The sequence below is a fragment of the Apostichopus japonicus genome, chromosome 9 (genome assembly GCF_037975245.1).
Source record: "Apostichopus japonicus isolate 1M-3 chromosome 9, ASM3797524v1, whole genome shotgun sequence".
In the NCBI taxonomy this organism is placed as follows: Eukaryota; Metazoa; Echinodermata; class Holothuroidea; order Aspidochirotida; family Stichopodidae; genus Apostichopus; species Apostichopus japonicus.
This window is the reverse complement of record NC_092569.1, coordinates 20,890,175-21,034,353: the sequence shown is the minus strand read 5'-3', so window position 1 is coordinate 21,034,353 and position 144,179 is coordinate 20,890,175. Positions and strand designations below refer to the sequence as shown.

General features: G+C 37.3%; 2 protein-coding genes and 1 long non-coding RNA gene across 4 annotated transcripts; all 3 read left to right on the top strand.

Annotated features, from left to right (window-relative positions):
* The first annotated feature begins 3,819 nt into the window (after positions 1 to 3,819).
* LOC139973095 (uncharacterized) lies at positions 3,820 to 11,722 on the top strand. 2 transcript variants are annotated; one of them, XM_071979498.1, is made up of 10 exons: positions 3,820 to 4,303; positions 4,897 to 4,956; positions 5,182 to 5,298; positions 5,661 to 5,744; positions 6,275 to 6,421; positions 6,772 to 6,999; positions 7,490 to 7,695; positions 8,216 to 8,506; positions 9,282 to 9,549; positions 9,920 to 11,722. In XM_071979498.1, exons 1-10 carry the CDS (start codon positions 4,219 to 4,221, stop codon positions 10,168 to 10,170), a joined length of 1,737 nt encoding a protein of 578 aa, XP_071835599.1. In that variant the 5' UTR covers positions 3,820 to 4,218; the 3' UTR covers positions 10,171 to 11,722. The 2 variants fall into 2 exon arrangements, with proteins under 2 accessions (XP_071835599.1, XP_071835598.1); XM_071979497.1 differs by having other exon boundaries at positions 5,616 to 5,744.
* Positions 11,723 to 25,695: 13,973 nt separating this feature from the next.
* LOC139974046 (microfibril-associated glycoprotein 4-like) lies at positions 25,696 to 133,007 on the top strand. The gene is made up of 5 exons (XM_071980962.1): positions 25,696 to 26,128; positions 26,690 to 26,904; positions 128,319 to 128,609; positions 129,673 to 129,940; positions 130,169 to 133,007. Exons 1-5 carry the CDS (start codon positions 26,041 to 26,043, stop codon positions 130,420 to 130,422), a joined length of 1,116 nt encoding a protein of 371 aa, XP_071837063.1. The 5' UTR covers positions 25,696 to 26,040; the 3' UTR covers positions 130,423 to 133,007.
* LOC139973395 (uncharacterized) lies at positions 111,862 to 113,043 on the top strand. Its single transcript, XR_011795203.1, has 2 exons — positions 111,862 to 112,085; positions 112,167 to 113,043. It is a non-coding gene; the product is annotated as an uncharacterized lncRNA (long non-coding RNA).
* Positions 133,008 to 144,179: the final 11,172 nt, after the last annotated feature.

The window sequence follows — 144,179 nt, the reverse complement described above, 5'->3', positions numbered from 1 at the left end:
GCATTACATATGTTGCATTCTAATGAACTAGAAAAGTTTAGTAACTGGTTTCGGTCAAACAAGCTTTCTATTAATGTCAACAAGACACACTACATTGTTTTTAATTCCTCCAACAACCCTCCTCAAGTTCACAACATTAATATGAATGGTACACCAATTAACAATGTTGACTACATAAAATTTTTAGGTGTATATATTTATTCAAAACTAAGTTGGCAACAACATATTTCAGCAATCTGTTCTAAGGTCGCAAGGAACATTGGTATACTCGCTATAATAAAACATTTCCTACCGACACACATTCTAAGAATGATTTATAATACGCTCATTCTACCTCATCTGTCCTACTGTTCTATTATTTGGTCTGGTGCTAACATAACTTGTCTTGTCCGTCTCAATAAACTACAAAAAGGCGCAATACGTAACATAACACATGCTGCATTTCGTCAGCATACTAGTCCATTGTTTAAAGGTCAAAACCTGCTGAAATTAAATGATATTATAAGGCTACAACTTGCTGTATTTACGTATAAAGCATGGCATGGGCTACTTCCGGGTTCCTTTCATAATTTCTATACAATTAATGTAGAATTATACAATTATTATACCCGAAATAGACAAAATGCTCATTGCAACTTATATCTTACGAAATTAGGTACACGCAGCTTTCGCAACCGTGCAACTAAGTTATGGAACTCATTAAGCAATATCGTTAAATCTAAGGCTACAAAGAATTCATTTAAGAAATGTTTAAAAAAAGAATTGATATCATCATATTAAATTATGTAAATGAGTTATTTACTTCAGCAGTTTCTGTACATTATGTAACAAACATTCAATTTGTATTTATTAAATAATTTTTTTCTTTAGGGAGTCATCCACTTTGTTAAGCTTTTTAAGCTTTATGGAAGACTTCCCTCCGCTTTGTACTTCTGTGGAAAAATAAATAAATAAATAAAATAAATAAATAAATTACCCTCGGTTTAATTAAACTTACACATTTTACAAAAACACCTGAGAAGTCATAGTGAATTGGTGATGCTACAAGTAACGATATCCTGATTGTGCTAATCATATAATCTCTCATAATGATACTTAAAATAGCATAATAGAGATTTATTCTAGGAAATTATATCTCTATTCGGAATTTGTAGTTTTTTAAACATTTTGCCAGGTGAGCATTTGAAAGAAACTTCACGTTGTTGAATCCATGCTTAAGAACAATTGTTGCGACTGTCAACTAAATTTCATTACACCTCAGAGTCCTGTCCAACCAATATGATAGGATGAACTGTTCATGCCAAACTACGTGCGATAATCTCGACAGACTCAATGGGTGTTTTAAGAGCTGTGATGATGAAACAGATTGTATGTGTGTTTATCCAGATGGATTCTTAATCAGAGATGGAGCATGCATACATCCATAAGAAATTTTGTTTGGAGCACCTTAGGTATTGTACACGTGTGTAGAGATTTACGATCTGTAACATCATAATATCTTGAAATATCCTTCTTTTAATGTTACATGTTTTTAGATTTGTCAAAAATGATTAAGACACGGCTGAAAGCAATGATATGGACGTTTCAAGGCAAGCGAAAAGAAATAATAAACTGCTCATCATATCCTTTATGAGCTCTATCAAACAGGATTTGCATCATTCATAGACGATTAGTCTGTATGAAATCGTTTAAGGTACACCCCATGCTAGTTTTTCGTCAGCCCCCCCAACCTCAGATTTTAATTCACTTCCTCCAAAATTTCTTACCGAGTTTTCACCTCCACGGTAATTTCCGTAGCGGAAAACCTGGGTGTCAGATATACCCCGTGTTACCCCGGGTAATGTGTTTAAAAATTCCCAATGTTGACAATGGTCTAAGACCCTCTTCCTTCTCTTGTGATACTAGCAATGCCATTTACATAATATATTGTGACGTTCTTTGTAAAAAGGGCAATTATGTAGGTGAAACAGTCTCTCGGTTTCGCTTACGTTTTAGTAATAAAATTTAAAAAAAAAAACGATTCGTGATAATTGTGCAGAATACCCCGTCTCCGAACATTGCAGGAATATATGTGTATATATATATATATATATATATATATATATATATATATATATATATATATATATATATATATATATATATGTATATATATATATATATATATATATATATATATATATACATATACATATATATATATATATATATATATATATATATATATATATATATATATATATATATATATATATATATATATATATATATATATAAATAACACAGATTCAGGTGTTGAATTCCTGCTGCAAAGGTGCTCGATGTACAAGAACATAATATAGTATACCTATACGGTAATTAAAAGCATGTTGTTACCCGAGTTTCACGCCTGTGCGGCGATCATCAGACAACTGGACGCAAACGGTCGTGTGAACCTATTTCCTTTTATATCACGGTTGGGAGACCTGCTACCAGGGCGACACTTTGAGATGAACTTTGCTTTTTTATTCTGTCCTTATAACGTACGATGATACCTCAATGAAAATATGATCAGAGTCATTATTGAGATGCGTACTGAGTTCATCCCTGTTTACAAAATTAATATTACTTTTAATGTAAATGACCACGCCCCTTTCCTTTCTATCAATCATAACGTTATGAACAAAGTTTTATCCATCAATAATATACAAGTCATACAATGTTGTGCTATTGATCAAAGTTTCTCATATTGCAAACAAATTAGGTGAACTCCCGAAGTGCTTGAGCATATTGTAAATTGAGTCAATTTTTGTTGTGAAGACTGCGTGCATTTATATGAAGAATAGAAGGCTCACAATTCTCATTTTCAGGAAAGACATTGATTGACAAATTCATTTTCAGTTAAGTCATTACTAGTGTGGCGGGCGAGTCCATCAATATTACTAGTTACGTTCGTAAAACTGGTATAGACAAAATGATAAACAGTTTGTTGCCAAAAGAATGTGTAGCTGATTGCATGAACTAACACAGCAATAAAGTAATACATTTTCCAATATAAAAAGAACGATTATAACAATTAAAAAAAATGGAATTTGATAATTCTGACTTAGTCATGGCGTTAAAAAGTATTAATAATAACACCTCACAGCTAAGTCACGAGTACCAGAAACAACCACTTTAGACTGGTGATCATCTGCAGACTTTATCATGGCAATGTTCCTGCCGACCCAAGGTCAACATCGATATACTTCCCGTAACTTTTGGGTTTTGTTCAGCAGAGATTAGTTTTGCTGGGCCAGGTTTTCAGAAATTACAATCACGTAGACTTTAGCTTACGTCTGTCATTCATAATAAGGGCTGCTTTGGTATGCTATAAGTTTAACGAGAAGAGCCGATGAACGAGCAACCTTGTCGTGGGATTTTCCGACAGTAGCGGTCGATAGCTGAATCACTGAGAGGTACGCTCAGTTTTTCTTGGGCAATTATATTGATCAACTGCAACTCCAATGATATAAAGCAATTAATGCTGCCACGACATGCCCTGGATCTAATAATTATGTTCCCAATATTTTATTCACCGTTTTTTTTTTTTGGGGGGGGGGCTAGTGTGACGTCAATGGTCATGCACTATATGTGATATTTAACATTGAAAGAAATGTTTCTTGGGCAAAGTTTTTCATTAAAAAGCAATTTTCCCAACTTCATTGGAAGAAGATTTCAGAGGAAGCAGTAACATGTATATTTACTAGACATACTCAAAAATTGTTCCAAATTATGAATCGTTAAAGCTTCAAATAACATTACCAAGTAATGTTACCTGTTAAATTCATATGCGCTTTGTATTTTCAAAAGTGTATCGAATTTCTTTAATGACATAAACTACCCTCTTTTCTTGAACAAAGATGTGAAATTTAACCTAAATGAATATTTATTCTCTACCTAATTGACAAATTTCCTGTGGCACAATTTTTTTTCTTACAATATAGTGTTTCTAATAAACCTGTTTGTGCTTAAAATGGCAAAACAGCAGGCTGTAATATCGAATTCTGCGGAGTAAACATTTATTGCTTTAATTACATATTCATTACATATTTATTACCAAATGAGGTTGGCATATACTTTGCAATAGACAGTTCTATCTGGTAACTGTTTGCGACTTTAAATACGATCTAGCTCATTTGGTTAGAATACTATTGGTTTGAGCTTGTAAGAGTACTGAACATTTATCACAACTCGAAGATGGCTAATTGCTTTGTTACTTGGACCTACATCTTTCTTGCTGGATTACTGATTAGGCAGAATATCGATTTCGTGATAGCGATGGGTAAGTAACAAAACGAAATTATCATTTTAGTACAATCTAATTACTTAAGATAAAGTAGTATTAATTACAGTGTAATTAATAAATAGTTCATGTGTTATGCCATTGCTATATGACGAAACTTCCTCATAATAAATGGCACTTGCGTAATCACAGTTACCATAAGTTCATCATGCGATTCTTTATTCCCAAATATCATCATGCGATTCTTATTCCCAAATTAAGATAATTTTGATAAGGTCGTGAGATTTTTTGAACCCACATATTATTCAACCATATTGTATTCTCTTTCAGTAAATGTTCATATGAGAGTGGCGAAAAAGACATGGTTAATATAATCTAATAGGCCCTGATAGTGTAATATCGGAATATACGAACTTTTTTTTTTTGAATTCCCACCAACGCATGACAGTCTACTACCAAAATGATATCTTATTCTAAAATACTGTAAAAAAAAGATGATTATTAACACCATTAGGCTATATGCTTGTATTAGTTATCGGTATACACTGCTTTTCAATTTTATCTGTATCTGATCTTTGCAAACTTTCAGTTTCATCGCTACTTGATAACTCTGTTTCATTTTCTTTTCTCAGGTCTTTGCGAATTTGAGGATTTAATGATGAAGAACGCAGGTGGTGAACAAGACCAACGAGGTAAATTCTGTTATAAAATTCGGTTAATAGATTCCAACGCAATACCGATTAAATGCTTTAAAACAATAATGTCATTTGAGGTTTTTTTCTAATTTTTCTATCAGATTATGTAGGGTACATTCAGATAGATGAAGTAATGTATTTGGAATCTACATACACCTGAGATAAAGAACAAAGAACTTCAGTGCATATTATTACCGCTCATCTTCGATGTTTCGTTTATAGATACAATAAGTACATTGGGAACGGATATGAGTGACCAATCAGCAACTACAGTGTACTCAACAGATGGGTTGAAAATATCACCAACTGATGAAATGACAACAGGGATGCCTACAACAGGTAACGTGATAACATATGATGTCGTTTCTCATTATTTAAATCCCACATAAAACAGATGATACTCATCTTTATTATGTTGACAAGAAGTAGTTGTTCTACCGTTACTTGGACTTATACAAAATAAGTAACGTCGTGTGTTAATATTCTTATTTACATATTTGACAAACGCATGATAACGCCCATTCGTGTATAGTTTTGACTTATTTCGAGATGAAAAATATATTACGTGATCAATTAAAACTTTATGTAATTCTTTACAATATTTAAAAAAAATGTGATATTTTGTCATTAATTCAATATATGGTTTGCCAAACTAGCAACAACACCGAGTGAATTACTTTTCACAACCATGTACTCAATAGATGAAACAACATTGCTTCGGTCAACCAATAAAATGACAACCATCAGCAAAAATGAAGTTCAAAAATCATCGGTGGTCCCAACAGGTAACGTGATGGTTACTTGTAACTCCCTTTTCTTCATATATTTTGTCTAGTACTGTAATATTTAGGTGTAAGAATTTTAACCAATTTAATATACATTAAATGTTTCGTTTGAAACTTCAGTTCACATGCATCTTTCAAATGCTGATGCATTTTAAATGTTCGTCTTAGCAACTAACAAACGACAATATTAGTTCTTTAGTCTGTATACATTTTCCAACATGTTAAAGTTGATGTAGATTTATCTTAGTTTACATATGTTAAAGAGTTAACATATATTGAAAACGATTGAACAACAGCTTACACTAAACATTTCGTTTACAGATGAGAGAAGTCACAATTAGTTTACTGGATAAAAAAGTAATACAGCTGATTATATGGATCAGCACAATAATGTTAGTTAGTTCCGATTCTTCTATCATATTATGTAAAGTTCATTGAAACAAATCAAGTAATGTGTTTTGCATATATTATAAAAAAAAACGGAACTTCAATGCATACTGTAAAGCTCATCTTCGCTGTTTCGTTTATAGATACAATAAGTACATTGGAAACGGATATGAGTGACCAATCAGCAACTACAGTGTACTCAACAGATGGGATGAGAATATCACCGTCAACTGATGAATTGACAACGCGATTCGAGACTTTGGTGTCAACAACAGTGATGCCTACAGCAGGTAAAGAGATATGGTGTATATGTAACATATGGTGTATTTTTTTATCAGGATTGAGTCAATCTGAAACCATTTATATTAATAAAACAGAATAATATTCTTGTTGACGTGAACATCATATGTAGTTGGTGTAACGTTGCTTGGATCAATAAAAAAAAATCTTGTAACATTGCTATTTAAGTATTTGACGCTCGCATTCATGTGTCTAGCTTTGAATTATCTCGGGACCAACAATATATTTAGGTCCACTTATAACTTTTATATTTGTGATTATTAGAAATATCAGAAAATTTGATATTTATCATTTGATCAACAACATATTCAATGAAAAAGTACAAACATGTACTCCACAGATGAAACAATGTTGCTTCAGTCAACCGATAAAATGACAACTATCAACAAAAAGGAATTTTCAACAACATCGATGTCCTCAACAGGTCACTTGCTATCTGAGAGAATTTTACATGAAACAACACGATCTATGAATAAAAAGCAATTATTTATGTCAACCGTTGACCCGTCATCGACCACAGCAACTACACGTAGAAATGAAGTATCAACAACACGGACACCTACAACAGGTAATTTAAAACTCTATGCCATTAAGCCTACATTTCTACAGTTCAAAATTGTAGACAAAATTGTAAGAAATATTATGATATATGTAAATAGTCTACTGCCCGAGTGTTTAACGTTTCTAACGTATCTCTATTACATGAAGTGTAAACGATAAGACGGTATTTACAATAATCTAGATATTTGATAGCTTAGTTTCATATTTCAATCAGAATATTTCAAATAGCCACACCAATCGAAACTACCGCTCACAATACGTACTCTACGCAATATGCTGGTGTACCTTTGGTTAGATAAAAAATACACTTGCTAGAAACACTTTGACAATTCATAGTCAAGTGGTGAAACTATAGCATATAGAAACTTCAACTAGGGATTTCTCATTTTTGTAAACCTTTGGCCAAATGAGTATTTGAAAGAACCGTCACGATGTTGTATTCATAGTTAAGAGCACTTGTTGCAACGGCCGAATTGAACAATTTCATGATACTTCAGAATCCTGCCCAAACAACATGATATGGATGAACTGTTCATGCCAAACTACGTGCGATGATCCCGAAGGACTCCATGGGTGTTTTAAGAGCTGTAATGATGAACCGGGTTATACGTGCGTATGTCCAGATGGATTCCAAATCAGAGATGGAGCATGCATACCGTTGGAAGAATGCGGGTGTTACCTCTCGCCCACAGGAGTCATTTCGGTATTTTCACACAACTCGACAGTTGTGATTTTTCCTGATATGTCAAGACTTCCTTAACTACGAAGATGTGTTTGAGAGCTTAAATATCATCACTACCAACAAATAAAATAGCAAGCACATGTTTTGTTCATGTAGCTGTACAGATTGCGTTGAAGAAGTCCCCCTTAACCTGTTGCTATATAGATATAAGAAAAGGAGATTCATTTTAAACGTAATTCGTGTAATTGGTTGATTTTATTTGCATTTGGAGTTCACTATAAAGATAGCTTTAAGTTGGTCAGAAACATTACCTTATATAGGACATGCAATTATATTACAATTCTGTTTTCTCATGGTTTTGTGTGACAGTCCCAACGTTTGGTAAACCAGATTTTTACAATTACATTTAGATTGAAAAAGACAATTAATATGAAATTACATTTTCCGCTGACGTATTATTCAATATCAGCCGTTGAATAAAATTTCGTTTCAGCACAGCTTCATCTTCCCATTGCTTGTAATTATTAACATTTCTGCACAGAACGGATCATCGCATGTTAACTTAAACTGCACAAGACGTTGCACATGTCAAAATGATGTTCTCCACTGTGAAGAATACTCCTGCAGTCATAACGCAACATGCCAGAAACAAGGTCAAAGTTCATCTTGCGAATGTAAAGAGGGCTACTGGGGAAATGGTACGACTTGTCAAGTAATCACAAACTGTCAGGATGTTTATAATGGTTTATCCACCAAAGAAGGCATTTATTTCATACATCCGCCTTCTTGGGCACATGGACCTTTCCAAGTTTATTGCAAAGGTGGTTGGATGGTAAGTTTTCTTCACCAAACCAAGACACTTGTAAATTCACATTTCGCATTACTCGTAAATGTTCTTTTGCAGATGCTTAAAATGAAAAATATCTAAAGTTTCTTTTACATTATTAACATTATCCCATCCGTCAGGTGAAATAGAGGTTATTAATCTTAGAAAGTTCAATAATCTGTAACACTATTGCTGGAACACATTTTCAGTATACGTGGCTGCACGCTGTAATGTTCCTGTCCTCTTACTAATCAAACCGCGGAGTTGCTGTTACCCTGTGATCATGCAAACAAGACGTTGATGTTGATTATATTCCACTTAATCTAACATTCACTTATATTTCGATCTTTAACTACCATCCTAGATTGTTCCCAAAGCTACTACTAGCCGCTCATTTTAAAAACAAAATTCTTGACCAAAATGACGGCATAAGTCCCTTAATATTACGCTTTGGGTCAAATTTCGACCAGCGATACAAACGTTCGTCACTTGAGTAACTTCTGCAAACCTTGTAGGTTACATGAAATATGCTATCATATAGGTAACGTTCATATAGGAAGCAGACAAGAAAGCACAGTTTATCGAAGTAACTTATTGCATAATAGTAGCAACTTCAGTATTTTCTTAATTGTCATGAAGTCTTTCCAATTCTTTCGTCATCGCATAAATTCATTTAAGCAATTATGAGATCTCTTCCAGAGGCAACCCTTGTCACCTTCAGTTAAACTGTACATATTCAACTTGCGTATCGTTCTAAAACAAGCGGTTATTTTTTATACAGCTGTTTCAGAGGCGAGTTGATGCTTCTGTGTCATTTTTCAATGATTGGATAACCTACAGAGATGGATTTGGCGATCTCAATTCTAGTTTCTGGCTTGGAAATGAGAAAATACATGTCATATCAGCTGAGAGAGATCATCAACTCAGAATTGATATTTGGTTCAACACCACCAATGATGCCAGTGAATATCTTCATTACAATCTTTTTAGAATTAGCTCCGAGGCAACAAAATACGGGATAACGCTTGGAAGTTACACAGGGAGCTTTGGTACGTATTTTTCCGCGAATATCACCTGCCTGTGACAAGTTCAATTTAGTATGGTTTTGTTGACTGAATGTAAAATGTATAGTTGTTTGTTCTTAATGCCATAGTATATTTGTCAATACCTCTTAAAACGCTTGAAAGAGTGCGAAGGGGAATTACTAATATGCAAATGCTAACGAAGTTCTTGGGATTCTTCAACTAAAATCGAAAGGTACACAATGCTAAATTGAGGTTTCATGCTTGTTTAGGCTACAGGAAGCCTTTAGACTGCATCCGAAAGTATATGACATATCTGTGTGTTTTTTCAGTTAGCCTGTAACAATAACTGTAAAAAGTAATGGATAAATTTGTAAAATTTTTTTATATTAAACAGATTATGACTACATGGATTACCATCGAGATATGAAATTTTCTACCTACGATCAGGACAATGACTTAGTTCTTCAAAATTGTGCTATTAGTGAATTCCATCCCGGCGGCTGGTGGTTCAATGGTTGTTATGCTATTATGTTAAATGGAATCTACGGTGACCCTTGGGATACCGGAATATGTTTGTTTCAAAGAAATACTCACGAATACAACTGTTCTGTTGTAGCAGTGCATATGAAAATTAAGCCCTTATGAGGCTGTACTAACAGAGGTTAACGACCATATCTGCCTTGAAGTAGTTACGCCATGGACCTTACAAATATTGCTCACTGTATGTCTAATAGTAATCGCTAGAAGCCAGAAAGAGGATTGGAGAGGATCGTGACGATTTTCATTAAAGAACATGCATAATCAGGTTATATAATGAAAGCACGACAAGCTAAGCTTATAAAGAATTGTAAATAAAAGCTTATCACTCAAGGTTCGTTTATACAACACCTCATCGTGACAATGTAGGTTGCGTCTTTAATTTTGCCAAACCAACAGATTATAATTATTCAAATTCAAAATTGTAGTTGAAAAGGCTTCTACACCCTCCTATCACAAGATAAGGATAAAGAGAAGGTAAATATTGAATTTTAATTATCGATTGCGTTGCAAAAGAGTCAGTAGTCAGATGTAAGAAATTATATTACATTTAGTTTATTTTGACTTCAACATCTACCGTAGATACATGTTATATTTTTTAGTTTGTATATATGTTTTATAATCATTAAGGCAATGAGCCAGCTCTATCATCAATGCACACTAACATAAAGATAGATTTATGGGAGATACTCTCAAGCAATCCGCCATAAATACGTTAGAAGAGACTCATATGACTAGGAAGGCTGTCAGCCTTCTTGATTTTCCAAGCTTATAGAACAATATGCTTTATCGATTGTTCTTTTCTAGCTCTAGGAAAAAAACATGAATGTGCTCTCATTTATATTGATCTTTTTGCATACATTCATTGTAATTCAACATCAATCAACAATCTCATGACAGTTTTAGAAATTTTAAATGATATATACCAGCAGGCAACAGTATAATCGATCGCGAAAAGTGTCCTGTGTGATAATAAAGACTTTACTTTTACTTGTTATCATTTCCTATCATATAAGACCCCATTTCATAATGCTAATTAGAATGAGTTAATATCTGAGGCACCTTTCATATCATGTTTTTATTGAGAAAAACAGCTATTCGCATGAAATTGCAAATAAAAGGCATTGATGTAACAACTGTCTCTTATCTAGCAAAGTTACAAAGATGTTACCATAGGGAAGGAAGGTTTGACCTTTCTCAACTGAGACAGTAAATGCTTTGTTCAAGTTTACTGATTTAAAATTATTAAATAAGAAATCGCCCACGTTGCTTTCGTAACGCAATAAATCGCCAGCGATGGAAACTGTTCCGTCAACTTTTATATTTCTTGCTTTCGTCTTGAAAATTCCTTAAATCCTACGCAAGGGGAACGCTTTTGTAAGTTTACAAAGATATAATGTATTATACAATATCATTTGACCACTTATCATGTTCTAAAGTGAAAAGATAAATACATTTTGACTAAAGCATGATTCGAACATATGACCAGGGATCAAAGGCTACTAATATTTGATACGAAAGAGAAGTAATCTTAGTCACTGGTTAGAACCCTGTTAGAGACATATATATCATTGGTCTTTTACAGTTTGTTTAATGTAATTTCCAGCATTTAGTTTTCTTACCTTCATTCTGACATAACTGGGTAACATATATTGAACTAATAGCTACAATAGTCAGAATATATGTATAGCAGTTTCACACCATAACATTTCTCACCAAATGTTAAGTCTTCACATAAACTAAACGTTTTAAAAGTTTGTTTTGCTTTTAAATGACTAAAAATATGTAATTTTCTAACAAATAACAACCGTTCTTAGTCTGTAACTACATCGATTCCTTTGGCAGTTAATGAACTTCACACTATTTGATTTGTTATAGTAACATAAAGTTTTCAAATACACAATCTATCTCTAGATTTGCATATCACAAGGAAATTTAATTTAAAACTAAATAATCTTTACATTTAAAACAGCTGTGATTTATGTCGACCCTGCAAATGTCAATAAAAGTAGTTTCAATGTCTTTGCCGTTTACCAGAAAACCGCAACTTACGAGTTGGAACCTAATAATAATAACTAAGATTTATGATGCGCTAATTTTAAACAAAATAGTTGTCAAAAGCGCCATACATATAAATATGAATAGAAAGAAAAGCAAAAATAATAAAGCAACAATGAAATATAGTTACAAATCAAATTGAAAAATGTTTAGCATAGAGGTAGGTTTTTAGTTTAGATTCGAAAAGTGATTTATTAAATATACATTTGAAATGGTTTGAGAGGGAATTCCACAATTTGGGACCAGAAACTGAAAAAGCACGATTGGCATAAGTAACCCCATTGGTCATAGGTTCAAAGAGGGTAATAAATTTTGACTGACGGGTGGCACGCTTGTATTGCTTTACTATTAGAAGTTCTGAAAGGAAGACATGTAAAATAACTTACAGTCTGGTGCCATATTATCGATTGTAATCCAAGTAAAGGTCAGTAAAGGTCATCAATCGTTGAGATACCTAACTTAGGGACGGACTTAACGACACATTATAAGACTCGCAAATTTTCGCTAATTTTCATCAGCTCACAATCAAGAGGAAGGTAAATCATGTGAATCCTCCCTTATATAGAGCCTTTGGAAGACCTAACTGAAAATCCGATCATTTTCTGGCTGTTTTGAGCTGCAGAACTGCATCAGAATATTTGCTCAACGAATGGTGAAGTGAAAAAGTTATCCTAACATAGCCTAAGCTTACGGTGTTTTGCTACTACTGTACCTCGGCCCAAAGCTCCAAACTATAGAATCCTACAGGCCGTCAATCGAAGCCGTCGGACTTATTATCATCGCTCAGAGTCCTGTGGGACAGTTATCGACATAAATCGGTCCGGTGATTCCTAACAATGTCTACACGCTCCAACACAAAAGAAAAGGAAATCTCAGAGATTGTCACTCAAGTGGTTACAAAAGTAATCGCAAGCCAAGATTTCGAGCTAAAGCTGCACGCTTGTATTGATCGAGCTCTGGATAAAAAACTGGATAAGTTTTTGAAGCAGATCGAGATAAATTCTGGCAAAATACATGACATCGAAGTGGAGCCGAGAAAACTTCTTCAGAACTGAAAGCCATGCAGGACGAGATCTCGGAATTGACAGACAAACTCAACAACTCAACCAACCAATTGAACCAGCTGGAACAGTACTCCCGAAGAAACTGCATTCGTGTGTTTGGTGTGGAGGAGAAGCCGAACGAAAATACTGACGTCATCATGATGGACCTCGCATCACAGCATCTGGGACTCAACCTGAATCTAACAGACATTGATAGGTCGCATCGGATCGGTAAGAAAGAGCCGGGTAAACCCAGGGCAATAATCGTCAAATTCCAGAACTACAAAACCAGAGAACTATGCATAAAGAACAGGCGGAAATTGAAGGGCACCCGCCTTGTAATACAGGAGGACCTAACGAAGGCGAACCAAGCGCTACTACAGGCGACGAGAAACACCACCCTGGTCAAAGCAGCCTGGTCACACGATGGGAAAGTCATCGCACTGGTAAGCAAGAACAACACCGAGTTTACGAAACGAATCTGGAGGCTGAATGACTTGAAGCGTCTCTAGCTCTTTGGCACTGAAAAATGACACTTTAAATCAATAATTAATCCAAAGGATGTATACATTTACATATTTTTGTACTTTTTGTCTTCCTTTTTTATCACTCTGATCGAAAACAGGTGATGTTAGTTTGTGAAAATTGTAATCTTATCATAAGTGAAACGTATAATAAGGTTAAATGTGAAAATTGTGGTACTTTTCGGCATACGTGGTGTATCAGTAATAGGTGTAATTCTTGGATTTGTGATTTTTGTGACTCTGGTTTGCCCTTTCAAAATCTTTCAAATCACAATGATTTTTTGGAGGCACTACATGGACGAAGTCCGCAGTTCATGAATAATGATTTTTATGACTCACAAAACCTAAACTCACAAGTTCCTGTTAGTCTTTGTCGCTACTTTGACATTGGTTCCTTCAATCAACTCACTGGTAAACCTCATGTATTCTCTCTGTTTCATGTAAACAGTCGTAGCCTAAACAAAAACTTCAACTCAATAATTGACTTTCTTTCCCTTCTTAATCATGAGTTCTCAATAATTGGCTTCAGTGAGACGTGGTTAAGTGACCAAATATCACCTTTGGTACAAATAGATCAATATACTTTTATAGAAAGTCACAGGGATAGCAAGAGAGGTGGTGGTGTTGGTCTTTTTATATCGAATAATTATACGTTTGTAAAAAGGACTGACATATCTTTTTTCAATGAGGCGATAGAAAGCATTTTCATAGAAATAGCAATGAATAAGAATAATATAATCGTTGGAGTAGTCTTTAGACCTCCACAGGGTTTGACATCTACATTCAATGAATATATAAATATTATACTCAATTTAATATCTAGTGAGAACAAACATGGGGGATTTTAATATTGATTTACTAAAAAATGGAACTTCTGACTTCATAAACACTGTGTTTTCAAACAATTTTTTCCCTACAATTTCCAAGCCTACTCGAGTAAGTGGAACCGTGGCCTCACTTATTGACAATATATTCACCAACAATATTACTGATATCACGCCTGGCATTCTACTAACGAATATAAGTGACCACTTCCCCGTTTTCATTCAAACTTCAGTAGAACAGAGTAAATCTGATTCTGGCTACTACGCTAGGAACTATTCCGACAAGAATACTACGTATTTTAATAATTTAATACATAATACCGACTGGAATTTCATATGTTCTATTGAGGACGTGAACGTAGCTTATTACAATTTCATTACAGTTTTTCAAAATATTTATGATGAATGCTTTCCATATATTTATATCAGTAACTCAAAGCGTCGTAAAAAGCGTCATCCTTGGATAACGACTGGTATTTTACAATCAATCAAACGTAAAAATAAACTCTATCGCAAGATGTTGAAAAACCCCAATATGGACAATTCCGACAAGTTTCGTACTTACCGTAATAAATTGACCCACATTATTCGTATTTCGAAAACTCGGTATTATTCTGATAAGTTCAATAGTTGCAGTGGCAATTCTAAACGTACTTGGGCAATAATCAATGATGTATTACATAATAGAAAAAGTAAGTCGTCTATTCCCGACACGATGAAAGTCAGCAACGGTAAAACCAATGATCCTAAGCAGATTACAAACGCATTAAATGATTTCTTTATAAATGTTGGGCCCAACTTAGCGTCAGATATTCATAGTGACACTAATCCAAATCATTACCTAAGAAATTCAAATCCTTCAACCTTTTATATGTCTCCTGCAAATGAGAGTGAAGTATTTAAAGTTGCACTTGCTTGTTTGAAACCAGATAAATCTGCCGGCTTCGATGGCATAAAGCCTTCAATACTAAGAAAGGTGTTACATTACGTTGTTCACCCTCTTACTCACATTATAAATTTATCCTTAGCAACTGGTACTGTCCCAGATCATATAAAAATTGCGAAAGTTATCCCTGTTTACAAAGAAGGGGATCATGATGTTATAGGTAATTATCGCCCAGTTTCTGTACTAACAGCCTTCTCTAAAATCTTTGAAAGAATAGTTCATAATCGTATTTATAATTTTATCAGTAAACATGATATTATGTTCAAAAGTCAATATGGGTATCGGCCAGGACACTCAACCGAACTTGCTTTGACTGAGGCCTTGGAGGTATTGTATGATGCCATAGATAAGAAAAGGATTTCCGTCGGTGTATTCTTGGACTTGTCCAAAGCGTTTGATACAATTGATCACCGTATTTTGTTTATGAAATTGTCACATTATGGCATAAGAGGCACAGGACTAGACTGGATTAGAAGCTATTTATCAAACAGAAAACAATTTACAAATTGTCTTCATACGGATTCTGATTGCATGAATGTTATTTGTGGGGTTCCACAAGGATCTATATTGGGGCCCTTGCTTTTTATAATATATGTAAATGATATTTGTAATGTGTCAGATAATTGTACTATCATATCATTCGCTGATGATACTAATATTTTTTTCTCTGGCTTGGATCCTGTGGAAATGAGGGCTAGAGTTTGTCATGTGCTTGATGAATTTCATGCTTGGTTTTCAGCTAACAAACTTTCTTTAAATGTAGGTAAGACAAAATATGTTGTTTTCAATGAAGGTAGGAATAGGAATATTCTGTCTGACATACAGATGCATGGTAGTAGTCTAAAAAAAGTGTGTTTTACCACTTTTCTAGGGGTAACTATTGATTCTGGTCTGACATGGCGTCATCACATAAATACAATATCAACAAATATTTCTCGTGGCGTTGGGATTCTTTCCAAATTGAAGCACTACTTACCAAAACATATTCTTCGTTCTATATATTTTACTTTAATTTATCCTCATCTTACTTATTGCATTACAGTTTGGTCTGGCACGGCTGCTTATAACATTAAGAAACTTTTTGTACTTCAAAAAAGGGCTATTCGACATATATCTTCTGCCGACTATAACGATCATACTAGTAAATTATTTGCCTCACTTAAGCTACTGAAATTACCGGACCTTGTGAAAGTTCATCTTGCTACATTCGCTTATCGCAATATTAATGGGTATAATCCGCCCACATGTAAAAATTTATTCACTGTTAATAGGGAAATCCATGATTATAATACAAGACAGGCTGGTCACATACATAGACTTTTTCCCCATAGTAACCTGGGTAAACAGAGTATACGTTATCGGGCAAACACTTGCTGGAATTATCTACTTAATCATCATGATCATATACAAAATGATTCTCAGTCACCACGTTCCTTTAAAAGTCAATTAAGCGAGGTTTACATAAGTGATTATTGATCCATAATACTTTTTAGAAATCTTTGTTTGTTTATATCGTTAACTCTGATAACGTAATTATTTTCCTTCTTTAGGGAGTGGCTCTACTCGATAAGCCTTTCAGGTTTTTAGATCACTTCCTTTCTCTTTATACTCAATTTCATATCTGTAAACGTTTGTATGACATACAATGTACCGTATATTGAGAAAAAACAAATAAATGAAATGAAATGAAATAAATGAAATGAAATGTTTCTGTTCTACACTATTCGTGGACGAAACGGCAAACAGCTAGGTGGCAAACTGCGTTTAGGAGTATAAGTAAGGTAATGGAGGGGAGTAGTGGCCCCTGCTCTTTGAGAAAGTTTGGTAAGCCGGAGGATGCTTTTATACAAAAAAGGGTTAGAGGGTGAGGGTGGGAAAACATTGGAAGCTTGTACCTTACGCTTTGATCAGAAATGGCTTTTGCCATTTTTTAATCAAACTGACTATCAGTTCAATGCATTGCAATCTCAACAATAAATGTTTTTCGAGTATCCCTTTATATGAGTAGTACTTGTATTTTCTCTAGTAAAAGTATATAAATGGTCTCAAGTATGGTAAATGGTATCATGGTATAACCCTGAATCATAACAATTTACTTCACAGTGGGGGAAATTATGTTTTATCAAATGAAATACGCGTATTTTAAGTCAAGAACGTTGAATAACGAGTGCTGCAGCTTAAAACCGATTGTTGAAGTTGAAAAGCAATGACGAAGTGTAGTTTCTCACCACCCCTTCCTCCTAAACAATTTGAAGAGAGATAACAGGCAGGTTTACCACGACAGGTAGAGGTTATATTAGAAGGCATAAATAACACTCAAATCCGGCGATGTAGCATCTGTGGAATAATCTTACATGAAAAAATATCATAAGTTGCATTTAAGTGGGGAATAATATGTTCGTAGTCAAAGTTGGAAAGAATAACAGACGGAGAAACAACCGAGACATTTTTTTGTCGAAAGATACCCTGCGAAGGTATTCTTCGACGGTGTCGAACCGGCAGTTTTCCTTCGACCTTCGACTTTCGACGAAGGTACCTTCGACTGCCGACCGGTTTGTCGGTATAACTGTCGCAATCATCCCCTCCGACTCGACGATTGACAGGTAGCAATCAGCTTTGTAGTAGAACATATAGACGTATTTATCAGAAGGTCAATACATGCTTTCTGTGTAGGTGTGTGGCAACAAATGCGGTCGTTCCACATACATAAATTAAGGAAAGTTGGGGAAGACAGAGTTATTAAGTATTGAATTTGCAGTCGCCTAGCAACAACTAGTACATAAACGAAACTGTTAATAAAGAAAAAAAAATACTAAAGAAATTCTTGAATAAGATATTTGAGAAATATAGCATGAAACCGACAGTTGACAGTGAAAACCCACACAAATGACGTCCCTACAATTCTCTCTTCAACAGTTTGATTTGACATTTCGATGAACGCCAATGAAACGTGTTGACCATTGTTTCCTCACTACAAGATAACGCTTATTGAAACTTAGATTATGCATTATTGTGTGGCTAAAGTACATACTATCATACGAGATGCTGTAGTTATCCATGCAAGAAGCTATATTTAAAGAAGAAGGAAGAACTAAATTGAAGCAGTCGTCCTTTCTGCAGATTAAGTTACCAGGGACCAACTAAACAAAACATCATTGAACAAATCTCAATGAGTAATTCATGACTCGTAATAATAATAAAATGATAATAATCTCGTAATAAACTCGTAATGATATGTGGAAGTGATTTAGGTGTGAGAGGGGCATTCAGTTTGTGTTGATTCAGAAATATAGAATGACTAAACACTACGGTTGCCCCGATTGGACATTATTAGCATTTTCCTCTTTTGGTTCTTGGAATTCATACCACTTTTTTCGAATTTCAAGCAGTTTGTAGACAATGGGTTAATGTAGAACTAACAATTAATCAGCAGATGCCGTGCAGTGTATCCTAAATTAGAAAATTGACAGGCGGGCAGAAGACACGTTCTTGTCCCACTGCACCTGTTCTTACGCCTAGTTATATGCTTATTGATGATGTGTCAAAGCCAAAAGCTCATTTCGTATCCTCATTGAGGTATACTTTTTAACTTAATTCTTTGCGGGCCAATATCTGATAATTAATTACCCAGTAAATCTCGATCATGATCATTTAAATATTGAAGTAAAAACAAGATTATATCACAATAAACTTGCAATAGTTTTGTGATATTGATTCGACACCGTTGTGAACAATATAAGTTTCTTCTCTCGTAAGTGAAAATTGTCGATTTTCCACTGAGACTAAACAGAAAATATGTTGTTGTTCAGTTTAATAGGCGATCGGTATATGTTGTGATCTTACTGCTTCTGCTGACTGAGTAACCATTTAGGCTGCAGAAAAGTCTTCTCCAAGCAGTAATGTCTAGGATATATTTCTCTTTTAAGTATGTTAATGTAGCTCACTTAAAACAGTCTTTGTATTTCAAAAAGACGTCAATAACGTTATCATATTGTTAATGTATCAATGTCTCCCGAAGAAATAATTTTGCCAAGATGTTTGAAACGTAGCTACTTTAAAACTGATGATGACATGCGTAAACATTTTTTGCCCTGTTATATTTACACGCAAAGTAACGATTTTATTCTTCTCCAACTTTCCATTGAGGATTTTTAATGAAACGAAAAACAAGAATATCGAATAAAATGATGCTGAATTGATTGACGTATGCCATGGCATCTTTACTTCTACTGAACCTTTGCATCAATACTTCGATAGTAAGAAGTTTGGTAAAGTAAATAATCGGCATATTGTATCAATTTCATTTAAGCTAAACATACAGCCTACAGATTTCTAAGGTTTATAAATATTTATTTAGCAGTTCGAAATAAAATGTATAATACACAAGTATTAACATTACATAAAAATGGACTATCTTTCGATTTCAGGTGTTTTTAAATGTACAAATCAAATACACTATGACAATGGCACGCCTTGTCCTGGTGTCTGTGGCGAGCAAATTTAGGTAAGTATTTCATATTGAACGATTATCGTAGTATCAATACTAAGTTAACGTCGAAGATCAAATTAAAACGATATTGTGGATAGGGTATGCAAAGGGGAAAGGAAAATTGAAAGCTGACCAATATCTGTACTTATCTTTCATCGGTAATGACGTTGATTGAATTATTGTATACGGTAATGTTGACTGAATATCTACTTATTTTCATATTTACCATAGAAAGCATCATATTTGTCATTATATAACTCCTTCGCTCTTTGCCATTGGATCGTAACCAAGACATTTCGGTTAACGTGCTGAAACATTTTAATTTAAGTGTGTTATGGAAACATGCAGTACAACTACTAATTTACTTCCAGGTTAATGCATGTGCTTGCAGTGACATTACCTTTCTTTTCGAACCTGGGCATGATGCAATTCTGCAACAGTTTAAAACTGCTTTCATTTATGTTTTAACTTGCCAACCTACAGGTCGATTGTTTAGCAATTATTTAAGGTAATAAGCCATAAATACACGCTCTAATATCAATGATTGATTTATTGAAACAGGCTGTAAGTTTTATGGTTACCTTAGACGTGTATTCTATCACAAAGGGATACACATTCTCGTAAGTAATTGCCAGAACAGCCTGATATATATACTGGTCAAATAATTCTGTCTACAGATGAACCACAAAGGTTGAGCTCTACAGTAGATGGACTGCCAACAACATGGACGACCTCAACCGATAAGGTTCAATCTGTCTCGTCAGAATATCAAACAACGACTAACACTAAAAGTGAGCTACCATCAACACGTGGACATCAGCTCCATAGATGCGATCATTTCATGCTACAGATAAAACAACGTAGATGACTCCGGCACTATCATCAATGACTACCACTACCACCACCATCATCAGCACCACCACCACTATCATCATCAGCATCATCATAACCTCCACCACCACTACCATCGTCATCATCATCGTCATCATCGTCATCATCATCATCATCATCATCATCATCATCATCATCATCATCATCATCATCATCATCATCATCATCATCATCATCATCATCATCATCATCATCATCATCATCATCATCATCATCATCATCATTGAGACGGAACATGCGTTCATTCGAATGAGTGTGGATGCTACCATCCCAATGTAGAAGTCATCCCGGTACCCTCAACTAGTTTAACGTCTATTAAATATTTTCATTTGAAAAGTGTTATAGTAGATGTGAAAATAAGTGTGCGAAAAAGAACGATGAAAACAAGCATTGAAGTATTCTATGACTATGAGAGGAATCAAATTTGCACTTCTATCTTTGTTTAATTCGGTACTTCTAATGATAAATTTCTCTAAGCATACCAGACGATGGTAACATATGACATCAACGTTATTAGGAGTTAAATAAATTTAACTCTTTTTAACCATGAAGTACGGACAGTGTATATATGTTATTTTATAAAATATTGTATGGTTATGTTATATACTTAAAGAAAATCTTATATCAGCATAAAATTAAATTGTTTTGTCTCATTTGTTTTATTCACTAACAACTTTCTTAAACAGAACAGATCATCGCATGTGAACAACAACTGCACATTGTATTGTACATGTGAAAATGACGTACTCAGCTGTGAAGAATACTCCTGTAGTCAGAAGGCAACCTGTCAGAACCATGGTCAAAACTAATCTTGCGTGTGCAACAAAAACTACTGGGGAAATGGCACCACATGTCAGAGCATCCTGGACTGTGGAGACATTTATCACAGTGGCTCAACCGAGGAAGGCATTTATTCCATAGATCATCCACTATGGCCACATGGGCCTTTCTTTGTTTATTGCAAAGATGGTTGGATGGCAAGTATTGACATTCAGCAAACTGCGTTCATATACTATTCATATGTATAACAATAAAGATAGCAATTTTCTATTTATTTGGTTACTATTGTTAGAAATTCAGTGTTTTCGGTACATTTGATTTCATGTGTCATTGTGTGAAGTTTTAGTTTAATCTTAATATCTTTCATCATGAAGTTCCTCTCCATTAACAGAAGATTTGCACAGATATCACATGATGCCTTTGTCAACCTCTAGCAGTTTCCTTTTGGGAACATATTGATACTTCCAACAATAAATTATTACCATGTATCAACAGTGTAACTTTGTAAATTGACGAAAACGTTCTCTTTGAAAACGGACAAGTTTGATCCATCACCGTTAAAGTTACTGCTGTAGCAGGCGTTGTGCACTCGTGTGTCTCACCGCACAGTTAGAAGATAACGCATTATTGTCCCTATCGTAGGTGGTAAGGCTTTTGTCACGATGATAGTCCATAACATTGAAATCAGCTATGGAAGGAGATAGTTTTTAGTATCATTCGAGGGTTTAGAAGTCAACAGTATCCACAACATATAAAAATGAATGGTATATACAAAGATATGCCTTGAAATACAATGAATATTTGAAAGACAACACTAGTGGTCAAAAAATTGCTTGTACACTATGGTTTACATCAGAACATTGAATAACTGGTCAACGTTTTTTTCTTCAACTTAAAAAGTAAAGAAAACAGCTTTAAAATTGCGACCAGTGACCGTACGGGAAATTTAAATTTAAGTATTAAGGTAAACTCACTTTCAAATATTGAGAAACTTAATACAATTGATTCATTCTATTTGGCGTAGACGGAGATGGGTGGTGGGGGACAGGTATAAAAACATCGTATTACTTAACGTAAAAATTTGCAACAGAGTTATTTAACAAACAAAACATGTATTCTTCAAGGAGAATAAGCGGTACTTAACAAAGCTTTCAGTTTGGTCACCAAGGTCTATGAGTTTATAGTTGTCAGCCTCTGTGCTGATCCGAAATTAATCAAACTGCAAAAATACTGCCGCATTCAAAACAGTAATTGTAAAATCTATTTTAATTTTGTAATTCTGTTTTGTAGTAATGGTGTGTATCTTTCGTTTCCAAGCCAGAATTCTCCGTTCAGATTACCACAACCGTTTTTGTAGCTATCCTAGTCACTATTAAAGTCAATGGAGCCTTCCATACTCTTTGGTATAAGCTTTCAAGTACAAATATGAAAACAAAAGCATAACAAGACATATCTGTGTGTCATTCAACTGGTTTGTGTTAGACACTCATGAAACGTCGGTGTAGATTTGATGTAATTAAAATTAAAACAGGTATGTGCTCAGAGTTCTCACTCGAAATCAACCTTATTGATTTGAATCCCTGGTATTCAAACTTATTGGCTTTTACCTTGAAGATGTTGTCGATCCTCCGGAAGATGTTGTTCTTGAGGTCCAATGGTGAGGAGGACTCCACTCACCCTTTATACAAAACATGTTCTATGATTAACGGTACTTAGTTGCAAAATTGTATATTTTACAACTTTAAAAATGTTTTTATATAAATGAAAAAAATCACGGAATCAGCATATTTTTTTTCTGTTCCGAATGTTAATGAGGCATTTATTGGTGTTCAGTAATATTTATTTAGCACAAAAAGTAAGGAGAGCAACTGATTTATACATGATTGAACTTTTTAATAATTGAGTCTGAGAGTTTTATATGGAATCATGAATTTTGTATTAAAGCAAAAATGTGTGCTCAATATTGCTAGATACCTTCCAGACAGCTTTTGGTTCAATATGTATATCATCGTTATATACTTCACAAAATTTACCGTCCAGCCGTCTTTACAATATACTTCAAAAGAAGACAGTGGCCATGCAGAGGGATAGATATGTTGAAGGCTCTCGTCAGTTGAAACATTGTTGTAAACATCCCAAAAATCCTTCACCCGTTCACACGTTGCACCATCTCCCATAAAGCCATCATTACACATTCGTTTGCTTTCATTGCCTTCAGTTCGACAAGTTGCAGTAGCACTACAAAAGTAGCCATTGCAACTTAACACGTTATCTTCACATGAACAAATATTCGAATATTCGATTATTCTCAAGGTACGACTCTCCATCAACAACCAAAAAAAAAAGAATTCTCTCCATCAACAACCAAGAAAAAAAGAATTGATATAGTGTAAAAATAAGCCTACTAGGAGTTTTAGCTCAGTGGTTAACGCCGGTGCCTTCCAATCATAAGGTCACGAGTTCGAGTCACGCCAAGATTAATTTATGTCGTCCAGTTACAGAGTTGTTGACAATTGACAATTCATAATCATGGACCTTAAATATGAATCAAAGAGACTGATTTTGGTCAGCTTGCGGCTTTGATAAGCCAATGAGGCTTTTTTTTTGCGAGTTCTTGCTTGCAGGAGGATCTAAAATACATATATTACATATAAATTAAATTTTAATTTCAAAATGTTAATACGATATGGGAAAAGTCTCCTTTCTTTACAATCATAATTAAAATTGCCTACTAATGTTACATATAAATCGATAATTTATTTATTTCTGATCAGCCTATATATTACATGTAGGGAGATGAGATAATAAAAAATAAAAAAACGATAGTGTGTATACCATGACAAGGATAACAAATGATTCAAACGTTTTTGCCACAAAAAAATGAAAAATATACTTTCCAGTAAAACATAATATCATTTCAAAGACTGCAGCAACCTGTTTCGATCTTCATTGAGGAAAGCAATGTAATGTCGCAAAATGTTTTTCTATAGTTATTGCCAAGGTCAGTGTAGCCTCGACAGAAATAATAAAATTCCCGAAAACATTTATTAACAACAAACGTAGCATATGAAGTCACGCAGACGTCTTGCAATAAACAAAACAATACAAGTAACTCATGCTAAGCGAGTGACAAAAAACCAGCAATACGTATAACAATGTTAACACTTATTACATACAGAGGACATAATCATACATACCTGTGACATGTGTGGCCATGAAGTTGTCACACATCAATAAACAAAATAAAATTCACCTATCATCTATCTCATTGTGTTCATCTTGCTCATTAACCTGTCTGTATTCTGTGCGTGTTTTTGTCCCTCCTGTTACTGTTACTTGTCATTAAGCCTCTGAAGAAGATCCTACTAGGATCGAAACGTCAGGCCAACTTACTTTTACACATCAATAAACAAGCGAAGGTTACAGTTAAACGTATTGTTTGTTTGGCTCTGTACCTATTTTCTTCTTTTTTTCTAAAACTTAAAAGTCTTTGTTAGCTATCCTTTTACGGTTGGTAAACTAGACATAATTTCCCACTCTGTACTTGATTATCTCTGTGTATAGCGTAATCTTTGCTTATACTCCTGTTTCTTCGTTCAGGAATTTGCTTTCATTGTTAACAATAGCAATGTTTTCATTTTGTCGAAGTCAGTATGTTCTTGTTTCTCATTGACACTATTTTCTATTCCAATTTCATTTAGAGTTCATCACTATTAAAATCCATAACGAATAATCGACCTCCATTACTTACCGGAACACAACATTTTGCTTTTGCTTTTGTTTCGTTACTTTCTGTTGTTAGGCTTTATTTTTGCAATAGTATTTCGCACAAAAAAAGTCATCAATACATCCATATCTTCCAAACCCAGCAACGTTGTGAGCAACTAATTGCTAACGATTTTATATGTGCATTTCAAGATAATCATTATCCCAAAATGGAGAAACTTTAAGCAAAATAGTAAAGAGACATGAATATTTATCAGCAAATCAATATCATTCAGAAGACAAGAACAAACAGTTTCTAACGGTGAATTCATCACAGATACAGTTTTTCATCTGATGAACAAGAATAGGGATACTACGTTGTGTTGTAAGTTGTCAAATAATACAACTTCCGTGTTCTGTTGATATATTTACGTTTATTCCGTCTCTTGCATACCACAAAGAAGAGATCGTTCACTGAATCAAATGTATCATCAGTATATTGGTAACAGGAAGTCTAAACTTTGTTTTGTTTTTGTTGTAGGGGAATCAACAATAGATGTCTTACTTTGCGTCGGTAATTGTTAAATGTTGAAATACAAGTTATTGGTTTTTCTCATTCAGTTAGACAATGTTCGCGTTCGTTGATCTATGGCGTTTTAAGCGAAAGTAAAAGAGGCCAGGTCATTTTTATTGTAACAAAGAAGTTATACAGAAGAGTATGTCGGCTGTTACAACGATTTATTGGTTTGTTTTGCTGCACTTCTTAGTAGCCAATGGACCTTTCAACACATTTGCAACCGCAATGAGTAAGTATATATATAAATATCTATACACATTTGGTTGTTTATTTCCATTTCATTTAATATAGTCTCTTCAAGTTAGCTCTTTCGAGACCCAGCCTTAAGATCTACAAATAGTTCCGAGTTGGTTAGTAACATATTGGATCTCTAGAGTGAGGCAACATTTGTTACGAAAACAGAACAATCATTGCTCGATACAGGTGATAACACCCTGCAATGGAATGAACACCTTACTGGTTTCAAACCTCTATACATACAATCAGTTTGCATGGCCTACTTGGTGTACTGGATTAATTAACACCCATGTTTTCTAATTGATACTTAAACGAGTAGGAAGCGATTGTACTTCAGACTGTAAGCTGTAAGCTTATTATTTTTCAGTCGATCTAAAGTAGCAATAATCTGACTAGATCGACAGAGAAATATTTCATATGCGAGTGGTATCGGTCACGACATTTTATTCTTTTTCATATGTAAATCAACTAGAAGCCCTTCATTCCCATGCATTACTAATTAATGTATAAGAATTGCGTTTAATATTGTTTTCTACCCGATCATTCCTTGCAGTGATGAGTACTCCGGAATCCTGTCCCACTAATATGCAGTGGATGACTTGTACCTGTGAGTTCACTTGTGAAGATCCCGATGGTTTGTTTGGCTGCTACAATAATTGTTCCGGGCAAGACGCCTGCATTTGTCCTAGTGGATATTTGATGAAAGGTGGTGATTGTGTGAATCCAAACCAGTGTGGATGCTACCATAACACTTACAATGTCATCCCGGTAAGATGGTCTGTCAAACACACACATACACACCCACATACACACGCATACAGGCGTAAGGTGGTTTACGGGGACTCAACCTTTTGGCTATCATTATGGGGACCGTTAGTTACAATGATCACAGAGGCTTCAAACTTTGAATTTGTAATGACCTTTCCATCCAAAATTAAGTTAGGTATTATTTATGTTTTTATTTACTTTTGTTATAGTGTTACTATACAAGACATTCCACATTACTTGTGGGGACTCACTACTGACTTAACACACACTGAATTGGTTTATGGGGACCTCACTGGAAGTTTGTTATTTCAATCATAATCAATGTAGCATGCTTCTGTACCATTGTCAGTATATCATGGGGAAGGGGAAGGGGGGGTGATGAGGGAAAAAATTACTTCACACATGACAAGTGAGTTGGCCACAGACTTGTTTGAAACTGGTATCAGCTGGATATCATTTGAGAAGCACTACTTCTAACTGTTCATGATCGAAATGTGCTTATTATCCATTCCTGGGATGCCGAAGGGGGTATGATGGGGAAAATAGTGTGTTACTTCAAATAATGATCATTAGGGACACATTATAGATTTTGCAGAAAGGTTGATATCGAAAAATGAAAAAAAAAACACTTCAAGCCACATAATTTTAATCATTACCAATGTAATTATATTCCATAGTGTTATTGGAAGTAATTTCTGGGGTGGAGGAAGGGGGGGGGGGGAGTGGAGGAGGAGGAGGCATAATGATTGAAAAAGACATCTGGCATTTCACAATTGTCATGGAAGGATGCCATATATTGGTTTGTTGCATATGGAACTTATTTCCTGATACATCCCTCAAATTTTAATTCCATGCAATTTTGAAAGAATGCAATGGTAAATATAGGATAACAATACTGGCCAACTTTTCCAAGCCTTAAGTGGGCACCTTTGTCCTCTCCCACACAGGAAACATTTAATTGAACTGTTTACCTAAATAACAGTTCAAAACCAAGCTGCTGTTCAAACACTCCATGTTGGTTGGCATCACCACTTGACTAAATTTGATTCAAAATAGGGGGATAATTTCAGCATAAGGTGAAGGTGGGGAACCGGGGGGAGGGGGGTAATCCACCTTCCTCCTTGGAAAAAACACAGCCAAAACAACACCCTTCGTGCCCTGTAAAATAGTAGCACAAAAAAAACCAAAGAAGAGCTTTTATACAACTGTGTGGAAACATAGAGAGGATATTACAGATATTGTAGAGGAAGTAGAGGGTTACATAATGAAAATGCATTAATAGGTGTCAGCTTGTAGATATATACAGTAGAATTTTATTCAATTCTTGGCATATGATGCACCCTATGTATCTACATTGCAACAGATTTGTCCATACATATGGAACTGTTTCAAGACAAATATCAACAGTACATCACTTTATCTTTAAAAAAGTATAATTTTCACTGGTATAATATATGGTATGGTATATATTATATTTCATCATAGCTAATCTTCCTGTCACATTGACAAAGTATGATGTTCACAAATGTTTTGTAAATTTTCTAATTATGCCTTTCTCTTGCATCATAAAATTTTCTTTAGTACTAAAACTCCTCAAACACATACCATCTCAGTTTAATAAACATCAACATAATATCAAGATCAATGCATGGTGATATAATACAATGTGCTCAATGGTCTCCAAAATGTATGATAATCAAAGAACTGAACACAAGAAACAAAGATTCTCTGAAATGAATATTGTGCATAGAGCTGAACTTCACCAATCAGTATGATCTGTTGCTATAGTGCTGACATATCCACTATGCAAGAATTGATTGCTTGAAACCAACCCAGCTGACAAAATCCAAGAACATGTTTATTTCATATCCGGAGGTCCCAACACAACATTATATAATATGGAACCAAGCAGCCTTGATATACCAACTTGAGCATTTATATGATAGTACTGTGCCAGACAGCCAGCCCTTGTCTGTAAGAGAGCAGAAAAACAATATCTATGTGAGAATATGATAAAATATTTAACAAAGAATAGGGGAAAAGGTTAAAAGGTAGTGTACTTTCCAAGGCATGCCAAACTTTATAGATCTAGCATATGCAACAGCATATAGCTTAATTGGGTGGTCACCTTATCCCCCATTTCCAATCAACAAGTGGAATGACATCAAAGCATTAAATAGACATTAACATTGAAATATTAGGCCATTATGAAATGTCAAACCCTGAATAAAGTACTCGAAGTATGAAGTACCTGATTCCCCATGGGCCCATTCCACCTGCCCCATGCAATGAACTTCAAAACAGTGTACAATCTGTAGTTTCAAAGACATATCAAACTACAGAAATGTAGCATTTGCTACATAAAATGGTCTAAATAGGGCTCCTATGTCACTTTCCCAACCATCTCCAGCACGACAGTGTACAAAAGTCATACAATCTGATATATTATAGAGAAAATAGGGATGTACACTGTTATGGCTTTCTCCTATTGTTCGAGAAAGAATTTTTTTTACCATTTCCAACATCATAGATTAAGGTGATGTATATTAAATGTAATGCAGAAGGGTTTTTTTTCAACTATTAGGGTCCCAATGTGTGTGAGAATTTAATGAACAGTCTAATATTAATTTTTGACCATCTTATTTTCACCGTTTCAAAGTTTTGATGTCATTCCAAATTGGTGAACTGCTTAATCTCAAATACATCCGTGTAGAAAATTACCTTGTCCAACATTTACAGGGTCCACCCATATGTGGAACCATCATGTGGGGCAGAAGTTGTGGGGGGGGGGTTGCTGGAGGGGGAAACTGGGAAAGCAGCTATATGTAGGTTAGAGCTATCATTAGGATCAAATATTTGAAAGCATAGGATTTTATGTGTATTCATCCTTGTTGAATGGGATGGAGGGTCGGGGAGGGGTGGGGGGGTCCAATTGACTTGGCTGCCCTCTTGGTCGTCTATTTGCTTTTCTCCTTGCTACGTAAAGTTTGATATGTCTTGAAAATTACAGTTTGAACACTATCACACTATCTAGCTCATTGCATGTGGCAAGTGGTGCGGGTTACTATGGAATCAGGTACCGTATACAGGGTCAGACCTCCATAACGTCCTAATATTGTGATATTATGTATAAATAATGTTTTGATGTCATTCCACTAATTGAGCTGAAATGAGGGGTGGGGATGATTGGAAAGCCCTAATCAGAATATATGCTGTTGCATGTGCTACATTCATACAATTTGATATATTATAGAGAAAATAGGGATGTACACTGTTATGGCTTTTTCCTATTGTTTGAGAAAGATTTATTTTACCATTTCCAACAGCATAGATTAAGGTGATGTATATTAAATGTAATGTCGAAGGTTTTTTTTTCCAACTATTAGGGTCCCCATAATGTGTGTGAGAATTTAATGAACAGTCTAATATTAATTTTTGACCATCTTATTTTCACCATTTCAAAGTTTTGATGTCATTCCAAATTGGTGAACTGCTTAATCTCAAATACATCAGTGTATAAAATTTCCTTGTCCAACTTTTACAGGCTCCACCCACATGTGGAACCATCATGTAGGGCAAAAGGGGGGGGGGGTTGCTGGAGGAGGAAACTGGGAAAGCAGCTATATGTAGGTTAGAGCTATCATTAGGATCAAATATTTGAAAGCATAGGATGTAATGTGTATTCATCCTTGTTGAATGGGATGGAGGGTCGGGGAGGGGTGAGGGGGGTCCAATTGACTTGGCTGCCCTATTGGTCGTCTATTTGCTTTTCTCCCTGCTACGTAAAGTTTGATATGTCCTGAAAATGACAGTTTGTACACTATCACTCTATCTAGCTCATTGCATGTGGCAAGTGGTGTGGGTTACTATGGAATCAGGTACCGAATACAGGGTCAGACCTCCATAACGCCCTAATATTGTGATATTATGTATAAATAATGTTTTGATGTCATTCCACTAGTTGAGTGGGAATCAGGGGTGGGGATGATTGGAAAGCCCTAATCAGAATATATGCTGTTGCATGTGCTACATTCATACAATTTGATATATTATAGAGAAAATAGGGATGTACACTGTTATGGCTTTCTCCTATTGTTTGAGAAAGATTTTTTTTACCATTTCCAACAGCATAGATTAAGGTGATGTATATTAAATGTAATGTCGAAGGTTTTTTTTTTTCAACTATTAGGGTCCCCATAATGTGTGTGAGAATTTAATGAACATTCTAATATTAATTTTTGACCATCTTATTTTCACCGTTTCAAAGTTTTGATGTCATTCCAAATTGGTGAACTGCTTAATCTCAAATACATCCGTGTAGAAAATTACCTTGTCCAACTTTTACAGGCTCCACCCATATGTGGAACCATCATGTGGGGCAGAAGGCGGGGGGGGGGGGGTTGCTGGAGGGGAAACTGGGAAAGCAGCTATATGTAGGTTAGAGCTATCGTTAGGATCAAATATTTGAAAGCATAGGATATTATGTGTATTCATCCTTGTTGAATGGGATGGAGGGTCGGGGAGGGGTGAGGGGGGTCCAGTTGACTTGGCTGCCCTCTTGGTCGTCTATTTGCTTTTCTCCCTGCTACGTAAAGTTTGATATGTCCTGAAAATTACAGTTTGTACACTATCACTCTATCTAGCTCATTGCATGTGGCAAGTGGTGTGGGTTACTATGGAATCAGGTACCGAATACAGGGTCAGACCTCCATAACGCCCTAATATTGTGATATTATGTATAAATAATGTTTTGATGTCATTCCACTAGTTGAGTGGGAATCAGGGGTGGGGATGATTGGAAAGCCCTAATCAGAATATATGCTGTTGCATGTGCTACATTCATACAATTTGATATATCATAGAGAAAATAGGGATGTACACTGTTATGGCTTTCTCCTATTGTTTGAGAAAGATTTTTTTTTACCATTTCCAATTGCATAGATTAAGGTGATGTATATTAAATGTAATGTCGAAGGTTTTTTTTTCAACTATTAGGGTCCCCATAATGTGTGTGAGAATTTAATGAACATTCTAATATTAATTTTTGACCATCTTATTTTCACCGTTTCAAAGTTTTGATGTCATTCCAAATTGGTGAACTGCTTAATCTCAAATACATCCGTGTAGAAATTACCTTGTCCAACTTTTACAGGCTCCACCCATATGTGGAACCATCATGTGGGGCAGAAGGCGGGGGGGGGGGGTTGCTGGAGGGGAAACTGGGAAAGCAGCTATATGTAGGTTAGAGCTATCATTAGGATCAAATATTTGAAAGCATAGGATATTATGTGTATTCATCCTTGTTGAATGGGATGGAGGGTCGGGGAGGGGTGGGGGTGTCCAATTGACTTGGCTGCCCTATTGGTCGTCTATTTGCTTTTCTCCCTGCTACGTAAAGTTTGATATGTCCTGAAAATTACAGTTTGTACACTATCACTCTATCTAGCTCATTGCATGTGGCAAGTGGTGTGGGTTACTATGGAATCAGGTACCGAATACAGGGTCAGACCTCCATAACGCCCTAATATTGTGATATTATGTATAAATAATGTTTTGATGGCAATCCACTAGTTGAGTGGGAATGAGGGGTGGGGATGATTGGAAAGCCCTAATCAGAATATATATGCTTTTGCATGTGCTGTATTCATACAATTTGATATATTATAGAGAAAATAGGGATGTACACTGTTATGGCTTTCTCCTATTGTTTGAGAAAGATTTTTTTACCATTTCCAACAGCATAGATTAAGGTGATGTATATTAAATGTAAAGTAGAAGGTTTTTTTTCCAACTATTAGGGTCCCCATAATGTGTGTGAGAATTTAATGAACAGTCTAATATTAATTTTTGACCATCTTATTTTCACCGTTTCAAAGTTTTGATGTCATTCCAAATTGGTGAACTGCTTAATCTCAAATACAACAGTGTAGAAAATTACCTTGTCCAACATTTACAGGCTCCACCCATATGTGGAACCATCATGTGGGGCAAAAGGGGGGGGGTGTTGCTGGAGGGGGAAACTGGGAAAGCAGCTATATGTAGGTTAGAGCTATCATGATTATCAAATATTTGAAAGCATAGGATTTTATGTGTATTCATCCTTGGTGAATGGGATGGAGGGTCGGGGAGGGGTCCAATTGACTTGGCTGCCCTCTTGGTCGTCTATTTGCTTTTCTCCCTGCTACGTAAAGTTTGATATGTCCTGAAAATTACAGTTTGTACACTATCACTCTATCTAGCTCATTGCATATGTCAAGTGGTGTGGGTTACTATGGAATTAGGTACCCTATACAGGTACTATAAGGTACTATAAGTTTTGTTGTCATTCCAAATTGATGAACTGCTTAATCTCAAATACATCAGTGTAGAAAATAACCTTGTCCAACTTTTACAGGCTCCACCCATATGTGGAACCATCATGTGGGGCAAAAGGGAGGGGGGGTTGCTGGAGGGGGAAACTGGGAAAGCAGCTATATGTAGGTTAGAGCTATCATTAGGATCAAATATTTGAAAGCATAGGATTTTATGTGTATTCATCCTTGTTGAATGGGATGGAGGGTCGGGGAGGGGTGGGGGTGTCCAATTGACTTGGCTGCCCTATTGGTCGTCTATTTGCTTTTCTACCTGCTACGTAAAGTTTGATATGTCCTGAAAATTACAGTTTGTACACTATCACTCTATCTAGATCATTGCATGTGGCAAGTGGTGTGGGTTACTATGGAATCAGGTACCGTATACAGGGTCAGACCTCCATAACGCCCTAATAATGTGATATTATGTATAAATAATGTTTTGATGTCATTCCACTAGTTGAGTGGGAATGAGGGGTGGGGATGATTGGAAAGCCCTAATCAGAATATATATGCTGTTGCATGTGCTGTATTCATACAATTTGATATATCATAGAGAAAATAGGGATGTACACTGTTATGGCTTTCTCCTATTGTTTGAGAAAGATTTTTTTACCATTTCCAACAGCATAGATTAAGGTGATGTATATTAAATGTAAAGTAGAAGGTTTTTTTTTCCAACTATTAGGGTCCCCATAATGTGTGTGAGAATTTAATGAACAGTCTAATATTAATTTTTGACCATCTTATTTTCACCGTTTCAAAGTTTTGATGTCATTCCAAATTGATGAACTGCTTAATCTCAAATGCATCAGTGTAGAAAATGATCTTGTCCAACTTTTACAGGCTCCACCCATATGTGGAACCATAATGTTGGGCAAAAGGGAGGGGGGGGGGGTTGCTGGAGGGGGAAACTGGGAAAGCAGCTATATGTAGGTTAGAGCTATCATTAGGATCAAATATTTGAAAGCATAGGATTTTATGTGTATTCATCCTTGTTGAATGGGATGGAGGGTCGGGGAGGGGTGGGGGGTGTCCAATTGACTTGGCTGCCCTATTGGTCGTCTATTTGCTTTTCTACCTGCTACGTAAAGTTTGATATGTCCTGATAATTACAGTTTGTACACTATCACTCTATCTAGATCATTGCATGTGGCAAGTGGTGTGGGTTACTATGGAATCAGGTACCGTATACAGGGTCAGACCTCCATAACGCCCTAATAATGTGATATTATGTATAAATAATGTTTTGATGTCATTTCACTAGTTGAGTGGGAATGAGGGGTGGGGATGATTGGAAAGCCCTAATCAGAATATATATGCTGTTGCATGTGCTGTATTCATACAATTTGATATATCATAGAGAAAATAGGGATGTACACTGTTATGGCTTTCTCCTATTGTTTGAGAAAGATTTTTTTTACCATTTCCAACAGCATAGATTAAGGTGATGTATATTAAATGTAATGTCAAAGGGTTTTTTTTTCAACTATTAGGGTCCCCATAATGTGTGTGAGAATTAATGAACAGTCTAATATTAATTTTTGACCATCTTATTTTCACCGTTTCAAAGTTTTGATGTCATTCCAAATTGATGAACTGCTTAATCTCAAATACATCAGTGTAGAAAATGATCTTGTCCAACTTTTACAGGCTCCACCCATATGTGGAACCATAATGTTGGGCAAAAGGGGGGGGGGGGGGATTGCTGAAGGGGGAAACTGGGAAAGCAGCTATATGTAGGTTAGAGCTATCATTAGGATCAAATATTTGAAAGCATAGGATTTTATGTGTATTCATCCTTGTTGAATGGGATGGAGGGTCGGGGAGGGGTGGGGGGTGTCCAATTGACTTGGCTGCCCTATTGGTCGTCTATTTGCTTTTCTACCTGCTACGTAAAGTTTGATATGTCCTGAAAATTACAGTTTGTACACTATCACTCTATCTAGATCATTGCATGTGGCAAGTGGTGTGGGTTACTATGGAATCAGGTACCGTATACAGGGTCAGACCTCCATAACGCCCTAATAATGTGATATTATGTATAAATAATGTTTTGATGTCATTCCACTAGTTGAGTGGGAATGAGGGGTTGGGATGATTGGAAAGCCCTAATCAGAATATATATGCTGTTGCATGGGCTGTATTCATACAATTTGATATATCATAGAGAAAATAGGGATGTACACTGTTATGGCTTTCTCCTATTGTTTGAGAAAGATTTTTTTACCATTTCCAACAGCATAGATTAAGGTGATGTATATTAAATGTAAAGTAGAAGGTTTTTTTTTGCAACTATTAGGGTCCCCATAATGTGTGTGAGAATTTAATGAACATTCTAATATTAATTTTTGACCATCTTATTTTCACCGTTTCAAAGTTTTGATGTCATTCCAAATTGATGAACTGCTTAATCTCAAATACATCAGTGTAGAAAATGATCTTGTCCAACTTTTACAGGCTCCACCCATATGTGGAACCATAATGTTGGGCAAAAGGGGGGGGGGGATTGCTGAAGGGGGAAACTGGGAAAGCAGCTATATGTAGGTTAGAGCTATCATTAGGATCAAATATTTGAAAGCATAGGATTTTATGTGTATTCATCCTTGTTGAATGGGATGGAGGGTCGGGGAGGGGTGGGGGTGTCCAATTGACTTGGCTGCCCTATTGGTCGTCTATTTGCTTTTCTACCTGCTACGTAAAGTTTGATATGTCCTGAAAATTACAGTTTGTACACTATCACTCTATCTAGATCATTGCATGGGGCAAGTGGTGTGGGTTACTATGGAATCAGGTACCGTATACAGGGTCAGACCCTCATAACGCCCTAATAATGTGATATTATGTATAAATAATGTTTTGATGTCATTCCACTAGTTGAGTGGGAATGAGGGGTGGGTATGATTGGAAAGCCCTAATCAGAATATATATGCTGTTGCATGTGCTGTATTCATACAATTTGATATATTATAGAGAAAATAGGGATGTACACTGTTATGGCTTTCTCCTATTGTTTGAGAAAGATTTTTTTACCATTTCCAACAGCATAGATTAAGGTGATGTATATTAAATGTAAAGTAGAAGTTTTTTTTTTCCAACTATTAGGGTCCCCATAATGTGTGTGAGAATTTAATGAACGGTCTAATATTAATTTTTGACCATCTTATTTTCACCGTTTCAAAGTTTTGATGTCATTCCAAATTGATGAACTGCTTAATCTCAAATGCATCAGTGTAGAAAATGATCTTGTCCAACTTTTACAGGCTCCACCCATATGTGGAACCATAATGTTGGGCAAAAGGGAGGGGGGGGGGGTTGCTGGAGGGGGAAACTGGGAAAGCAGCTATATGTAGGTTAGAGCTATCATTAGGATCAAATATTTGAAAGCATAGGATGTTATGTGTATTCATCCTTGTTGAATGGGATGGAGGGTCGGGGAGGGGTGGGGGGTGTCCAATTGACTTGGCTGCCCTATTGGTCGTCTATTTGCTTTTCTACCTGCTACGTAAAGTTTGATATGTCCTGATAATTACAGTTTGTACACTATCACTCTATCTAGATCATTGCATGTGGCAAGTGGTGTGGGTTACTATGGAATCAGGTACCGTATACAGGGTCAGACCTCCATAACGCCCTAATAATGTGATATTATGTATAAATAATGTTTTGATGTCATTCCACTAGTTGAGTGGGAATGAGGGGTGGGGATGATTGGAAAGCCCTAATCAGAATATATATGCTGTTGCATGTGCTGTATTCATACAATTTGATATATCATAGAGAAAATAGGGATGTACACTGTTATGGCTTTCTCCTATTGTTTGAGAAAGATTTTTTTACCATTTCCAACAGCATAGATTAAGGTGATGTATATTAAATGTAAAGCAGAAGGTGTTTTTTTCCAACTATTAGGGTCCCCATAATGTGTGTGAGAATTTAATGAACATTCTAATATTAATTTTTGACCATCTTATTTTCACCGTTTCAAAGTTTTGATGTCATTCCAAATTGATGAACTGCTTAATCTCAAATACATCAGTGTAGAAAATGATCTTGTCCAACTTTTACAGGCTCCACCCATATGTGGAACCATAATGTTGGGCAAAAGGGGGGGGGGGGATTGCTGAAGGGGGAAACTGGGAAAGCAGCTATATGTAGGTTAGAGCTATCATTAGGATCAAATATTTGAAAGCATAGGATTTTATGTGTATTCATCCTTGTTGAATGGGATGGAGGGTCGGGGAGGGGTGGGGGTGTCCAATTGACTTGGCTGCCCTATTGGTCGTCTATTTGCTTTTCTACCTGCTACGTAAAGTTTGATATGTCCTGAAAATTACAGTTTGTACACTATCACTCTATCTAGATCATTGCATGGGGCAAGTGGTGTGGGTTACTATGGAATCAGGTACCGTATACAGGGTCAGACCCTCATAACGCCCTAATAATGTGATATTATGTATAAATAATGTTTTGATGTCATTCCACTAGTTGAGTGGGAATGAGTGGGTGGGGATGATTGGAAAGCCCTAATCAGAATATATATGCTGTTGCATGTGCTGTATTCATACAATTTGATATATTATAGAGAAAATAGGAATGTACACTGTTATGGCTTTCTCCTATTGTTTGAGAAAGATTTTTTTTACCATTTCCAACAGCATAGATTAAGGTGATGTATATTAAATGTAATGTCAAAGGTTTTTTTTTCAACTATTAGGGTCCCCATAATGTGTGTGAGAATTTAATGAACGGTCTAATATTAATTTTTGACCATCTTATTTTCACCGTTTCAAAGTTTTGATGTCATTCCAAATTGATGAACTGCTTAATCTCAAATGCATCAGTGTAGAAAATGATCTTGTCCAACTTTTACAGGCTCCACCCATATGTGGAACCATAATGTTGGGCAAAAGGGAGGGGGGGGGGGGTTGCTGGAGGGGGAAACTGGGAAAGCAGCTATATGTAGGTTAGAGCTATCATTAGGATCAAATATTTGAAAGCATAGGATGTTATGTGTATTCATCCTTGTTGAATGGGATGGAGGGTCGGGGAGGGGTGGGGGGTGTCCAATTGACTTGGCTGCCCTATTGGTCGTCTATTTGCTTTTCTACCTGCTACGTAAAGTTTGATATGTCCTGATAATTACAGTTTGTACACTATCACTCTATCTAGATCATTGCATGTGGCAAGTGGTGTGGGTTACTATGGAATCAGGTACCGTATACAGGGTCAGACCTCCATAACGCCCTAATAATGTGATATTATGTATAAATAATGTTTTGATGTCATTCCACTAGTTGAGTGGGAATGAGGGGTGGGGATGATTGGAAAGCCCTAATCAGAATATATATGCTGTTGCATGTGCTGTATTCATACAATTTGATATATCATAGAGAAAATAGGGATGTACACTGTTATGGCTTTCTCCTATTGTTTGAGAAAGATTTTTTTACCATTTCCAACAGCATAGATTAAGGTGATGTATATTAAATGTAAAGCAGAAGGTGTTTTTTTCCAACTATTAGGGTCCCCATAATGTGTGTGAGAATTTAATGAACATTCTAATATTAATTTTTGACCATCTTATTTTCACCGTTTCAAAGTTTTGATGTCATTCCAAATTGATGAACTGCTTAATCTCAAATACATCAGTGTAGAAAATGATCTTGTCCAACTTTTACAGGCTCCACCCATATGTGGAACCATAATGTTGGGCAAAAGGGGGGGGGGGGATTGCTGAAGGGGGAAACTGGGAAAGCAGCTATATGTAGGTTAGAGCTATCATTAGGATCAAATATTTGAAAGCATAGGATTTTATGTGTATTCATCCTTGTTGAATGGGATGGAGGGTCGGGGAGGGGTGGGGGTGTCCAATTGACTTGGCTGCCCTATTGGTCGTCTATTTGCTTTTCTACCTGCTACGTAAAGTTTGATATGTCCTGAAAATTACAGTTTGTACACTATCACTCTATCTAGATCATTGCATGGGGCAAGTGGTGTGGGTTACTATGGAATCAGGTACCGTATACAGGGTCAGACCCTCATAACGCCCTAATAATGTGATATTATGTATAAATAATGTTTTGATGTCATTCCACTAGTTGAGTGGGAATGAGTGGGTGGGGATGATTGGAAAGCCCTAATCAGAATATATATGCTGTTGCATGTGCTGTATTCATACAATTTGATATATTATAGAGAAAATAGGAATGTACACTGTTATGGCTTTCTCCTATTGTTTGAGAAAGATTTTTTTTACCATTTCCAACAGCATAGATTAAGGTGATGTATATTAAATGTAATGTCAAAGGTTTTTTTTTCAACTATTAGGGTTCCAATGTGTGTGAGAATTAATGAACAGTCTAATATTAATTTTTGACCATCTTATTTTCACCGTTTCAAAGTTTTGATGTCATTCCAAATTGATGAACTGCTTAATCTCAAATGCATCAGTGTAGAAAATGATCTTGTCCAACTTTTACAGGCTCCACCCATATGTGGAACCATAATGTTGGGCAAAAGGGAGGGGGGGGGGGGTTGCTGAAGGGGGAAACTGGGAAAGCAGCTATATGTAGGTTAGAGCTATCATTAGGATCAAATATTTGAAAGCATAGGATTTTATGTGTATTCATCCTTGTTGAATGGGATGGAGGGTCGGGGAGGGGTGGGGGGTGTCCAATTGACTTGGCTGCCCTATTGGTCGTCTATTTGCTTTTCTACCTGCTACGTAAAGTTTGATATGTCCTGAAAATTACAGTTTGTACCCTATCACTCTATCTAGATCATTGCATGTGGCAAGTGGTGTGGGTTACTATGGAATCAGGTACCGTATACAGGGTCAGACCTCCATAACGCCCTAATAATGTGATATTATGTATAAATAATGTTTTGATGTCATTCCACTAGTTGAGTGGGAATGAGGGGTGGGGATGATTGGAAAGCCCTAATCAGAATGTATATGCTGTTGCATGTGCTGTATTCATACAATTTGATATATCATAGAGAAAATAGGGATGTACACTGTTATGGCTTTCTCCTATTGTTTGAGAAAGATTTTTTTTACCATTTCCAACAGCATAGATTAAGGTGATGTATATTAAATGTAATGTCAAAGGGTTTTTTTTCAACTATTAGGGTCCCAATGTGTGTGAGAATTAATGAACAGTCTAATATTAATTTTTGACCATCTTATTTTCACCGTTTCAAAGTTTTGATGTCATACCAAATTGATGAACTGCTTAATCTCAAATGCATCAGTGTAGAAAATGATCTTGTCCAACTTTTACAGGCTCCACCCATATGTGGAACCATAATGTTGGGCAAAAGGGAGCGGGGGGGAGGGTTGCTGGAGGGGGAAACTGGGAAAGCAGCTATATGTAGGTTAGAGCTATCATTAGGATCAAATATTTGAAAGCATAGGATTTTATGTGTATTCATCCTTGTTGAATGGGATGGAGGGTCGGGGAGGGGTGGGGGGTGTCCAATTGACTTGGCTGCCCTATTGGTCGTCTATTTGCTTTTCTACCTGCTACGTAAAGTTTGATATGTCCTGAAAATTACAGTTTGTACACTATCACTCTATCTAGATCATTGCATGTGGCAATTGGTGTGGGTTACTATGGAATCAGGTACCGTATACAGGGTCAGACCTCCATAACGCCATAATAATGTGATATTATGTATAAATAATGTTTTGATGTCATTTCACTAGTTGAGTGGGAATGAGGGGTGGGGATGATTGGAAAGCCCTAATCAGAATATATATGCTGTTGCATGTGCTGTATTCATACAATTTGATATATCATAGAGAAAATAGGGATGTACACTGTTATGGCTTTCTCCTATTGTTTGAGAAAGATTTTTTTTACCATTTCCAACAGCATAGATTAAGGTGATGTATATTAAATGTAATGTCAAAGGTTTTTTTTTTCAACTACAAGGGTTCCAATGTGTGTGAGAATTAATGAACAGTCTAATATTAATTTTTGACCATCTTATTTTCACCGTTTCAAAGTTTTGATGTCATTCCAAATTGATGAACTGCTTAATCTCAAATGCATCAGTGTAGAAAATGATCTTGTCCAACTTTTACAGGCTCCACCCATATGTGGAACCATAATGTTGGGCAAAAGGGAGCGGGGGGTGGGGGGAGGGTTGCTGGAGGGGGAAACTGGGAAAGCAGCTATATGTAGGTTAGAGCTATCATTAGGATCAAATATTTGAAAGCATAGGATTTTATGTGTATTCATCCTTGTTGAATGGGATGGAGGGTCGGGGAGGGGTGGGGGGTGTCCAATTGACTTGGCTGCCCTATTGGTCGTCTATTTGCTTTTCTACCTGCTACGTAAAGTTTGATATGTCCTGAAAATTACAGTTTGTACACTATCACTCTATCTAGATCATTGCATGTGGCAAGTGGTGTGGGTTACTATGGAATCAGGTACCGTATACAGGGTCAGACCTCCATAACGCCCTAATAATGTGATATTATGTATAAATAATGTTTTGATGTCATTTCACTAGTTGAGTGGGAATGAGGGGTGGGGATGATTGGAAAGCCCTAATCAGAATATATATGCTGTTGCATGTGCTGTATTCATACAATTTGATATATCATAGAGAAAATAGGGATGTACACTGTTATGGCTTTCTCCTATTGTTTGAGAAAGATTTTTTTTACCATTTCCAACAGCATAGATTAAGGTGATGTATATTAAATGTAATGTCAAAGGTTTTTTTTTTTCCAACTATTAGGGTCCCCATAATGTGTGTGAGAATTTAATGAACATTCTAATATTAATTTTTGACCATCTTATTTTCACCGTTTTAAAGTTTTGATGTCATACCAAATTGATGAACTGCTTAATCTCAAATGCATCAGTGTAGAAAATGATCTTGTCCAACTTTTACAGGCTCCACCCATATGTGGAACCATAATGTTGGGCAAAAGGGAGCGGGGGGGGGGGTTGCTGGAGGGGGAAACTGGGAAAGCAGCTATATGTAGGTTAGAGCTATCATTTGGATCAAATATTTGAAAGCATAGGATTTTATGTGTATTCATCCTTGTTGAATGGGATGGAGGGTCGGGGAGGGGTGGGGGGTGTCCAATTGACTTGGCTGCCCTATTGGTCGTCTATTTGCTTTTCTACCTGCTACGTAAAGTTTGATATGTCCTGAAAATTACAGTTTGTACCCTATCACTCTATCTAGATCATTGCATGTGGCAAGTGGTGTGGGTTACTATGGAATCAGGTACCGTATACAGGGTCAGACCTCCATAACGCCCTAATAATGTGATATTATGTATAAATAATGTTTTGATGTCATTCCACTAGTTGAGTGGGAATGAGGGGTGGGGATGATTGGAAAGCCCTAATCAGAATATATATGCTGTTGCATGTGCTGTATTCATACAATTTGATATATTATAGAGAAAATAGGAATGTACACTGTTATGGCTTTCTCCTATTGTTTGAGAAAGATTTTTTTTACCATTTCCAACAGCATAGATTAAGGTGATGTATATTAAATGTAATGTCAAAGGTTTTTTTTTTTCAACTACAAGGGTTCCAATGTGTGTGAAAATTAATGAACAGTCTAATATTAATTTTTGACCATCTTATTTTCACCGTTTCAAAGTTTTGATGTCATTCCAAATTGATGAACTGCTTAATCTCAAATGCATCAGTGTAGAAAATGATCTTGTCCAACTTTTACAGGCTCCACCCATATGTGGAACCATAATGTTGGGCAAAAGGGAGGGGGGGGGGGATTGCTGGAGGGGGAAACTGGGAAAGCAGCTATATGTAGGTTAGAGCTATCATTAGGATCAAATATTTGAAAGCATAGGATTTTATGTGTATTCATTCTTGTTGAATGGGATGGAGGGTAGGGGAGGGGTGGGGGGTGTCCAATTGACTTGGCTGCCCTATTGGTCGTCTATTTGCTTTTCTACCTGCTACGTAAAGTTTGATATGTCCTGAAAATTACAGTTTGTACACTATCACTCTATCTAGATCATTGCAAGTGGCAAGTGGTGTGGGTTACTATTGAATCAGGTACCGTATACAGGGTCAGACCTCCATAACGCCCTAATAATGTGATATTATGTATAAATAATGTTTTGATGTCATTTCACTAGTTGAGTGGGAATGAGGGGTGGGGATGATTGGAAAGCCCTAATCAGAATATATATGCTGTTGCATGTGCTGTATTCATACAATTTGATATATCATAGAGAAAATAGGGATGTACACTGTTATGGCTTTCTCCTATTGTTTGAGAAAGATTTTTTTTTACCATTTCCAACAGCATAGATTAAGGTGATGTATATTAAATGTAATGTCAAAGGTTTTTTTTTTCAACTACAAGGGTTCCAATGTGTGTGAGAATTAATGAACAGTCTAATATTAATTTTTGACCATCTTATTTTCACCGTTTCAAAGTTTTGATGTCATTCCAAATTGATGAACTGCTTAATCTCAAATGCATCAGTGTAGAAAATGATCTTGTCCAACTTTTACAGGCTCCACCCATATGTGGAACCATAATGTTGGGCAAAAGGGAGCGGGGGGGGGGGGGAGGGTTGCTGGAGGGGGAAACTGGGAAAGCAGCTATATGTAGGTTAGAGCTATCATTAGGATCAAATATTTGAAAGCATAGGATTTTATGTGTATTCATCCTTGTTGAATGGGATGGAGGGTCGGGGAGGGGTGGGGGGTGTCCAATTGACTTGGCTGCCCTATTGGTCGTCTATTTGCTTTTCTACCTGCTACGTAAAGTTTGATATGTCCTGAAAATTACAGTTTGTACACTATCACTCTATCTAGATCATTGCATGTGGCAAGTGGTGTGGGTTACTATGGAATCAGGTACCGTATACAGGGTCAGACCTCCATAACGCCCTAATAATGTGATATTATGTATAAATAATGTTTTGATGTCATTTCACTAGTTGAGTGGGAATGAGGGGTGGGGATGATTGGAAAGCCCTAATCAGAATATATATGCTGTTGCATGTGCTGTATTCATACAATTTGATATATCATAGAGAAAATAGGGATGTACACTGTTATGGCTTTCTCCTATTGTTTGAGAAAGATTTTTTTTACCATTTCCAACAGCATAGATTAAGGTGATGTATATTAAATGTAATGTCAAAGGTTTTTTTTTTCAACTACAAGGGTTCCAATGTGTGTGAGAATTAATGAACAGTCTAATATTAATTTTTGACCATCTTATTTTCACCGTTTCAAAGTTTTGATGTCATTCCAAATTGATGAACTGCTTAATCTCAAATGCATCAGTGTAGAAAATGATCTTGTCCAACTTTTACAGGCTCCACCCATATGTGGAACCATAATGTTGGGCAAAAGGGAGGGGGGGGTTGCTGGAGGGGGAAACTGGGAAAGCAGCTATATGTAGGTTAGAGCTATCATTAGGATCAAATATTTGAAAGCATAGGATTTTATGTGTATTCATCCTTGTTGAATGGGATGGAGGGTCGGGGAGGGGTGGGGGGTGTCCAATTGACTTGGCTGCCCTATTGGTCGTCTATTTGCTTTTCTACCTGCTACGTAAAGTTTGATATGTCCTGAAAATTACAGTTTGTACACTATCACTCTATCTAGATCATTGCATGTGGCAAGTGGTGTGGGTTACTATGGAATCAGGTACCGTATACAGGGTCAGACCTCCATAACGCCCTAATAATGTGATATTATGTATAAATAATGTTTTGATGTCATTTCACTAGTTGAGTGGGAATGAGGGGTGGGGATGAATGGAAAGCCCTAATCAGAATAAATATGCTGTTGCATGTGCTGTATTCATACAATTTGATATATCATAGAGAAAATAGGGATGCATGTACACTGTTATGGCTTTCTCCTATTGTTTGAGAAAGATTTTTTTTACCATTTCCAACAGCATAGATTAAGGTGATGTATATTAAATGTAATGTCAAAGGTTTTTTTTTCAACTATTAGGGTCCAAATGTGTGTAAGAATTAATGAACAGTCTAATATTAATTTTTGACCATCTTATTTTCACCGTTTCAAAGTTTTGATGTCATTCCAAATTGATGAACTGCTTAATCTCAAATGCATCAGTGTAGAAAATGATCTTGTCCAACTTTTACAGGCTCCACCCATATGTGGAACCATAATGTTGGGCAAAAGGGAGGGGGGGGGGTTGCTGGAGGGGGAAACTGGGAAAGCAGCTATATGTAGGTTAGAGCTATCATTAGGATCAAATATTTGAAAGCATAGGATTTTATGTGTATTCATCCTTGTTGAATGGGATGGAGGGTCGGGGAGGGGTGGGGGGTGTCCAATTGACTTGGCTGCCCTATTGGTCGTCTATTTGCTTTTCTACCTGCTACGTAAAGTTTGATATGTCCTGAAAATTACAGTTTGTACACTATCACTCTATCTAGATCATTGCATGTGGCAAGTGGTGTGGGTTACTATGGAATCAGGTACCGTATACAGGGTCAGACCTCCATAACGCCCTAATAATGTGATATTATGTATAAATAATGTTTTGATGTCATTTCACTAGTTGAGTGGGAATGAGGGGTGGGGATGATTGGAAAGCCCTAATCAGAATATATATGCTGTTGCATGCATGTATTCATACAATTTGATATATTATAGAGAAAATAGTGATGCATGTACACTGTTATGGCTTTCTCCTATTGTTTGAGAAAGATTTTTTTTACCATTTCCAACAGCATAGATTAAGGTGATGTATATTAAATGTAATGTCAAAGGTTTTTTTTTCAACTATTAGGGTCCCAATGTGTGTGAGAATTAATGAACAGTCTAATATTAATTTTTGACCATCTTATTTTCACCGTTTCAAAGTTTTGATGTCATACCAAATTGATGAACTGCTTAATCTCATATGCATCAGTGTAGAAAATGATCTTGTCCAACTTTTACAGGCTCCACCCATATGTGGAACCATAATGTTGGGCAAAAGGGAGCGGGGGGGGGGGGAGGGTTGCTGGAGGGGGAAACTGGGAAAGCAGCTATATGTAGATTAGAGCTATCATTAGGATCAAATATTTGAAAGCATAGGATTTTATGTGTATTCATCCTTGTTGAATGGGATGGAGGGTCGGGGAGGGGTGGGGGGTGTCCAATTGACTTGGCTGCCCTATTGGTCGTCTATTTGCTTTTCTACCTGCTACGTAAAGTTTGATATGTCCTGAAAATTACAGTTTGTACACTATCACTCTATCTAGATCATTGCATGTGGCAAGTGGTGTGGGTTACTATGGAATCAGGTACCGTATACAGGGTCAGACCTCCATAACGCCCTAATAATGTGATATTATGTATAAATAATGTTTTGATGTCATTCCACTAGTTGAGTGGGAATGAGGGGTGGGGATGATTGGAAAGCCCTAATCAGAATATATATGCTGTTGCATGTGCTGTATTCATACAATTTGATATATTATAGAGAAAATAGGGATGCATGTACACTGTTATGGCTTTCTCCTATTGTTTGAGAAAGATTTTTTTTACCATTTCCAACAGCATAGATTAAGGTGATGTATATTAAATGTAATGTCAAAGGTTTTTTTTTTCAACTTTTAGGGTCCCAATGTGTGTGAGAATTAATGAACAGTCTAATATTAATTTTTGACCATCTTATTTTCACCGTTTCAAAGTTTTGATGTCATTCCAAATTGATGAACTGCTTAATCTCAAATGCATCAGTGTAGAAAATGATCTTGTCCAACTTTTACAGGCTCCACCCATATGTGGAACCATAATGTTGGGCAAAAGGGAGGGGGGGGGGGTTGCTGGAGGGGGAAACTGGGAAAGCAGCTATATGTAGGTTAGAGCTATCATTAGGATCAAATATTTGAAAGCATAGGATTTTATGTGTATTCATCCTTGTTGAATGGGATGGAGGGTCGGGGAGGGGTGGGGGGTGTCCAATTGACTTGGCTGCCCTATTGGTCGTCTATTTGCTTTTCTACCTGCTACGTAAAGTTTGATATGTCCTGAAAATTACAGTTTGTACACTATCACTCTATCTAGATCATTGCATGTGGCAAGTGGTGTGGGTTACTATGGAATCAGGTACCGTATACAGGGTCAGACCTCCATAACGCCCTAATAATGTGATATTATGTATAAATAATGTTTTGATGTCATTTCACTAGTTGAGTGGGAATGAGGGGTGGGGATGATTGGAAAGCCCTAATCAGAATATATATGCTGTTGCATGTGCTGTATTCATACAATTTGATATATCATAGAGAAAATAGGGATGTACACTGTTATGGCTTTCTCCTATTGTTTGAGAAAGATTTTTTTACCATTTCCAACAGCATAGATTAAGGTGATGTATATTAAATGTAATGTCAACGTTTTTTTTTTTTCAACTATTAGGGTCCCCATAATGTGTGTGAGAATTTAATGAACATTCTAATATTAATTTTTGACCATCTTATTTTCACCGTTTCAAAGTTTTGATGTCATTCCAAATTGATGAACTGCTTAATCTCAAATGCATCAGTGTAGAAAATGATCTTGTCCAACTTTTACAGGCTCCACCCATATGTGGAACCATAATGTTGGGCAAAAGGGAGGGGGGGGGGGTTTCTGGAGGGGGAAACTGGGAAAGCAGCTATATGTAGGTTAGAGCTATCATTAGGATCAAATATTTGAAAGCATAGGATTTTATGTGTATTCATCCTTGTTGAATGGGATGGAGGGTAGGGGAGGGGTTCGGGTGTCCAATTGACTTGGCTGCCCTATTGGTCGCCTATTTGCTTTTCTACCTGCTACGGAAAGTTTGATATGTCCTGAAAATTACAGTTTGTACACTATCACTCTATCTAGATCATTGCATGTGGCAAGTGGTGTGGGTTACTATGGAATCAGGTACCGTATACAGGGTCAGACCCTCATAACGCCCTAATAATGTGATATTATGTATAAATAATGTTTTGATGTCATTCCACTAGTTGAGTGGGAATGAGGGGTGGGGATGATTGGAAAGCCCTAATCAGAATATATATGCTGTTGCATGTGCTGTATTCATACAATTTGATATATTATAGAGAAAATAGGGATGCATGTACACTGTTATGGCTTTCTCCTATTGTTTGAGAAAGATTTTTTTTACCATTTCCAACAGCATAGATTAAGGTGATGTATATTAAATGTAATGTCAAAGGTTTTTTTTTTCAACTATTAGGGTCCCAATGTGTGTGAGAATTAATGAACAGTCTAATATTAATTTTTGACCATCTTATTTTCACCGTTTCAAAGTTTTGATGTCATTCCAAATTGATGAACTGCTTAATCTCAAATGCATCAGTGTAGAAAATGATCTTGTCCAACTTTTACAGGCTCCACCCATATGTGGAACCATAATGTTGGGCAAAAGGGAGCGGGGGGGAGGGTTGCTGGAGGGGGAAACTGGGAAAGCAGCTATATGTAGGTTAGAGCTATCATTAGGATCAAATATTTGAAAGCATAGGATTTTATGTGTATTCATCCTTGTTGAATGGGATGGAGGGTCGGGGAGGGGTGGGGGGTGTCCAATTGACTTGGCTGCCCTATTGGTCGTCTATTTGCTTTTCTACCTGCTACGTAAAGTTTGATATGTCCTGAAAATTACAGTTTGTACACTATCACTCTATCTAGATCATTGCATGTGGCAAGTGGTGTGGGTTACTATGGAATCAGGTACCGTATACAGGGTCAGACCTCCATAACGCCCTAATAATGTGATATTATGTATAAATAATGTTTTGATGTCATTTCACTAGTTGAGTGGGAATGAGGGGTGGGGATGATTGGAAAGCCCTAATCAGAATATATATGCTGTTGCATGTGCTGTATTCATACAATTTGATATATCATAGAGAAAATAGGGATGTACACTGTTATGGCTTTCTCCTATTGTTTGAGAAAGATTTTTTTTTACCATTTCCAACAGCATAGATTAAGGTGATGTATATTAAATGTAATGTCAAAGGTTTTTTTTTTCAACTACAAGGGTTCCAATGTGTGTAAGAATTAATGAACAGTCTAATATTAATTTTTGACCATCTTATTTTCACCGTTTCAAAGTTTTGATGTCATTCCAAATTGATGAACTGCTTAATCTCAAATGCATCAGTGTAGAAAATGATCTTGTCCAACTTTTACAGGCTCCACCCATATGTGGAACCATAATGTTGGGCAAAAGGGAGCGGGGGGGGGGGGAGGGTTGCTGGAGGGGGAAACTGGGAAAGCAGCTATATGTAGGTTAGAGCTATCATTAGGATCAAATATTTGAAAGCATAGGATTTTATGTGTATTCATCCTTGTTGAATGGGATGGAGGGTCGGGGAGGGGTGGGGGGTGTCCAATTGACTTGGCTGCCCTATTGGTCGTCTATTTGCTTTTCTACCTGCTACGTAAAGTTTGATATGTCCTGAAAATTACAGTTTGTACACTATCACTCTATCTAGATCATTGCATGTGGCAAGTGGTGTGGGTTACTATGGAATCAGGTACCGTATACAGGGTCAGACCTCCATAACGCCCTAATAATGTGATATTATGTATAAATAATGTTTTGATGTCATTTCACTAGTTGAGTGGGAATGAGGGGTGGGGATGATTGGAAAGCCCTAATCAGAATATATATGCTGTTGCATGTGCTGTATTCATACAATTTGATATATCATAGAGAAAATAGGGATGTACACTGTTATGGCTTTCTCCTATTGTTTGAGAAAGATTTTTTTTACCATTTCCAACAGCATAGATTAAGGTGATGTATATTAAATGTAATGTCAAAGGTTTTTTTTTTCAACTACAAGGGTTCCAATGTGTGTGAGAATTAATGAACAGTCTAATATTAATTTTTGACCATCTTATTTTCACCGTTTCAAAGTTTTGATGTCATTCCAAATTGATGAACTGCTTAATCTCAAATGCATCAGTGTAGAAAATGATCTTGTCCAACTTTTACAGGCTCCACCCATATGTGGAACCATAATGTTGGGCAAAAGGGAGGGGGGGGGGTTGCTGGAGGGGGAAACTGGGAAAGCAGCTATATGTAGGTTAGAGCTATCATTAGGATCAAATATTTGAAAGCATAGGATTTTATGTGTATTCATCCTTGTTGAATGGGATGGAGGGTCGGGGAGGGGTGGGGGGTGTCCAATTGACTTGGCTGCCCTATTGGTCGTCTATTTGCTTTTCTACCTGCTACGTAAAGTTTGATATGTCCTGAAAATTACAGTTTGTACACTATCACTCTATCTAGATCATTGCATGTGGCAAGTGGTGTGGGTTACTATGGAATCAGGTACCGTATACAGGGTCAGACCTCCATAACGCCCTAATAATGTGATATTATGTATAAATAATGTTTTGATGTCATTTCACTAGTTGAGTGGGAATGAGGGGTGGGGATGAATGGAAAGCCCTAATCAGAATATATATGCTGTTGCATGTGCTGTATTCATACAATTTGATATATCATAGAGAAAATAGGGATGCATGTACACTGTTATGGCTTTCTCCTATTGTTTGAGAAAGATTTTTTTTACCATTTCCAACAGCATAGATTAAGGTGATGTATATTAAATGTAATGTCAAAGGTTTTTTTTCAACTATTAGGGTCCCAATGTGTGTAAGAATTAATGAACAGTCTAATATTAATTTTTGACCATCTTATTTTCACCGTTTCAAAGTTTTGATGTCATTCCAAATTGATGAACTGCTTAATCTCAAATGCATCAGTGTAGAAAATGATCTTGTCCAACTTTTACAGGCTCCACCCATATGTGGAACCATAATGTTGGGGAAAAGGGAGGGGGGGGGGGGTTGCTGGAGGGGGAAACTGGGAAAGCAGCTATATGTAGGTTAGAGCTATCATTAGGATCAAATATTTGAAAGCATAGGATTTTATGTGTATTCATCCTTGTTGAATGGGATGGAGGGTCGGGGAGGGGTGGGGGGTGTCCAATTGACTTGGCTGCCCTATTGGTCGTCTATTTGCTTTTCTACCTGCTACGTAAAGTTTGATATGTCCTGAAAATTACAGTTTGTACACTATCACTCTATCTAGATCATTGCATGTGGCAAGTGGTGTGGGTTACTATGGAATCAGGTACCGTATACAGGGTCAGACCTCCATAACGCCCTAATAATGTGATATTATGTATAAATAATGTTTTGATGTCATTTCACTAGTTGAGTGGGAATGAGGGGTGGGGATGATTGGAAAGCCCTAATCAGAATATATATGCTGTTGCATGCATGTATTCATACAATTTGATATATTATAGAGAAAATAGTGATGCATGTACACTGTTATGGCTTTCTCCTATTGTTTGAGAAAGATTTTTTTTACCATTTCCAACAGCATAGATTAAGGTGATGTATATTAAATGTAATGTCAAAGGTTTTTTTTTCAACTATTAGGGTCCCAATGTGTGTGAGAATTAATGAACAGTCTAATATTAATTTTTGACCATCTTATTTTCACCGTTTCAAAGTTTTGATGTCATACCAAATTGATGAACTGCTTAATCTCAAATGCATCAGTGTAGAAAATGATCTTGTCCAACTTTTACAGGCTCCACCCATATGTGGAACCATAATGTTGGGCAAAAGGGAGCGGGGGGGGGGGAGGGTTGCTGGAGGGGGAAACTGGGAAAGCAGCTATATGTAGATTAGAGCTATCATTAGGATCAAATATTTGAAAGCATAGGATTTTATGTGTATTCATCCTTGTTGAATGGGATGGAGGGTCGGGGAGGGGTGGGGGGTGTCCAATTGACTTGGCTGCCCTATTGGTCGTCTATTTGCTTTTCTACCTGCTACGTAAAGTTTGATATGTCCTGAAAATTACAGTTTGTACACTATCACTCTATCTAGATCATTGCATGTGGCAAGTGGTGTGGGTTACTATGGAATCAGGTACCGTATACAGGGTCAGACCTCCATAACGCCCTAATAATGTGATATTATGTATAAATAATGTTTTGATGTCATTCCACTAGTTGAGTGGGAATGAGGGGTGGGGATGATTGGAAAGCCCTAATCAGAATATATATGCTGTTGCATGTGCTGTATTCATACAATTTGATATATTATAGAGAAAATAGGGATGCATGTACACTGTTATGGCTTTCTCCTATTGTTTGAGAAAGATTTTTTTTACCATTTCCAACAGCATAGATTAAGGTGATGTATATTAAATGTAATGTCAAAGGTTTTTTTTTTCAACTTTTAGGGTCCCAATGTGTGTGAGAATTAATGAACAGTCTAATATTAATTTTTGACCATCTTATTTTCACCGTTTCAAAGTTTTGATGTCATTCCAAATTGATGAACTGCTTAATCTCAAATGCATCAGTGTAGAAAATGATCTTGTCCAACTTTTACAGGCTCCACCCATATGTGGAACCATAATGTTGGGCAAAAGGGAGGGGGGGGGGGTTGCTGAAGGGGGAAACTGGGAAAGCAGCTATATGTAGGTTAGAGCTATCATTAGGATCAAATATTTGAAAGCATAGGATTTTATGTGTATTCATCCTTGTTGAATGGGATGGAGGGTCGGGGAGGGGTGGGGGGTGTCCAATTGACTTGGCTGCCCTATTGGTCGTCTATTTGCTTTTCTACCTGCTACGTAAAGTTTGATATGTCCTGAAAATTACAGTTTGTACACTATCACTCTATCTAGATCATTGCATGTGGCAAGTGGTGTGGGTTACTATGGAATCAGGTACCGTATACAGGGTCAGACCTCCATAACGCCCTAATAATGTGATATTATGTATAAATAATGTTTTGATGTCATTTCACTAGTTGAGTGGGAATGAGGGGTGGGGATGATTGGAAAGCCCTAATCAGAATATATATGCTGTTGCATGTGCTGTATTCATACAATTTGATATATCATAGAGAAAATAGGGATGTACACTGTTATGGCTTTCTCCTATTGTTTGAGAAAGATTTTTTTACCATTTCCAACAGCATAGATTAAGGTGATGTATATTAAATGTAATGTCAACGTTTTTTTTTTTTCAACTATTAGGGTCCCCATAATGTGTGTGAGAATTTAATGAACATTCTAATATTAATTTTTGACCATCTTATTTTCACCGTTTCAAAGTTTTGATGTCATTCCAAATTGATGAACTGCTTAATCTCAAATGCATCAGTGTAGAAAATGATCTTGTCCAACTTTTACAGGCTCCACCCATATGTGGAACCATAATGTTGGGCAAAAGGGAGGGGGGGGGGGGTTTCTGGAGGGGGAAACTGGGAAAGCAGCTATATGTAGGTTAGAGCTATCATTAGGATCAAATATTTGAAAGCATAGGATTTTATGTGTATTCATCCTTGTTGAATGGGATGGAGGGTAGGGGAGGGGTTCGGGTGTCCAATTGACTTGGCTGCCCTATTGGTCGCCTATTTGCTTTTCTACCTGCTACGGAAAGTTTGATATGTCCTGAAAATTACAGTTTGTACACTATCACTCTATCTAGATCATTGCATGTGGCAAGTGGTGTGGGTTACTATGGAATCAGGTACCGTATACAGGGTCAGACCCTCATAACGCCCTAATAATGTGATATTATGTATAAATAATGTTTTGATGTCATTCCACTAGTTGAGTGGGAATGAGGGGTGGGGATGATTGGAAAGCCCTAATCAGAATATATATGCTGTTGCATGTGCTGTATTCATACAATTTGATATATTATAGAGAAAATAGGGATGCATGTACACTGTTATGGCTTTCTCCTATTGTTTGAGAAAGATTTTTTTTACCATTTCCAACAGCATAGATTAAGGTGATGTATATTAAATGTAATGTCAAAGGGTTTTTTTTTTCAACTATTAGGGTCCCAATGTGTGTAAGAATTAATGAACAGTCTAATATTAATTTTTGACCATCTTATTTTCACCGTTTCAAAGTTTTGATGTCATTCCAAATTGATGAACTGCTTAATCTCAAATGCATCAGTGTAGAAAATGATCTTGTCCAACTTTTACAGGCTCCACCCATATGTGGAACCATAATGTTGGGCAAAAGGGAGGGGGGGGGGGATTGCTAAAGGGGGAAACTGGGAAAGCAGCTATATGTAGGTTAGAGCTATCATTAGGATCAAATATTTGAAAGCATAGGATTTTATGTGTATTCATCCTTGTTGAATGGGATGGAGGGTCGGGGAGGGGTGGGGGGTGTCCAATTGACTTGGCTGCCCTATTGGTCGTCTATTTGCTTTTCTACCTGCTACGTAAAGTTTGATATGTCCTGAAAATTACAGTTTGTACACTATCACTCTATCTAGATCATTGCATGTGGCAAGTGGTGTGGGTTACTATGGAATCAGGTACCGTATACAGGGTCAGACCTCCATAACGCCCTAATAATGTGATATTATGTATAAATAATGTTTTGATGTCATTTCACTAGTTGAGTGGGAATGAGGGGTGGGGATGATTGGAAAGCCCTAATCAGAATATATATGCTGTTGCATGCATGTATTCATACAATTTGATATATTATAGAGAAAATAGGGATGCATGTACACTGTTATGGCTTTCTCCTATTGTTTGAGAAAGATTTTTTTTACCATTTCCAACAGCATAGATTAAGGTGATGTATATTAAATGTAATGTCAAAGGGTTTTTTTTTCAACTATTAGGGTCCCCATAATGTGTGTGAGAATTAATGAACAGTCTAATATTAATTTTTGACCATCTTATTTTCACCGTTTCAAAGTTTTGATGTCATTCCAAATTGATGAACTGCTTAATCTCAAATGCATCAGTGTAGAAAATGATCTTGTCCAACTTTTACAGGCTCCACCCATATGTGGAACCATAATGTTGGGCAAAAGGGAGGGGGGGGGGTTGCTGGTGGGGGAAACTGGGAAAGCAGCTATATGTAGGTTAGAGCTATCATTAGGATCAAATATTTGAAAGCATAGGATTTTATGTGTATTCATCCTTGTTGAATGGGATGGAGGGTCGGGGAGGGGTGGGGGGTGTCCAATTGACTTGGCTGCCCTATTGGTCGTCTATTTGCTTTTCTACCTGCTACGTAAAGTTTGATATGTCCTGAAAATTACAGTTTGTACACTATCACTCTATCTAGATCATTGCATGTGGCAAGTGGTGTGGGTTACTATGGAATCAGGTACCGTATACAGGGTCAGACCTCCATAACGCCCTAATAATGTGATATTATGTATAAATAATGTTTTGATGTCATTTCACTAGTTGAGTGGGAATGAGGGGTGGGGATGATTGGAGGGTCGGGGAGGGGTGGGGGGTGTCCAATTGACTTGGCTGCCCTATTGGTCGTCTATTTGCTTTTCTACCTGCTACGTAAAGTTTGATATGTCCTGAAAATTACAGTTTGTACACTATCACTCTATCTAGATCATTGTATGTGGCAAGTGGTGTGGGTTACTATGGAATCAGGTACCGTATACAGGGTCAGACCTCCATAACGCCCTAATAATGTGATATTATGTATAAATAATGTTTTGATGTCATTTCACTAGTTGAGTGGGAATGAGGGGTGGGGATGATTGGAAAGCCCTAATCAGAATATATATGCTGTTGCATGTGCTGTATTCATACAATTTGATATATCATAGAGAAAATAGGGATGTACACTGTTATGGCTTTCTCCTATTGTTTGAGAAAGATTTTTTTTACCATTTCCAACAGCATAGATTAAGGTGATGTATATTAAATGTAATGTCAAAGGGTTTTTTTTTCAACTATTAGGGTCCCCATAATGTGTGTGAGAATTAATGAACAGTCTAATATTAATTTTTGACCATCTTATTTTCACCGTTTCAAAGTTTTGATGTCATACCAAATTGATGAACTGCTTAATCTCAAATGCATCAGTGTAGAAAATGATCTTGTCCAACTTTTACAGGCTCCACCCATATGTGGAACCATAATGTTGGGCAAAAGGGAGGGGGGGGGGGTTGCTGGTGGGGGAAACTGGGAAAGCAGCTATATGTAGGTTAGAGCTATCATTAGGATCAAATATTTGAAAGCATAGGATTTTATGTTTATTCATCCTTGTTGAATGGGATGGAGGGTCGGGGAGGGGTGGGGGGTGTCCAATTGACTTGGCTGCCCTATTGGTCGTCTATTTGCTTTTCTACCTGCTACGTAAAGTTTGATATGTCCTGAAAATTACAGTTTGTACACTATCACTCTATCTAGATCATTGCATGTGGCAAGTGGTGTGGGTTACTATGGAATCAGGTACCGTATACAGGGTCAGACCTCCATAACGCCCTAATAATGTGATATTATGTATAAATAATGTTTTGATGTCATTTCACTAGTTGAGTGGGAATGACAGGTGGGGATGATTGGAGGGTCGGGGAGGGGTGGGGGGTGTCCAATTGACTTGGCTGCCCTATTGGTCGTCTATTTGCTTTTCTACCTGCTACGTAAAGTTTGATATGTCCTGAAAATTACAGTTTGTACACTATCACTCTATCTAGATCATTGTATGTGGCAAGTGGTGTGGGTTACTATGGAATCAGGTACCGTATACAGGGTCAGACCTCCATAACGCCCTAATAATGTGATATGATGTATAAATAATGTTTTGATGTCATTTCACTAGTTGAGTGGGAATGAGGGGTGGGGATGATTGGAAAGCCCTAATCAGAATATATATGCTGTTGCATGTGCTGTATTCATACAATTTGATATATCATAGAGAAAATAGGGATGTACACTGTTATGGCTTTCTCCTATTGTTTGAGAAAGATTTTTTTTACCATTTCCAACAGCATAGATTAAGGTGATGTATATTAAATTTAAAGTAGAAGGTTTTTTTTCCAACTATTAGGGTCCCCATAATGTGTGTGAGAATTTAATGAACAGTCTAATATTAATTTTTGACCATCTTATTTTCACCGTTTCAAAGTTTTGATGTCATTCCAAATTGATGAACTGCTTAATCTCAAATGCATCAGTGTAGAAAATGATCTTGTCCAACTTTTACAGGCTCCACCCATATGTGGAACCATAATGTTGGGCAAAAGGGGGGGGGGGATTGCTGAAGGGGGAAACTGGGAAAGCAGCTATATGTAGGTTAGAGCTATCATTAGGATCAAATATTTGAAAGCATAGGATTTTATGTGTATTCATCCTTGTTGAATGGGATGGAGGGTCGGGGAGGGGTGGGGGGTGTCCAATTGACTTGGCTGCCCTATTGGTCGTCTATTTGCTTTTCTACCTGCTACGTAAAGTTTGATATGTCCTGAAAATTACAGTTTGTACACTATCACTCTATCTAGATCATTGCATGTGGCAAGTGGTGTGGGTTACTATGGAATCAGGTACCGTATACAGGGTCAGACCTCCATAACGCCCTAATAATGTGATATTATGTATAAATAATGTTTTGATGTCATTTCACTAGTTGAGTGGGAATGACGGGTGGGGATGATTGGAAAGCCCTAATCAGAATATATATGCTGTTGCATGTGCTGTATTCATACAATTTGATATATTATAGAGAAAATAGGGATGTACACTGTTATGGCTTTCTCCTATTGTTTGAGAAAGATTTTTGTTACCATTTCCAACAGCATAGATTAAGGTGATGTATATTAGATGTAATGTCAAAGGTTTTTTTTTTTTTCAACTATTAGGGTCCCCATAATGTGTGTGAGAATTAATGAACAGTCTAATATTAATTTTTGACCATCTTATTTTCACCGTTTCAAAGTTTTGATGTCATTCCAAATTGATGAACTGCTTAATCTCAAATGCATCAGTGTAGAAAATGATCTTGTCCAACTTTTACAGGCTCCACCCATATGTGGAACCATAATGTTGGGCAAAAGGGAGGGGGGGGGGGGTTGCTGGAGGGGGAAACTGGGAAAGCAGCTATATGTAGGTTAGAGCTATCATTAGGATCAAATATTTGAAAGCATAGGATTTTATGTGTATTCATCCTTGTTGAATGGGATGGAGGGTAGGGGAGGGGTGGGGGGTGTCCAATTGACTTGGCTGCCCTATTGGTCGTCTATTTGCTTTTCTACCTGCTACGTAAAGTTTGATATGTCCTGAAAATTACAGTTTGTACACTATCACTCTATCTAGATCATTGCATGGGGCAAGTGGTGTGGGTTACTATGGAATCAGGTACCGTATACAGGGTCAGACCCTCATAACGCCCTAATAATGTGATATTATGTATAAATAATGTTTTGATGTCATTCCACTAGTTGAGTGGGAATGAGGGGTGGGGATGATTGGAAAGCCCTAATCAGAATATATATGCTGTTGCATGTGCTGTATTCATACAATTTGATATATTATAGAGAAAATAGGGATGTACACTGTTATGGCTTTCTCCTATTGTTTGAGAAAGATTTTTTTTACCATTTCCAACAGCATAGATTAAGGTGATGTATATTAGATGTAATGTCAAAGGTTTTTTTTTTTTTCAACTATTAGGGTCCCAATGTGTGTGAGAATTAATGAACAGTCTAATATTAATTTTTGACCATCTTATTTTCACCGTTTCAAAGTTTTGATGTCATTCCAAATTGATGAACTGCTTAATCTCAAATGCATCAGTGTAGAAAATGATCTTGTCCAACTTTTACAGGCTCCACCCATATGTGGAACCATAATGTTGGGCAAAAGGGAGGGGGGGGGGGGGTTGCTGAAGGGGGAAACTGGGAAAGCAGCTATATGTAGGTTAGAGCTATCATTAGGATCAAATATTTGAAAGCATAGGATTTTATGTGTATTCATCCTTGTTGAATGGGATGGAGGGTAGGGGAGGGGTGGGGGGTGTCCAATTGACTTGGCTGCCCTATTGGTCGTCTATTTGCTTTTCTACCTGCTACGTAAAGTTTGATATGTCCTGAAAATTACAGTTTGTACACTATCACTCTATCTAGATCATTGCATGTGGCAAGAGGTGTAGGTTACTATGGAATCAGGTACCGTATACAGGGTCAGACCTCCATAACGCCCTAATAATGTGATATTATGTATAAATAATGTTTTGATGTCATTTCACTAGTTGAGTGGGAATGAGGGGTGGGGATGATTGGAAAGCCCTAATCAGAATATATATGCTGTTGCATGTGCTGTATTCATACAATTTGATATATCATAGAGAAAATAGGGATGCATGTACACTGTTATGGCTTTCTCCTATTGTTTGAGAAAGATTTTTTTTACCATTTCCAACAGCATAGATTAAGGTGATGTATATTAAATGTAATGTCAAAGGTTTTTTTTTTTCAACTATTAGGGTCCCCATAATGTGTGTGAGAATTTAATGAACAGTCTAATATTAATTTTTGACCATCTTATTTTCACCGTTTCAAAGTTTTGATGTCATTCCAAATTGATGAACTGCTTAATCTCAAATGCATCAGTGTAGAAAATGATCTTGTCCAACTTTTACAGGCTCCACCCATGTGTGGAACCATAATGTTGGGCAAAAGGGAGGGGGGGGGGTTGCTGGAGGGGGAAACTGGGAAAGCAGCTATATGTAGGTTAGAGCTATCATTAGGATCAAATATTTGAAAGCATAGGATTTTATGTGTATTCATCCTTGTTGAATGGGATGGAGGGTAGGGGAGGGGTTCGGGTGTCCAATTGACTTGGCTGCCCTATTGATGGCCTATTTGCTTTTCTACCTGCTACGTAAAGTTTGATATGTCCTGAAAATTACAGTTTGTACACTATCACTCTATCTAGATCATTGCATGTGGCAAGTGGTGTGGGTTACTATGGAATCAGGTACCGTATACAGGGTCAGACCCTCATAACGCCCTAATAATGTGATATTATGTATAAATAATGTTTTGATGTCATTTCACTAGTTGAGTGGGAATGAGGGGTGGGGATGAATGGAAAGCCCTAATCAGAATATATATGCTGTTGCATGTGCTGTATTCATACAATTTGATATATCATAGAGAAAATAGGGATGCATGTACACTGTTATGGCTTTCTCCTATTGTTTGAGAAAGATTTTTTTTACCATTTCCAACAGCATAGATTAAGGTGATGTATATTAAATGTAATGTCAAAGGTTTTTTTTTTTTCAACTATTAGGGTCCCAATGTGTGTAAGAATTAATGAACAGTCTAATATTAATTTTTGACCATCTTATTTTCACCGTTTCAAAGTTTTGATGTCATTCCAAATTGATGAACTGCTTAATCTCAAATGCATCAGTGTAGAAAATGATCTTGTCCAACTTTTACAGGCTCCACCCATATGTGGAACCATAATGTTGGGCAAAAGGGAGGGGGGGGGGTTGCTGGAGGGGGAAACTGGGAAAGCAGCTATATGTAGGTTAGAGCTATCATTAGGATCAAATATTTGAAAGCATAGGATTTTATGTGTATTCATCCTTGTTGAATGGGATGGAGGGTCGGGGAGGGGTGGGGGTGTCCAATTGACTTGGCTGCCCTATTGGTCGTCTATTTGCTTTTCTACCTGCTACGTAAAGTTTGATATTTCCTGAAAATTACAGTTTGTACACTATCACTCTATCTAGATCATTGCATGTGGCAAGTGGTGTGGGTTACTATGGAATCAGGTACCGTATACAGGGTCAGACCTCCATAACGCCCTAATAATGTGATATGATGTATAAATAATGTTTTGATGTCATTTCATTAGTTGAGTGGGAATGAGGGGTGGGGATGATTGGAAAGCCCTAATCAGAATATATATGCTGTTGCATGTGCTGTATTCATACAATTTGATATATTATAGAGAAAATAGTGATGCATGTACACTGTTATGGCTTTCTCCTATTGTTTGAGAAAGATTTTTTTTACCATTTCCAACAGCATAGATTAAGGTGATGTATATTAAATGTAATGTCAAAGGGTTTTTTTTTTCAACTATTAGGATCCCAATGTGTGTGAGAATTAATGAACAGTCTAATATTAATTTTTGACCATCTTATTTTCACCGTTTCAAAGTTTTGATGTCATTCCAAATTGATGAACTGCTTAATCTCAAATGCATCAGTGTAGAAAATGATCTTGTCCAACTTTTACAGGCTCCACCCATATGTGGAACCATAATGTTGGGCAAAAGGAAGGGGGGGGGGGTTGCTGGAGGGGGAAACTGGGAAAGCAGCTATATGTAGGTTAGAGCTATCATTAGGATCAAATATTTGAAAGCATAGGATTTTATGTGTATTCATCCTTGTTGAATGGGATGGAGGGTAGGGGAGGGGTTCGGGTGTCCAATTGACTTGGCTGCCCTATTGGTCGCCTATTTGCTTTTCTACCTGCTACGTAAAGTTTGATATGTCCTGAAAATTACAGTTTGTACACTATCACTCTATCTAGATCATTGCATGTGGCAAGTGGTGTGGGTTACTATGGAATCAGGTACCGTATACAGGGTCAGACCCTCATAACGCCCTAATAATGTGATATTATGTATAAATAATGTTTTGATGTCATTTCACTAGTTGAGTGGGAATGAGGGGTGGGGATGAATGGAAAGCCCTAATCAGAATATATATGCTGTTGCATGTGCTGTATTCATACAATTTGATATATCATAGAGAAAATAGGGATGCATGTACACTGTTATGGCTTTCTCCTATTGTTTGAGAAAGATTTTTTTTACCATTTCCAACAGCATAGATTAAGGTGATGTATATTAAATGTAATGTCAAAGGTTTTTTTTTTCAACTATTAGGGTCCCAATGTGTGTAAGAATTAATGAACAGTCTAATATTAATTTTTGACCATCTTATTTTCACCGTTTCAAAGTTTTGATGTCATTCCAAATTGATGAACTGCTTAATCTCAAATGCATCAGTGTAGAAAATGATCTTGTCCAACTTTTACAGGCTCCACCCATATGTGGAACCATAATGTTGGGCAAAAGGGAGGGGGGGGGGGTTGCTGGAGGGGGAAACTGGGAAAGCAGCTATATGTAGGTTAGAGCTATCATTAGGATCAAATATTTGAAAGCATAGGATTTTATGTGTATTCATCCTTGTTGAATGGGATGGAGGGTCGGGGAGGGGTGGGGGTGTCCAATTGACTTGGCTGCCCTATTGGTCGTCTATTTGCTTTTCTACCTGCTACGTAAAGTTTGATATGTCCTGAAAATTACAGTTTGTACACTATCACTCTATCTAGATCATTGCATGTGGCAAGTGGTGTGGGTTACTATGGAATCAAGGGCGGCGGAAGCACTTTTAATCTGGGGGGGCACCGACATCAAAGGGCACTTTGCAGAAATTCAATTGGACTGATGTAGCCTTATATTTAGTAACCTTTATAACTCTTATTGTATTATCTTTTTCGCGTATACACATCACTCCATCATCGCCCCCCCCCCCCTCCTTTCATGGAAAAAAAAAGCATACTAGCACTGCAATATCCAAAGTTGTATGCACGACATTCTGAGCGGAGCGCCACCATGGGTTGGCGCGGAGCGTACAAGAAAATTTTTGGTTTTACAAACCCCTCAGATGGCCGGAAACGGCCCTTCCCGAGTGTTCATTCTGGTTCCCTGGCCTCTTGCTTACTTGAGACACCTCAATTTTTATGTAGAAAAAGGGCACATTTTTAACTCTGAGGAAAAGTGGGGGGGCACGTGCCCCCTGTGCCCCCCCGGTTCCGCCGCCCTTGTATGGAATCAGGTACCGTATACAGGGTCAGACCTCCATAACGCCCTAATAATGTGATATTATGTATAAATAATGTTTTGATGTCATTTCACTAGTTGAGTGGGAATGAGGGGTGGGGATGATTGGAAAGCCCTAATCAGAATATATATGCTGTTGCATGCATGTATTCATACAATTTGATATATTATAGAGAAAATAGTGATGCATGTACACTGTTATGGCTTTCTCCTATTGTTTGAGAAAGATTTTTTTTACCATTTCCAACAGCATAGATTAAGGTGATGTATATTAAATGTAATGTCAAAGGTTTTTTTTTTTCAACTATTAGGGTCCCAATGTGTGTAAGAATTAATGAACAGTCTAATATTAATTTTTGACCATCTTATTTTCACCGTTTCAAAGTTTTGATGTCATTCCAAATTGATGAACTGCTTAATCTCAAATGCATCAGTGTAGAAAATGATCTTGTCCAACTTTTACAGGCTCCACCCATATGTGGAACCATAATGTTGGGCAAAAGGGAGGGGGGGGGGGGTTGCTGGAGGGGGAAACTGGGAAAGCAGCTATATGTAGGTTAGAGCTATCATTAGGATCAAATATTTGAAAGCATAGGATTTTATGTGTATTCATCCTTGTTGAATGGGATGGAGGGTCGGGGAGGGGTGGGGGTGTCCAATTGACTTGGCTGCCCTATTGGTCGTCTATTTGCTTTTCTACCTGCTACGTAAAGTTTGATATGTCCTGAAAATTACAGTTTGTACACTATCACTCTATCTAGATCATTGCATGTGGCAAGTGGTGTGGGTTACTATGGAATCAGGTACCGTATACAGGGTCAGACCTCCATAACGCCCTAATAATGTGATATGATGTATAAATAATGTTTTGATGTCATTTCACTAGTTGAGTGGGAATGAGGGGTGGGGATGATTGGAAAGCCCTAATCAGAATATATATGCTGTTGCATGTGCTGTATTCATACAATTTGATATATTATAGAGAAAATAGTGATGCATGTACACTGTTATGGCTTTCTCCTATTGTTTGAGAAAGATTTTTTTTACCATTTCCAACAGCATAGATTAAGGTGATGTATATTAAATGTAATGTCAAAGGGTTTTTTTTTTCAACTATTAGGATCCCAATGTGTGTGAGAATTAATGAACAGTCTAATATTAATTTTTGACCATCTTATTTTCACCGTTTCAAAGTTTTGATGTCATTCCAAATTGATGAACTGCTTAATCTCAAATGCATCAGTGTAGAAAATGATCTTGTCCAACTTTTACAGGCTCCACCCATATGTGGAACCATAATGTTGGGCAAAAGGGAGGGGGGGGGGGGTTGCTGGAGGGGGAAACTGGGAAAGCAGCTATATGTAGGTTAGAGCTATCATTAGGATCAAATATTTGAAAGCATAGGATTTTATGTGTATTCATCCTTGTTGAATGGGATGGAGGGTAGGGGAGGGGTTCGGGTGTCCAATTGACTTGGCTGCCCTATTGATGGCCTATTTGCTTTTCTACCTGCTACGTAAAGTTTGATATGTCCTGAAAATTACAGTTTGTACACTATCACTCTATCTAGATCATTGCATGTGGCAAGTGGTGTGGGTTACTATGGAATCAGGTACCGTATACAGGGTCAGACCCTCATAACGCCCTAATAATGTGATATTATGTATAAATAATGTTTTGATGTCATTTCACTAGTTGAGTGGGAATGAGGGGTGGGGATGAATGGAAAGCCCTAATCAGAATATATATGCTGTTGCATGTGCTGTATTCATACAATTTGATATATCATAGAGAAAATAGGGATGCATGTACACTGTTATGGCTTTCTCCTATTGTTTGAGAAAGATTTTTTTTACCATTTCCAACAGCATAGATTAAGGTGATGTATATTAAATGTAATGTCAAAGGTTTTTTTTTTTCAACTATTAGGGTCCCAATGTGTGTAAGAATTAATGAACAGTCTAATATTAATTTTTGACCATCTTATTTTCACCGTTTCAAAGTTTTGATGTCATTCCAAATTGATGAACTGCTTAATCTCAAATGCATCAGTGTAGAAAATGATCTTGTCCAACTTTTACAGGCTCCACCCATATGTGGAACCATAATGTTGGGCAAAAGGGAGGGGGGGGGGGGTTGCTGGAGGGGGAAACTGGGAAAGCAGCTATATGTAGGTTAGAGCTATCATTAGGATCAAATATTTGAAAGCATAGGATTTTATGTGTATTCATCCTTGTTGAATGGGATGGAGGGTCGGGGAGGGGTGGGGGTGTCCAATTGACTTGGCTGCCCTATTGGTCGTCTATTTGCTTTTCTACCTGCTACGTAAAGTTTGATATGTCCTGAAAATTACAGTTTGTACACTATCACTCTATCTAGATCATTGCATGTGGCAAGTGGTGTGGGTTACTATGGAATCAGGTACCGTATACAGGGTCAGACCTCCATAACGCCCTAATAATGTGATATTATGTATAAATAATGTTTTGATGTCATTTCACTAGTTGAGTGGGAATGAGGGGTGGGGATGATTGGAAAGCCCTAATCAGAATATATATGCTGTTGCATGCATGTATTCATACAATTTGATATATTATAGAGAAAATAGTGATGCATGTACACTGTTATGGCTTTCTCCTATTGTTTGAGAAAGATTTTTTTTACCATTTCCAACAGCATAGATTAAGGTGATGTATATTAAATGTAATGTCAAAGGTTTTTTTTTTTTCAACTATTAGGGTCCCCATAATGTGTGTGAGAATTTAATGAACAGTCTAATATTAATTTTTGACCATCTTATTTTCACCGTTTCAAAGTTTTGATGTCATTCCAAATTGATGAACTGCTTAATCTCAAATGCATCAGTGTAGAAAATGATCTTGTCCAACTTTTACAGGCTCCACCCATATGTGGAACCATAATGTTGGGCAAAAGGGAGGGGGGGGGGGTTGCTGGAGGGGGAAACTGGGAAAGCAGCTATATGTAGGTTAGAGCTATCATTAGGATCAAATATTTGAAAGCATAGGATTTTATGTGTATTCATCCTTGTTGAATGGGATGGAGGGTCGGGGAGGGGTGGGGGGTGTCCAATTGACTTGGCTGCCCTATTGGTCGTCTATTTGCTTTTCTACCTGCTACGTAAAGTTTGATATGTCCTGAAAATTACAGTTTGTACACTATCACTCTATCTAGATCATTGCATGTGGCAAGTGGTGTGGGTTACTATGGAATCAGGTACCGTATACAGGGTCAGACCTCCATAACGCCCTAATAATGTGATATGATGTATAAATAATGTTTTGATGTCATTTCACTAGTTGAGTGGGAATGAGGGGTGGGGATGATTGGAAAGCCCTAATCAGAATATATATGCTGTTGCATGTGCTGTATTCATACAATTTGATATATTATAGAGAAAATAGTGATGCATGTACACTGTTATGGCTTTCTCCTATTGTTTGAGAAAGATTTTTTTTACCATTTCCAACAGCATAGATTTAGGTGATGTATATTAAATGTAATGTCAAAGGGTTTTTTTTCAACTATTAGGATCCCAATGTGTGTGAGAATTAATGAACAGTCTAATATTAATTTTTGACCATCTTATTTTCACCGTTTCAAAGTTTTGATGTCATTCCAAATTGATGAACTGCTTAATCTCAAATGCATCAGTGTAGAAAATGATCTTGTCCAACTTTTACAGGCTCCACCCATATGTGGAACCATAATGTTGGGCAAAAGGGAGGGGGGGGGGGTTGCTGGAGGGGGAAACTGGGAAAGCAGCTATATGTAGGTTAGAGCTATCATTAGGATCAAATATTTGAAAGCATAGGATTTTATGTGTATTCATCCTTGTTGAATGGGATGGAGGGTAGGGGAGGGGTTCGGGTGTCCAATTGACTTGGCTGCCCTATTGGTCGCCTATTTGCTTTTCTACCTGCTACGTAAAGTTTGATATGTCCTGAAAATTACAGTTTGTACACTATCACTCTATCTAGATCATTGCATGTGGCAAGTGGTGTGGGTTACTATGGAATCAGGTACCGTATACAGGGTCAGACCCTCATAACGCCCTAATAATGTGATATTATGTATAAATAATGTTTTGATGTCATTTCACTAGTTGAGTGGGAATGAGGGGTGGGGATGAATGGAAAGCCCTAATCAGAATATATATGCTGTTGCATGTGCTGTATTCATACAATTTGATATATCATAGAGAAAATAGGGATGCATGTACACTGTTATGGCTTTCTCCTATTGTTTGAGAAAGATTTTTTTTACCATTTCCAACAGCATAGATTAAGGTGATGTATATTAAATGTAATGTCAAAGGTTTTTTTTTTTTCAACTATTAGGGTCCCAATGTGTGTAAGAATTAATGAACAGTCTAATATTAATTTTTGACCATCTTATTTTCACCGTTTCAAAGTTTTGATGTCATTCCAAATTGATGAACTGCTTAATCTCAAATGCATCAGTGTAGAAAATGATCTTGTCCAACTTTTACAGGCTCCACCCATATGTGGAACCATAATGTTGGGCAAAAGGGAGGGGGGGGGGGTTGCTGGAGGGGGAAACTGGGAAAGCAGCTATATGTAGGTTAGAGCTATCATTAGGATCAAATATTTGAAAGCATAGGATTTTATGTGTATTCATCCTTGTTGAATGGGATGGAGGGTCGGGGAGGGGTGGGGGTGTCCAATTGACTTGGCTGCCCTATTGGTCGTCTATTTGCTTTTCTACCTGCTACGTAAAGTTTGATATGTCCTGAAAATTACAGTTTGTACACTATCACTCTATCTAGATCATTGCATGTGGCAAGTGGTGTGGGTTACTATGGAATCAAGGGCGGCGGAAGCACTTTTAATCTGGGGGGGCACCGACATCAAAGGGCACTTTGCAGAAATTCAATTGGACTGATGTAGCCTTATATTTAGTAACCTTTATAACTCTTATTGTATTATCTTTTTCGCGTATACACATCACTCCATCATCGCCCCCCCCCCCCCTCCTTTCATGGAAAAAAAAAGCATACTAGCACTGCAATATCCAAAGTTGTATGCACGACATTCTGAGCGGAGCGCCACCATGGGTTGGCGCGGAGCGTACAAGAAAATTTTTGGTTTTACAAACCCCTCAGATGGCCGGAAACGGCCCTTCCCGAGTGTTCATTCTGGTTCCCTGGCCTCTTGCTTACTTGAGACACCTCAATTTTTATGTAGAAAAAGGGCACATTTTTAACCCTGAGGAAAAGTGGGGGGGCACGTGCCCCCTGTGCCCCCCCCGGTTCCGCCGCCCTTGTATGGAATCAGGTACCGTATACAGGGTCAGACCTCCATAACGCCCTAATAATGTGATATTATGTATAAATAATGTTTTGATGTCATTTCACTAGTTGAGTGGGAATGAGGGGTGGGGATGATTGGAAAGCCCTAATCAGAATATATATGCTGTTGCATGCATGTATTCATACAATTTGATATATTATAGAGAAAATAGTGATGCATGTACACTGTTATGGCTTTCTCCTATTGTTTGAGAAAGATTTTTTTTACCATTTCCAACAGCATAGATTAAGGTGATGTATATTAAATGTAATGTCAAAGGTTTTTTTTTCAACTATTAGGGTCCCAATGTGTGTGAGAATTAATGAACAGTCTAATATTAATTTTGGACCATCTTATTTTCACCGTTTCAAAGTTTTGATGTCATACCAAATTGATGAACTGCTTAATCTCAAATGCATCAGTGTAGAAAATGATCTTGTCCAACTTTTACAGGCTCCACCCATATGTGGAACCATAATGTTGGGCAAAAGGGAGCGGGGGGGGGGGAGGGTTGCTGGAGGGGGAAACTGGGAAAGCAGCTATATGTAGATTAGAGCTATCATTAGGATCAAATATTTGAAAGCATAGGATTTTATGTGTATTCATCCTTGTTGAATGGGATGGAGGGTCGGGGAGGGGTGGGGGGTGTCCAATTGACTTGGCTGCCCTATTGGTCGTCTATTTGCTTTTCTACCTGCTACGTAAAGTTTGATATGTCCTGAAAATTACAGTTTGTACACTATCACTCTATCTAGATCATTGCATGTGGCAAGGGGTGTGGGTTACTATGGAATCAGGTACCGTATACAGGGTCAGACCTCCATAACGCCCTAATAATGTGATATTATGTATAAATAATGTTTTGATGTCATTTCACTAGTTGAGTGGGAATGAGGGGTGGGGATGATTGGAAAGCCCTAATCAGAATATATATGCTGTTGCATGCTCTGTATTCATACAATTTGATATATTATAGAGAAAATAGGGATGTACACTGTTATGGCTTTCTCCTATTGTTTGAGAAAGATTTTTTTTACCATTTCCAACAGCATAGATTAAGGTGATGTATATTAAATGTAATGTCAAAGGTTTTTTTTTTCAACTTTTAGGGTACCAATGTGTGTGAGAATTAATGAACAGTCTAATATTAATTTTTGACCATCTTATTTTCACCGTTTCAAAGTTTTGATGTCATTCCAAATTGATGAACTGCTTAATCTCAAATGCATCAGTGTAGAAAATGATCTTGTCCAACTTTTACAGGCTCCACCCATATGTGGAACCATAATGTTGGGCAAAAGGGAGGGGGGGGGGGTTTGCTGGAGGGGGAAACTGGGAAAGCAGCTATATGTAGGTTAGAGCTATCATTAGGATCAAATATTTGAAAGCATAGGATTTTATGTGTATTCATCCTTGTTGAATCGGATGGAGGGTCGGGGAGGGGTGGGGGGTGTCCAATTGACTTGGCTGCCCTATTGGTCGTCTATTTGCTTTTCTACCTGCTACGTAAAGTTTGATATGTCCTGAAAATTACAGTTTGTACACTATCACTCTATCTAGATCATTGCATGTGGCAAGTGGTGTGGGTTACTATGGAATCAGGTACCGTATACAGGGTCAGACCTCCATAACGCCCTAATAATGTGATATTATGTATAAATAATGTTTTGATGTCATTTCACTAGTTGAGTGGGAATGAGGGGTGGGGATGATTGGAAAGCCCTAATCAGAATATATATGCTGTTGCATGTGCTGTATTCATACAATTTGATATATTATAGAGAAAATAGTGATGCATGTACACTGTTATGGCTTTCTCCTATTGTTTGAGAAAGATTTTTTTTACCATTTCCAACAGCATAGATTAAGGTGATGTATATTAAATGTAATGTCAAAGGGTTTTTTTTTTTCAACTATTAGGATCCCAATGTGTGTGAGAATTAATGAACAGTCTAATATTAATTTTTGACCATCTTATTTTCACCGTTTCAAAGTTTTGATGTCATTCCAAATTGATGAACTGCTTAATCTCAAATGCATCAGTGTAGAAAATGATCTTGTCCAACTTTTACAGGCTCCACCCATATGTGGAACCATAATGTTGGGCAAAAGGGAGGGGGGGGGGTTGCTGGAGGGGGAAACTGGGAAAGCAGCTATATGTAGATTAGAGCTATCATTAGGATCAAATATTTGAAAGCATAGGATTTTATGTGTATTCATCCTTGTTGAATGGGATGGAGGGTAGGGGAGGGGTTCGGGTGTCCAATTGACTTGGCTGCCCTATTGGTCGCCTATTTGCTTTTCTACCTGCTACGTAAAGTTTGATATGTCCTGAAAATTACAGTTTGTACACTATCACTCTATCTAGATCATTGCATGTGGCAAGTGGTGTGGGTTACTATGGAATCAGGTACCGTATACAGGGTCAGACCTCCATAACGCCCTAATAATGTGATATTATGTATAAATAATGTTTTGATGTCATTTCACTAGTTGAGTGGGAATGAGGGGTGGTTATGATTGGAAAGCGCCATTAAGAAAATGCACTGTTGCATATGCTACATTCATACAATTTGATATATCTCAGAGAAAATATGGTTGAACACTGTTGTGGTTTTCTCATATTGTTCCAGAAAGATTTTTTTACCATTTCCAACAGCATAGATTAAGGTGATGTATATTAAATGTAATGTCAAAGGTTTTTTTTTTTCAACTATTAGGGTCCCCATAATGTGTGTGAGAATTTAATGAACAGTCTAATATTAATTTTTGACCATCTTATTTTCACCGTTTCAAAGTTTTGATGTCATTCCAAATTGATGAACTGCTTAATCTCAAATGCATCAGTGTAGAAAATGATCTTGTCCAACTTTTACAGGCTCCACCCATATGTGGAACCATAATGTTGGGCAAAAGGGAGGGGGGGGGGTTGCTGGAGGGGGAAACTGGGAAAGCAGCTATATGTAGGTTAGAGCTATCATTAGGATCAAATATTTGAAAGCATAGGATTTTATGTGTATTCATCCTTGTTGAATGGGATGGAGGGTCGGGGAGGGGTGGGGGGTGTCCAATTGACTTGGCTGCCCTATTGGTCGTCTATTTGCTTTTCTACCTGCTACGTAAAGTTTGATATGTCCTGAAAATTACAGTTTGTACACTATCACTCTATCTAGATCATTGCATGTGGCAAGTGGTGTGGGTTACTATGGAATCAGGTACCGTATACAGGGTCAGACCTCCATAACGCCCTAATAATGTGATATGATGTATAAATAATGTTTTGATGTCATTTCACTAGTTGAGTGGGAATGAGGGGTGGGGATGATTGGAAAGCCCTAATCAGAATATATATGCTGTTGCATGTGCTGTATTCATACAATTTGATATATTATAGAGAAAATAGTGATGCATGTACACTGTTATGGCTTTCTCCTATTGTTTGAGAAAGATTTTTTTTACCATTTCCAACAGCATAGATTAAGGTGATGTATATTAAATGTAATGTCAAAGGTTTTTTTTTTTCAACTATTAGGATCCCAATGTGTGTGAGAATTAATGAACAGTCTAATATTAATTTTTGACCATCTTATTTTCACCGTTTCAAAGTTTTGATGTCATTCAAAATTGATGAACTGCTTAATCTCAAATGCATCAGTGTAGAAAATGATCTTGTCCAACTTTTACAGGCTCCACCCATATGTGGAACCATAATGTTGGGCAAAAGGGAGGGGGGGTGGTTGCTGGAGGGGGAAACTGGGAAAGCAGCTATATGTAGGTTAGAGCTATCATTAGGATCAAATATTTGAAAGCATAGGATTTTATGTGTATTCATCCTTGTTGAATGGGATGGAGGGTAGGGGAGGGGTTCGGGTGTCCAATTGACTTGGCTGCCCTATTGGTCGCCTATTTGCTTTTCTACCTGCTACGTAAAGTTTGATATGTCCTGAAAATTACAGTTTGTACACTATCACTCTATCTAGATCATTGCATGTGGCAAGTGGTGTGGGTTACTATGGAATCAGGTACCGTATACAGGGTCAGACCCTCATAACGCCCTAATAATGTGATATTATGTATAAATAATGTTTTGATGTCATTTCACTAGTTGAGTGGGAATGAGGGGTGGGGATGAATGGAAAGCCCTAATCAGAATATATATGCTGTTGCATGTGCTGTATTCATACAATTTGATATATCATAGAGAAAATAGGGATGCATGTACACTGTTATGGCTTTCTCCTATTGTTTGAGAAAGATTTTTTTTACCATTTCCAACAGCATAGATTAAGGTGATGTATATTAAATGTAATGTCAAAGTTTTTTTTTTTCAACTATTAGGGTCCCAATGTGTGTAAGAATTAATGAACAGTCTAATATTAATTTTTGACCATCTTATTTTCACCGTTTCAAAGTTTTGATGTCATTCCAAATTGATGAACTGCTTAATCTCAAATGCATCAGTGTAGAAAATGATCTTGTCCAACTTTTACAGGCTCCACCCATATGTGGAACCATAATGTTGGGCAAAAGTGAGGGGGGGGGGGTTGCTGGAGGGGGAAACTGGGAAAGCAGCTATATGTAGGTTAGAGCTATCATTAGGATCAAATATTTGAAAGCATAGGATTTTATGTGTATTCATCCTTGTTGAATGGGATGGAGGGTCGGGGAGGGGTGGGGGTGTCCAATTGACTTGGCTGCCCTATTGGTCGTCTATTTGCTTTTCTACCTGCTACGTAAAGTTTGATATGTCCTGAAAATTACAGTTTGTACACTATCACTCTATCTAGATCATTGCATGTGGCAAGTGGTGTGGGTTACTATGGAATCAGGTACCGTATACAGGGTCAGACCTCCATAACGCCCTAATAATGTGATATTATGTATAAATAATGTTTTGATGTCATTTCACTAGTTGAGTGGGAATGAGGGGTGGGGATGATTGGAAAGCCCAGAATATATATGCTGTTGCATGCATGTATTCATACAATTTGATATATTATAGAGAAAATAGTGATGCATGTACACTGTTATGGCTTTCTCCTATTGTTTGAGAAAGATTTTTTTTACCATTTCCAACAGCATAGATTAAGGTGATGTATATTAAATGTAATGTCAAAGGGTTTTTTTTTCAACTATTAGGGTCCCAATGTGTGTGAGAATTAATGAACAGTCTAATATTAATTTTTGACCATCTTATTTTCACCGTTTCAAAGTTTTGATGTCATACCATATTGATGAACTGCTTAATCTCAAATGCATCAGTGTAGAAAATGATCTTGTCCAACTTTTACAGGCTCCACCCATATGTGGAACCATAATGTTGGGCAAAAGGGAGCGGGGGGGGGGGAGGGTTGCTGGAGGGGGAAACTGGGAAAGCAGCTATATGTAGATTAGAGCTATCATTAGGATCAAATATTTGAAAGCATAGGATTTTATGTGTATTCATCCTTGTTGAATGGGATGGAGGGTCGGGGAGGGGTGGGGGGTGTCCAATTGACTTGGCTGCCCTATTGGTCGTCTATTTGCTTTTCTACCTGCTACGTAAAGTTTGATATGTCCTGAAAATTACAGTTTGTACACTATCACTCTATCTAGATCATTGCATGTGGCAAGTGGTGTGGGTTACTATGGAATCAGGTACCGTATACAGGGTCAGACCTCCATAACGCCCTAATAATGTGATATTATGTATAAATAATGTTTTGATGTCATTTCACTAGTTGAGTGGGAATGAGGGGTGGGGATGATTGGAAAGCCCTAATCAGAATATATATGCTGTTGCATGTTCTGTATTCATACAATTTGATATATTATAGAGAAAATAGGGATGTACACTGTTATGGCTTTCTCCTATTGTTTGAGAAAGATTTTTTTTACCATTTCCAACAGCATAGATTAAGGTGATGTATATTAAATGTAATGTCAAAGGTTTTTTTTTTCAACTTTTAGGGTCCCAATGTGTGTAAGAATTAATGAACAGTCTAATATTAATTTTTGACCATCTTATTTTCACCGTTTCAAAGTTTTGATGTCATTCCAAATTGATGAACTGCTTAATCTCAAATGCATCAGTGTAGAAAATGATCTTGTCCAACTTTTACAGGCTCCACCCATATGTAGAACCATAATGTTGGGCAAAAGGGAGGGGGGGGGGGGTTGCTGGAGGGGGAAACTGGGAAAGCAGCTATATGTAGGTTAGAGCTATCATTAGGATCAAATATTTGAAAGCATAGGATTTTATGTGTATTCATCCTTGTTGAATGGGATGGAGGGTCGGGGAGGGGTGGGGGTGTCCAATTGACTTGGCTGCCCTATTGGTCGTCTATTTGCTTTTCTACCTGCTACGTAAAGTTTGATATGTCCTGAAAATTACAGTTTGTACACTATCACTCTATCTAGATCATTGCATGTGGCAAGTGGTGTGGGTTACTATGGAATCAGGTACCGTATACAGGGTCAGACCTCCATAACGCCCTAATAATGTGATATTATGTATAAATAATGTTTTGATGTCATTTCACTAGTTGAGTGGGAATGAGGGGTGGGGATGATTGGAAAGCCCTAATCAGAATATATATGCTGTTGCATGCATGTATTCATACAATTTGATATATTATAGAGAAAATAGTGATGCATGTACACTGTTATGGCTTTCTCCTATTGTTTGAGAAAGATTTTTTTTACCATTTCCAACAGCATAGATTAAGGTGATGTATATTAAATGTAATGTCAAAGGTTTTTTTTTTTTCAACTATTAGGGTCCCCATAATGTGTGTGAGAATTTAATGAACAGTCTAATATTAATTTTTGACCATCTTATTTTCACCGTTTCAAAGTTTTGATGTCATTCCAAATTGATGAACTGCTTAATCTCAAATGCATCAGTGTAGAAAATGATCTTGTCCAACTTTTACAGGCTCCACCCATATGTGGAACCATAATGTTGGGCAAAAGGGAGGGGGGGGGGGTTGCTGGAGGGGGAAACTGGGAAAGCAGCTATATGTAGGTTAGAGCTATCATTAGGATCAAATATTTGAAAGCATAGGATTTTATGTGTATTCATCCTTGTTGAATGGGATGGAGGGTCGGGGAGGGGTGGGGGGTGTCCAATTGACTTGGCTGCCCTATTGGTCGTCTATTTGCTTTTCTACCTGCTACGTAAAGTTTGATATGTCCTGAAAATTACAGTTTGTACACTATCACTCTATCTAGATCATTGCATGTGGCAAGTGGTGTGGGTTACTATGGAATCAGGTACCGTATACAGGGTCAGACCTCCATAACGCCCTAATAATGTGATATGATGTATAAATAATGTTTTGATGTCATTTCACTAGTTGAGTGGGAATGAGGGGTGGGGATGATTGGAAAGCCCTAATCAGAATATATATGCTGTTGCATGTGCTGTATTCATACAATTTGATATATTATAGAGAAAATAGTGATGCATGTACACTGTTATGGCTTTCTCCTATTGTTTGAGAAAGATTTTTTTTACCATTTCCAACAGCATAGATTAAGGTGATGTATATTAAATGTAATGTCAAAGGGTTTTTTTTTTCAACTATTAGGATCCCAATGTGTGTGAGAATTAATGAACAGTCTAATATTAATTTTTGACCATCTTATTTTCACCGTTTCAAAGTTTTGATGTCATTCCAAATTGATGAACTGCTTAATCTCAAATGCATCAGTGTAGAAAATGATCTTGTCCAACTTTTACAGGCTCCACCCATATGTGGAACCATAATGTTGGGCAAAAGGGAGGGGGGGGGGGGGTTGCTGGAGGGGGAAACTGGGAAAGCAGCTATATGTAGGTTAGAGCTATCATTAGGATCAAATATTTGAAAGCATAGGATTTTATGTGTATTCATCCTTGTTGAATGGGATGGAGGGTAGGGGAGGGGTTCGGGTGTCCAATTGACTTGGCTGCCCTATTGGTCGCCTATTTGCTTTTTTACCTGCTACGTAAAGTTTGATATGTCCTGAAAATTACAGTTTGTACACTATCACTCTATCTAGATCATTGCATGTGGCAAGTGGTGTGGGTTACTATGGAATCAGGTACCGTATACAGGGTCAGACCCTCATAACGCCCTAATAATGTGATATTATGTATAAATAATGTTTTGATGTCATTTCACTAGTTGAGTGGGAATGAGGGGTGGGGATGAATGGAAAGCCCTAATCAGAATATATATGCTGTTGCATGTGCTGTATTCATACAATTTGATATATCATAGAGAAAATAGGGATGCATGTACACTGTTATGGCTTTCTCCTATTGTTTGAGAAAGATTTTTTTTACCATTTCCAACAGCATAGATTAAGGTGATGTATATTAAATGTAATGTCAAAGGGTTTTTTTTTTCAACTATTAGGGTCCCAATGTGTGTGAGAATTAATGAACAGTCTAATATTAATTTTGGACCATCTTATTTTCACCGTTTCAAAGTTTTGATGTCATACCAAATTGATGAACTGCTTAATCTCAAATGCATCAGTGTAGAAAATGATCTTGTCCAACTTTTACAGGCTCCACCCATATGTGGAACCATAATGTTGGGCAAAAGGGAGCGGGGGGGGGGAGGGTTGCTGGAGGGGGAAACTGGGAAAGCAGCTATATGTAGATTAGAGCTATCATTAGGACCAAATATTTGAAAGCATAGGATTTTATGTGTATTCATCCTTGTTGAATGGGATGGAGGGTCGGGGAGGGGTGGGGGGTGTCCAATTGACTTGGCTGCCCTATTGGTCGTCTATTTGCTTTTCTACCTGCTACGTAAAGTTTGATATGTCCTGAAAATTACAGTTTGTACACTATCACTCTATCTAGATCATTGCATGTGGCAAGGGGTGTGGGTTACTATGGAATCAGGTACCGTATACAGGGTCAGACCTCCATAACGCCCTAATAATGTGATATTATGTATAAATAATGTTTTGATGTCATTTCACTAGTTGAGTGGGAATGAGGGGTGGGGATGATTGGAAAGCCCTAATCAGAATATATATGCTGTTGCATGTTCTGTATTCATACAATTTGATATATTATAGAGAAAATAGGGATGTACACTGTTATGGCTTTCTCCTATTGTTTGAGAAAGATTTTTTTTACCATTTCCAACAGCATAGATTAAGGTGATGTATATTAAATGTAATGTCAAAGGTTTTTTTTTTCAACTTTTAGGGTCCCAATGTGTGTGAGAATTAATGAACAGTCTAATATTAATTTTTGACCATCTTATTTTCACCGTTTCAAAGTTTTGATGTCATTCCAAATTGATGAACTGCTTAATCTCAAATGCATCAGTGTAGAAAATGATCTTGTCCAACTTTTACAGGCTCCACCCATATGTGGAACCATAATGTTGGGCAAAAGGGAGGGGGGGGGGTTGCTGGAGGGGGAAACTGGGAAAGCAGCTATATGTAGGTTAGAGCTATCATTAGGATCAAATATTTGAAAGCATAGGATTTTATGTGTATTCATCCTTGTTGAATGGGATGGAGGGTCGGGGAGGGGTGGGGGGTGTCCAATTGACTTGGCTGCCCTATTGGTCGTCTATTTGCTTTTCTACCTGCTACGTAAAGTTTGATATGTCCTGAAAATTACAGTTTGTACACTATCACTCTATCTAGATCATTGCATGTGGCAAGTGGTGTGGGTTACTATGGAATCAGGTACCGTATACAGGGTCAGACCTCCATAACGCCCTAATAATGTGATATGATGTATAAATAATGTTTTGATGTCATTTCACTAGTTGAGTGGGAATCAGGGGTGGGGATGATTGGAAAGCCCTAATCAGAATATATATGCTGTTGCATGTGCTGTATTCATACAATTTGATATATTATAGAGAAAATAGTGATGCATGTACACTGTTATGGCTTTCTCCTATTGTTTGAGAAAGATTTTTTTTACCATTTCCAACAGCATAGATTAAGGTGATGTATATTAAATGTAATGTCAAAGGGTTTTTTTTTTCAACTATTAGGATCCCAATGTGTGTGAGAATTAATGAACAGTCTAATATTAATTTTTGACCATCTTATTTTCACCGTTTCAAAGTTTTGATGTCATTCCAAATTGATGAACTGCTTAATCTCAAATGCATCAGTGTAGAAAATGATCTTGTCCAACTTTTACAGGCTCCACCCATATGTGGAACCATAATGTTGGGCAAAAGGGAGGGGGGGGGGGTTGCTGGAGGGGGAAACTGGGAAAGCAGCTATATGTAGGTTAGAGCTATCATTAGGATCAAATATTTGAAAGCATAGGATTTTATGTGTATTCATCCTTGTTGAATGGGATGGAGGGTAGGGGAGGGGTTCGGGTGTCCAATTGACTTGGCTGCCCTATTGGTCGCCTATTTGCTTTTTTACCTGCTACGTAAAGTTTGATATGTCCTGAAAATTACAGTTTGTACACTATCACTCTATCTAGATCATTGCATGTGGCAAGTGGTGTGGGTTACTATGGAATCAGGTACCGTATACAGGGTCAGACCCTCATAACGCCCTAATAATGTGATATTATGTATAAATAATGTTTTGATGTCATTTCACTAGTTGAGTGGGAATGAGGGGTGGGGATGAATGGAAAGCCCTAATCAGAATATATATGCTGTTGCATGTGCTGTATTCATACAATTTGATATATCATAGAGAAAATAGGGATGCATGTACACTGTTATGGCTTTCTCCTATTGTTTGAGAAAGATTTTTTTTACCATTTCCAACAGCATAGATTAAGGTGATGTATATTAAATGTAATGTCAAAGGGTTTTTTTTTTCAACTATTAGGGTCCCAATGTGTGTGAGAATTAATGAACAGTCTAATATTAATTTTGGACCATCTTATTTTCACCGTTTCAAAGTTTTGATGTCATACCAAATTGATGAACTGCTTAATCTCAAATGCATCAGTGTAGAAAATGATCTTGTCCAACTTTTACAGGCTCCACCCATATGTGGAACCATAATGTTGGGCAAAAGGGAGCGGGGGGGGAGGGTTGCTGGAGGGGGAAACTGGGAAAGCAGCTATATGTAGATTAGAGCTATCATTAGGATCAAATATTTGAAAGCATAGGATTTTATGTGTATTCATCCTTGTTGAATGGGATGGAGGGTCGGGGAGGGGTGGGGGGTGTCCAATTGACTTGGCTGCCCTATTGGTCGTCTATTTGCTTTTCTACCTGCTACGTAAAGTTTGATATGTCCTGAAAATTACAGTTTGTACACTATCACTCTATCTAGATCATTGCATGTGGCAAGGGGTGTGGGTTACTATGGAATCAGGTACCGTATACAGGGTCAGACCTCCATAACGCCCTAATAATGTGATATTATGTATAAATAATGTTTTGATGTCATTTCACTAGTTGAGTGGGAATGAGGGGTGGGGATGATTGGAAAGCCCTAATCAGAATATATATGCTGTTGCATGTTCTGTATTCATACAATTTGATATATTATAGAGAAAATAGGGATGTACACTGTTATGGCTTTCTCCTATTGTTTGAGAAAGATTTTTTTTACCATTTCCAACAGCATAGATTAAGGTGATGTATATTAAATGTAATGTCAAAGGTTTTTTTTTTCAACTTTTAGGGTCCCAATGTGTGTGAGAATTAATGAACAGTCTAATATTAATTTTTGACCATCTTATTTTCACCGTTTCAAAGTTTTGATGTCATTCCAAATTGATGAACTGCTTAATCTCAAATGCATCAGTGTAGAAAATGATCTTGTCCAACTTTTACAGGCTCCACCCATATGTGGAACCATAATGTTGGGCAAAAGGGAGGGGGGGGGTTGCTGGAGGGGGAAACTGGGAAAGCAGCTATATGTAGGTTAGAGCTATCATTAGGATCAAATATTTGAAAGCATAGGATTTTATGTGTATTCATCCTTGTTGAATGGGATGGAGGGTCGGGGAGGGGTGGGGGGTGTCCAATTGACTTGGCTGCCCTATTGGTCGTCTATTTGCTTTTCTACCTGCTACGTAAAGTTTGATATGTCCTGAAAATTACAGTTTGTACACTATCACTCTATCTAGATCATTGCATGTGGCAAGTGGTGTGGGTTACTATGGAATCAGGTACCGTATACAGGGTCAGACCTCCATAACGCCCTAATAATGTGATATTATGTATAAATAATGTTTTGATGTCATTTCACTAGTTGAGTGGGAATGAGGGGTGGGGATGATTGGAAAGCCCTAATCAGAATATATATGCTGTTGCATGTGCTGTATTCATACAATTTGATATATTATAGAGAAAATAGTGATGCATGTACACTGTTATGGCTTTCTCCTATTGTTTGAGAAAGATTTTTTTTACCATTTCCAACAGCATAGATTAAGGTGATGTATATTAAATGTAATGTCAAAGGGTTTTTTTTTTCAACTATTAGGATCCCAATGTGTGTGAGAATTAATGAACAGTCTAATATTAATTTTTGACCATCTTATTTTCACCGTTTCAAAGTTTTGATGTCATTCCAAATTGATGAACTGCTTAATCTCAAATGCATCAGTGTAGAAAATGATCTTGTCCAACTTTTACAGGCTCCACCCATATGTGGAACCATAATGTTGGGCAAAAGGGAGGGGGGGGGGGTTGCTGGAGGGGGAAACTGGGAAAGCAGCTATATGTAGGTTAGAGCTATCATTAGGATCAAATATTTGAAAGCATAGGATTTTATGTGTATTCATCCTTGTTGAATGGGATGGAGGGTAGGGGAGGGGTTCGGGTGTCCAATTGACTTGGCTGCCCTATTGGTCGCCTATTTGCTTTTCTACCTGCTACGTAAAGTTTGATATGTCCTGAAAATTACAGTTTGTACACTATCACTCTATCTAGATCATTGCATGTGGCAAGTGGTGTGGGTTACTATGGAATCAGGTACCGTATACAGGGTCAGACCCTCATAACGCCCTAATAATGTGATATTATGTATAAATAATGTTTTGATGTCATTTCACTAGTTGAGTGGGAATGAGGGGTGGGGATGAATGGAAAGCCCTAATCAGAATATATATGCTGTTGCATGTGCTGTATTCATACAATTTGATATATCATAGAGAAAATAGGGATGCATGTACACTGTTATGGCTTTCTCCTATTGTTTGAGAAAGATTTTTTTTACCATTTCCAACAGCATAGATTAAGGTGATGTATATTAAATGTAATGTCAAAGGTTTTTTTTTTTCAACTATTAGGGTCCCAATGTGTGTAAGAATTAATGAACAGTCTATAATTAATTTTGGACCATCTTATTTTCACCGTTTCAAAGTTTTGATGTCATTCCAAATTGATGAACTGCTTAATCTCAAATGCATCAGTGTAGAAAATGATCTTGTCCAACTTTTACAGGCTCCACCCATATGTGGAACCATAATGTTGGGCAAAAGGGAGGGGGGGGGGTTGCTGGAGGGGGAAACTGGGAAAGCAGCTATATGTAGGTTAGAGCTATCATTAGGATCAAATATTTGAAAGCATAGGATTTTATGTGTATTCATCCTTGTTGAATGGGATGGAGGGTCGGGGAGGGGTGGGGGTGTCCAATTGACTTGGCTGCCCTATTGGTCGTCTATTTGCTTTTCTACCTGCTACGTAAAGTTTGATATGTCCTGAAAATTACAGTTTGTACACTATCACTCTATCTAGATCATTGCATGTGGCAAGTGGTGTGGGTTACTATGGAATCAGGTACCGTATACAGGGTCAGACCTCCATAACGCCCTAATAATGTGATATTATGTATAAATAATGTTTTGATGTCATTTCACTAGTTGAGTGGGAATCAGGGGTGGGGATGATTGGAAAGCCCTAATCAGAATATATATGCTGTTGCATGTGCTGTATTCATACAATTTGATATATTATAGAGAAAATAGTGATGCATGTACACTGTTATGGCTTTCTCCTATTGTTTGAGAAAGATTTTTTTTACCATTTCCAACAGCATAGATTAAGGTGATGTATATTAAATGTAATGTCAAAGGGGTTTTTTTTCAACTATTAGGGTCCCAATGTGTGTGAGAATTAATGAACAGTCTAATATTAATTTTTGACCATCTTATTTTCACCGTTTCAAAGTTTTGATGTCATACCAAATTGATGAACTGCTTAATCTCAAATGCATCAGTGTAGAAAATGATCTTGTCCAACTTTTACAGGCTCCACCCATATGTGGAACCATAATGTTGGGCAAAAGGGAGCGGGGGGGGGGGGGGAGGGTTGCTGGAGGGGGAAACTGGGAAAGCAGCTATATGTAGATTAGAGCTATCATTAGGATCAAATATTTGAAAGCATAGGATTTTATGTGTATTCATCCTTGTTGAATGGGATGGAGGGTCGGGGAGGGGTGGGGGTGTCCAATTGACTTGGCTGCCCTATTGGTCGTCTATTTGCTTTTCTACCTGCTACGTAAAGTTTGATATGTCCTGAAAATTACAGTTTGTACACTATCACTCTATCTAGATCATTGCATGTGGCAAGTGGTGTGGGTTACTATGGAATCAGGTACCGTATACAGGGTCAGACCTCCATAACGCCCTAATAATGTGATATGATGTATAAATAATGTTTTGATGTCATTTCACTAGTTGAGTGGGAATGAGGGGTGGGGATGATTGGAAAGCCCTAATCAGAATATATATGCTGTTGCATGTTCTGTATTCATACAATTTGATATATTATAGAGAAAATAGGGATGTACACTGTTATGGCTTTCTCCTATTGTTTGAGAAAGATTTTTTTTACCATTTCCAACAGCATAGATTAAGGTGATGTATATTAAATGTAATGTCAAAGGTTTTTTTTTTCAACTTTTAGGGTCCCAATGTGTGTGAGAATTAATGAACAGTCTAATATTAATTTTTGACCATCTTATTTTCACCGTTTCAAAGTTTTGATGTCATTCCAAATTGATGAACTGCTTAATCTCAAATGCATCAGTGTAGAAAATGATCTTGTCCAACTTTTACAGGCTCCACCCATATGTGGAACCATAATGTTGGGCAAAAGGGAGGGGGGGGGGTTGCTGGAGGGGGAAACTGGGAAAGCAGCTATATGTAGGTTAGAGCTATCATTAGGATCAAATATTTGAAAGCATAGGATTTTATGTGTATTCATCCTTGTTGAATGGGATGGAGGGTCGGGGAGGGGTGGGGGGTGTCCAATTGACTTGGCTGCCCTATTGGTCGTCTATTTGCTTTTCTACCTGCTACGTAAAGTTTGATATGTCCTGAAAATTACAGTTTGTACACTATCACTCTATCTAGATCATTGCATGTGGCAAGTGGTGTAGGTTACTATGGAATCAGGTACCGTATACAGGGTCAGACCTCCATAACGCCCTAATAATGTGATATTATGTATAAATAATGTTTTGATGTCATTTCACTAGTTGAGTGGGAATGAGGGGTGGGGATGATTGGAAAGCCCTAATCAGAATATATATGCTGTTGCATGTGCTGTATTCATACAATTTGATATATTATAGAGAAAATAGTGATGCATGTACACTGTTATGGCTTTCTCCTATTGTTTGAGAAAGATTTTTTTTACCATTTCCAACAGCATAGATTAAGGTGATGTATATTAAATGTAATGTCAAAGGGTTTTTTTTTTTCAACTATTAGGATCCCAATGTGTGTGAGAATTAATGAACAGTCTAATATTAATTTTTGACCATCTTATTTTCACCGTTTCAAAGTTTTGATGTCATTCCAAATTGATGAACTGCTTAATCTCAAATGCATCAGTGTAGAAAATGATCTTGTCCAACTTTTACAGGCTCCACCCATATGTGGAACCATAATGTTAGGCAAAAGGGAGGGGGGGGGGTTGCTGGAGGGGGAAACTGGGAAAGCAGCTATATGTAGGTTAGAGCTATCATTAGGATCAAATATTTGAAAGCATAGGATTTTATGTGTATTCATCCTTGTTGAATGGGATGGAGGGTAGGGGAGGGGTTCGGGTGTCCAATTGACTTGGCTGCCCTATTGGTCGCCTATTTGCTTTTCTACCTGCTACGTAAAGTTTGATATGTCCTGAAAATTACAGTTTGTACACTATCACTCTATCTAGATCATTGCATGTGGCAAGTGGTGTGGGTTACTATGGAATCAGGTACCGTATACAGGGTCAGACCCTCATAACGCCCTAATAATGTGATATTATGTATAAATAATGTTTTGATGTCATTTCACTAGTTGAGTGGGAATGAGGGGTGGGGATGAATGGAAAGCCCTAATCAGAATATATATGCTGTTGCATGTGCTGTATTCATACAATTTGATATATCATAGAGAAAATAGGGATGCATGTACACTGTTATGGCTTTCTCCTATTGTTTGAGAAAGATTTTTTTTACCATTTCCAACAGCATAGATTAAGGTGATGTATATTAAATGTAATGTCAAAGGTTTTTTTTTTTCAACTATTAGGGTCCCAATGTGTGTAAGAATTAATGAACAGTCTAATATTAATTTTTGACCATCTTATTTTCACCGTTTCAAAGTTTTGATGTCATTCCAAATTGATGAACTGCTTAATCTCAAATGCATCAGTGTAGAAAATGATCTTGTCCAACTTTTACAGGCTCCACCCATATGTGGAACCATAATGTTGGGCAAAAGGGAGGGGGGGGGGGTTGCTGGAGGGGGAAACTGGGAAAGCAGCTATATGTAGGTTAGAGCTATCATTAGGATCAAATATTTGAAAGCATAGGATTTTATGTGTATTCATCCTTGTTGAATGGGATGGAGGGTAGGGGAGGGGTTCGGGTGTCCAATTGACTTGGCTGCCCTATTGGTCGCCTATTTGCTTTTCTACCTGCTACGTAAAGTTTGATATGTCCTGAAAATTACAGTTTGTACACTATCACTCTATCTAGATCATTGCATGTGGCAAGTGGTGTGGGTTACTATGGAATCAGGTACCGTATACAGGGTCAGACCCTCATAACGCCCTAATAATGTGATATTATGTATAAATAATGTTTTGATGTCATTTCACTAGTTGAGTGGGAATGAGGGGTGGGGATGAATGGAAAGCCCTAATCAGAATATATATGCTGTTGCATGTGCTGTATTCATACAATTTGATATATCATAGAGAAAATAGGGATGCATGTACACTGTTATGGCTTTCTCCTATTGTTTGAGAAAGATTTTTTTTACCATTTCCAACAGCATAGATTAAGGTGATGTATATTAAATGTAATGTCAAAGGTTTTTTTTTTTCAACTATTAGGGTCCCAATGTGTGTAAGAATTAATGAACAGTCTATAATTAATTTTGGACCATCTTATTTTCACCGTTTCAAAGTTTTGATGTCATTCCAAATTGATGAACTGCTTAATCTCAAATGCATCAGTGTAGAAAATGATCTTGTCCAACTTTTACAGGCTCCACCCATATGTGGAACCATAATGTTGGGCAAAAGGGAGGGGGGGGGGGGTTGCTGGAGGGGGAAACTGGGAAAGCAGCTATATGTAGGTTAGAGCTATCCTTAGGATCAAATATTTGAAAGCATAGGATTTTATGTGTATTCATCCTTGTTGAATGGGATGGAGGGTCGGGGAGGGGTGGGGGTGTCCAATTGACTTGGCTGCCCTATTGGTCGTCTATTTGCTTTTCTACCTGCTACGTAAAGTTTGATATGTCCTGAAAATTACAGTTTGTACACTATCACTCTATCTAGATCATTGCATGTGGCAAGTGGTGTGGGTTACTATGGAATCAGGTACCGTATACAGGGTCAGACCTCCATAACGCCCTAATAATGTGATATTATGTATAAATAATGTTTTGATGTCATTTCACTAGTTGAGTGGGAATGAGGGGTGGGGATGATTGGAAAGCCCTAATCAGAATATATATGCTGTTGCATGTGCTGTATTCATACAATTTGATATATTATAGAGAAAATAGTGATGCATGTACACTGTTATGGCTTTCTCCTATTGTTTGAGAAAGATTTTTTTTACCATTTCCAACAGCATAGATTAAGGTGATGTATATTAAATGTAATGTCAAAGGGGTTTTTTTTCAACTATTAGGGTCCCAATGTGTGTGAGAATTAATGAACAGTCTAATATTAATTTTTGACCATCTTATTTTCACCGTTTCAAAGTTTTGATGTCATACCAAATTGATGAACTGCTTAATCTCAAATGCATCAGTGTAGAAAATGATCTTGTCCAACTTTTACAGGCTCCACCCATATGTGGAACCATAATGTTGGGCAAAAGGGAGCGGGGGGGGGGGAGGGTTGCTGGAGGGGGAAACTGGGAAAGCAGCTATATGTAGATTAGAGCTATCATTAGGATCAAATATTTGAAAGCATAGGATTTTATGTGTATTCATCCTTGTTGAATGGGATGGAGGGTCGGGGATGGGTGGGGGTGTCCAATTGACTTGGCTGCCCTATTGGTCGTCTATTTGCTTTTCTACCTGCTACGTAAAGTTTGATATGTCCTGAAAATTACAGTTTGTACACTATCACTCTATCTAGATCATTGCATGTGGCAAGTGGTGTGGGTTACTATGGAATCAGGTACCGTATACAGGGTCAGACCTCCATAACGCCCTAATAATGTGATATTATGTATAAATAATGTTTTGATGTCATTTCACTAGTTGAGTGGGAATGAGGGGTGGGGATGATTGGAAAGCCCTAATCAGAATATATATGCTGTTGCATGTGCTGTATTCATACAATTTGATATATCATAGAGAAAATAGGGATGTACACTGTTATGGCTTTCTCCTATTGTTTGAGAAAGATTTTTTTACCATTTCCAACACCATAGATTAAGGTGATGTATATTAAATGTAATGTCAAAGGTTTTTTTTTTTTCAACTATTAGGGTCCCCATAATGTGTGTGAGAATTAATGAACAGTCTAATATTAATTTTTGACCATCTTATTTTCACCGTTTCAAAGTTTTGATGTCATTCCAAATTGATGAACTGCTTAATCTCAAATGCATCAGTGTAGAAAATGATCTTGTCCAACTTTTACAGGCTCCATCCATATGTGGAACCATAATGTTGGGCAAAAGGGAGGGGGGGGGGTGCTTTAGGGGGAAACTGGGAAAGCAGCTATATGTAGGTTAGAGCTATCATTAGGATCAAATATTTGAAAGCATAGGATTTTATGTGTATTCATCCTTGTTGAATGGGATGGAGGGTCGGGGAGGGGTTCGGGTGTCCAATTGACTTGGCTGCCCTATTGGTCGCCTATTTGCTTTTCTACCTGCTACGGAAAGTTTGATATGTCCTGAAAATTACAGTTTGTACACTATCACTCTATCTAGATCATTGCATGTGGCAAGTGGTGTGGGTTACTATGGAATCAGGTACCGTATACAGGGTCAGACCCTCATAACGCCCTAATAATGTGATATTATGTATAAATAATGTTTTGATGTCATTCCACTAGTTGAGTGGGAATGAGGGGTGGGGATGATTGGAAAGCCCTAATCAGAATATATATGCTGTTGCATGTGCTGTATTCATACAATTTGATATATTATAGAGAAAATAGGGATGCATGTACACTGTTATGGCTTTCTCCTATTGTTTGAGAAAGATTTTTTTTACCATGTCCAACAGCATAGATTAAGGTGATGTATATTAAATGTAATGTCAAAGGGTTTTTTTTTTCAACTATTAGGGTCCCCATAATGTGTGTAAGAATTAATGAACAGTCTAATATTAATTTTTGACCATCTTATTTTCACCGTTTCAAAGTTTTGATGTCATTCCAAATTGATGAACTGCTTAATCTCAAATGCATCAGTGTAGAAAATGATCTTGTCCAACTTTTACAGGCTCCACCCATATGTGGAACCATAATGTTGGGCAAAAGGGAGGGGGGGGGGTTGCTGGAGGGGGAAACTGGGAAAGCAGCTATATGTAGGTTAGAGCTATCATTAGGATCAAATATTTGAAAGCATAGGATTTTATGTGTATTCATCCTTGTTGAATGGGATGGAGGGTCGGGGAGGGGTGGGGGGTGTCCAATTGACTTGGCTGCCCTATTGGTCGTCTATTTGCTTTTCTACCTGCTACGTAAAGTTTGATATGTCCTGAAAATTACAGTTTGTACACTATCACTCTATCTAGATCATTGCCTGTGGCAAGTGGTGTGGGTTACTATGGAATCAGGTACCGTATACAGGTTCAGACCTCCATAACGCCCTAATAATGTGATATTATGTATAAATAATGTTTTGATGTCATTTCACTAGTTGAGTGGGAATGAGGGGTGGGGATGATTGGAAAGCCCTAATCAGAATATATATGCTGTTGCATGTGGTGTATTCATACAATTTGATATATTATAGAGAAAATAGGGATGCATGTACACTGTTATGGCTTTCTCCTATTGTTTGAGAAAGATTTTTTTTACCATTTCCAACAGCATAGATTAAGGTGATGTATATTAAATGTAATGTCAAAGGGGTTTTTTTTCAACTATTAGGGTCCCAATGTGTGTGAGAATTAATGAACAGTCTAATATTAATTTTTGACCATCTTATTTTCACCGTTTCAAAGTTTTGATGTCATACCAAATTGATGAACTGCTTAATCTCAAATGCATCAGTGTAGAAAATGATCTTGTCCAACTTTTACAGGCTCCACCCATATGTGGAACCATAATGTTGGGCAAAAGGGAGCGGGGGGGGGGGAGGGTTGCTGGAGGGGGAAACTGGGAAAGCAGCTATATGTAGATTAGAGCTATCATTAGGATCAAATATTTGAAAGCATAGGATTTTATGTGTATTCATCCTTGTTGAATGGGATGGAGGGTCGGGGAGGGGTGGGGGGTGTCCAATTGACTTGGCTGCCCTATTGGTCGTCTATTTGCTTTTCTACCTGCTACGTAAAGTTTGATATGTCCTGAAAATTACAGTTTGTACACTATCACTCTATCTAGATCATTGCATGTGGCAAGTGGTGTGGGTTACTATGGAATCAGGTACCGTATACAGGGTCAGACCTCCATAACGCCCTAATAATGTGATATTATGTATAAATAATGTTTTGATGTCATTTCACTAGTTGAGTGGGAATCAGGGGTGGGGATGATTGGAAAGCCCTAATCAGAATATATATGCTGTTGCATGTGCTGTATTCATACAATTTGATATATCATAGAGAAAATAGGGATGTACACTGTTATGGCTTTCTCCTATTGTTTGAGAAAGATTTTTTTACCATTTCCAACACCATAGATTAAGGTGATGTATATTAAATGTAATGTCAAAGGTTTTTTTTTTTTCAACTATTAGGGTCCCCATAATGTGTGTGAGAATTAATGAACAGTCTAATATTAATTTTTGACCATCTTATTTTCACCGTTTCAAAGTTTTGATGTCATTCCAAATTGATGAACTGCTTAATCTCAAATGCATCAGTGTAGAAAATGATCTTGTCCAACTTTTACAGGCTCCACCCATATGTGGAACCATAATGTTGGGCAAAAGGGAGGGGGGGGGGTGCTTTAGGGGGAAACTGGGAAAGCAGCTATATGTAGGTTAGGGCTATCATTAGGATCAAATATTTGAAAGCATAGGATTTTATGTGTATTCATCCTTGTTGAATGGGATGGAGGGTCGGGGAGGGGTTCGGGTGTCCAATTGACTTGGCTGCCCTATTGGTCGCCTATTTGCTTTTCTACCTGCTACGGAAAGTTTGATATGTCCTGAAAATTACAGTTTGTACACTATCACTCTATCTAGATCATTGCATGTGGCAAGTGGTGTGGGTTACTATGGAATCAGGTACCGTATACAGGGTCAGACCCTCATAACGCCCTAATAATGTGATATTATGTATAAATAATGTTTTGATGTCATTCCACTAGTTGAGTGGGAATGAGGGGTGGGGATGATTGGAAAGCCCTAATCAGAATATATATGCTGTTGCATGTGCTGTATTCATACAATTTGATATATTATAGAGAAAATAGGGATGCATGTACACTGTTATGGCTTTCTCCTATTGTTTGAGAAAGATTTTTTTTACCATTTCCAACAGCATAGATTAAGGTGATGTATATTAAATGTAATGTCAAAGGGTTTTTTTTTTCAACTATTAGGGTCCCCATAATGTGTGTAAGAATTAATGAACAGTCTAATATTAATTTTTGACCATCTTATTTTCACCGTTTCAAAGTTTTGATGTCATTCCAAATTGATGAACTGCTTAATCTCAAATGCATCAGTGTAGAAAATGATCTTGTCCAACTTTTACAGGCTCCACCCATATGTGGAACCATAATGTTGGGCAAAAGGGAGGGGGGGGGGTTGCTGGAGGGGGAAACTGGGAAAGCAGCTATATGTAGGTTAGAGCTATCATTAGGATCAAATATTTGAAAGCATAGGATTTTATGTGTATTCATCCTTGTTGAATGGGATGGAGGGTCGGGGAGGGGTGGGGGGTGTCCAATTGACTTGGCTGCCCTATTGGTCGTCTATTTGCTTTTCTACCTGCTACGTAAAGTTTGATATGTCCTGAAAATTACAGTTTGTACACTATCACTCTATCTAGATCATTGCCTGTGGCAAGTGGTGTGGGTTACTATGGAATCAGGTACCGTATACAGGTTCAGACCTCCATAACGCCCTAATAATGTGATATTATGTATAAATAATGTTTTGATGTCATTTCACTAGTTGAGTGGGAATGAGGGGTGGGGATGATTGGAAAGCCCTAATCAGAATATATATGCTGTTGCATGTGGTGTATTCATACAATTTGATATATTATAGAGAAAATAGGGATGCATGTACACTGTTATGGCTTTCTCCTATTGTTTGAGAAAGATTTTTTTTACCATTTCCAACAGCATAGATTAAGGTGATGTATATTAAATGTAATGTCAAAGGGTTTTTTTTTCAACTATTAGGGTCCCAATGTGTGTAAGAATTAATGAACAGTCTAATATTAATTTTTGACCATCTTATTTTCACCGTTTCAAAGTTTTGATGTCATACCAAATTGATGAACTGCTTAATCTCAAATGCATCAGTGTAGAAAATGATCTTGTCCAACTTTTACAGGCTCCACCCATATGTGGAACCATAATGTTGGGCAAAAGGGAGGGGGGGGGGGGTTGCTGGTGGGGGAAACTGGGAAAGCAGCTATATGTAGGTTAGAGCTATCATTAGGATCAAATATTTGAAAGCATAGGATTTTATGTTTATTCATCCTTGTTGAATGGGATGGAGGGTAGGGGAGGGGTGGGGGTGTCCAATTGACTTGGCTGCCCTATTGGTCGTCTATTTGCTTTTCTACCTGCTACGTAAAGTTTGATATGTCCTGAAAATTACAGTTTGTACACTATCACTCTATCTAGATCATTGCATGTGGCAAGTGGTGTGGGTTACTATGGAATCAGGTACCGTATACAGGGTCAGACCTCCATAACGCCCTAATAATGTGATATTATGTATAAATAATGTTTTGATGTCATTTCACTAGTTGAGTGGGAATGAGGGGTGGGGATGACTGGAAAGCCCTAATCAGAATATATATGCTGTTGCATGTGCTGTATTCATACAATTTGATATATTATAGAGAAAATAGGGATGTACACTGTTATGGCTTTCTCCTATTGTTTGAGAAAGATTTTTGTTACCATTTCCAACAGCATAGATTAAGGTGATGTATATTAAATGTAATGTCAAAGGTTTTTTTTTTCAACTTTTAGGGTCCCAATGTGTGTGAGAATTAATGAACAGTCTAATATTAATTTTTGACCATCTTATTTTCACCGTTTCAAAGTTTTGATGTCATTCCAAATTGATGAACTGCTTAATCTCAAATGCATCAGTGTAGAAAATGATCTTGTCCAACTTTTACAGGCTCCACCCATATGTGGAACCATAATGTTGGGCAAAAGGGAGGGGGGGCGGGGTTGCTGGAGGGGGAAACTGGGAAAGCAGCTATATGTAGGTTAGAGCTATCATTAGGATCAAATATTTGAAAGCATAGGATTTTATGTGTATTCATCCTTGTTGAATGGGATGGAGGGTCGGGGAGGGGTGGGGGGTGTCCAATTGACTTGGCTGCCCTATTGGTCGTCTGTTTGCTTTTCTACCTGCTACGTAAAGTTTGATATGTCCTGAAAATTACAGTTTGTACACTATCACTCTATCTAGATCATTGCATGTGGCAAGTGGTGTGGGTTACTATGGAATCAGGTACCGTATACAGGGTCAGACCTCCATAACGCCCTAATAATGTGATATTATGTATAAATAATGTTTTGATGTCATTTCACTAGTTGAGTGGGAATGAGGGGTGGGGATGATTGGAAAGCCCTAATCAGAATATATATGCTGTTGCATGTGCTGTATTCATACAATTTGATATATCATAGAGAAAATAGGGATGTACACTGTTATGGCTTTCTCCTATTGTTTGAGAAAGATTTTTTTTACCATTTCCAACAGCATAGATTAAGGTGATGTATATTAAATGTAATGTCAAAGGGTTTTTTTTTCAACTATTAGGGTCCCCATAATGTGTGTGAGAATTAATGAACAGTCTAATATTAATTTTTGACCATCTTATTTTCACCGTTTCAAAGTTTTGATGTCATTCCAAATTGATGAACTGCTTAATCTCAAATGCATCAGTGTAGAAAATGATCTTGTCCAACTTTTACAGGCTCCACCCATATGTGGAACCATAATGTTGGGCAAAAGGGAGGGGGGGGGGTTGCTGGAGGGGGAAACTGGGAAAGCAGCTATATGTAGGTTAGAGCTATCATTAGGATCAAATATTTGAAAGCATAGGATTTTATGTGTATTCATCCTTGTTGAATGGGATGGAGGGTCGGGGAGGGGTGGGGGGTGTCCAATTGACTTGGCTGCCCTATTGGTCGTCTATTTGCTTTTCTACCTGCTACGTAAAGTTTGATATGTCCTGAAAATTACAGTTTGTACACTATCACTCTATCTAGATCATTGCCTGTGGCAAGTGGTGTGGGTTACTATGGAATCAGGTACCGTATACAGGTTCAGACCTCCATAACGCCCTAATAATGTGATATTATGTATAAATAATGTTTTGATGTCATTTCACTAGTTGAGTGGGAATGAGGGGTGGGGATGATTGGAAAGCCCTAATCAGAATATATATGCTGTTGCATGTGGTGTATTCATACAATTTGATATATTATAGAGAAAATAGGGATGCATGTACACTGTTATGGCTTTCTCCTATTGTTTGAGAAAGATTTTTTTTACCATTTCCAACAGCATACATTAAGGTGATGTATATTAAATGTAATGTCAAAGGGTTTTTTTTTCAACTATTAGGGTCCCAATGTGTGTGAGAATTAATGAACAGTCTAATATTAATTTTTGACCATCTTATTTTCACCGTTTCAAAGTTTTGATGTCATACCAAATTGATGAACTGCTTAATCTCAAATGCATCAGTGTAGAAAATGATCTTGTCCAACTTTTACAGGCTCCACCCATATGTGGAACCATAATGTTGGGCAAAAGGGAGGGGGGGGGGGTTGCTGGTGGGGGAAACTGGGAAAGCAGCTATATGTAGGTTAGAGCTATCATTAGGATCAAATATTTGAAAGCATAGGATTTTATGTTTATTCATCCTTGTTGAATGGGATGGAGGGTAGGGGAGGGGTGGGGGTGTCCAATTGACTTGGCTGCCCTATTGGTCGTCTATTTGCTTTTCTACCTGCTACGTAAAGTTTGATATGTCCTGAAAATTACAGTTTGTACACTATCACTCTATCTAGATCATTGCATGTGGCAAGTGGTGTGGGTTACTATGGAATCAGGTACCGTATACAGGGTCAGACCTCCATAACGCCCTAATAATGTGATATTATGTATAAATAATGTTTTGATGTCATTTCACTAGTTGAGTGGGAATGAGGGGTGGGGATGACTGGAAAGCCCTAATCAGAATATATATGCTGTTGCATGTGCTGTATTCATACAATTTGATATATTATAGAGAAAATAGGGATGTACACTGTTATGGCTTTCTCCTATTGTTTGAGAAAGATTTTTGTTACCATTTCCAACAGCATAGATTAAGGTGATGTATATTAAATGTAATGTCAAAGGTTTTTTTTTTCAACTTTTAGGGTCCCAATGTGTGTGAGAATTAATGAACAGTCTAATATTAATTTTTGACCATCTTATTTTCACCGTTTCAAAGTTTTGATGTCATTCCAAATTGATGAACTGCTTAATCTCAAATGCATCAGTGTAGAAAATGATCTTGTCCAACTTTTACAGGCTCCACCCATCTGTGGAACCATAATGTTGGGCAAAAGGGAGGGGGGGGGGGTTGCTGGAGGGGGAAACTGGGAAAGCAGCTATATGTAGGTTAGAGCTATCATTAGGATCAAATATTTGAAAGCATAGGATTTTATGTGTATTCATCCTTGTTGAATGGGATGGAGGGTCGGGGAGGGGTGGGGGGTGTCCAATTGACTTGGCTGCCCTATTGGTCGTCTGTTTGCTTTTCTACCTGCTACGTAAAGTTTGATATGTCCTGAAAATTACAGTTTGTACACTATCACTCTATCTAGATCATTGCATGTGGCAAGTGGTGTGGGTTACTATGGAATCAGGTACCGTATACAGGGTCAGACCTCCATAACGCCCTAATAATGTGATATTATGTATAAATAATGTTTTGATGTCATTTCACTAGTTGAGTGGGAATGAGGGGTGGGGATGATTGGAAAGCCCTAATCAGAATATATATGCTGTTGCATGTGCTGTATTCATACAATTTGATATATCATAGAGAAAATAGGGATGTACACTGTTATGGCTTTCTCCTATTGTTTGAGAAAGATTTTTTTTACCATTTCCAACAGCATAGATTAAGGTGATGTATATTAAATGTAATGTCAAAGGTTTTTTTTTTCAACTATTAGGGTCCCCATAATGTGTGTGAGAATTAATGAACAGTCTAATATTAATTTTTGACCATCTTATTTTCACCGTTTCAAAGTTTTGATGTCATTCCAAATTGATGAACTGCTTAATCTCAAATGCATCAGTGTAGAAAATGATCTTGTCCAACTTTTACAGGCTCCACCCATATGTGGAACCATAATGTTGGGCAAAAGGGGGGGGGGGGATTGCTGAAGGGGGAAACTGGGAAAGCAGCTATATGTAGGTTAGAGCTATCATTAGGATCAAATATTTGAAAGCATAGGATTTTATGTGTATTCATCCTTGTTGAATGGGATGGAGGGTCGGGGAGGGGTGGGGGGTGTCCAATTGACTTGGCTGCCCTATTGGTCGTCTATTTGCTTTTCTACCTGCTACGTAAAGTTTGATATGTCCTGAAAATTACAGTTTGTACACTATCACTCTATCTAGATCATTGCATGTGGCAAGTGGTGTGGGTTACTATGGAATCAGGTACCGTATACAGGGTCAGACCTCCATAACGCCCTAATAATGTGATATTATGTATAAATAATGTTTTGATGTCATTTCACTAGTTGAGTGGGAATCAGGGGTGGGGATGATTGGAAAGCCCTAATCAGAATATATATGCTGTTGCATGTGCTGTATTCATACAATTTGATATATCATAGAGAAAATAGGGATGTACACTGTTATGGCTTTCTCCTATTGTTTGAGAAAGATTTTTTTTAACATTTCCAACAGCATAGATTAAGGTGATGTATATTAAATGTAATGTCAAAGGTTTTTTTTTTTTCAACTATTAGGGTCCCCATAATGTGTGTGAGAATTAATGAACAGTCTAATATTAATTTTTGACCATCTTATTTTCACCGTTTCAAAGTTTTGATGTCATTCCAAATTGATGAACTGCTTAATCTCAAATGCATCAGTGTAGAAAATGATCTTGTCCAACTTTTACAGGCTCCACCCATATGTGGAACCATAATGTTGGGCAAAAGGGGGGGGGGGGATTGCTGGAGGGGGAAACTGGGAAAGCAGCTATATGTAGGTTAGAGCTATCATTAGGATCAAATATTTGAAAGCATAGGATTTTATGTGTATTCATCCTTGTTGAATGGGATGGAGGGTCGGGGGAGGGGTGGGGGGTGTCCAATTGACTTGGCTGCCCTATTGGTCGTCTATTTGCTTTTCTACCTGCTACGTAAAGTTTGATATGTCCTGAAAATTACAGTTTGTACACTATCACTCTATCTAGATCATTGCATGTGGCAAGTGATGTGGGTTACTATGGAATCAGGTACCGTATACAGGGTCAGACCTCCATAACGCCCTAATAATGTGATATTATGTATAAATAATGTTTTGATGTCATTTCACTAGTTGAGTGGGAATGAGGGGTGGGGATGATTGGAAAGCCCTAATCAGAATATATATGCTGTTGCATGTGCTGTATTCATACAATTTGATATATTATAGAGAAAATAGGGATGTACACTGTTATGGCTTTCTCCTATTGTTTGAGAAAGATTTTTGTTACCATTTCCAACAGCATAGATTAAGGTGATGTATATTAGATGTAATGTCAAAGGTTTTTTTTTTTTTTCAACTATTAGGGTCCCAATGTGTGTGAGAATTAATGAACAGTCTAATATTAATTTTTGACCATCTTATTTTCACCGTTTCAAAGTTTTGATGTCATTCCAAATTGATGAACTGCTTAATCTCAAATGCATCAGTGTAGAAAATGATCTTGTCCAACTTTTACAGGCTCCACCCATATGTGGAACCATAATGTTGGGCAAAAGGGGGGGGGGGATTGCTGAAGGGGGAAACTGGGAAAGCAGCTATATGTAGGTTAGAGCTATCATTAGGATCAAATATTTGAAAGCATAGGATTTTATGTGTATTCATCCTTGTTGAATGGGATGGAGGGTCGGGGAGGGGTGGGGGGTGTCCAATTGACTTGGCTGCCCTATTGGTCGTCTATTTGCTTTTCTACCTGCTACGTAAAGTTTGATATGTCCTGAAAATTACAGTTTGTACACTATCACTCTATCTAGATCATTGCATGTGGCAAGTGGTGTGGGTTACTATGGAATCAGGTACCGTATACAGGGTCAGACCTCCATAACGCCCTAATAATGTGATATTATGTATAAATAATGTTTTGATGTCATTTCACTAGTTGAGTGGGAATGAGGGGTGGGGATGATTGGAAAGCCCTAATCAGAATATATATGCTGTTGCATGTGCTGTATTCATACAATTTGATATATCATAGAGAAAATAGGGATGTACACTGTTATGGCTTTCTCCTATTGTTTGAGAAAGATTTTTTTTACCATTTCCAACAGCATACATTAAGGTGATGTATATTAAATGTAATGTCAAAGGGTTTTTTTTTTCAACTATCAGGGTCCCAATGTGTGTGAGAATTAATGAACAGTCTAATATTAACTTTTGACCATCTTATTTTCACCGTTTCAAAGTTTTGATGTCATTCCAAATTGATGAACTGCTTAATCTCAAATGCATCAGTGTAGAAAATGATCTTGTCCAACTTTTACAGGCTCCACCCATATGTGGAACCATAATGTTGGGCAAAAGGGAGGGGGGGGGGGTTGCTGGAGGGGGAAACTGGGAAAGCAGCTATATGTAGGTAAGAGCTATCATTAGGATCAAATATTTGAAAGCATAGGATTTTATGTGTATTCATCCTTGTTGAATGGGATGGAGGGTAGGGGAGGGGTGGGGGGTGTCCAATTGACTTGGCTGCCCTATTGGTCGTCTATTTGCTTTTCTACCTGCTACGTAAAGTTTGATATGTCCTGAAAATTACAGTTTGTACACTATCACTCTATCTAGATCATTGCATGTGGCAAGTGGTGTGGGTTACTATGGAATCAGGTACCGTATACAGGGTCAGACCTCCATAACGCCCTAATAATGTGATATTATGTATAAATAATGTTTTGATGTCATTTCACTAGTTGAGTGGGAATGAGGGGTGGGGATGATTGGAAAGCCCTAATCAGAATATATATGCTGTTGCATGCATGTATTCATACAATTTGATATATCATAGAGAAAATAGGGATGTACACTGTTATGGCTTTCTCCTATTGTTTGAGAAAGATTTTTTTTACCATTTCCAACAGCATAGATTAAGGTGATGTATATTAAATGTAAAGTAGAAGGTTTTTTCCCAACTATTAGGGTCCCCATAATGTGTGTGAGAATTTAATGAACAGTCTAATATTAATTTTTGACCATCTTATTTTCACCGTTTCAAAGTTTTGATGTCATTCCAAGTTGATGAACTGCTTAATCTCAAATGCATCAGTGTAGAAAATGATCTTGTCCAACTTTTACAGGCTCCACCCATATGTGGAACCATAATGTTGGGCAAAAGGGAGGGGGGGGGGTTGCTGGAGGGGGAAACTGGGAAAGCAGCTATATGTAGGTTAGAGCTATCATTAGGATCAAATATTTGAAAGCATAGGATTTTATGTGTATTCATCCTTGTTGAATGGGATGGAGGGTAGGGGAGGGGTGGGGGGTGTCCAATTGACTTGGCTGCCCTATTGGTCGTCTATTTGCTTTTCTACCTGCTACGTAAAGTTTGATATGTCCTGAAAATTACAGTTTGTACACTATCACTCTATCTAGATCATTGCATGGGGCAAGTGGTGTGAGTTACTATGGAATCAGGTACCGTATACAGGGTCAGACCCTCATAACGCCCTAATAATGTGATATTATGTATAAATAATGTTTTGATGTCATTCCACTAGTTGAGTGGGAATGAGGGGTGGGGATGATTGGAAAGCCCTAATCAGAATATATGCTGTTGCATGTGCTGTATTCATACAATTTGATATATTATAGAGAAAATAGGGATGTACACTGTTATGGCTTTCTCCTATTGTTTGAGAAAGATTTTTTTTACCATTTCCAACAGCATAGATTAAGGTGATGTATATTAAATGTAATGTCAAAGGGTTTTTTTTTTCAACTATTAGGGTCCCAATGTGTGTGAGAATTAATGAACAGTCTAATATTAATTTTTGACCATCTTATTTTCACCGTTTCAAAGTTTTGATGTCATTCCAAATTGATGAACTGCTTAATCTCAAATGCATCAGTGTAGAAAATGATCTTGTCCAACTTTTACAGGCTCCACCCATATGTGGAACCATAATGTTGGGCAAAAGGGAGGGGGGGGGGGTTGCTGGAGGGGGAAACTGGGAAAGCAGCTATATGTAGGTTAGAGCTATCATTAGGATCAAATATTTGAAAGCATAGGATTTTATGTGTATTCATCCTTGTTGAATGGGATGGAGGGTAGGGGAGGGGTGGGGGGTGTCCAATTGACTTGGCTGCCCTATTGGTTGTCTATTTGCTTTTCTACCTGCTACGTAAAGTTTGATATGTCCTGAAAATTACAGTTAGTACACTATCACTCTATCTAGATCATTGCATGTGGCAAGTGGTGTGGGTTACTATGGAATCAGGTACCGTATACAGGGTCAGACCTCCATAACGCCCTAATAATATGATATTATGTATAAATAATGTTTTGATGTCATTTCACTAGTTGAGTGGGAATCAGGGGTGGGGATGATTGGAAAGCCCTAATCAGAATATATATGCTGTTGCATGTGCTGTATTCATACAATTTGATATATCATAGAGAAAATAGGGATGTACACTGTTATGGCTTTCTCCTATTGTTTGAGAAAGATTTTTTTACCATTTCCAACAGCATAGATTAAGGTGATGTATATTAAATGTAAAGTAGAAGTTTTTTTTTCCAACTATTAGGGTCCCCATAATGTGTGTGAGAATTTAATGAACATTCTAATATTAATTTTTGACCATCTTATTTTCACCGTTTCAAAGTTTTGATGTCATTCCAAATTGATGAACTGCTTAATCTCAAATACATCAGTGTAGAAAATGATCTTGTCCAACTTTTACAGGCTCCACCTATATGTGGGTGTAGCCATCATGTGGGGCAATAAGGGGGGGGGGTTGCTGGAGGGGGAAACTGGGAAAGCAGCTATATGTAGGTTAGAGCTATTGCTAGTACCCCCACACACTATACTGTTTACCAAGATTTATGTAGGTTGACTAGTTTCTTGTCTGAGATAAGATGTAAAGGCTGAAAAATATTAATTCAAAGACTTGTTTTCAATAAAAAACACATATTCAAGTTCAGACATAGAAACTACCTTGAGTTGCCACTTCCAATATTCACATAAAAGGACTCCAAAGTTAAAACAATTCTCCAATATAAAAATCAGTGCCCCCACACACTATACTGTAGATCAAGATTGATATAAGGTGTGCTGTTTCTTGTCTGAAATATGAGGTAAAAGTCTGTGGGAACAGGAACGCTTTTAAAACTATATTACTACTGGATCTAATTTAAGGATACAATAACTTTTGCATATTGAAGGGTGCATCAAAGTATATACAAAGTTATCTCATGTACACATATCTTTGAATTCTTTCTGAAATTGTTTTTATCATATACCAGTACATTTGAGAGTTATTTTTGAAATTCATTGTATTCAAGCAATGCATACATATTACAGAAACACACATTAGTATTAGAACCAGTCCCCCTATTGAGGTATGTGTGCAGACAGCTCACAGTTTTAATCACTGACATGAATTTCTTATTTTGTCAAGATATCATGAAACCTATATAAACTGCATTACTACTGTGTCTATTTTAAAGGTACAATCATAATTTTGAATAATGAAGGGTGCATTAAAGTATATGCTAAGTTATCTCATCCCTTTTGGAAAACACTGATGGAATTCTGAAAAAGTAAACGGTGAGGTTACCTAGCTGGTCTTTTCAATGCGTGAGTAGGAAACTGGTCTTTAATTGGCATTACAACAAACTTGGTATACCTTGCAAAATACTGAAAAGTTAACATGTACACATATCTTTGACTTCTTCCTGAAATTGTTTTTATCATATACCAGTTCATTTGAGAGTTATGTTTGAAATTCATTGTATTGAAGCAATGCATGTATATTACAGGAACACACATTAGTATTAGAACCAGTTACACTGTTGAGTAATGTGTGCAGGGTGCATCAAAGTATATACAAAGTTATCTCATCCACTATTGGAAAACACTGATGGAAATTCGGAAAAAGAAAACGTTGAGGGTACCTAGCTAGTCTTTTCAATGCGTGAGTAGGAAACTGGTCTTAAATTGGCATTACACAAACTTGGTATACCTTGCAAAATACTGAAAAGTTAAGGTCAATACTTGGGAAAACATGGGATGAGGTGGTCTATATCAGTGAGCTAAATGCGCGGCTAATTCCATGCTATCTTTGAATTATACTCTTTGAATTATAGTTGCATATATGTCATAAATGGGCGTAGGAATGATTTGTGTGCACCCTACTTGGCTTAAGTGAGCAGTAATAACTGCATTTGTGAAGATCGATGCTGTCATAGTGACTAAAACAGTCCATTTGAGTGCATTCAGGGTAGATGTACAGAGCTCCCAACTGACCCTCATTTCGCGGGTTGGACCCGCATTCTAACACCCAAACCCGCTGACCCGCGCAAGTGTCCGAAAAACCCGCATTGTCATTGTCAAGTATACATAAAAAAATTGCATCAAATTTTGACTTAGCAACCATCATTTCTTTAGCATTTAGCATAATGGTTACATCTCTATGTTCCGACGTCTCTATGTTCCGACGTCTCTATGTTCCGACATCTCTATGTTCCGACATCTCTATGTTCCGACGTCTCTATGTTCCAACAATTTTTTTGGACTCTAATTTTTTTTACCCAAATTTTTTCGGACTCAATTTTTTGGACCAAAATTGTTGACCAACATGTTTTCGGACCAACTTTTTTCGGACCAAAATTATTTTAGACCAACATATTTTTATGACCAATTTTTTTTTGGACCAAAATTTTTGACACCAACATGTTTTCGGACCAACTTTTTTCGGACCAAAATTTTTTTTGACCAAACTGATTTTGGTCCCAAAAAGTTTGAGTACAAACAATTAAATTTCGGGTCACAAGCAATTTTCGGTCACAAGCACTATTTGGGTCATAACAAACTTTGGGCCCTTTTTTTCTTGAAAAAAATTTGGTGCGTCCAAAAAATTGTGTCCCCAAAAAGGTAGGTCAGAAAAATTGTTGGTCCAAAAAAATTGAGTCCCCCCCAAAAAAATTGGGTCCCAAAAAATTTGGGGCCCAAAAAATTAAGTCCCCCCAAAAAATTTGGTCCGAAAAATGGGGGACAAAAAATATTGAGTCTCCAAAAAAAAATTGGGTCCGAAAAAATTTGGGTCAAAAAAATTAGAGTCCAAACAATTTGTCGGAACATAGAGACGGCGGAACATAGAGACGTCGGAACATAGGGATGTCACCAGCATAATAGAGTATAAAACCTCCTTTACAGCATCATTTGAACCACAAATTAGCCTATATTTCTTTTCATTGGGGTGAGCAGCGAACATTTTCATGCCACGGGAAGAATGAATTATCACCTACTATTCAATTTATTGATGTTACACACAAAAAAATGCATATTTCTCAGAAAATATTGGGTGACAAAAGAATTCAAAATGGGGGACACCCCCTCCCCTTATAACCCTCCCCCAGGACGGCGATTCGTGGCATGGACCCGCATTTGCCTTCTCAAGAGTTGGGAGCTATGGGTGTATGTCTTCGAACACAAATAGGTTTCTCTCCATGCCATATGTAGCACAGAGAACATATCCCTGTAGAATCTTTGCCCTCTTTCAGCTGATCACTTAACTGACCTCCAAGGTAATAACACCTCTGCATTAGTATGACCTTGGCCATACTCACAACACACTCAGTGACCATCAGCTACTTCAGGCCTTTTCATACAGTTTATATTCACACAGTGCAAACAATAACAATGTGTTAAGTCATCATATGCATGTGTATAGCCTATGCTTGCAGTGTGGCTATGTTATAACAGGTGAACATGTATTGCAGGGATGAAATGTTGAAATTAAGTTAATGGACCATGAACATTTCATTTTGTTTAAATTTCCAAGGAATAGGGATTGTAGTAGCTCTAGGCCTATAGTCAACCAGCTTAGCTTTGAGCAGAAGCAAAAAATGCAGGATTAACACATTTTTTTTATAAGTTTTAGCTGGTGAATGTGCCAAGCAAGTCTGTAGCAACTTCCCAGGCTAAGCAAACTGTATGTAATTATGTACTAAGCAAACTAGACATAGTATGGGAGCCTCTATGACCATATTGTGTGTTATACCAGTTAAGCAAGCTTTATCCTGTAGTTTGTCACATCAACTTCAGTTGTCGGGTTTGGACCCCAGAATTCCCTGAAAGACCCCAATACAGGTGACACCTTATCTTGCACATGGACCAAACTGTGGCAAAAGGAAGTTATAAGAAGAGAAAAAGTTGCAATGTTCCTTGTCTGGAAGGGGCTGTTTAGTCACCACGCAGCTGATTCAGTTAGTTCAGTTACAGTAGTTCAGACAAACCATTAACCAAAATGCCTGTTCATGAGATTACAAAAAAAAAATGAATATAAAGGACAAGAGTATGGTTGAATAGGTTTCATCATCAGGTTCCTTTCCCCCTTCCCTCTCATCATACATTGTACATTATTGAAACTTGGTCATAAGGAGCTGCTACTAGTGGGTCTTATGCAGCCTTGAGTGACCAAATCCACTTTTCACATCACATCACATTACCAGTGAGCTACTTTGGCTTCTACTGTACTATTTATCATACCCCTAACCTATCTGTCTCTCAAGCTAACCTCAGAAACCAAAGCCTGGCAGTCACCTTACAGTAAAACTATAGGCTTTGGGTACATACATAGTCCATTTACAATCCACTATACTCTCCTTGAAAATGAAAACAGCTAATGAAATATTTATGACCTCTGTTGTAAAGTATAACTGAGCTAGCTAGGTCTTTATGGTAGGCTCTCAGTATCAAATCGTGGGCAATTGACATACCAGGCGCGTATCCAGGGGGGGTGTGGGGGCACGCGCCCCCCCAGGTAAGAAAAAGAAGAGAGAAAAAAAGAGAGAAGAAAAAAGGAAAAAAGAGGGGGAAAAAGAGGAGGAAGGAGAGGAAAGAAGGGAAAAGAAAAAGAGGAAAGAGAGAAAGGAGAAAAAGGAGAGAACAGAAGAAAAACCCCAAGACACCAGGAAGAGAAAGAGGAACAGTGACATAATTACAGCACTGATCCCTATTATATACACAGGGTAGTCAGTGACGGATCGAGAAGGGGCGTCCACCTCAGACTACCCCTTACACCGACAACTCCATTTTTGACATTTCCATTTTCCTCTCACTAATGTTTATATATATATATATATATTTATATATATATGCTATATATGTATATATATATATATATGCTATATATATATATATGCTATATATATATATATATGCTATAGATATATATATGCTATATATATATATATATATATATATGCTATATATAGTATATCATGGCGCGTGTGTATGTATGGACGCCTTAAACAATTGTAAATTTGTGTTATGAAACCAATTGTGGCTGGTCTTGAACTCGACTTAGTCGTCGGGGAACATGACGCATTTCGGTATTAGCCCAGGATCTATATCCGAACTGCGCTAGACATATGTCCTTCGATGCAACACTCATCCAGAGATAAAATGTTATACAACGCGAACTTAATGCTAATTGTTACCCCACCCCTAGTACCGTAACTCATACAATGAATCTAAAAATAAAAAATTCCGCATGCGATTTGAGAATTGAGCACATTTCCTGCTAATATCATGTAGTGGATCCAAAGGTGTATCATTGCCGGCGGGGGGGGGGGGGGCGGACCAGGGGCATATCCAGGATTTTCCAATAGGGGGGGCGTCAGGCATGAATGATCGCCGTCCTGGGGGATGGGTCTAAGGGGAGGGGGTGGACAATTTTTGCTTTCAAAGAAGGGGTGAAATGCAAAATGGTGCCATATGCATGGGCGGCGATCCGTACTTCCGAGTGGGGGGGGGGGGGATATGACCTTGTTGACTATCTAAGCTTAGCGCCACCATGAGTTGGCGCGAAGCGTACAAGAAAATTTTGGGATTAACAAACCCTCTAGATGGCCAGAAACGGCACTTCCCGAGGGTGCATATATGTACTATATCAATACCGTGGGCGCAATAATACATTTTGTTGTTATAGGGCCAATGAAGCCTACAGTCAACTATTCTTGCTTTATAAAGACGCTTTATTTGAAAAGATCGCACTGCGTTTATGGTAGGCGAGATATGAAGCTAAAAAAGAGCCGTACATTAACAATGATGCATAAATGTAGGCATGAAAATATTCTTATCCCTGGCATTTGGTGGGGGGATATGGTGTATTACATCCCCTCCATCCATTTTCATGGGGGATATATCCCCCCTTCCCCCCCAGGATCGCCGCCCATGGCCATATGTGATCCATTTTTCGACCTTAATAATAAGCAACATTTCCAGTAAATATGAACACAAAATGCACAATTTAGTATGGCTGGCATGTCACTTAGTGTTTATAGTGATAATACAAACACAATTACCATCTATGTTTCTAAAACTATTATGCCGCCGAACTTCGCCAGAACCTTTTTCTGGCAAACAAAATATAAAGCATACGGGAGGGGGGGGGGGGGTTGAGCGATCACCGACATCTCACTTAAAGGTCGTCATCAATTTTTTTATATTTTTGGCTAAACTTTTTTTTTTTGGTGACGGCCAATAGGGGGTGCGCACGCCTGTTGCGCCCCCCCTGGATACGCCCCTGGGGCGGACGAACACATTACTTCTTGAGATTGTTCCCACCTGCATGAAAACGCGTGCCCCACAACCCTACGCCCGCCCCTCTAATCGCTTCCCGATGAGTTACGAAACCAGACCCATCGTATACAAAATTCTACTTGGATTATTTGTCCCCTGATTTTTTTCTGTTGATGCCCATGCATTTCCCCAAACTAAATTTCTAAGCCATGAGATCTAAAACTTAAGGAGGCTTGGGAGCATCATTGGGTCTGGGAAGTGTTATTTCCGGTGATCTGGGAGGTATATTTGCCAAAAATTTCTTGTACGCTACGTGCGAACCCATGGTCGCGCTTCCCTTAGATAGTATCAGAGAACAGACACGCGTCCCCACCATTATCCACGACTGATCTGCGCCCATGCACCAATAAATTAACTGTGTCTGAATTTTCGAAATTTCCCTGACCAACATTCCTAAACAATCTTCCATCTTCTCGCGCAATTTTGACCGGTCTGTTAGGGGTTGAAGGAGGTTTTTCTGTATTGGCTGTCCATAGATAAAATTTTGTGCAACATTTTGGGTATGTTTTGAAGTGAATTTATTTCACGAGAAGTGTGAATTTTCAAATTCTGAACGAATAATGGGCTTAAAACCTTGAAAAGTGGGACTGACAGGTATTGTGGGCCGCGGCGTAGAATCACCTACAAAAGCAATGATCCACAGGAGATGCGATGTGGTCGAACATGATGTGTGACTGGTGACAATCTTCAAAAAGATTATGGATGGAAATTGGGAAAATACTTGATTTACTCAGGCAAAAGTGAACATCTAGTGGGTCATTTTCAAGCCCGAGATGTGCCATTTCCGGTAATCTGAGGGGTGTCAAAACGAGAAATATTCTTGTACGCTGCGCGCCAACCTATGGTGGCGCTCCGCTTAGATAGTCATTCGCTCCCCCCGGGTTAGAAAATCCTGGATACGCCCCTGCATCAAGGGCGGAGGAAGCACTTTTAATCTGGGGGGCACTGACATCAAAAGGCACTTTGCAGAAATTAGATTGGACTGATGCAGCCTTATATTTAGTACCCTTCATAACTCTTATTGTATTATCTTATTTGCGTATACACATCACTCCATCAACGCCCCCCCCCCCCTCAAGGAAAATATGCATACTAGCACTGCAATATCCAATGTGCAAATTGGGAAACAAGGAACAAGTTTTCTTTTGAGACAAAATGAGGTGAAATCATGCTAGTTGCTAATGTAGGAATCTTTCGAATTAGAGTTTATTTCTTGCTAATATCTTAACAATTTTTTTTCCATTCAAAATAGTTTTGAGTTTGACCCACAGAAATTCATTAAAAGTCAAGGGCGCATCCAGGATTTGCAAAGTTGTATGCGCGACTATCTGAGCGGAGCGCCACCATCGGTTGGCGCAGAGCTTAGAAGAAAATTTTTGGTTTTACAAACCCCTCAGATGGCAAGAAACGGCCTTCCCGAGTGTTCATTCTGGTTCCCTGGCCTCTTGCTAACTTGAGACACCTCAATTTTTATGTAGAAAAGGGGCACATTTTTAACCTGAGGAAAAGTGGGGGGGCACGTGCCTCCTGTGCCCCCCCGGTTCCGCCGCCCTTGCCCTGCATACTGATGTAAATCGACATATATGTATATGTAAGGTTGGAACATACTGTAGAGGTGTCAGAACAGATTAGAGATTATTGCATGCAGTTAGGTGTGTTTAACATCTATATGTAGCTTTAGAAATCAAGAGAACTTTAACCATAATTTTTTGCATTGGAGAGCTCTGCTGTAGTTCCTAGGCTGATAAATAAATGCTGTAGATATGATAGTGATTCTGAGTTTTGTAGGGCATTATTGATGTTAATTATAAAAAAACACATACAACAGGCGTGTAGGCCTACAGTAGTTAAAGGGACATCAGATTTATGCCCGATGCTGAGATTGAAGACTGACAAACAGTGTATGGGAATATTTTGATTTTCAAAAACCAGGTTTATAGCTATGTGATAGGCCACATGCCGCTAAAGAGGGAATTTTGAAGTGAATCCCATAATCTTCAGTGGTCATGTTATCAAACTATATATATACTTTATGTAGGCATTCATTGGTATGATACTATCCTTGTTATACGAGTGATTCATCACGGCACCTTCTATGTAACCTGCTAAACACTACACTGTGTAATAGGTTCAGGCTCATTCATGGTCGAAAATTTAAATAAAAAATAATGAGACATCCACGTGCAAAATAATCCCCAAATTATGATGGCATCCCTGGGTTCAAAAAGGAGGATTAATGCTTTATTTTTGTATCCTTGATGGACAGAACATTCCCAGAGACACTACATGTGTACTAAAGTGGTATGTATAAATACAATTGAGATTGGTCAGTGTTTGGACTGTCATTAGGCCAAATATGAGCTCAAATATGTGTTTTTGTTTTTTTTTGGTTCAATACATACAAAACACATGTTTGAGCTCAGACTTGTGCAAATTTTCCACAACCTAGTACTCCAAACTGAAAACAGTACCCCAAATTATACCGTATATCAAGATAGTTGTGCTAGTTTTGTCTCTAAAATTAGAAGTTAAAGTTGGAAAAGTTTAGTTTAAAGATTTGTTAACAACAAAAAAACACATATTTGAGCTCAGTCATAGCAAGTAACTTGATTTTTCATTTCAGATTATCACATACAAGGACTCCAAAGTTAAAACAGTACTCCAAAATAAAGTGCAGTACCCCCACACACTGTACTGTATATCAAGAGTTGTATAAGGTGCACTTGTTTTTTGTCTGAAATATGAAGTAAATATGCATATATTCACAGTCAATTTCAGTATATTAATTTGGCATGAGAATATTGAGGTATGCAATTGTTTGCACTGTTAGTTAGTTGGTAATATTCACAGTCAATTTCAATTTATTCAAGTTTTCATATTCTATTAATATTGGTTTTGTTTGAGGAGTGAATTATAAGAAAGAATTTTACTGGCTTATACCACAATGGAACAGTAATATCTGAAATAAGGAAACACACAATATTCAGTGTACCAGACTCACTTTTGATGTACTTTTTATAATGTATAATTTTATTATGTTAAATTCAGATATAAATGATAAGAATATACATGTGGAAAATAGAACTGCCTGGTCAGTTTCCAGTTCATCACTATCATAGAACTTGTATTTTGAAGGTGCGTGACAGAAAGTCCCACTTATTGAGAGGACACAAATCAGTCCCCCAATGTACTGTTCAAAATGTGCCAACGTAATGGTCCCCCAAATGTAGAGAGGGTTTGTATGCATGGTCTAACCCTGTGTACGGTACTTGATTCCATAGTAACCCACACCAATTGCTGCGTGCAATGGGCTAGATAGTGTACAAACTGTGATTTTCAAGACATATCAAACTTTATTTAGCAGGGATAAAAGCAAATAGTCTCCTGCCCTGCCCAGCCCACCCCCTCCCCACCCTCCATCCCATTCAACACATAAAATCCTATGCTTTCAAATATTTGATATTAATGAGATCTCAAACCTATGTACCTGCATTCCTAGTTGCCCCCTGCAGCAACCCCCCCCCCCGCACCCCTAACTGCACCACATGATGGATCCACATATGGGTGGAGCCTGTAAAAGTTGTACAAGGTAATTTTCTACACTGATGTATTTGAGATTAAGCAGTTCACCAATTTGGAATGACATTGAAACTCTGAATTGGTGGAAATAAGATGTTCAAAAGTTAATATTAGACTGTTCCTTAAATTCTCACACACATAATGGGGACCTAAAAGTTGAAAAAAAAACTTTTACCTAGCATTTAATATACATCACCTCAATCTATACTGTTGAAAATGGTGAAAACAACCCAGCAACCCCCTTCCCCCCAACCCCTAACTGCCCCACATGATGGATCCACATATGGGTGGAGCCTGTAAAACTTGTACAAGGTAATTTTCTACACTGATATATTTGAGATTAAGCAGTTTCCCAATTTGGGATGACATGGAAACCTTGAAATGGTGGAAATAAGATGGTCAAAAATTAATGGTAGATGTTCATTAAATTCTCACATACATAATGGGACCCTAAAAGTTGAAAACAAAAATAAAATTACCTATCATTTAATGCACCTTAATCTGTGCTGTTGGAAATGGTAAAAAAAATCTTTCTCAAACAATAGGAGAAAACCGTAACAGTGTACATAGCATATGCAACAGTGTATTTTCTCAATAGCGCTTTCCAATCACCTCCACCCCTCATTCCCACTCAACTAGTGGAATGATATGAAAACATTATTAAGACATAAATTCACAATATTAGGGCATTATGTAGGTCTAACCCTGTATACGGTACCTGATTCCATAGTAACTGACACCAACTGCCCCATGCACTGAGCTAGATAGTGTGATAGTGTACAATCTGTCATTTTCAAGACATATCAAACTTTATGTAGCAGGGATAAAAGCAAATTATGTCCAAGAGGGCAGCCAAGTCACTTGGATCCACCCCCCCCCCCCCCACTGACCCTCCATCCCATTCAACAAGGATGAATACACATAAAATCCTATGCTTTCAAATATTTGATTTTAATGAGATCTCAAACCTATGTACCTGCATTCCCAGTTTCCCTCTACAGCAACCCCCGCCCCCCCACCCCCGCACCCCTAACTGCACCACATGATGGATCCACATATGGGTGGAGCCTGTAAAAGTTGTACAAGGTAATTTTCTACACTGATGTATTTGAGTCTAAGCAGTTTACCAATTTGGAATGACATCGAAACTTTGAAACGATGGAAATAAGATGGTCAAAAATTAATATTAGACTTCATTAAATTCTCACACACATTATGGGGACCCTAATAGTTGAAAAAAAAAACATTCTACATTACATTTAATATACATCACCTTAATCTATGCTGTTGGAAATGGTAAATAAAATCTTTCTGGAACAATATGAGAAAATCAAAACAGTGTACAACCCTATTTTCTCTGAGATATATCAAATTGTATGAATGTAGCATATATGCAACAGCGTATTTTCTTAATGGCGCTTTCCAATCGTAACCACCCCTCATTCCCACTCAACTAGTGGAATGATATGAAAACATTATTTAGACATAATATCACAATATTAGGGCATTATGGAGGTCTAACCCTGTATACGGTACCTGATTCCATACTAACTGACACCAACTGCCCCATGCAATGAGCTAGGTAGTGAGATAGTGTACAATCTGTCATTTTCAAGACATATCAAACTTTATGTAGCAGGGATAAAAGCAAATTATGTCCAAGAGGGCAGCCAAGTCACTTGGATCCATCCCCCCCTGCCACACTGACCCTCCATCCCATTCAACAAGGATGAATTCGCATAAAATCCTATGCTTTCAAATATTTGATCCTAATGAGAGCTCAAACCTGCTTTCCCAGTTGCAGCAACAGTGTACAACCCTATTTTCTCTGAGATATATCAAATTGTATGAATGTAGCATATGCAACAGCGTATTTTCTCAATAGCGCTTTCCAATCACCTCCGCCCCTCATTCCCACTCAACTAGTGGAATGATATGACAACATTATTTAGACATAATATCACAATATTAGGGCATCATGGAGGTCTAACCCTGTATGCGGTACCTGATTCCATAGTAACCCACACCAATTGCTACGTGCAATGAGCTAGATAGTGAACAATCTGTAATTTTCAAGACATATCAAACTTTATTTAGCAGGGATAAAAGCAAATAATCTCCTGCCAAGCCCCTTGGACCCACCCCCTCCCCACCCTCCCAGACGAATTTAAGGCAGGAAAACCCTGGAATTCCCTGGAATATAAGCCAGGAAAAGCCTGGATTTAACCCAGGGAAATCCAGGGAAATTCCTGGGTTTGAAAATGGTAATTCGGACAGGAAAAGCCCGGTAAAGCCTGGTTTATATAACTCATTTAGAGCCAGGTAAAGGCCGGACAAGCCTGGATGGTTAACCCAGGTTTACCCCGGAAAAGCCAGGTCTCTATTGTGTGAGTGAAGAGCCAGGTAAAGGCCGGACAAGCCTGGATGGTTAACCCAGGTTTACCCCGGAAAAGCCAGGTCTCTAGTGTGTGAGTGAAGAGCCAGGAAAAACCAGGAAAAGCCTGGTATGCACACCCAGGATTACCCAGGAAAAGCCAGGTCCCTGTTTATATCAGTGAGGAGCCAGGAAAAGCCAGGTATACATACCCAGGATTACCCCGGAAAAGCCAGGTGTCCATGCTTACCCTATATAAATTATCTTGCTGGCTAGTTGGCAGTTACTTTTAGCTTATAGGAGGTTTAAGTGTGTTTGTGGTATAGGAAATTTTCATAACTTAAAATCATGAATTATATGTAAGGGTGTTAGCCACTGAAAATAAATGTTTGTTCTTGATCAGAGAACTCTGGGTTTGGTGTGATGACCAAACACAGAACAAGACACATAAAAATGGAACACTCAACTGGATTGGATCAAAAGAAATTATAATTATGAATAACAAACAATATACAGCTGATCTGGGCCCAGTCAAAGAATTAAATCAAATGACTTAGAGTCGTGAGGTGCACCCAAATGTTAAAGTAAATACACTTAATTTATAAATCTGTTCTGGTGAGTTGGCGTGCTGGTGACATCAGGTACAGATCTTCCACAACATCAGTATAGTTGAACAGATTAAATTGTATGATAAATTTCCGATCCCGACAAAATATCCTTTAATTAATAAGCAATAGTGTCCCAGGGTATCCTTTCAGTAAAATACTGTCAGTTAACCAAATGGTGTCCTGGAATATCCTTTATGGTAAAATAATATCCTCTAAGTAAATAATATCCTTTATGGTAAATAATGTCCTTTATAGTAAAATGCATGCCAGACTGTCTGGTGAATATCACTCCTTCCATAAAATAATAAGGACTACATGTAACTTGATTTTGTAAATTAAGGTTTAAAACAAACTATCCAGCATTTAAAACTATATTTCTCCTCTTTTACAACTGTCTTGCTCCAATACTCATGGCCAACTGCCTAACTTCCTATACCCTCACAAAACTCCTTTGTTCCTATAATATATATGCACAGACCCCTTTTCCTGTGAGAGCTAATTTCCAGGAAGAACAACTTCCACGACATCAGTATAGTTGAACAGATTAAATTGTATGATAAATTTCCGATCCCAACAAAATATCCTTTAATTAATAAGCAATAGTGTCCCAGGGTATCCTTGCAGTAAAATAATGTCAGTTAAACAAATGGTGTCCCAGAATATCCTTTACGGTAAAATAATATCCTCTAAGTAAATAATATCCTTTATAGTAAATAATGTCCTTTATAGTAAAATGCGTGCCAGACTGTCAGGTGAATATCACTCCTTCCAAAAAATAATAAGGACTACAGTAACTTGATTTTGTAAATTAAGGTTTAAAACAAACTATCCAGCATTAAAACTATATTTCTCCTCTTTTGCAACTGTCTTGCTCCAATACTCATGGCCAACTGCCTAACTTTCTATACCCTCACAAAACTCTTTTGTCCCTATAATATATATACACAGACCCCTTTTCCTGTGAGAGCTAATTTCCAGGAAGAACAAAGATAGTTGCTTAGCAACCCAGAAGAGAGAAATCTTAATCCCCCCGACCACAAAACAACTTACAAATATACTGTACAAATGTATAGCCCTCTGTACAGTGAGCACTGAACTAATAAACAAGTAAAACTATGGTACAAAAGAAAACTTTATGTAAGAGCTGACCATCTTACAACTAGCTAATACTGGGTAAAAGGCAAGCTTGGCTTTTCCTGCCTAGCCAGGACAGCATTCCACTCTCGTTTCCTGCCTATTGTGGACTTGTGAGGCTGGGTGAAGCCAGGAAAAAGGCTGGACTTTCAAAATCCTGGCTTTTCCTGCCTAGCCAGGACAGCATTGCCCTCGCTTTTCCTGCCTAGTGTGGACTTGTTAGGCTGGGTGAAGCCAGGAAAAGGCTGGACTTTCAAAGTCCTGGCTTTTCCTGCCTAGCCAGGACAGCATTGCCCTCGCTTTTCCTGCCTAGTGTGGACTTGTTAGGCTGGGTGAAGCCAGGAAAAGGCTGGACTTTCAAAGTCCTGGCTTTTCCTGGCTACCTGAGGCAGGAATAAAGCTTGGATATCCAGGGAAAACCGGGGTTTTCTTGACTCTTGCTTAAAAGCCAGGAATTATTTTCGTCTGGGTCTCCATCCCATTCAACAAGGATGAATACACATAAAATCCTATGCTTTCAAATATTTGATATTAATGAGATCTCAAACCTATGTACCTGCATTCCCAGTTGCCCTCTACAGCAACCCCCGCACCCCTAACTGCACCACATGATGGATCCACATATGGGTGGAGCCTGTAAAAGTTGTACAAGGTAATTTTCTACACTGATGTATTTGAGTCTAAGCAGTTTACCAATTTGGAATGACATCGAAACTTTGAAACGGTGGAAATAAGATGGTCAAAAATTAATATTAGACTTCATTCAATTCTCACACACATTATGGGGACCCTAATAGTTGAAAAAAAAACATTCTACATTACATTTAATATACATCACCTTAATCTATGCTGTTGGAAATGGTAAAAAAATCTTTCTGGAACAATATGAGAAAATCAAAACAGTGTACAACCCTATTTTCTCTGAGATATATCAAATTGTATGAATGTAGCATATGCAACAGCGTATTTTCTTAATGGTGCTTTCCAATCGTAACCACCCCTCATTCCCACTCAATTAGTGGAATGATATGAAATCATTATTTAGACATATCACAATATTAGGGCATTATGGAGGTCTAACCCTGTATATGGTACCTGATTCCATACTAACTGACACCAACTGCCCCATGCAATGAGCTAGATAGTGTACAATCTGTAATTTTCAAGACATATCAAACTTTATGTAGCAGGGATAAAAGCAAATTATGTCCAAGAGGGCAGCCAAGTCACTTGGATCCCCCCCCCCCCCCGCACCGACCCTCCATCCCATTCAACAAGGACGAATTCACATAAAATCCTATGCTTTCAAATATTTGATCTTAATGAGAGCTCAACCTGCTTTCCCAGTTGCTACCCTCCCCCTTTCTGCTCCACATGATGGTTCCATATATTGGTGGAGCCTGTAAAAGTTGTACAAGGTAATTTTCTACACTGATGTATTTGAGTCTAAGCAGTTTACCAATTTGGAATGACATCGAAACTTTGAAACGGTGGAAATAAGATGGTCAAAAATTAATATTAGACTTCATTAAATTCTCACACACATTATGGGGACCCTAATAGTTGAAAAAAAAAAAACATTCTACATTACATTTAATATACATCACCTTAATCTATGCTGTTGGAAATGGTAAAAAAAATCTTTCTGGAACAATATGAGAAAACCAAAACAGTGTACAACCATATTTTCTCTGAGATATATCAAATTGTATGAATGTAGCATATGCAACAGCGTATTTTCTTAATGGCGCTTTCCAATCGTAACCACCCCTCATTCCCACTCAACTAGTGGAATGATATGAAAACATTATTTAGACATAATATCACAATATTAGGGCATTATGGAGGTCTAACCCTGTATATGGTACCTGATTCCATACTAACTGACACCAACTGCCCCATGCAATGAACTAGATAGTGTACAATCTGTAATTTTCAAGACATATCAAACTTTATGTAGCAGGGATAAAAGCAAATTATGTCCAAGAGGGCAGCCAAGTCACTTGGATCCCCCCCCCCCCCGCACCGACCCTCCATCCCATTCAACAAGGACGAATTCACATAAAATCCTATGCTTTCAAATATTTGATCTTAATGAGAGCTCAACCTGCTTTCCCAGTTGCTACCCTCCCCCTTTCTGCTCCACATGATGGTTCCATATATGGGTGGAGCCTGTAAAAGTTGTACAAGGTAATTTTCTACACTGATGTATTTGAGTCTAAGCAGTTTACCAATTTGGGATGACATGGAAACCTTGAAATGGTGGAAATAAGATGGTCAAAAATTAATGGTAGATGTTCATTAAATTCTCACACACATAATGGGACCCTAAAAGTTGAAAACAAAAATAAAATTACCTATCATTTGATACACCTTAATCTGTGCTGTTGGAAATGGTAAAAAAAATCTTCCTCAAACAATAGGAGAAAACCGTAACAGTGTACAACCATATTTTCTCTGAGATATATCAAATTGCATGAATGTAGCATATGCAACAGCGTATTTTCTCAATAGCGCTTTCCAATCATCTCCACCCCTCATTCCCACTCAACTAGTGGAATGATATGAAAACATTATTAAGACATAAATTCACAATATTAGGGCATTATGTAGGTGTAACCCTGTATACGGTACCTGATTCCATAGTAACCGACACCAACTGCCCCATGCACTGAGCTAGATAGTGTGATAGTGTACAATCTGTCATTTTCAAGACATATCAAACTTTATATAGCAGGGACAAAAGCAAATTATGTCCAAGAGGGCAGCCAAGTCACTTGGATCCACCCCCGCCTCCCAATGACCCTCCATCCCATTCAACAAGGATGAATTCACATAAAATCCTATGCTTTCAAATATTTGATCCTAATGAGAGCTCAAACCTGCTTTCCCAGTTGCAGTAACAGTGTACAACCCTATTTTCTCTGAGATATATCAAATTGTATGAATGTAGCATATGCAACAGCGTATTTTCTCAATAGCGCTTTCCAATCACCTCCACCCCTCATTCCCACTCAACTAGTGGAATGATATGACAACATTATTTAGACATAATATCACAATATTAGGGCAACATGGAGGTCTAACTCTGTATACGGTACCTGATTCCATAGTAACCCACACCAATTGCTCCGTGCAATGAGCTAGATAGTGAACAATCTGTAATTTTCAAGACATATCAAATTTTATTTAGCAGGGATAAAAGCAAATAATCTCCTGCCAAGCCCCTTGGACCCACCCCCTCCCCACCCTCCATCCCATTCAACAAGGATGAATATACATAAAATCCTATGCTTTCAAATATTTGATATTAATGAGATCTCAAACCTATGTACCTGCATTCCCAGTTGCCCTCTACAGCAACCCCCGCACCCCTAACTGCACCACATGATGGATCCACATATGGGTGGAGCCTGTAAAAGTTGTACAAGGTAATTTTCTACACTGATGTATTTGAGTCTAAGCAGTTTACCAATTTGGAATGACATCGAAACTTTGAAACGGTGGAAATAAGATGGTCAAAAATTAATATTAGACTTCATTCAATTCTCACACACATTATGGGGACCCTAATAGTTGAAAACAAAACATTCTACATTACATTTAATATACATCACCTTAATCTATGCTGTTGGAAATGGTAAAAAAAATCTTTCTGGAACAATATGAGAAAATCAAAACAGTGTACAACCCTATTTTCTCTGAGATATATCAAATTGTATGAATGTAGCATATGCAACAGCGTATTTTCTTAATGGCGCTTTCCAATCGTAACCAACCCTCATTCCCACTCAACTAGTGGAATGATATGAAAACATTATTTAGACATATCACAATATTAGGGCATAATGGAGGTCTAACCCTGTATATGGTACCTGATTCCATACTAACTGACACCAACTGCCCCATGCAATGAGCTAGATAGTGTACAATCTGTAATTTTCAAGACATATCAAACTTTATGTAGCAGGGATAAAAGCAAATTATGTCCAAGAGGGCAGCCAAGTCACTTGGATCCCCCCTCCCCCCCCCCCGCACCGACCCTCCATCCCATTCAACAAGGACGAATTCACATAAAATCCTATGCTTTCAAATATTTGATCTTAATGAGAGCTCTAACCTGCTTTCCCAGTTGCTACCCTCCCCCTTTCTGCTCCACATGATGGTTCCATATATTGGTGGAGCCTGTAAAAGTTGTACAAGGTAATTTTCTACACTGATGTATTTGAGTCTAAGCAGTTTACCAATTTGGGATGACATGGAAACCTTGAAATGGTGGAAATAAGATGGTCAAAAATTAATATTAGACTTCATTAAATTCTCACACACATTATGGGGACCCTAAAAGTTGAAAACAAAAATAAAATTACCTATCATTTGATACACCTTAATCTGTGCTGTTGGAAATGGTAAAAAAAATCTTCCTCAAACAATAGGAGAAAACCGTAACAGTGTACAACCATATTTTCTCTGAGATATATCAAATTGTATGAATGTAGCATATGCAACAGCATATTTTCTCAATAGCGCTTTCCAATCATCTCCACCCCTCATTCCCACTCAACTAGTGGAATGATATGAAAACATTATTAAGACATAAATTCACAATATTAGGGCATTATGTAGGTCTAACCCTGTATACGGTACCTGATTCCATAGTAACCGACACCAACTGCCCCATGCACTGAGATAGATAGTGTGATAGTGTACAATCTGTCATTTTCAAGACATATCAAACTTTATATAGCAGGGACAAAAGCAAATTATGTCCAAGAGGGCAGCCAAGTCACTTGGATCCACCCCCGCCTCCCAATGACCCTCCATCCCATTCAACAAGGATGAATTCACATAAAATCCTATGCTTTCAAATATTTGATCTTAATGAGAGCTCAAACCTGCTTTCCCAGTTGCAGTAACAGTGTACAACCCTATTTTCTCTGAGATATATCAAATTGTATGAATGTAGCATATGCAACAGCGTATTTTCTCAATAGCGCTTTCCAATCACCTCCACCCCTCATTCCCACTCAACTAGTGGAATGATATGACAACATTATTTAGACATAATATCACAATATTAGGGCATCATGGAGGTCTAACTCTGTATACGGTACCTGATTCCATAGTAACCCACACCAATTGCTCCGTGCAATGAGCTAGATAGTGAACAATCTGTAATTTTCAAGACATATCAAACTTTATTTAGCAGGGATAAAAGCAAATAATCTCCTGCCAAGCCCCTTGGACCCACCCCCTCCCCATCCTCCATCCCATTCAACAAGGATGAATACACATAAAATCCTATGCTTTCAAATATTTGATATTAATGAGATCTCAAACCTATGTACCTGCATTCCCAGTTGCCCTCTACAGCAACCCCCGCACCCCTAACTGCACCACATGATGGATCCACATATGGGTGGAGCCTGTAAAAGTTGTACAAGGTAATTTTCTACACTGATGTATTTGAGTCTAAGCAGTTTACCAATTTGGAATGACATCGAAACTTTGAAACGGTGGAAATAAGATGGTCAAAAATTAATATTAGACTTCATTCAATTCTCACACACATTATGGGGACCCTAATAGTTGAAAAAAAAAACATTCTACATTACATTTAATATACATCACTTTAATGTATGCTGTTGGAAATGGTAAAAAATCTTTCTGGAACAATATGAGAAAACCACAACACTGTACAACCATATTTTCTCTGAGATATATCAAATTGTATGAATGTAGCATATGCAACAGCGTATTTTCTTAATGGCGCTTTCCAATCATAACCACCCCTCATTCCCACTCAACTAGTGGAATGATATGAAAACATTATTAAGACATAATATCACAATATTAGGGCATCATGGAGGTCTAACCCTGTATACGGTAACTGATTCCATAGTAACCCACACCTTGAACTGCCCCATGCAATGAGCTAGATAGTGTACAATCTGTAATTTTCAAGACATATCAAACTTTATATAGCAGGGATAAAAGCAAATTATGTCCAAGAGGGCAGCCAAGTCACTTGGATCCACCCCCCCCCCCAATGACCCTCCATCCCATTCAACAAAGATGAATTCACATAAAATCCTATGCTTTCAAATATTTGATCCTAATGAGAGCTCAAACCTGCTTTCCCAGTTGCAGTACAGTGTACAACCCTATTTTCTCTGAGATATATCAAATTGTGTGAATGTACAGTAGCATATGCAACAGTGTATATTCTTAATAGCGCTTTCCAATCATAACCACCCCTCATTCCCACTCAACTAGTGGAATGATATGAAAACATTATTTAGACATAATATCACAATATTAGGGCATTATGGAGGTCTTATCCTGTATATGGTACCTGATTCCATAGTAACCGACACCAACTGCCCCATGCAATGAGCTAGATAGTGTGATAGTGTACAATCTGTAATTTTCAAGACATATCAAACTTTATGTAGCAGGGATAAAAGCAAATTATGTCCAAGAGGGCAGCCAAGTCACTTGGATCCACCCCCCCCCCCCACCGACCCTCCATCCCATTCAACAAGGACGAATTCACATAAAATCCTATGCTTTCAAATATTTGATCCTAATGAGAGCTCTAACCTGCTTTCCCAGTTGCTAACCCCCCCCCTCCCCTCCCCTCCCCCTTTCTGCTCCACATGATGGTTCCATATATTGGTGGAGCCTGTACAAGTTGTACAAGGTAATTTTCTACACTGATATATTTGAGTCTAAGCAGTTTACCAATTTGGAATGACATCGAAACTTTGAAACGGTGGAAATAAGATGGTCAAAAATTAATATTAGACTTCATTAAATTCTCACACACATTATGGGGACCCTAATAGTTAAAAAAAAAAAAAAAATATTAACTATCATTTAATATACCTTAATCTGTGCTGTTGGAAATGGTAAAAAAATCTTTCTGGAACAATATGAGAAAACCACAACAGTGTACAACCATATTTTCTCTGAGATATATCAAATTGTGTGAATGTAGCATATGCAACAGTGTATATTCTTAACAGGGCTTTCCAATCATCTCCACCCCTCATTCCCACTCAACTAGTGGAATGATATGAAAACATTATTTAGACATAATATCACAATATTAGGACATTATGGAGGTCTAACCCTGTCTACGGTACCTGATTCCATAGTAACCCACACCTTGAACTGCCCCATGCAATGAGCTAGATAGTGTACAATCTGTAATTTTCAAGACATATCAAACTTTATGTAGCAGGGATAAAAGCAAATTATGTCCAAGAGGGCAGCCAAGTCACTTGGATCCACCCCCCCCCCCACCGACCCTCCATCCCATTCAACAAGGACGAATTCACATAAAATCCTATGCTTTCAAATATTTGATCCTAATGAGAGCTCTAACCTGCTTTCCCAGTTGCTAACCCCCCCCTCCCCTCCCCCTTTCTGCTCCACATGATGGTTCCATATATTGGTGGAGCCTGTACAAGTTGTACAAGGTAATTTTCTACACTGATGTATTTGAGTCTAAGCAGTTTACCAATTTGGAATGACATCGAAACTTTGAAACGGTGGAAATAAGATGGTCAAAAATTACTATTAGACTTCATTAAATTCTCACACACATTATGGGGACCCTAATAGTTAAAAAAAAAAAAAAAATATTAACTATCATTTAATATACCTTAATCTGTGCTGTTGGAAATGGTAAAAAAATCTTTCTGGAACAATATGAGAAAACCACAACAGTGTACAACCATATTTTCTCTGAGATATATCAAATTGTGTGAATGTAGCATATGCAACAGTGTATATTCTTAACAGGGCTTTCCAATCATCTCCACCCCTCATTCCCACTCAACTAGTGGAATGATATGAAAACATTATTTAGACATAATATCACAATATTAGGACATTATGGAGGTCTAACCCTGTCTACGGTACCTGATTCCATAGTAACCCACACCTTGAACTGCCCCATGCAATGAGCTAGATAGTGTACAATCTGTAATTTTCAAGACATATCAAACTTTATGTAGCAGGGATAAAAGCAAATTATGTCCAAGAGGGCAGCCAAGTCACTTGGATCCACCCCCCCCCCCCCCACCGACCCTCCATCCCATTCAACAAGGACGAATTCACATAAAATCCTATGCTTTCAAATATTTGATCCTAATGAGAGCTCTAACCTGCTTTCCCAGTTGCTAACCCCCCCCCTCCCCTCCCCCTTTCTGCTCCACATGATGGTTCCATATATTGGTGGAGCCTGTACAAGTTGTACAAGGTAATTTTCTACACTGATGTATTTGAGTCTAAGCAGTTTACCAATTTGGAATGACATCGAAACTTTGAAACGGTGGAAATAAGATGGTCAAAAATTAATATAAGACTTTATTAAATTCTCACACACATTATGGGGACCCTAATAGTTAAAAAAAAAAAAAAAAAATTAACTATCATTTAATATACCTTAATCTGTGCTGTTGGAAATGGTAAAAAAATCTTTCTGGAACAATATGAGAAAACCACAACAGTGTACAACCATATTTTCTCTGAGATATATCAAATTGTGTGAATGTAGCATATGCAACAGTGTATATTCTTAACAGGGCTTTCCAATCATCTCCACCCCTCATTCCCACTCAACTAGTGGAATGATATGAAAACATTATTTAGACATAATATCACAATATTAGGACATTATGGAGGTCTAACCCTGTCTACGGTACCTGATTCCATAGTAACCCACACCTTGAACTGCCCCATGCAATGAGCTAGATAGTGTACAATCTGTAATTTTCAAGACATATCAAACTTTATGTAGCAGGGATAAAAGCAAATTATGTCCAAGAGGGCAGCCAAGTCACTTGGATCCATCCCCCCCCCCCCACTGACCCTCCATCCCATTCAAAAAGGATGAATTCATATAAAATCCTATGCTTTCAAATATTTGATCCTAATGAGAGCTCTAACCTGCTTTCCCAGTTGCTACCCCCCTCCCCTCCCCCTTTCTGCTCCACATGATGGTTCCATATAAAACCTGCTTTCCCAGTTGCATATCAAACTTGCTTTCCCAGTTGCAGTACAGTGTACAACCCTATTTTCTCTGAGATATATCAAATTGTGTGAATGTAGCATATGCAACAGTGTATATTCTTAACAGGGCTTTCCAATCATCTCCACCCCTCATTCCCACTCAACTAGTGGAATGATATGAAAACATTATTTAGACATAATATCACAATATTAGGGCATCATGGAGGTCTATAACCCTGAATACGGTACCTGATTCCATAGTAACCCACACCAATTGCTCCGTGCAATGAGCTAGATAGTGTACAATCTGTAATTTTCAAGACATATCAAACTTTATTTAGCAGGGATAAAAGCAAATAGTCTCCTGCCAAGCCCCTTGGACCCACCCCCTCCCCACCCTCCATCCCATTCAACAAGGATGAACACACATAAAATCCTATGCTTTCAAATATTTGATATAATGAGATCTCAAACCTATGTACCTGCATTCCCAGTTGCCCTCTACAGCAACCCCCGCCCCCCGCACCCCTAACTGCACCACATGATGGATCCACATATGGGTGGAGCCTGTAAAAGTTGTACAAGGTAATTTTCTACACTGATGTATTTGAGTCTAAGCAGTTTACCAATTTGGAATGACATCGAAACTTTGAAACGGTGGAAATAAGATGGTCAAAAATTAATATTAGACTTCATTCAATTCTCACACACATTATGGGGACCCTAATAGTTGAATAAAAAAAACATTCTACATTACATTTAATATACATCACTTTAATCTATGCTGTTGGAAATGGTAAAAAAATCTTTCTGGAACAATATGAGAAAACCACAGCAGTGTACAACCATATTTTCTCTGAGATATATCAAATTGTGTGAATGTAGCATATGCAACAGCGTATTTTCTTAATGGCGCTTTCCAATCATAACCACCCCTCATTCCCACTCAACTAGTGGAATGATATGAAAACATTATTTAGACATAATATCACAATATTAGGGCATCATGGAGGTCTAACCCTGTATACGGTACCTGATTCCATAGTAACCCACACCTTGAACTGCCCCATGCAATGAGCTAGATAGTGTACAATCTGTAATTTTCAAGACATATCAAACTTTATGTAGCAGGGATAAAAGCAAATTAGGTCCAAGAGGGCAGCCAAGTCACTTGGATCCACCCCCCCCCCCACCGACCCTCCATCCCATTCAACAAAGATGAATTCACATAAAATCCTATGCTTTCAAATATTTGATCCTAATGAGAGCTCTAACCTGCTTTCGCAGTTGCTACCCTCCCCCCCTCCCCTCCCCCTTCTGCTCCACATGATGGTTCCACATATTGGTGGAGCCTGTAAAAGTTGTACAAGGTAATTTTCTACACTGATATATTTGAGTCTAAGCAATTTACCAATTTGGAATGACATTGAAACTCTGAATTGGTGGAAATAAGATGTTCAAAAGTTAATATTAGACTGTTCCTTAAATTCTCACACACATTATGGGGACCCTAAAAGTTGGGGAAAAAGGCACCTTTTACCTAGCATTTAATATACATCACCTCAATCTATGCTGTTGGGAATGGTAAAAAAAAACCAGCAACCCCCCCCAACCCCTAACTGCTCCACATGATGGATCCACATATGGGTGGAGCCTGTAAAAGTTGTACAAGGTAATTTTCTACACTGATGTATTTGAGTCTAAGCAGTTTACCAATTTGGAATGACATCGAAACTTTGAAACGGTGGAAATAAGATGGTCAAAAATTAATATTAGACTGTTCATTAAATTCTCACACACATTATGGGGACCCTAATAGTTGAAAAAAAAAACATTCTACATTACATTTAATATACATCACTTTAATCTATGCTGTTGGAAATGGTAAAAAAATCTTTCTGGAACAATATGAGAAAACCACAACAGTGTTCAACCATATTTTCTCTGAGATATATCAAATTGTATGAATGTAGCATATGCAACAGTGTATTTTCTTAATGGCGCTTTCCAATCATAACCACCCCTCATTCCCACTCAACTAGTGGAATGATATGAAAACATTATTTAGACATAATATCACAATATTAGGGCATTATGGAGGTCTAACCCTGTATATGGTACCTGATTCCATAGTAACCGACACCAACTGCCCCATGCAATGAGCTAGATAGTGTGATAGGGTACAATCTGTAATTTTCAAGACATATCAAACTTTATGTAGCAGGGATAAATGCAAATTATGTCCAAGAGGGCAGCCAAGTCACTTGGATCCACCCCTTCCCTCCCCCCCCCCCACCGACCCTCCATCCCATTCAACAAGGATGAATTCACATAAAATCCTATGCTTTCAAATATGCTATGCGAATGACAGCGCTAACATGCATACCTGCTTTCCCAGTTGCCCCCTCACCATCCCCCCTCCCCCCCCCCCCCCATTGCCCAACATAATGGTTTCACATATGGGAGGTAGCGGGTAAAAGTTAGACAAGGTAATTTTCTACACTGACCTTATTCAAGATTAAACAGTTAACCATTTTAGAGTAACATCAAAGCTTTGAATTGTTTGATATTATTAAAGATGTTATACTCTCTGGGATATAAATGCATTACTTTGATGCATATTTACGGAGTAGTATGCATGCCCTGAACTTACCTGCTTCTTGCCTTAGCTATCTATAGTGAACAAAAAATTCCTTTTCCCTTGATGATGTGGAAGTTGTTTGATCTAAATATGAAGAAATAAAGAAAATGTCCATGTCAAGATATTACAAACTTTCTGTTGTACATTCCTTGTATCTCCATGAGGGCAATTAGGATTAAGATAAATAATACCACATTAATTAAACAATAGGAGTTGCAACTGCTGGAATGAAATCCAGGGTGAAGAGCAATCATCATAGCATATAACACTACTTGTCATTAAAGTGTTACAGAAAACCGTATATATGGCACAATTTGAAGTGAAATAAAAACAAATTATCTCGGTTGGAAGGAATGCAATTTCTTCCCTAGTAGAGTGTCACAGAACCACCGAACCTCTTTTCTATTTTGTTGTATCTTATATTCCCATTGAGCCTATATGAATACAAAGCTTTTATGCCAATCATGTAAAGTATATATCTGCCACCAATTGTAACTGCAGGTTTTACCAATTAGCATGAAGCCTGCATAAATAGCATAAACATGTTATTAGAAATAGTAGTCATCATTGTGCAACTTCTAAAGTAATTTTAAATTGCTAAAAAGTAAACAGTGATTACAACAGCAACATTACTTGTACAGATATAGTTCTGAAGCAATAAAATTTATACTTACCAGTTTAGCATTGTGACAAGTTGACAGATCTTGATAGGAATCGCTAGATGGCTCAGGTGCCAAATTCCGTCCATACTCAAAATATGCTTTATCTGAATTCGTCATACATGAATACCTGGAACTTGTTTTCAATAAATTCTGTACTTGCATGTACAGAACTCTTAAGGAGTATGTCAAATTTAGGTGAAAGAGAGTATTTAAACTATGAAAATCTCTTATATTATTACATAGGCTATTCTGTAACCTTGAAGAAAAAAAGAGTTCTAACAATTAATTTACGACAAAATCCCCCGTATGGATTACCTTCAGCATATACAGGCTATGGCTACTATTTCAGGAGGCTGTATCATGCTTTTGTATATTGATATTGACAAATGGTCAATTCACAATTATTACCTACTAGTAAGCCTAAGTGAAATCTTTTCAACTATTTATATTTGTTTATGGAGGTGTAAACTTCTAAAACATGAACTCCCAGACAAAAGAATGCATAGATGCAAACAATGTTGGGAAGTACATACCATTTTCATGCAATCTGAGATCATATTTTAGCAACAGCCTTCTCCATACACTGCTTGCCAACCAAAAGTGGTGCTTGCATTATTGCCACCATGCCCCCTCCCCTCCCCACCCCACCCTGCACTAAAAATTTCTTATAAACCCCTAAAAAAACTCCTTTTCATACTAAAAGCTCTATCCAACACTAAGCCGGTTATACAATTGATGGATCTAATGATGTGAGTAAATACATGTACTTGCTCTTTGAAACCGAGTTCCACTTTCCTGAAAAAAGGCATCCCCCCTCTTTGCCAGGCTAACACCAGCCTGCGCCCTTGAAATGTGGCTTTGGTAACCAGAGCCTGGCTTTTGAATTTTATGTATACTATTTGTACATAGAGTTACACATTTTGGGGGGCGCTCTTCAAAAATACCATAGGTCCCCACAATGTGTGTTGAAAAATTTTCAAGAAAGAAGAAAAAATTAAAAAAAATTAAAAATCCCTATTTTCATCTAAAACATGCAAAATAAGTTTTTTATTAGCAAAACATTATGGGGACCTGATACAGGTCCCCACAATGTTCACAGTCCCCATAGCGAAGGTGTGTTGTCACGTGCGGGTCCCCGTAAACCACCTTACGCAAACACACCCACATACACACCCATATATATATATATATATATATATGTATATATATACACACACATTGGTGTTTGCGTTAACTTCAGCGCATTATAGCTGGAGCTTAGTGTTACCTCGGGGAAAGGTTTACCTGACACCAGGTAAACCTAAGTCTAGGGTCTTCTATATGGGTGGAAATGATTTTAATCAAAGATGTTTAAGCTGAATGCACTGTAATGCATATCTACCTTCGTTACCCTTAACAAGTATACAATGATACATGGGCATTTTCAGCAAATCGTTATTTACGAATCAAATTAATGAAACTAAACTATAACAGTTTTGCATGTTACTCCATTAATAATCTAATAACTAATCTAATAAGCTAATATTATGATTTTTTTTCAGTAAAATCAATTCTAAATAATAAGTAAGAACTGTTAGCAAACTGCTTATCCACTAAAAATCCTGTTTAAGAGAATGTCTAAAAGTAAGTGGGCCTGACGTTTCGATCCTAGCAGGATCTTCTCCGACAAGTAATAGTAACAGAGACAAACTACAACAAGCACAGATTACAGATATGTTAATGAGCAGGGTGAACACAAAATAGAGTGTTATAAAAGGATTAGTTGAAAGGGGGTGGAGAGAAGAAATAAACCAACATGGGGAAGAGGAGAGGTAGGAGATAAACTGTAGAGAGACAAATACAAATTAAGTGAAGAGGGTAGTGAAAAAACTGCAGAAGGACAAAGATAGGAAATTGTGGAGAAAAGAAGTGCAAGAGAGCAAGGTAAAGAGGGGTGACAGAGGTAGAACAAGGAAATACCGGGGGGGGGGGGGAGAAGAAAGGTTAGTTATGTCCTTCCTGAATGTTGAGCCCATGAGGTTGAATGGTGCGAAGGCGTTGCATCCACAGTGTCTCTCTGCTGAGTCGTACTAAGTCACTGCGGTTTGACCGACAATAATTTATTAAAATAGTGGTTTAGTTATGAACCAACTAACGATTAATGCGTGTATATACACTTGTATATTTCAGGATGGTACAAAGAAGGTAAATGCAGGCTGTACTGAAACTTGTTCTTGTAATAATAACGTCCTGACGTGCAGCTCATACTCCTGTAGTGTTGATGCAACCTGTGTGCACAAAGATGACGACCACCATTGTTCTTGCAATGAAGCCTTTTGGGGAGACGGTGTGACGTGTGCGCATGTGCGAGACTGCCAAGATATTTACGACCATGTTTCTACTGACGAAGGCGTTTACAAATTGTACCCGCTTACTTGGCCAAGCAATCCATTCGATGTCTACTGCCAGGATGGATGGATGGTGAGTTTTGCTAAAGGAGAAATAAACCAAACCACCAATATTGGTATTTGTTACAGAGATTAGTGTAAAAAAACAACAACTTCCCTAACACACCTACGGCAATCTTATTGCACTTGGGAGATACAACAGTGCCTCACACATAAGGATAAACACTTAACCAAATCTAAATACGGCATCATCAAGCCACAAGTCCTTCAACTGTTGATATCTTTATTTACCTAAAGGTATATAATTTAAAAAGGAAATGAACGACGAATCTGAAATATTGAAATTCCGGACATGACCTAATGATGGCATCAGAGTTAAGGAAGGTTGGCATTCTATTGAAAATATGAAAAGATAACGAAGGGTATAAGTAGAAGGTTACGGATCGCAGTGATGCTATGACAACACGAGTACAAAAGTAATGAAAGTTATACCAGACACGACTTTTAAACTAAGATATTTCACAAAACGGAACCAAAGTTATTTTAGCTGTTTTGGGGAGGTGTTCTTCACAATGATATCCGTTTTAAATGAGTCAAAGATAACGAGTGGTGTTTGTGTCCCCTTAAAGCTCTCTCGACCCAAACGTGTTCAATAATATGATTGTAATAAGAGGGGTGTGTATGAGTTGTTGAGTGTTAATGTATAATATGTGGCGATAATTAAAGTTGTTGTTATTTTAAAATATATTTTCGTTCAGAAATCCAGCTTTATATCATTTAAATTTCAGAAAGATAGTCCCTATGGTTGGGGTCTAACATGTCGCTGCCTTATACAGATTTTAAAAGCAACATTTTCCTGGTTAACAAGAAAACAAAATGGTAGCTATTCCATTGCATTTATTCCTAGAAATGCTCACTGCCTGTAGAAATATACTGAAATAACTTTATCAAGTATTGAATTCATTCTTATTGAAAATTTAATTCGGCCATGGTTATATATTTGTATAAAAGAAAATTACCAACTAACTGCATCTTATCACAAATATGTCACTGGTTATTAAAAGGCTCCATACCAACATATTAAGGACGCGATTGTATTAAACTGGTGTAATTTATAAAGGATTATATTAATGTAGTACTTTCAGTATCGATTCAACGGATCCGTTGACTTCCAGCGTGATTGGATAGACTATAAAGACGGCTTTGGAAGTTTGGAAGGTGAATTCTGGCTTGGAAACGAAATGGTTCACTACAGATCCAAACAGAGAACATACGAGCTGAGGATCGACTTACTGTTCAGTCCCTTAGATGCAAAAATATATCTTCAATGGAACTCTTTTCGTATTGGCCCGGAATCAGGCAACTACGTGCTAGAGGAACTTGGAGACTACTCGGGGAGCTTCGGTAAAGCACTATCCTTTCTGTCTATTATCAAAGCAGCCTATATTTAACTTTTTCATTCACATTTCGGAATAGTCCTGAATTTGGCCTCAAATCATTGTTTTTTTTTTTATTCCATGCACGCTATACGTATTTTCTACTATGCTATCCAAAATGTAGACATGACTTTGAAATTTATAATTATATAGGCTGGATTTTTGTGTTGTACTTTTCCTCTTCATTTGCTTTTAGAAAAAGCATACGATTACCTGGATTTCCACAATGGACAACCGTTTACAACACAGGAGAAAGATAACGACATTTCCGGCAACAACTGTGCCGTTCGACATGCAGGTGCGTGGTGGCACCGTAACTGTTATGCATCGAGTCTGAACGGTATATATAACGGTGGCTGGGATACTGGAATTTGCCTCAGAGAGAGAAGTCAGGCAAAACACGAATGTGACATTAAGACCACGCAAATGAAACTTAGACCGTTACTGTAATGGGAATTTAGGAGTAAGCCAGTTCGAGAACTTTGGGTAAATTTGATCAAAACATAAAGTTTTTTTTTCTCGATTTGATCTTGTACTGAGTTGTTTATCGACATTTATTCTCAATGCCAAACACAAACACACACATGTTGACTAGGGTAATTCGCGATTACGGACAATAATTGGTAATCAAGTGCTTAAACCAACCATTGAAGATTCCTATACTACGCTTATGACTGTTCACTTAACCGGTAATTTCACTCAAAACCGAAGAATCAACTTGGAACAAACATGTAGCATTAGCAAACGTAAAAGGACAGAAACAATAGAAAGGCGAAGATTTATTTAGAAGATCAATGCCAAATTCGTTATTCCCATGCATATTGAGAAAGCTTAAAAACATTACTTCGTTAAATTCCTTGTGGTTAAAACTGTTTTACCCGGTACATATCATATACCAAATACCCTAATTTAGAAACTAGAACGATGTTGACCCTTGGTTCATTTTATTTTTATTTTCATGTGTTGAATTTGGCTTCTTATTACGATATCACTAGTGTTTGAGATGTTTTTAAAACTTAGTCACTGACACACATTTTTCTATTTATCAAGTTCATTTGATTTAAAATCAATAAATATCCAAACTAGATGACACAGGATGACATGTTTAGTCATAACTATTTATCATGTACCGTTGTTTTCTGCTTTTTGCTAGTAATATTTCTAATTTTATTTCATTATTACATTCAATATTTTTAAGAACGTTTTCAAAAACATCTTTTCTTAAATGACAAATATACTGTCTATGACAAACATTTTATATCGTCATCATTCTTATTGAAATTCTACTATTGGGGAGAAACTCGACATTTTCTTGTACCTGATAGCAACTAGCTTAAAGAAAGGCAATATCTCTTAATATGAACACTTTTGACGATTAACTATTTAACGAATTAACGAAATATTCGATTGCGTAGAACAAAATTAACAATGATAATGATTATACGTTGTCCGATGGTGCAAAGAAGTTTATTTACAAATTTCACGCTGGAAATTCGGGTAATATAGTAAAGAATGTAGAAAACGTAGGCACATGCACGTTTGTCCGCACTGGACAAGCCTTATAGAAAAAGGTGATGGTCTGTCACCAGTAATTTATTTGTGAGCAAATCCATTGTTTTATTGACACCTATCTGAGGGTGGTAGAAACGTCACAAGTATTATTGATATTTCAAAATCTATCAACATATGTGGTTAACATGCTAACTGAGAAGAAAGTGTGCGAGGTCAAATGTTACTTCTATATAATGCAATATGTATCAATCTCATTGATAAATGCTCTGTATATCTATAGGAATAGTTTGCCGGTTTGCTATTTGCATTCTCATAACGCTGTTACGTTGGAATGCGAGAGGTCTCGATAATTAATTTTTAACGAGACACCATCCTGGTTCGTTTCTGGGAGGAACACAGACAAATTGACGAGTCTAGAGAATTTGAATGAGAACGTAAACTATATTGAACAATGGAGTTTGAACCAACAACAACAAGTGGTAATTACAAATATATATAGAAAATTACTCACAAACTTAACAAGATAGGATACACTTTAAAACACGCTGGTCTCTTCCAACAGCGATATCCCTCAGCGGCCACGACCTTCATGACGACGATTCTCGGTCCGTTGTACCGCGAAATTCACTGGTCCTCGACGAAGTCTCTCGCGATCCCAGAAACAGCAGTCACCTTCTTTCCGGCGATGCTCCAAAATAGAAGACGGACTTCCAGCCACAATCGAGTGAAGCACAAGTCGAACTTCTCGCCGACTAAATATTACCAGAGTCAGTCCAAAATCAGCTTTATAGCTACCAACTCCTGGCGTAACGAACTTCCTCAACGGAGACAAAAATTCTTCACCTTCTCCAAAATAAAGACTGGAAAACTGTAGTTTTACAGAAAAGTCCTCTTCAAACTTCTGAATGGAAGTGTAGAATCAATCTTGGTATCTATATCTCAATCCCTCAGAAACTACTGGCAATTGAGCACTGACGATAGTAGAATGGTATAATATGTGTGGTCGCTTGTATTTGTTCAGAAACTGAGAAACTTTCCGATCTGGGGCGGGTTTTTATACGATTCGCCATGTCAAGAATCATCTAGACCTTTCTTGATACACCTGAGTAACAATTGGACCCAGTGTTCCGTTCCCGGAAGTCCCTTGCATATCTCGCGAACATTCCAGAGAATCCACGAAGATACGTGCACAGCGTACAACGGGATTTCACGTAAACCGACGGGAAACGAGACCAGCGTGCCATCATAAGGAATATACCAGAACAATCGTGTATTGGTCATTACATAAATAACATTCTGGCACGGTAACCCGACCTAATGTTTCAAATATTGATTTGTCACGTAGGCCATTTCAAATACTTGCTATATTATAACATTGGGTTCCTCACTATCAGTAACTAGCGTTAGGCTACAATGGGCCCTCGTAACAACGTATAAACTCGGAGATACTGCAAATGCTAATTGTTTCATCATCTGAGGGTATCAACGCCTGATCATACTGTGTTGGATGTGAGGAGGGGAGCGTTGGGTGTAGGTTTTTGTTGGGGTGGGGTGTTGGTTGGGTGTGGGAGGGGGCCTTGGTTGTGGGTGGGTGGGTTGAATGGAATGGGTTAGGAGAAGAATGTTAATCTGTTTCGTCTAATTACTTGATCCGATCTCCTAATCGACAATTTGAAACAGAGTAAGTCTAAAAGAAGAGAAAGAACCAGTACAAATAGTTCTTGTGTTTATTTTTTTTTTAAGAATGACTTTTCTTAGAGTGGACTGGACTATTTATGATGAGGAATATGTCGGACGAAATTTACAGTAACATGTTTAATACTTTATTTTCGTTCATAATTATGAACGAATAACCAGAAAAATAGACTTGACTCAGATGATACGTGTACCGATCAATGTCATTGATAGATTCGTTGGTACACGGTTCAATCGGGCAGCGGGGGGGGGGGGGGGGAGGGCGGGGCGTCACATTCAATTGCAGATTTGGAGAAGCAAACAGCAAAATTATCTCAAAACGTTCTCATAACATGGACGCTTTTATATTCTATATCGCAAATTCCAATATTGATTTTTTCCCCCACAAAACGGCACCCTTTAATTAATGTTATATTTTCTTAATTTCTTTCTAACGTTCTTTACGTTTCAAATACTACAAGGATATTATTCATTACCAAAAATGTAATTAATTTATTTATGGAATGAGGCTACTTGATTTTCGTTTCAACAAAACTGAAAGAACATGTGTCTCATGCTCCACCATGACTCCCATCTATCCTGATTATTTAACAAGCTTTGCTCTATTTCCGGTAATAGTTTGACTGCTTTTGTAAATATAAATATTTTGACAATGTTTCGTACAGGTAGTTGCTTAGACACAAGACTTAAAGTGACCAAATTGTACAAAAAGAATATCCAAACAATAGAGAAAGTTTGCAAGATTCTTCAAAATATATATTATTTCGCAAAGACTCAATTCGAGAGTCAATATTCATTTCCGCAGTTACATTTTACGTAAAACCGTTTTGTAAATATTCAATACCAAGGAACCACAACACCACGGAATGGTAACGACAGTTACAAATATGAGAAAAGGGTTAATATTTACAATATCAGAATCATCTCAAAAGTTCAATTTACATATGTAATCGCAGTGTTCATACATGCAGAGAATAAAGTTATTTTAGAAATTCCAATAACATATCATTCTATGTTTTATATTTGCTTAACATATAAACTACTTCAATCTTGAAGTACCTTCAACCTACCGTGGAGAAGTGAAGCCTAAAAGATAGCAGTATCAAAGTATGAAAACCGTCACTAATAATTATACCATACCTTGACCAGTGTTATTAAATCTAGATAAATCTTTGAGACATGTGGAAGTTCCAACACTCTCTAAATTACAGGTATTCACCATGTTTTCGTCATTTACCTTTAACCAATAAAACAATTAAAGACCACAACGTTTTCTTAAGTAATAATATACATGATATCAAATGCTGTGCAATAAATGTCTATATATCAAGAGGAAATTCAAGGATATTATAAAAAAAAGTAGGTATTGCGCGCTATAAGGTCGTTTAAGCCGACTCCCGTGTAAGGGGTCAGGGAACTTCGTCAGAAGAAATGTTTAGAAGTTTTCAGAAGAAAGTTAGACACATTTTGAGCCATTTCTATAGACTAAATATTAGCCCTTTGATACGGTGTCAAGGCAAGGTTGTGTTATTAATCATGTACGTGATATTGTATGGACAAATTAAGATGGGGAATATTATCCGTGATGTCATCTTTCCTGAATTGGATCAGTTTTTAGTCTACACTAAATTGTGCAGAAGCGATGCGTTTTTAGAAAACTATCTCGCTGTTTTTTTTCTTTCTACAACACCAAACTTGAAATGAATATTGCTCATGTGTGTGCTCATGATTTAGCCATCCATTGACTAAGTAACCATTTTATACGGTTAATTATGAATGTTATTATTACTAATGTGTTAACCAACCAATCAGTTGACATTGCAAGCAACAAAGTTGAGCCATTATACCAGTTTGAACAGAGAATAGAGAGCACTTGAAGGTGATAGTAAGTTGTAATAAATCTCTGGCATGCTGATACTACACTATACCATACTGAAGAACTTTATTATTTATTGATGACGTATGGCGTGATTATATATTAACGCTCAGCATGTACTCTTTTATCCATTACACTGCATAAACCGTTAGGTGATATTAATACCATGTATGACATCCTTATTAAATCCCTCTGGTTAAACTGTTCCGTTCGTGTTTATTCTTGCCCATAGACTAGCTGACTCGACGTTGAGTGGTGTATACATAAAGGATATTTAGTGTCAAAGATAACTTACACAGACATGAAGACCAAGATGATGATTAAAATAATAAAGAAGTATTAAGCACGATGTGTATTGTTGAGAGCAGATATATAATATCATGTTTTTGTCACATTTATTACTACATTTAGTTTGACTTGCAAAGTCCTGAAAAAGTATTTTGCTTAATAACTGATTCATAGATTCGGGCAGTGACTTTTAATGCTGGTTGGTTTTAATGAGACCTATTTGTCACATTTTGCAACGAAAAATTGCCTCAATCAACAAATCACTCGTATTGATGGACGTATAATTTAGAGAGGTTTGATTTTCATTTCAGTTGTAGCAATATCGCAGTCAGAAATCCTTCGTTCCCTGTCGTAAATGCACACTCCATGATCCCAGCCATAGCCATAATTTCCATTGAAATTTGCTGTAGTACATGTTAAATCATCATTATACAAATTGTGCCACCAGCCACCGAGATGATGATCACCCACGCAATCTCGTGATGTATTGTTATCGTTGTCAGAGTCATATGTTGAAAACTCACTACCACGATGATATCCCATGTAGTCATATTCTGTGTACAATGAGAAGTAAAAGGAAACCAGCAAAAAAAAAAACATCTTTCTTCTAAATTTACTTTTTTTCTCAAGAAAAATCGAAACTAAAATAGCTCTCATCATCGTCTACTGTGACGATGGGGATGACAATGACGATGAAAATGTCAATTGAACACGAAGACGAAAACGAAGATGACGATGATAACGATGGGGACAATGATGACGATGAAGATTTGACGTTTTTTTTATAAATGATGCTAATGCTCCTTAAAAATCGAAAGTGCCAGTCGATCAGTTACCACAATAAACCAGGTTCCACACTGTATCATATAGGTTTACAAATATCGTTCATGGCATAAACTGTGCATTGCATTATAGGCTACGATAAAAATGTTTTACCCACCCAAGCTGCCTGTATAACTGCCGAGCTCTTCTAGTGCATAGTTGTTGACTTCTGAACCAATTCGAAAGAGATCATACTGAAGATAGTGGGTAATGTTATTACTCCGTTTTTTAAATTCCATTCTCATTGTGTAGTTCCGTTGAGCAGTTAAGTTGGCTAATCGGTCGTTTCCAAGCCAATGTGAATTAGTTCCGCGTCTAAATAAGCCAGATCTGTAACGATCCCAGTTATCGTAAAAACCCTTGTTATCGACGCGGAGCTGAAAGAACTAAACAATAACAGCAAAACAAAAATAGGTTTATATCAGTATGCTAGTTAGTTGAGGCTCATTAAGGAAATATTCACGGTCCACTTGAAGCCAGATTAGTCAAGAAAAGTACTTCTGTGATGTTTTTTTATGGAATATATGAATGGTCTATATATTAACAGAAAAAGACACTATCCCCTCACATTTCTAGGTGGATATTTGCAGCCCAGCCATATTATCAACGTTTTTTCTGCTCCTTTGAAATATATAGTTTCACTTCGTTTATATTATGTTTAGCACAAAATCAGAAAATAATACTTGTTCTTCAACACTCTGTTCTTTAACGTTGAAGTAGGTAGGTTACGTAGTCCTGCGTAGTAAATTTCAGTGGCGGAGTATAGAAGTACAATGTGTAGTATGGTACATGTTATTTCTCGTACATAAAACGACAACTATCATGGACATAAACTCAAAAGAAAGACTTCTTACAGTCCATCCGTCTTTGCAATAAGCTTCAAAGGGTTCCCCTGGCCATGTAAGCGGATATATCAAGTGAAAACCTTCACTGATTACGCCATTGTTGTAAAGATCTTGGCAATCCTGTACACGTTTACATACTGTCCCATTTCCCATATAGTTCACGTTGCAATCGCACGACATATTGCCATCGTGGTTCTGGCACGTCGCATGTTCACTGCATGTATAGTTTATGCACACAAGAACGTCATTCTCACATGAGCATGTTTCCGTGCAGTCCATGGTCACGTACGATCCGCCATTCTTAATACAGAGAAAAAGTGAATAAATATGAATATAGTGTTGCCACTCTGATGATATTACGTATATTACATCTCTGGAATAGTGTTCTAGTCTGCTCTCAAGGAAAAAATTACAACTTTAAGGAATTGTATTCATATGACCTTTATTTAGTCCGTCCATACATATTTGAGGGCACAGGTGTTCGATTAAGTCAGGCCGGGCGTGGACGGAGTACTACTTGGAAATGTCTTCGCTTCACTTTTGATTGGCTCTGGGGAGCAATATGCTTGTTATAGTTTTTTTTATTGGAGGTGTGTTCCACAAAACAGTACGCTAAAATGATCCCGTCATCGCATAGTCTCCCTTGCACACACTTTTGTCAAATTTGGATTGATTATTGAATAAGAAGGGTCTCACCATGGTTTGTTTTTATTGCACATAAACAGCCATTAATAATATCGCTTGACTAAACCTACTTTTTATGTTTTTAATTCAACTTCAAGATCTAAGAACAGAAGGAGAAAATGAATCATCATAAGATCAACAGGTATTTTGTGTCGTCCATTGTAGCCGTCAATGAATTTCAAATATGTGACATTGGCAACTGAAGAAACTTTCCTTTTATCTGTGTTTTGTAAAACTCTACAACTGATACTTTGTTGGGATAGAGCAGACTGGTTTTGGCGGATACGATTGTTAAGGAACGCACATTAAAAATATACTAATAACAGTTTAAGAATACCGGTATGACTCCTCCCGTGTCGTGATAACACCCACAAGCACTCTCCGGTATGCAATTCTGTCCGAGTAATAAAAAGCCACCTGGACAAACGCATGTTCTTCCTCAAGTACAGTTTATATGGCAGCCAAACCACCCATGAGGGTCTTCACATGTACCTTGGCATACACAGTCAACAAAGACTTGATTCAAAGGGCATGGTGGCGTAGTGGTCGCCACTGAAAATGTCATATGTCATATGTCATATGTCATATGTCATATGTCATCAGGATGTTAAGGCAAGTTTCCCTTTGGTGTCAACTGCTTCGATCATTCACATATTGTGGTAGTGTTATGTTGTACACGTATACTAGTAGTAACGGTGAAAATGGATTTAAGTCTCACCTCCTGAGTTTATACAGGAGGATAAGAAATGAGCTTAAAATAAAACACAGAATTTGGCCCTTCCGTCAACCGCACATCATATCCAACTCGAGATTTATCACGACGATACTTCTTATTACTAAAAAAAAAGTGGTGCCATATACTAACGACAATAGAGTTAATTTCTGCAGTTCTGAATTTAAGGTAATATTCACCAAAATTCAGTCCATTTATGCTTATCAATTAAACTTACTTTTCTATTGTATGTGCTCTATTGTAAAAGACATTTTTTTATAGCTCTGTAAACGTATGTTATGCAAAGTTGATTAATTTTAGTCATACATAACTGAGGAGAACGAAGCAGAACAATGATACAGAAATAGACAATAGTCTGAAATCAAATAAATGTGTATGTCGATTAATTTTTATCCTTGTAGAAAATGTAAGATGTGTGCAGCTTTGGCCATACCTTCTGTCGTTATTGCTGTGGTTACCGGTGAACTCGTGGAATGCAGGAAATTCTCAGTCGACATTCGTCCTAACAGTCAAGAATATAAAGAGAGCATTATGTTAAAATAAACGGTGAATTTATTTACCAAGAAAATTTTAAAAGGCTTTAAGTGTAAATGGTAAGGTATGATTTTATATTGTTAGGATGTAACTTGAGAGTCCTGATGCGGAAACGGACGTATACATTCCTTCCGATTAAACCCCTCTGACTAGAATTTCCACAGTCGGTTAAAGAATTTATATAAAACAAGAGTTTGGTAAAATAACAGTTTAACACAATGGCGAGAAGAGACAATGCCGATATTATAAAACTACTAAAAACAGTTTGGTATATTAAATGACCTTTTTCCAGAAACATGATACCAAAGCTAAAGCCCTATATACCAATACATGGGGTCAATCAAACTATAATCATAGTACTAAGAAAATGGTCTTCGAATAGTTGAACAAAAAGGAAAATTCTTAGTAAAGCCAGTAACTCGTGAATAAAGACTGATTCTAAATGTAATGTCTGTCGTCTAGCTACATGCTAACAGTAAATCGGATATTTCAGAATGAATTTGAACTTTTTCCTTTCATTCTTTGAATAGAAACTCTACCAATGAAGCTGATAAATATAGCATTTCTAACGGATGCACTTTCAAGTAGTATCAGCATGTTACAAAATTAACACAAATATATGCTTTACAAATTGTAAAATGTTAATTTATTTACGCTATATAAAGAAACGGCTGTATCCTACTATAGGAATAGCTTGGATCAATGTATTACTCAGATTGCTTTAAAATACTAAACAATGCTCAAATTGAAGAGTCAAAAGAAACTGTTCTGTAACGATTGTCAGGAACAGAACAACATAAAATCCCAAAAATACATAGCTCTGATAACACAGCACCGCTTTTGATTTATGTGATTTGCACAGCGTATTATAAAACTAAATACCAACCTGTTGTGGTAAAATTATCTATAGTAATTTTTAGTAACGAAAGGAAAAGTTCATTTGCTCAGACCTCCATCTACTACAATGTTTTATATGAACATAATGTAGAATAGCTCGTCCCGCAGCAATGCTGGTGAGTAATTTTTAGTTTTCTATCCGATTCCTTAATAGGTCCATTCGTATGGGCTTGGCTAGCTTATATTTGTCCATAAATGTTGTAGGACTAGGTGTCCAAAATTGTATACATTCGTTCTGATTCTTCTATTAAGCTCACCAAAATACTACTGAAAAATTGTTGTGTATCTGAACTAAGTGATTTTGCTACAAAATCCATTAAATTAGAGTGACTTATATACGGATACCGAACGGAACAACGCTTTATAATTGCCTCTCATACACACTATTGACACTTTGTATTATCTCTTGTAGACAACAAATAATGAGATTATTTTGTTTGCAAAGCGGCATTTCGGTTTGTGAAATATATGTTGCAAATCGGTCACATTAAATGTTTGACTTTTTGTTCATCTTAAAATAAATTTTTGATTTTGTTTTGTAATGTATTCAAATGAGAGTTTTCTGCTTTCATAGCATTCCATTTTGTTGTGAATTAAGAAAATGTCAATATTTGGCTTCTGCCGTCTTGTTTTAAATTCAGAATAATAGGATTCTGATCGACATTAAGAATAATGCATAGTGTTATATACGTTTCATAGCTGACTTGTCACTGCCAGCACCGCCCTGAAACGCTGACACGTAAATGTAACCAAATCTATTGCATTTCATACACTCCTGCAATAATCAAATCAATCAATACTTGTATGATGTAGACAAGTTTAAACACGGTCGTCATCATAAGCACGGTCGTCTTCATAAACATTGTCAAAATCAATCAAAATGTTAATTTGTTATTGCTCTATGATGAAACTACAAATTTCCTTTTTTTTATATAATTTATTGAGAAACTGTCTCAGCACTACTGCAACTGCATTTCACGTTTATCACAACTAACATCTGTTAATAAATTACGTCAATGTTCCAATGTAAGTGACCAAAGCGTCAGATGATACTATCAGTTTAAACACATTTTTTTTTCTTTATGTAATTAATATGTGACTGAATTGATTTTCATTTCTCATTTCTCTTAGATTAATTATAGCTTAGAACCATTTTTTATTAGGAATTACTGTACCTGCAAATTCCAGTACAATATATTAGAAGGAGAATAAATTTAACAGATAGTTGATTTTTTGCTCGTTACGTAGCAGATACCTGTCCAGAACATTCGGAAGATATGTATACTTAAGTTTTTACTCACACAAAAATGATATTACAAACTTTCCTTTTGAAAAGTATAAACGCACAAATCTTTATAATAGACTTCAGTTGAGTTTAAAATACTCTTACTTAATTCAATTTAAGAGGAACCTACCTGTGTTTGACATCATAGAAGAAACCTCTGGAGAAGTATCATCAAACATACCGTTGTTTTGAACGTCTTCTAAACACAAACATATTTGATTGAAGAATAAACTATAATGTTAATTTTCAAACAAAAACATATATAACCATTTATACAAGGTACGAGTTATAGAAATTTGACTCAAAAATCATCTTCGTAATACATGTTGTATTATGCAATCGCGTTTAGACACGAAATAGTGATAGAAGATAAACAAAGACTCCAATTTCATTTACATAAAATTTACTCAAATAGAATTGCAAGGACTTCCGTTTTCATTTAGTATACAAAACATGTATACAAATACTCAAATAGATTAACAAGGACTTAGAAATACATCACTTTGAAGGGAAGTGAAAAGTCAAGTTGACATTTTTTTTTTTGGAAAACGGGTTCACTGATGTGGAACGGGTACAGATAGCCGCTGTTATTATTCAAATAGTTAAGAGTTTGTGTTATTACTGAGATTAAAACATTTATATAATTGTATTATTCTTGTTTACATATTTTTCATAACACAAAGAGAAGAAAATACAACAATCATCATTTATACTGACAGAAATATTAATGAGAAACAACTTTTCCAACTAGCTCGCATCTCGCTTGGGAGCTATCAGAGTTTAAATGTTACTTTTACAAACACGACTGGGACAAGTCTATAGATATGTATCATCTACCTATGGTTTGAACTGTCAAACTATATCCTTTCTTTACTGGTAGTTTATTAACATTTTTATCCATGTAATATGGATAGGTTATGAAAAAATTATAGAATTTAAAACATTGAAGTTATTAATAAGAGTTCACGAGGTAATTGGTTTGATTGTCAAGATGTGATGTCACACTTTACATTGACACCTTGAAAAAAAGGAAAATTAGAAGAGCAATGACAACACAAATGAAAAAATTGACAATATCCTATTGTAACTTTTGAACAACAGTATCTCTCACACGGAAGAGGATTTTCGTTAGATTGTTGTCTGAGTTGTCTATCACAATGATTTCTTATACACAAGTTACATTTGACAATTTTGTTGTTTTTGCTTCATAACGTATTTATCAAGAAAAATAACGGATAACAGATAAGTCTCATACCAAAAACCCAGCTAAACCAGTTTGAATAAATAGCAGCTAAGAATGTGTAAAAAATAAAATAAAGTTACCACTTAATTGGGGATTCCGATGGGAGAGACCTTTCATGTAGTTCTCGAACTCGCATATGCCTGTTTGTTTTAAAGAACAAAGGCACGAAATAAGAGAATAAAAAAAATGAAAACAAAGACTATCTATACACTAATCTTTATCACCTCTCATCACCAAAACTGCCTAATAACTCAGAGACGCCCATACACACAGAGAACACAGTATCTACTATAAATCTTCAAATGTTGTACCACAGTAAAAACCGGATCCTGCTATAACTCGGTAGCATGTGCTATTAGGATTACAGTAAGTACTAAGGATATGTTTAATCCCGACAAATCCAGTTTGATGCATTTTTGGTAAAAAAACTGGTAAAAAACTTGAAAATTTAAAGTAATTACTTTAATCTCTGTGTGAATCAGTTGTCAGAGAAGCTCGTTACATTTCAATCACAACAGTACATCGTAAGGTTGGTCTAGACTAATTTTATATCAGATATATTAGCTGTCATCATCACTGTGGTTAGGCCAGTAGCCCTTGCTCGCTGGCAGCAACATATTGGGCGAGATGTAATTCCAGATAACAAGCAACGCAATATTCAATTGAGTGTATTTATCTGCAAGTGTACTTATGTCTTACAACTTTCATCAGAAAGTTGTTTGAGAAAGAAAAACTTAAAAATCATAGTAAATAAGTACAAGTAATATGAGCAGACAAGTTAGCTTTAAGTTAATGGAACATCTTAGTTGATACGCATTTTACATTATAAACCAAATATATAAAAGAAAATAAAAATAATCAAACCTACCCATAGCAAGCGAAATGTGGATGATATTAGCATAAAGTAAGACAGCAGTTATTGCAAGATTCCGATTGGGAAACTTTGCCATGTCCGTGAATTTCTGGCAATGCTTTCTTATAGAAGGAAAGTCGCTATGCTATAAGTAATACAGAAAGAGGTTTGCGTGTTTGCAATTTTCATTATGGCAGTAAATAATCTAGTGCATTGCTACAAAGGTTATCCGTACCTCTATCAAACTAGAACACTAGTAAACAAATTCGGTTATATGTCAGTTTAGGCCCATACGTACTTCAACATTAGTTTCTTGTTTTTTTTCATTCATTAACATTGATCGAATGTGATCTGGTTTAAAGAAGAAATTGTGTTACGAAAACAAGATTTAATGAGTTTGCGGCGAACAAGGCTTACACCACATACATCATCAGGTAGCTTAAAACGCGATATAACAAGAAGATAAAAAACCTGTACTAATTCTTAATAAACAATCAGATATCCAGGGCAAGTTTTAAGTTGATATTGTAAAGTAATATTTTATAATATGGAAATTATTTTAGATATTGGTTCATTCTAATCATATGTTTGTCGATTAGATGTGTAGCTATTGATTAATTTAAGTTTGATCTACATAATCAAATATTCCGCTATTCAATTCATGGTTGGTTAAATATTAACTTGTGTTTGTTGACTTCTGAAGCAGGCTTACTGGTCAATTTCACTTTCATTTTTTTTAATTCCTTACTAAGTTAATATGAGTGTCATTTAAAGGACAGCATGCAGTAAATACACAATTGGTTTCAATTTATAACTCATCCTCTATGAAAGTGCAATCATAGCTAACAAGCCGCCATTAACCAAAGTGAAAACAACTATGGCTGTATACTATACTTAAATGTAAGACAGATGAAATTAAAATTGCCTTAAAACTGCTTAT

Excerpts from the sequence above, each read along its gene's own strand:
- LOC139973095 (XM_071979497.1), top strand. The coding sequence starts at position 4,219 with ATGGCTAATTGCTTTGTTACTTGGACCTACATCTTTCTTGCTGGATTA. Across the intron at positions 5,745-6,274 it reads ATCATCGGTGGTCCCAACAG|ATACAATAAGTACATTGGAA; the intron begins GTAACGTGATGG and ends TTTCGTTTATAG. Across the intron at positions 7,000-7,489 it reads AACACGGACACCTACAACAG|AATCCTGCCCAAACAACATG; the intron begins GTAATTTAAAAC and ends ATGATACTTCAG.
- LOC139974046 (XM_071980962.1), top strand. The coding sequence starts at position 26,041 with ATGTCGGCTGTTACAACGATTTATTGGTTTGTTTTGCTGCACTTCTTA. Across the intron at positions 26,129-26,689 it reads CACATTTGCAACCGCAATGA|TGATGAGTACTCCGGAATCC; the intron begins GTAAGTATATAT and ends CATTCCTTGCAG. Across the intron at positions 26,905-128,318 it reads ACACTTACAATGTCATCCCG|GATGGTACAAAGAAGGTAAA; the intron begins GTAAGATGGTCT and ends TGTATATTTCAG.